The sequence below is a fragment of the Rhineura floridana genome, chromosome 2, assembly GCF_030035675.1.
Source record: "Rhineura floridana isolate rRhiFlo1 chromosome 2, rRhiFlo1.hap2, whole genome shotgun sequence".
In the NCBI taxonomy this organism is placed as follows: domain Eukaryota; kingdom Metazoa; phylum Chordata; class Lepidosauria; order Squamata; family Rhineuridae; genus Rhineura; species Rhineura floridana.
Genome location: NC_084481.1, coordinates 207,918,359 through 208,020,860, shown reverse-complemented (window position 1 = coordinate 208,020,860; position 102,502 = coordinate 207,918,359). Strand labels below are relative to the sequence as shown.

Below are 102,502 nucleotides of genomic sequence, written 5' to 3'. Positions count from 1 at the left end.
GGAACTTGCCAGACCTGTTTCACTAAAGCTCACATGCCTTCTGACCAGATCTGGGGTACCAGGAGGTACTACAGAGTTGCTTGGAGGAAATGCCCCTCCTATAAACCCTTCTTCCTCTTCCCAACTGCGTGGAGTTGGTGGCAAGATAAAGGCACTTTGCACATGCTTCAAGGGTACTCACACCATGGCACTGACACCTAGTTCTGTACAGTGGAGTCGTCTTGAGCCCTAGTTGAAGTTAAGTTATTTTCTATACAGCAGAACGGCACTTGTCACTGTATTGTTAGGTTTTCCTCCTTCCTTGGACTAGTCCTACCTGAAGCTAATTAGAGAAGCTTTCCCCGTATTTCCAAAAATTCAGGAACAGCACTTTCATTAACATTTCCATTAAACCTCAGTGCGAAACTCTAATGATGTTTGTTAAGCAAAGAAGAGCTAGTTGGTGGTGTTTACTCACCAAGGGAGTGTGCGTTTGTTTACATTTGCCTTCATTTTGCTTAAATTCCTACTGCATTTGCAATTTCACGCACTGCCCAACTTTGCCGACTGCCCCTTCGTTTCAAAGCTGTGTACATGACCTTCTAGTGATATTTACACAGACCGAGGCTGAGACTGTAATAACAGTGAGTTCCCCTAAGGTTTAACTTGTCAGCCTGACTCAGCACGCAGTTAAAAGGGTGCTGAGGAGCTCAGATAACAATATTGCTGCCCTCGAGGTATGCTTCTCTGTCAATTGTAACTGAGGGCCTCTTCACACGGGATGTTGTTTTCCTACACAGACACCCCCTCTATGTCGGGCTTCAGGGGTGTACAAAGGGTGGGCACTGATATTTGCAAAGAAGGCGCATTCATCTATGTTTCTATGTGTACACTCCATAGGAAGCAGGAAACTGTGGTGCCGCCTTGAAGACACGAAAAAATACCCACGTGAAGAACCAACCTTTGCCTGTGCACAGCCGAATCTCACAGTCAACCGGAGTTCAGCCGCTGAGCTAAATTTGCATGACCCATTTCCACGACCCGATTTTCCTGGTTGTAAAGGAGTAATGGTATTGTGTTTTTCCATGTTGGCTATATAAGAAGTAGCCCTTAGGGATAGGGGATAAATTTGATTCAGTTTGCATGTAAAGGTGAACTTATCTGGTTCGCACTTGCCAAAACAATACACACACTGAAACACAACCATCCTTTGACAATAGCACTTTACCAAATTTTACAGTGCCTTTCTCCAGCCAACTAATGTGTACAAATATATATATATACTAAAGCCTGCATATAAATGCATATATTTGTGAAAACAACATACAAAAATACATTAGATTAGGGCCTGATCCAACAAGTGCTTCTTACTTTCTTGTCTAAGTGCTTACTTTCTTATGTAATTATTGGTTTCTGGGAGTGTTGGGAGTGGACTGTACAGAACAGAGACTGAGAACCTGTGGCACTGTAGATATTGGACTGCAGCTGCCATTATCCCTGACCATTGAACTGATGGGGAGTCAAAGTCCAGCAGCTTCCCAGACGGCATGACATTAGCTATCAGTGATACAGAAGGAAAGGAATCAACATTCTAACATGGAACTGCCTTGCCTATAACAGAGGTAATACACAAGATTGTATTATATTGTATCCTACTTATTATGTACGTCACCTAGAGTGGCCGTTCATTCGGCCAGATAGGCGACTCAAAAATAAAATTTTATTTATTATTTATATTATTATTTATAAGATTCATCTACAGCGCAAACTAAAACTAGTTTTAAGTATTGATTCTCTTCAGAGAGCTCTGGGAAATGTAGTTCTGTGAGAGATGGAAGCAAAACAGAATTGCACCCAGACCCACCCACACTGATGAGGCAGACACAGTATATGGGTTAATAATGGGCAAAATTTTATTAAAGCCAGTTAAACAAATTGAACCAATTCAATCACTTAACCTCCTAAGCAATTAAACCGAATCATAAATGAAAGCCAAATAAGCCAATTAACCAAATTAAGATCTGCAGAGGGAAACCAATAATTTTAAATAACAATGTGGGGTCCCATAAAGCTGAGTGCTATGAAACTTAAACCAGCAGCTCAGATTTTTGAGCGAGGAACCTTGGCTCTAGGCTGCAGAATGGCAGATTACCTATTCCCAGCCTTTCATTGCCAGCACATTAACTGTGCCTAGGGAGTTCTGTCCAGCTCACCCTCAGCTCAAGACTTGAGGCATTGAGGTTGTGATCTGGGTGGTTCTCAAGGAGGGTTCCTGTCCCACCATCTCACCTTGACACTTTTATGGATAGGTCTGAAGAAGCCTCCCTTCATCTTCTAGAACGTGCCTCAAGGTTCTCACCAATTTTGCCACTTACCCCCTTTTTCCCTAACCCCGCACTAACCATGCTAAAACAATTTTTAAATCATGCCACCACCACCCCATTACTGCCCAGTGTGATACAAGCAAAAAAACCTCCATGTCAAAAGGACATCTGGAAGGGAAAAAATCCGGTGTGGCCCTCTAGTGGCAATCAGCAAAGCCCACAATGAAAAACAATGGCTGGATGAATGAGTGCTGCCAAAAAAAACCCCACAATGAGTGGAAAAAGGAGAGGGATGACAGCCAGCCAATCAGGAGGCTGTGCACACCACCCTGGGCAGACTAAATATGTGCACCCGGCACCAGGTGTCATACTCCATCAGTGTGCAAAAAACGGATGCTAAAAGCACTCCCCGCTCCAACAGCAAAGCTGGGGAAGGGAACCATGATTACAGCTTCACCAAACTACAGTTTCCAGGATTCTTGGGGGGAGCTATGATGGTTAAATTGATATAAATCCAACCTTTCTTTGCAGTGTTGATATGCCCACATAGGAGATAAAGAGTGCATGCTTATGTTCAAGGAACAGGGGTTCTTACCCAATAAACCACATCCAGAGTTATAAAAGATGTATTTCCATTATGATTTTAATGCACATTTACGTATAACATTTGGCATGAAACCAAAACAATATTAATTTTTATGAGTTTGAACTCAAAATAACAACCACATTATTATTATTATTATTATCAACAACAACAACAACAATAATAGTTAGAGTGTCAAACTGGGACCCCCATTATGCGTGTGGAGGACATTTAAAAAAACAACAGTTCCATTATTACTGTTATGTCTTTTGCATTTTTCAGCAGTAACAACAGTAGTGCTTTATGGCAGAATGCTTCATGCCAGCACTACTAAGTTCAAACCGTTTTACTACAGTTTTACAGCACTGTGTTCCACATTGCTTCTACTTGGAGCCAGGAATTAGTTGACATTTCATCATCGAAAGGGCACAAGAATATCTAGAGCCAAAAAGACATGCTAAGTGTTTTATGTTGTATTGCATAAAAACAGTCTAGGTTTTGCCCTAGATTTTCCAACCAGTTTGTAACAATAAACATTTCCTAATTTGACCCTAATGTCTTCCAGATTGTTTTTGCTATTATGTAGGAGCATAAGAAGTTGCCTTATACTGAGTCAGACCATTAGCCCATCTTGCTTAGCATTGTCGACACTGGCTGGCAGTGGCTCTCCAAGATTTTAGACAGAGATCTCTCCCAGTTCTACCTAGAAGTGCTGGAGATTGAACCTGAGACCTTCTGCATGTAAAGCATATGCTTCACCACTGAGATATGAGCCTTCCCCAATTACAAATGGGCCCTTGCCATTACATATTATTAATACAAAATAACCATCATTCACTAATAGGCAAAAAACCTTCGTGGTTTAAGAATGTACCTATAGCCCACAGATATTTCAAACTTTAAGAAGCAGGGAAATTGGGAATCTAGAGTGAATGCACCAGGGGAGCAAGAGATATGACCTCCACTCTGAGATGTACTGCCATACAAATGTGTAAAAATGCAAACACAATTTGGGTTGGTCTTTCACAGTCCAATCCACTTCCTGTGTAGCTTGGAAGAATTTGGTAACATGTACCTCTGAGTATATGGTGAGTGCTGGCAACACCTGCAATCAACCAAAATAACATAAACAAGACATGTGCTGTGCTGATCTTGTTTTAGCAGGGAGGAAGCAACATTATTAAGATAGTTGATACAGGTCAGATAGTCACTTGAAATATGATTTACTTTGCATTTTTAGTGACGTTTCCTATAGTAAATTATTTTCCTTTGCTTCTATTTCTGTGAAAATGTGAAGTACAGCAACACTTTGCATAATTTACACTAAAAAAGTCCAAAAAATTGTGGAATAATGGCACTGACTATTCTGCAAGATAATCTCCAGTGGATGTGAGAAGTGTCTCAGTCTGTGCAAGATAAAACAGTGGTAGGTGAAATATATTCTAGCAAATTTCTATGGGTGCTATATGTTTTTAATTGACCATGTCCACGCTGCCTTAAGTGGAGTAGTTTAAGCATAGCAGGCTGAACACATGCATCTTGGGCAGGCCATATTTAATTTTTCAGCAGCTAGAGTCATTGCTTAAGTAGCAACATATTGTAATGAGTCTGATTTTACATCAAACTGCAGTTTCAGACTGAACTGTTAAAGCACCCAAAAGAGAAATAGAATATAACCTCTAATTTGAAACACAAAAGGCTGTCTTCACCATCATATGACATTGACCAATAAAAAGGCTTTGAAATTAATAAAAATAAATTTGACACAGATTTCTAAGATGAATAATGATAGAAATATAATCTTCTAGATTAGATTCTCTGTAGAAACAGTAGTAACACAGGAAAGAAGCAAAGTAAGAACACCAACAAAATACAAAAAATGTAATTCTCCATTTTTGGAGATGTAGTCCTGATTGCAGGTGTTGCCACTACTCACCATATGCTCAGAGGCCATATCCACACCAGCCCTTAATTTCACTTTTGACAGTCATGGCATCCCCCAAAGAATCCTGGGAAGTGTAGTTTGTGAAGGGTGCTGAGAGTTACTAGGAGACGCCCTGTTCTCACAGAGATACAATTGCCAGAACAAGAGCTGACTGTTAAACCCATTAATTCCCCCATTAGCAGCAGAATGGCATGGGGGATATTTTCAATTTAACATTGCAGAATGTGAAAAATAAATGCTGGCTATAGTATACAGCCACTCCCGTGGCTGTGTAATTGTCCACTGAGAAATCCAATTTGCTGTATCCATACCAGAGAACAACTGGGTCCTCAAAGCATTTTGTAGCTCAGCTTGTTAAAGGAAAGCCTGTTATGTCATGCATTAGAAGGAGAGGTTAACTTCGGTTATAGCAGTCACTGCTGGCTCTTCTGCGCCGGAAAACAGAAACAAGTTTTGAGAACCTGAGCTTTTTATTTGAAGCTACTACTTTCACACCCTCTGCTGTCTTCTCCTTTGCTAGTCTAGCTTTCTCTCACCCAGTTTGCAGGAAGCTGGCCAGCGCTTTCTGCTAGCAGCTCTCCTGATATACAGCACCTGATTCTCAAAAGGCATCCCTGAAGTGACAAGAGCTCATGGATTTATTTTTGCAGAAGACTTGTTATCATCTTTTACAAATGCTTTGAGATTGAATGCTAAATTAAGAATTCCTGGAGGAATATATTATTGCAGCCTCTGCAACGTTAATAAAGACTAATTACTATTATACAACATTCCCAATTTATTTAGTTAAGACTTTCAGCTTTTTTTTTGCAGCATCAGTTCATTTCAAACATGCAAAAGATAGGGCAACTTCTGTAATGAATATCAATTTGAGTATTTTACCCAAAAAAAATATTTCTAAGAAAATGAAACTATTAATACTGCATATTCTGAAAAATTCAGCAAAATCATTCAGTCTGATCTTAAACACACTTATCTGGAAGTAAAGATGTCAAATGACTGATGGATTTTTAGCTGATAAATCATCTATCTCATTGTAAGTGTTTAATTCATTATTGAATGTTGCATATTACCAAAATCTCACTCTAAATATTTTGGGGCATATTGGGGAAATTGTACAATAACTTGCAATTAAAGAGTTGTATTCAGTGTAATGCTAAAATGAAATGCCATCAGTGCAAGGATTTCCCCTTGTGCCATGGAACATTCTCACCTCTTCTCTTCCCCCAAGGACTGTCTAAATCTGTTCTGGGGTTTTCCCTAGAACTCTGGAGCAGATTTGTAAATGGCAAGGGGCACACAACATGGGCACACTACCAATATTGTTACAAAGGAAAGTCATCTTTAACAATTTATTTTTTATTCAACTTTCTTGGCATTAGTCTTCATGGAGCTTTGGACACAAGGGCTAGAGACTTCAAGATCAGAGGATGGAGAGAGACTTCGGACTTTTCTACATGGTGGTTTACTGTGTGTTTCCTGCTACTTGCATCTCCTCTTAATTCACATCGTTCACATGATTCTGCTGACAAACAGAAGCTATCACACAGTTTTCCAACTGTAAATATGTACTAACCCAATCCACTGATAATATGAAAAGCTGAGAAAATGCATCTCCACTCACTCCACTAGCGGTTGCAGATGCTTTGTTTCAATGCTTTTATGTGGGTGTGACAATTGTGACTTTTTCATACACCCTTTTCCACTCCCACTATATCCTTCCTTCTTTCATTTTGTTTCCTGTGGGTTGACAAGCAACTTCCAGTTGCTCTCCTCAGTTCTGCTGGCCTTTTTTATGTTGCTCCAAACAGCCACAGGGAGCACACGAGTGACAGTGTTCTATAGCTATTTACTGCAACAAGCAGCCCCACTTCTTGGCAGATGAATGGTGCCTTTATTTATTTTTTCCCCTAACTTGTGCGCAAAAGTGTAATACTGCTCAAACAAAGGTTTGTACTTTCAGCTGTATCCTAGCAACCATAGGCAGTGAAATACAGATAATAGCACTTCAAGGTTTGTTTGTTTTAATGGAACCTACTTCAGCTGGTAGAATTAACTGTGCATGCTTGGTTCCCTAGCAACAAGAGGGAGTGGAAATGTAAAATCAGAGGGTGTGGTCATTAGGAAACTGCATGATTGATCCTTCATAGAGGTAGGACTCTGGTGTCACTTGAAAAAACCATGTTGAACATTCACTGCAGATGGTGCAAATAGAAAATGGAGGTAAAAACATCTTCCTTAGTTCAAAGTAATGCTCCCGTGTGGATAAGCCCTTCATAGTAGGGATGGGAAAGAAATGTGATTCAGTTAACATTTAAAGACAAATCGATCAAATCTGCACTTTCCAAAACAACATCAGAACTGAAACACATTGAAGGATGATGTCTCTGCATCCTTCAACATTTGCACTAATCCAAATTTATAATGCAGTTCACTAACCAAATAATGTTTAGGAAAATGCATATTTTAGGGGAAAGTGCTTGCAAAAATGTACACATTAGTCAAAACTGCATACAAAAATGTGTTTATTAGGAGAAATTTGCACTAAAATGCTGAAGAATTTTCATGAGGATTTTTGTTAAAAAATCATTAATTGCTGCAGAAATATGGAGACCTGAATTTAAGATTGGAAAAATGAGAAACTGAGAGAACTAAAATAGACACATCCTTCCTTCCTTACTTCTTAGTCAAAGGGTGGAGCCTAAATCTCCCTCTTCTCAATTTTTAAGTGTTGGCAGCTATAAAATGGAAGACAATGAAGCCAGAAAACTAAACATTAGACATAGGTCATATCAACACCTGAAACATTGTTTTAAAGTTTTCCTTGAGGCAGCAAAATATTTTTATTTATAGTATCATCATGGTGACATTTGAAAACAAGAGACCAGATTTTTCTGTTGCTCATTGGTGTAGATCAGTCAGAAGAATGTTTTTTTATCACTTCCTAAAGGTCTTGTCTTGGCATTAACAAATAGTTCCCATAACCTGAAGTCTCACTCCGGATGATGGTCAGCTGCATTTGATATTTCTAAGGAAAGCAATGTCCTTGCATTCCCTGATACAACCAATGATTTTTCTGCAGCCTGCAGAGTTCAAAGAATAGCACAAACAGATGCTCTCCTTGATGGATGCATGCCTTGAATGCAGAAATGATGACCTGTGTTTTGTACTAGTAATGGCAGGAAATGTCACGTCTAATACATTGCATTGAAGTTAGTCTGCTCAAAACTTGCAGAAGATTCAGCCAAAAAAAAAAAAAGCATGTTTAACACAGACAAGAATGTTAAGAAATGCCCTTTTCCTTTGTTTTATGTACTGTTTCCCCAAATGCTGCTGAAATAGTTTTAGCTATGTGGACAAATACAGTACATAAAACAACAGAAGCGGTGCTTTAACACACCTCCACTGGGCTGGGCAATAATTTTATTACGGCTAACCAAAATGTCACAAAATATTGAGCAAGATTTTGAGTTCTACAGAACTCTTTGTCAGGCTCGATGTTAACCAAAAGAGGGGTGGAACTTAGACTTCTGGTACTGTCTTGATCCCAGCAGTCTTGCATAGCACCTAGTACAGGAGTGAAGAACTTTTAGCCCTCCAGAAGTTGCTGTACTACAACTCCTTTCAGCCCCAGCAAGCATGGCCAATGGCCAGGGATGATGGGAGCTGTAGTTCAGCAACATTTGAAGGGACAAAGGTTCCACACACCTGTGCTAGTAGAACCTAGTCAAACTGACTGTGCAATACTATACATGTCTTTCAGAAGTAAATCCAATTGAATTCAGGTGGACTTCCTCCCAAGAGCCAGTGTTGGTTAAGGTGTTGGACTACGACCTGGGAGACCAGAGTTCGAATCCCCAGATAGCCATGAAGCTCACTGGGTGACCTTGGTCCAGTCACTGCCTCTCAGCCTCATGAAAACCCTTTTCATAGGGTCACCATAAGTTGGAATCAACTTGAAGGCAATACATTGACATTGAACTTCCTCCTGGGTAAGTGTGTATAATAGGATTGCAATCTAACAGTGCAATCCTATGCAAGCCCATGGAAGTCCCACTGAATTCAAAGGGCCTTGCTCCTATGTAAGTGTATAGGACTGCAGCTCTAGATGGGCTCCATCTTGAGGCTGACTAAATACAGGCTTTGTATTTATACAATTACTTTGGCATCAGGTCAGCTTTTGTCCCCTTCCTGTTTTGTTTAGCATCCAGTCTGGTAAAGAGTTCTGATATTGCCTGACACAGCTCAGTGATGTCACTGCAGCATATTGGGGGCACCACAACAAGAGGTGTTTTCTTTTTTGCATAATAAGATTTAAAGGCTAAACTAAACATGGCACCATTCATGCAATTAGCAATTGAACTGGTTGGGGTTTTTTTAAGTGTAAAGGACCCTGGTGAGAGAGATTTTATCCCTTTCCCCTCCACTGTGGTCCTGATCCAGATTTCCACCACCCACTCCGCATTTGCTGTTTGCACTGGAAGAAACAGTGCCAATGAAATCTTTCCTTCCAGTTCAAGTAGCAGGTGCGGGGAAGGGCCATAGCTCAGTAATAGGACATCTGCTTTGCTTGAAGAAAGTCCCAGGTTCAATCCCCAGCATCTCCAGATAGGGCTGGGGGGGGGAACTCCTGCCCGAAATCCTGGAGAGCCACTGCTGGTCAGTGTAGGCAAGGTGGACCAAGTGACTCTGAGTAAGGCAGCTTCCTATGTTCCAATCAGGATTGAAATTACAAAAGGCAACAAAGGCTTAAAGCCCCTCCCTCTCCCACCGCAGCCCCTGTCCAGGTCAAGGCTCCTGAGCCTGTTTAGACTTTAAAAAACATTCATGTGATTACAGTTGCCACATTTGGATTGGCCCTCAGTTTATTGTGTGACTGTATCTTTACGGGCTTCTGCCTTTAGGGCTGAGGAAAGGTGCAGTGGCGTCACGAGGGGGGTGCAGGGGGAGCAGACTGCACCAGGTGACACCATCAGAGGGGGGTGATTCTCAGCTTTAATTTAAAAAAAAAAGTTTCTAGGTGGTCCGGTTCTCGAGATATACATAAAAACGTCAGCCACCCCGTTAAATCTTTTTTTAAACTACTGTATAGCACTTTGTAGCTATAACCCCGCCCGTTCAGAATTGCAGCCCATCAGTGAAGTGTTTGTCTGACCTGTGGCAGTGTCTAGTAAACCTCATTGCAAGGCCAGAAAATGGTGCCCGCCCCCCCGTTTATCTGAAAATCTCATAAATTGGGTAAGTATATACATTTCAATTTTTCCCCCTCTTGTGCGTAGGAGTCAGATCCTGGGCAGTGTTTTAAAACCTTCCCAATACTTGCTTTTGTAGGGGTAAAAGCATTGCTAATCCCATATCTCCAGAGTAAATCCCATTGAATTCAATAGGATTTACTTTTGAGTAGACATCGTTATGAATGTGCTGAAAATCAATGGGACTTTGGAGTGAATGTAAAAAAGAATTGTGTTTGTGTTCTCTTTCTGTCCTGCCCCCCTCCAGTCCTATTTTAAAGCAAGTAGGCAGGGCTTACTTAGGTATTACAGCTTTTATTCTGTAGGAAACTAATACTGATTTTTTTAAAAAACTAATACTGATTTTTCTGCAATGACCAACTGGTTTGACAATAAACTATTATATGGGCTGTATGTATTTATACATCTGCAGTGTATGTGTGTGTAGTCTTTCCAACAACCCTGTGATGTAGGGTTGGAAACCAAGGCAGCTCACAACAAGAAATAAAGCCATTTAAAATCCAATAACCATAAAGCAAGAATAAACAGTTGGAAAACAGCCTAAAGAGGCATGATTCTGAATTTTGGGTTGGGTGAATGAAGTTTATTTATTTATTATTTTATTTATATCCTGCCCTTCCTCCCAGTAGGAGCCCAGGGCGGCAAACAAAAGCACTAAAAGCACTTTAAAACATCATAAAAACAGACTTTAAAATATATTAAAACATATTTGAAAATATTTTTTAAAAGCTTAAAAAAATTTTTTTTTAAAAAAAGAAAAGGCTTAAAAACATATTAAAAAGCAATTCCACCACAGACTCAGACTGGGATAAGGTCTCAACTTAAAAGAACAAGTTGAAAGAACAAGTTCCTTATCACTTGAGGCTGTAGTTCTCTGCACGCTTCCCAGTTTGAGTAAGCCCCATTGAATACATTGGGACTTGCTTCTGAGTAAACAAACATCAGATTGCACTATAAATATATTTACAGATTGTGTAATTCATAAACATATTTGAGAGTCATGTTTATATCAATATTTCTTCATACTGTGTCCCAATAAGTATTTGATTTCACACTATGGTTGTAGATGATTTTCTCCTCTACATTTTAAGTGTGCCCTTCTTCCTGGGGGTGGTCATGGTTCTCCATTGTTTTCATCCTGAGGGGAGGATAGGTTGAGAGATGGTGAGTAGCACATTTAAGGTGTCTTCACCTCCCCCCCTTTTTTTTAATTTGTATTTATTTTATATTTCTCCAATATCTTCCCCTGGCTGTTTTTATGTATTTCAAATATTTTTAGATTAAATAAATAGGAAATCATAATTGTGAACCTCCCTACCTATCCTTATGTTTTGGCAAAGTGATGGTGTGAAGGCATGCTGGTAGAACAAGAGACCATGTTTGAGGCATGTTATAAGGTGTTTGAGGACTTTGTCACACATTACTTTTTGAGACCTGTAGATTCATGTTGGAAAGAACATGTGCACGTATTGAATGGTGGCTTGGGTGCTGTTTTTTCAGTCTATGCTGCATGCGTAGGGAAGGTGATACATCATCTGGCAGCTAGCTTCATAACGTGAGAATGAAAAACATTTGGATCACCATTCACTTGTTTACTTTTCTCACTATTGAGACCACTTCATATATTACTTTTCCATACACAGAAATTTAATCTTTGTATAGGAAAAAGGATTTTGTAAAATATGAAGGACAGTGGCTGCCCAGTCAGTATAACCACTGTACAAGATCTACTCAGCCACGGTAATTACCATTTTGTTTTGAGTGCCCTTTTGTCTGGGTCTTGGTTCAGGTGTGTATCAAACTTTGATGTGCTTATGGAAGTGGTGTGCAAGTAGTGCCCCCCCAAGTGTGGAGGCTTGGACAAACTTTGTGTTTTGGAAAACCAAAGTCTGTGTGAAAGTACATATTTGGGAATGCCATCAGTGTAATCCTAAACACACTTAATAAATAATATCGAACTTGCACTTTACAAAATATATTACGGTCATGTCCATAAGCACCAGGAGGGTAGTCGCCCAGGGGATCTTAGTCCCTCTGCTGTTTGGGGAGCAGGGTCCCTATGTCTCCAAGCATCCTACAGTTAGCATGAAAAGGGAGTGTGTTAGTCACTGAGAAGAGTCTTCTAATATGCTTCCTTGCCTTTCCTGCTGATTGGAGCCAATCAGAGTGAAAGGAGGTGAGTCAGCCACTGAGAAGACTCTTCTCAATTGCTAACGCTCTCCACTTACATGCTGATTGGCTCCTAGAGATGTTTGTTGTTGTGAGAGAATACATTAACAAAGATCTCATTCTTAATCCAGGAGTAAAAAAGGGTGTATGTGGCTGCAACTATCATGAAGGGACTCTGCACTTCTGAATTTTCTACTAAACAACTGATAAATACCTATGTAACTTTGTGTCTGGAGACTTATTAAGAATCACTTTCCATAACTGTAAGAAGGTATGTCCACACGCATGCATCCCAGGCACCTAAATGAGGGGTGAGAGTAGCATAGGGACATAAGCAGATGTCTTATACTTATAATTAACTCCCATTACTGATAAGAGCAAGAATTTGGGCTGTGCGTATGATATTGTAATTTAAAGGTGTAATTTTAATTTTGCTAGTTGTTTATGTCACTACTATTGCCATCACATTCAGTGATATACGGGAATTACGATTTACGAGTAACATTAGTACAAAAAACATTACTAAGGATTCTGTATGGTCTGGTACGGGAGGAGGTCCATGGGGGTGACACCATGAGTTACCGCACCAGGTGACACGAACCCTAGTGACGCCACTGGAAAGGTGCAAGAGGACTGGTCTGGCCCTCAGTAGGTCCAAGCAGAAGGAGAGAGAACTCGTGCATCTAGTTCATAATAAAGACCATTTAATTGAAGATGCATAGAATGCATGCTGGAGTGACCATTAAATGACACAGGGGTGGACAATTGTGTAGTGGTTAGAGTGCTGGACTAGGACCTGGGAGACCAGGGTTTGAATCCCTGCTCAGCCATGAAGCTCACTGGGTGACCTTGGGCCAGTCACTGCCTCTCAGCCGAACCAACCTCGCAGGGTTGTTGTGGGGATTAAATGAGGAGGGGAGAGAATCATGTACACCACCTTGAGCTCCTGCAATAAAAAAATAAAAAAATAAATTCATTGCTCGCTGGAGAAGTTTAAAATAAAATAAAATAAAGACCTTGAATTGGATGGCAGGGCTTGCCCTTCACTCTTCTGTAGCTTGTTCCTTCAAAAATGAAATTCTTAACACAGCATTTCAGGCTGAGCAAAAGACAAAATGGAGAAAAGCCCCTTACACACTTGCATGCTCTACAGCTAGGCTGAGCTTGCAAGGAGAGAGGATTTCAAAACTGCACTTCCGCTTTGGAGCAATGCTAAAAGTTCATCAGAGTTTTGTTTGTATGGTGGGAGACAGCTCATTTTCCTTTCAGCCACAGGTTTAGTTATTGTCACATGTTGTAATCACTTTATTTTATATACCACATTTTCCACAAATAACTTGGCTCCTTTCAGACTTGGGTTATGTCCTCATGGTCAACCACCCCTGACAAAAGCCTAGCTGCAGCATTCTGCATCACCTGCAGAATCCAGAGCTTGGAAGTAACTCGTTATTTTTAATGAGTTACTTGTAATTCGTTACAATTTTAAATAACAAGTGGGTAATTCCATTATATTTGGCAAGTAACGGAACGACTAGTAATTTCCCTACTTTTCAGCTGCAACTTTAACATTTCCACGTTAGGTTGGACGTTACTTGGGGGCGGGAACAAGGGGAAGTCAGCTCCTGGCTGTGATTGGTTAACACAAGACATGTGCCTCACACTGATTGGACCTCTGCGCAGACTCTCTCTTCCCTCGTGATCTGTGTTAAGAGGCATGAGGGAAGAGGTGAATAGGCAGGGCCTGCTAGCGTCTGAGAGGAAAAAATGGACGCCGGAGGAAAAAGCCAGGGCAAGGACAACGGAGGAGAAGGCAGCAGCAGAATGGCGAAGAGCTGTGGAGGTGAGTGACGATGATTTGTGTGTGTGTGTGCCCCCCGCGGCCCCTTCCACCCCCATGGCATTTTTGCCCCACCCCACCCCCCCGCGGCCCCTTCTGCCCCCCCACTGCCTCTCCTTGCCTCGTTGCCGCCCCCTCCATCAATCACAAGGCACTTCTGAAACTTCGGCCTACTTCTCTTCCTTCCCCCCTTTTTGAACTCTCCCCCTTGTTCCCATGCATACTGTGCTATATTTATCCAGACAGAGCACTCCTGCCTTTTAAAATGCCGGCTAGCTTTTTATTGTATATTTATTTGAACTCCATCTTTCTTTTTATTTGTATTTTTGTCCTGTTTAATCACAAGACTGAATTGTATGTGGGACAAAAACTGTCTCAGTAATAATAATAATAATAATAAATCATTAGGCGTATAATAAATGGCTTAAGGCTGATTTTTTTGTTCTTGGCAGAGATGAGGTGAGAAGTAGTGTCCTTGCAGCTCCTCCTCTCAGTCCCCCAGCTCTCATAAGAACATAAGAACATAAGAAGAGCCTGCTGGATCAGGCCAGTGGCCCATCTAGTCCAGCATCCTGTTCTCACAGCGGCCAACCAGGTGCCTGGGGGAAGCCCGCAAGCAGGACCCGAGTGCAAGAACACTCTCCCCTCCTGAGGCTTCCGGCAACTGGTTTTCAGAAGCATGCTGCCTCTGACTAGGGTGGCAGAGCACAGCCATCATGGCTAGTAGCCATTGATCTCAAACTCATGTTCTGTGAGAAAGAGAGAGATTCCCAGTCCCAGAGAGAGATAGACTGTTGACAATCTCTGCTAATATCTATACAAATGTACATAACATGCATCACCTGAACTCACATGATCTAGAGTTACCTTAGATCTTGCAACATTTGCAAATGAGAAGCAATAGGGTTTTATATTAGTTCTGATTGTCTATTGGGCTATCATAGGTTATATGTTTTTTTTCATTTTCTATGACAAAAACTCCAACTTCAGTGGAATTTATGTGATGTGTTCTAATCATTTGAATTTGGCTAATGAATGCTTTATTCTTTCATCAGAACTTTAGCAGTAGTACTAAAATATTAATAAAAAAGAAAAGGGAAAGAAAAAATACTTTACATACATCATTCAGCTGTATTGCTAATTATAGATATAGATATAGATATAGATATAAAAGATAAACGGCATTTTGTCAAAAGTATTTTTGTCTACATTTTATACCTCATCCTTGGTTTTCCAAGCTTGGCATGGAATGCTTCTCATACAGAATTAATTTGAAATGCTGCATATTTATTATCATAATCATCATATTCAAAATAAAAAATATATGTACCGCCTTCAAGTTGATTCCAACTTATGGTGACCCTATGAATAGGGTTTTCATGAGGCTGAGAGGCAGTGACTGGCCCAAGGTCACCCAGTGAGCTTCATGGCTATGTGGGGATTTGAACCCTAGTCTCATTTTGTTCTCACAACAACCCTGTGAGATAGTAGGTTAGACTGGCCCAGGCAGGGTTATTCAGTGAGCAAAAATGATGCAAATAGGATCTCTTTTAATTGTGCTATCGACCTGCTTACTTCCACTCTGACTGGGGGATCTTGCAGCATGGGGAAGAGATGGGGGCACATCACAGCTGAAGTTCACCCATATAGGAGCATTATCTCTTGTTTATTACAGAGACGCCTGTTGCAGGTTTTGCTGCTGAGAGCAGCAGTCAGTTAGTGCGGCCACTTGAGTCACAGCTTGTTGATCCTGAGGAGGCAAAACTAGAAAGTGAGGTTCAGAAAGGAGGCCCTGTGCATGAGGAGGAGGAGGGCATGAAGCAGTGCCAGTTGCCCACAGCCACATCTGCAGAACAGCAAGTACCATGGTTTGGCTTTGAGAAAGCTTGTACATTTGTGAGCCAGAGTGGGAAAAATGTTGTTGTATGATGCAATTACTGCCTTCCAAGGATCAAAAATCTGAGATCAGCTGTTTCCTCCTCATCCAATGTGAAGAAACATTTTGAGGTAAGCCTTTGTCATGCTGGTCCTCAAAGAGTGTCCATTGTCTATTTATGTTTAAATTGTGAAGTTCCTCTTCCATTTTTTCTTGGATTCATGCTTTGTTCTTCTTCCTCAGAGGGCACACCCTGAGAAGCTGAGAGCAATTGAAGAAGCAATAAAGGCAAGGAGACGTGGCCTTCCTGAACCAATGCATGACACCCCTCCTCCCAAAATGCTGAAGCAGCAGCAGACAACCCTTGAGAGGTGGGGATCTGGCAGGGAGCCTGTCACCCAGAGCAATCTTGACAGGAGAATCATTGATTTCATTGTAGAGGAGACATTACCACTTCAGACTGTGGACAAACCATCATTCATTAGTCTGGTTCGCATTGGACTCCCCAAAGATCTCACCATCATATGTGCTAAGACTCTGAGAGACAGAATTGAGAAGAGAGCATGCCACATGAGAGAAACTCTTGCAAACCGAATGGGTGCTGTGGCATATATAGCAACCACTGCAGATTGTTGGACCAATGGCAAGAAGAGTTACTTTGGGGTAACAGCCCACTGGATCAACCCAACTACCCTGAAACGTGAGGTCGGGGCCTTGGCTTGTAAGTGTCTGAAGGGGCGCCATACATACAATGTCCTTTCAAAAGCACTGCATGATGTACATGTGCAGTACAGGATCCACAACAAAGTTATGTACACTACTACAGACAATGGCTCCAACTTTGTGAAAGCGTTCAGAGTTTTCATGGCCAAAGAACCAGTGGAAGCTGCAGGCACCAGTGACGATGATGGTGATAACCAGGAGGAGGCTGAGGTGGAGTTTGTGCCTATCTGTGAGATCCTGGACACAGGACCTGAGGCAGAGGAAGAAGCTGCAGACTCAGGAGAGGATTTTGTTTTACCACCACGCCAGAGATGTGCTAGCCACACCCTCAACCTTGTGGCAACACAAGACATAGAGGCCATGCTTTCTGACTCCTCCAAAAGTAGTCTTCTTGGTCCTTTCAAGGAACAGTCTCTTTCACTGGTCCACACTGAGCTGAACCAAGGTTTGGCTTAGTGTGTCATCCAAACCTGGGTTTGTGGTTAAGGTTTGTTCTTGGCTGCAGCTAGGGATGGGGAAGAAATTTGTTCAGTTCACATTTAAAGCCAAATCTATCCAATGTGCACTTTCCAAAATAATAAAAGAACCAAAACACAGCGATCCTTCAAACTTTGCAGGTATCCGAATATTGCGATGCAGTTCTGCAACCCTATAATGCTTACAAAATGCATATATTGGAGGAAAGTGTGCATAAAAATAAATATGAGTGAAAAGAGCATACAACATGCATTATATTAGGAGACACTACTTACAAAAATGTGTACATTTGTCAAAATGGCATACAAAAATGTGTTTATTATGAGAAATTTGCACTAAAATACTGAAGAATTTTCACAAGGATTTGAAAATTCCTGCAAAAACATGGAGGACTGAAGTTGGGGGAAAATGAGAAACTGAGAGATTGACAGATCCTTCCATCCCTAGCTACAGCTCGTGGTTAGTAAGGAGAGAGCTGAACCATGAGCCTGGGTTCAAAGAACACACTAAACCAAAGTTCAGCTCAGCTTAACACGATGGTAAATGGGACCGGGGAGGAGCAAAATGTCTGCGAGCTGTTCTTTAGGAGCCTGTACATCCATGCAGTCCTAGTAAACCATAGTTTGGCTTACTGTATTGTGCAGAGCAAGCCATTGTTTCCCAGACTGACCTACCTTGCAATGTTGCTTTGATGGCAAATAGGTAACAAAACTCTCTCTCTCTCTCTCTCTCTCTGTGTGTGTGTGTGTGATGGGGAATTTACATATATCCATGATTTCTATATAGACGGACGGACGGACAGACGGACGGACGGACAGACGGACAGACAGACAGATGGACAGATAATGCAAGGTCTGAGCGAGTGATATCAATGAGATTTAACAGGAAACATAAGAACATAAGAACATAAGAAGAGCCTGCTGGATCAGGCCAGTGGCCCATCTAGTCCAGCATCCTGTTCTCACAGTGGCCTACCAGGTGCCTGGGGGAAGCCCACAAGCAGGACCAGAGTGCAAGAACACTCTCCCCTCCTGAGGCTTCCGGCAACTGGTTTTCAGAAGCATGCTGCCTCTGACTAGGGTGGCAGAGCACAGCCATCATGGCTAGTAGCCATTGATAGCCCTGTCCTCCATGAATTTGTCTAATCTTCTTTTAAAGCCGTCCAAGCTGGTGGCCATTACTGCATCTTGTGGGAGCAAATTCCATAGTTTAACTATGCGCTGAGTAAAGAAGTACTTCCTTTTGTCTGTCCTGAATCTTCCAACATTCAGCTTCTTTGAATGTCCACGAGTTCTAGTATTATGAGAGAGGGAGAAGAACTTTTCTCTATCCACTTTCTCAATGCCATGCATAATTTTATACACTTCTATCATGTCTCCTCTGACCCGCCTTTTCTCTAAACTAAAAAGCCCCAAATGCTGCAACCTTTCCTCGTAAGGGAGTCGCTCCATCCCCTTGATCATTCTGGTTGCCCTCTTCTGAACCTTTTCCAACTCTAGAATATCCTTTCTGAGATGAGGCGTCCAGAACTGTACACAGTATTCCAAATGCGGCCGCACCATAGATTTATACAATGGCATTATGATATCGGCTGTTTTATTTTCAATACCTTTCCTAATTATTGCTAGCATGGAATTTGCCTTTTTCACAGCTGCCGCACACTGGGTCGACATTTTCATCGTGCTGTCCACCACAACCCCGAGGTCTCTCTCCTGGTCGGTCACCGCCAGTTCAGACCCCATGAGCGTATATGTGAAATTCAGATTTTTTGCTCCAATATGCATAATTTTACACTTGTTTATATTGAATTGCATTTGCCATTTTTCCGCCCATTCACTCAGTTTGGAGAGATCTTTTTGGAGATCTTCGCAATCCCTTTTTGTTTTAACAACCCTGAACAATTTAGTGTCGTCAGCAAACTTGGCCACTTCACTGCTCACTCCTAATTCTAGGTCATTAATGAACAAGTTGAAAAGTACAGGTCCCAATACCGATCCTTGAGGGACTCCACTTTCTACAGCCCTCCATTGGGAGAACTGTCCGTTTATTCCTACTCTCTGCTTTCTGCTTCTTAACCAATTCCTTATCCACAAGAGGACCTCTCCTCTTGTTCCATGACTGCTAAGCTTCCTCAGAAGCCTTTGGTGAGGTACCTTGTCAAACGCTTTTTGAAAGTCTAAGTACACTATGTCCACTGGATCACCTCTATCTATATGCTTGTTGACACTCTCAAAGAATTCTAATAGGTTACTGAGACAGGACTTTCCCTTGCAGAAGCCATGCTGGCTCTGCTTCAGCAAGGCTTGTTCTTCTATGTGCTTAGTTAATCTAGCTTTAATAATACTTTCTACCAGTTTTCCAGGGACAGAAGTTAAGCTAACTGGCCTGTAATTTCCGGGATCCCCTCTGGATCCCTTTTTGAAGATTGGCGTTACATTTGCCACTTTCCAGTCCTCAGGCACGGAGGAGGACCCGAGGGACAAGTTACATATTTTAGTTAGCAGATCAGCAATTTCACCTTTGAGTTCTTTGAGAACTCTCGGGTGGATGCCATCCGGGCCCGGTGATTTGTCAGTTTTTATATTCTCCATTAAGCTTAGAACTTCCTCTCTCGTTACCACTATTTGTCTTAGTTCCTCAGAATCCCTTCCTGCAAATGTTAGTTCAGGTTCAGGGATCTGCCCTATATCTTCCACTGTGAAGACAGATGCAAAGAATTCATTTAGCTTCTCTGCAATCTCCTTATCGTTCTTTAGTACACCTTTGACTCCCTTATCATCCAAGGGTCCAATTGTCTCCCTAGATGGTCTCCTGCTTTGAATGTATTTATAGAATTTTTTGTTGTTGGTTTTTATGTTCTTAGCAATGTGCTCCTCAAATTCTTTTTTAGCATCCCTTATTGTCTTCTTGCATTTCTTTTGCCAGAGTTTGTGTTCTTTTTTATTTTCTTCATTTGGACAAGACTTCCATTTTCTGAAGGAAGACTTTTTGCCTCTAAGAGCTTCCTTGACTTTGCTCGTTAACCATGCTGGCATCTTCTTGGCCCTGGCGGTACCTTTTCTGATCTGCGGTATGCACTCCAGTTGAGCTTCTAATAGACTGTTTTTAAACAACTTCCAAGCATTTTCGAGTGATGTGACCCTCTGGACTTTGTTTTTCAGCTTTCTTTTTACCAATCCCCTCATTTTTGTGAAGTTTCCTCTTTTGAAGTCAAATGTGACCGTGTTGGATTTTCGTGGCAATTGGCCAGTTACATGTATGTTTAATTTAATAGCACTGTGGTCACTGCTCCCAATCGGTTCAACAACACTTACATCTCGCACCAGGTCCCGGTCCCCACTGAGGATTAAGTCCAGGGTTGCCGTCCCTCTGGTCGGTTCCATGACCAACTGAACTAGGGAATAGTCATTTAGAATATCTAGAAACGTTGCTTCTTTGTCATGACTGGAACACATATGCAGCCAGTCTATGTCTGGGTAGTTGAAGTCACCCATTACTACCACCTTTCCTAGTTTGGATGCTTCCTCAATTTCATATCTCATCTCAAGGTCTCCCTGAGCATTTTGATCAGGGGGACGATAGATCGTTCCCAGTATTAAGTCCCTCCTGGGGCACGGTATCACCACCCACAACGATTCTGTGGAGGAGTCTGCCTCTTTTGGGGTTTCGAGCTTGCTGGATTCAATGCCTTCTTTCACGTATAGAGCGACTCCGCCACCAATACGTCCTTCCCTGTCCTTCCGATATAGTTTATATCCAGGGATAACCGTATCCCACTGGTTTTCTCCATTCCACCAGGTCTCCGTTATGCTCACTATATCAATGCTCTTCTCTAAGACCAAACACTCCAGTTCTCCCATCTTGGTTCGGAGGCTCCTAGCATTAGCGTACAGGCACTTGTAAGCAGTGTCTCTCTTCAAGTGTCTTTGGCACTTGTGGTTAGGCCTGTGGTAATTTTGCTCTTCTGAATTTATATCCTGTGCCCCTGCTCTCACAATGCCTACTTCTAGGCCTACCCCTTTTAAAATTTCATCATTTCTTTGGTTTTTATCCCAGGGGGGAGGTTTATTCCGAACCGGACCTTTCTCAGCTCCTGTCGGGTTTCCCCCCTCAGTCAGTTTAAAAGCTGCTCTGCTACCTTTTTAATTTTAAGTGCCAGCAGTCTGGTTCCATTCTGGTTCAAGTGGAGCCCGTCCCTTTTGTACAGGCCCGGCTTGTCCCAAAATGTTCCCCAGTGCCTAACAAATCCAAAACCTTCCACCCGACACCATCGTCTCATCCACGCATTGAGACTGCGAAGCTGGGCCTGTCTGGCTGGGCCTGCGCGTGGAACCGGTAGCATTTCAGAGAAAGCCACCTATTAACATGACCATCATCCAGGTCTATGCTCCAACGGCAAATACAGAAGAAGAGGAATTGGAGAGATTTTATGCAGAAGTACAGGAAGAAATTGATCACACACCAAAACAAGATGTGCTGATAATCATGGAGGACTGGAATGCAAAAGTGGGGAACAGAGAAGAACTAGGAATTGTAGGAAAATGGGGCTTAGGAGATAGAAATGAAGCAGGATAAATACTTATTGAATTCTGTGCAGCCAATAATTTGTTTCTTGCAAACACATTTTTTGAGCAACCAAAAAGAACACTGTACACATGGACATCACCAAATGGTCAATATAGGAATCAAATTGATTATATAATAGGTAGCAGAAAATGGAGAAGTTCCATACTTTCTGCGAAAACAAGACCAGGAGCAGACTGCAGTACAGATCATGAACTGGTAATATCGAAAATCAGAGTAAAGCTAAAGAAGAAGAACAAAGCAATCGTAATGCCAAAATACAATTTAAATAACATCCCAGAAGAATATAAAGATCAAATAAGGAACAGATTTGAGGCTTTATTCTTAGCTGACAGAGAATCAGAAGAACTATGGAGTGAAGTCAGAGACATTATCAGGGAAGAATGCAAAAAGACAATACCTCTAGTTAAAAAGAGAGAAAGACCTCAATGGATGACTGAAGAAACTCTTAAAATGGTTAAAGGGAGAAGGAAAGCAAAAGGTGATAGAAACACGGTCAGAACCCTAAATGCAACAATACAGCAACTTGTATGTAGGGACAAAGAGAATTATTACAATGGTTATTGTATAGAAATAGGACAACAAAAAGGGTAGAACAAGAGCCCTATTCCAAAAGATTAGAGAAATGAAAGGGAAGAACTCTATAAAAGAGATGCCAGGATGACAGATCCATTCACGGAGGAACAGTATGATGAAGAACCAAAAATTTTAGAATGTGAGGTGAAAGCTGCTCTTAAAATACTTGGAAGAAACAAATCACCAGGAACAGATGGCATACCAATAGAGTTGCTACAAGCTACTGAGACTGAATCTGTCCAAATTTTGATAAAAATTTGTCAACAAATATGGAAAACTAAACAATGGCCCACAGACAATTCCAAAGTAAGGGGATCCCAGGGAATGCAGTAATTATTGAACTATTGCCTTAACACCCCATGCAAGTAAAGTAATGCTCAAGATTCTACAACAAAGGCTGTTACCATATATGGAGTGAGAAATGCCAGATGTCAAAGCTGGATTTAGAAAGGGAAGAGGCACCAGAGATCATATTGCAGACATACGTTGGATAATGGCACGGACCAAGGAATTTCAGAAGGAGATCACCCTGTGCTTTATAGATTGCAGCAAAGCCTTTGATTGTATAGCTCATGAAAAACTATGAAATGCTTTAAAAGCAGTGGGGGTGCCACATCATCTGATTGTTCTGATGCACAACCTATACTCTGGATAAGAGGCTACTGTTAAGGACAGAATATGGAGAAACCAATTGGTTCCCCATTGGAAAGGGTGTGAGACAGGGGTGTATTTTATCACCCTACTTGTTTAATCTATATGCTGAACATATCATACGGAAAGCAGGATTAGACCAAGATGAAGGAAGTGTGAAAACTGGAGGGAGAAAAATCAATAATTTAAGATATGTAGACGATACCATACTCTTAGCAGAAACAAGTAATGATCTGAAACAAATGCTGGTGAAAGTTAAAGAAGAAAGCAAAAAAGCAGGACTACATCTGAACGTCAAGAAGACTAAAGTAATGACAACAGAAGATTTATGTAACTTTAAAGTTGACAATACCTTGGCACAGTCATTAACCAAAAGGGAGACAATAGTCAAGAAATCAGAAGAAGGCTAGGACTGGGGAGGGCAGCTATGAGAGAACTAGAAAATGTCCTCAAATGCAAAGATGTATCACTGAACACTAAAGTCAGGATCATTCAGACCATGGTATTTCCGATCTCTATGTATGGATTGAAAGTTGGATGTGAAAAAAGCAGATAAGAGAAAATAACTCATTTGAAACGTGGTGCTGGAGGAGAGCTTTGCGCATACCATGGACTGTGAAAAAGACAAATAATTGGGTGTTAGAAGAAATTAAACCAGAACTGTCACTAGAAGCTAAAATGATGAAATTGAGGTTATCATACTTTGGACACATAATGAGAAGACATGATTCACTAGAAAAGATAATAATGTTGGGGAAAACAGAAGGGAGTAGAAAAAGAGGAAAACCAAACAAGAGATGGATTGATTCCATAAAGGAAGCCATAGACCTGAACTTACAAGATCTGAACAGGGTGGTTTATAACAGATGCTACTGGAGGTCATTGATTCATAGGGTCGCCATAAGTCGTAATCGACTTAAAGGCACATAACAACAACATATATATATATGTTAGGAAAATATTTTAACAGGTATAATGAGTAGGAAACTTATAACAAAACAACAGGCCTGTGGTATTCTTGAACTTTCAGGCACCTTAACATGAGCAGAACCAGGCCTGTATATGATTAACATTTGATAAATGGTTAAGTTGCTTAAGGCCATGGATGTGTAGAACATGTTTCAATAACAACAGGTGTGGTGGGAAGGCTTGCCCGATCAGAAACAATGGAATATGCTATGTGCTGAATATGCATGGCAGACCAATCATAATAGTACAATGCTGTCTTTGCTAGTAACTGGTTTCAACTGTCCTCGAAGAACATCCGTCAAGGGGACAGCAGGAACAATGGTAATATTAGTTCAGTGGACAGAATATTGGAATAGGAAATATGCTTGCGTATGATGGAAGCTTACCTGTACACGTGTTCATGTAACTAGATATTGGAGTTACCTAATATTATCTGATTGGTTTAGAAATGCTGTAGGAAGGTTTAATCATTATGTAATGCTTTAAGGAAATTGTATGATAGGTGAAATGATGTCACATGCTGTGCTTAGGAATGTATAAAAGATCTATGCAGACAGTGCCATGTTGCAGTCTTCACTAGATGCTCTGGGGAAGCTGTGCTTGCAGACGCTTGTATAGAATAAAGGCCTACTTTTGCCTGGCGCCTGTGTTCTCTAAATTCTTCAAGGACCCCCAGTCCAAGATCCCCAAATTCCCCATCATATGTGTGTGTGTGTATAAAGATGAGAAAGACATGCTAAGAACCGCTAAACATTTTCAGGCCAATCATATTCATTTCAAAATGTTATGGCAATTGTTTCATCCCTTCAAGTTTTAGCAACATAGCCATATATGGTTTACTTGCCCAGGACAATAAATAAAAAATGATGTAACAAGAGGGTCAGCCTTATGTCATTTTAGCGAAGGGATGTTAGAGAAAGTGAAGTTCCACAGGAGAAACCCTGAGAGAACAAATCATTTTGCCACAAACTTCACACAGGAAATCTGAGATTCAGAGCAACTTATATTTTGGCTTGCAATCGTCGATCATGGGGTGATCCAGAAATAAACTCCACACTTCAAAGAGGAAGAAAGTTCAGAGCTGCTCTTCAGTTTATCAACACACAGAGCTGGAGAGAGATGCGTCCAAAAGGGAATTTTCTGAATTAAGAGTTCACCAAAGAAAACCATTCTGGGTAAACTTTGTTAGCTACAGAAATCATAAGGTAATGCAATTGTGCATGCTTTGAATGTATTGGTTGGGTCCAGAGCCTGAAATTTGCTTACAACATGCATAAATGTTCCTCTCTCCAAATGTTGAAATGCATTAAATTAACTATGGACAAGTACTTACATACAAAATATCTTGGGATAAAAAAAGAAATTTTAAATAGGATTTACCTTGCATGCTAAGTGGATTTCTAAAATGTAAATATAGAATCTCTCTCTCTCTCTCTCTCTCTCTCTCTCTCACACACACACACACACACACACACACACACACAAACACATATGCATTTATACGGCAGGAATGTTTTTATGTCTTTACTTCTGAAATATTGCGTGTCAAGATGATTGATCTTAACAGGGACATCTGAATGTTTGTAGTATCTGGTCTCTAAAGGAAAGTGGTAAAGCCATCTTAAGCTACAGTTTCTTTCATTCTGATTGTTTCAGTTATTTCAGTGACTATACCAAGATACTATAATTGTGACGATGGATGCAAAGTGGTAAGAGTAAAATAGGGCAGGAACTGAGGACAAAAACCCAACTGCATACAAGTGTTGTTGTTGGTATGGTAGCTAAGATGTGCCAAACGAACTTCATAAACAGTTTGATGCATCTAGACAGCTGGGGATTGACAGGATTCATTTACTCAGAAATGTTTCATCATCTGGAAACTTGCTTCCCTGTGCTTTAGCAGATTGCAGCAATCATTGTAGCAAATATATATTTGCCTGCTCCTGACCTACATTGTATGCAGTCAGTCTAAAAATATTAGCTCTAAAGGTCTGCACGTTCACCTTGTGTGTATCAGAATCAAATGCCTGGAAACTTCCAGATCTTGCAATGAAAAACTCTGGTCAACAAACCAGCTGATTCTCACATAGTATAAAAGCAGCTGGTGAGATAATTCAGGGAAGAACATTAAAAAAGCAGGGCAATGAGACGGAATGCAAAGGTAGCTTTTACAGTTTCAACTTTCTGCCAGGACTTACATCAGAAGCTAGAAATCTGTGTGGCTCAGATGGCTTTTGTGCTTATTCAGTGACCTCCAATCTTTCCTTTGGCCAACTGGCACCCACAAAGGGGTACATGTGCATTTCATTCCTGGGCACATGTTTGCCCATGATGAAACAAACACAGAAACCATTCTTGTTGTGGTAGTTGTGTGTGTGTGTGTCATGCACACATTGGAGGTCCCATGACCCAAAGAAAATTGCTGGGCTATTGACTATATTTTAACATTGGCCATGCTGTCTAGGGCTGATGGGAATTGTAGCCTAGAACATCGGGAGGGCACCAGCTTGTGGAAGGCTGATGTAGAGTTTGTACTGATAATCATATTCCAGAGTTCCTGATCATGAACATATGCATTGCAAGTATATAGTTGTACAAAGGGCCTATTCTCACATTCCACCTGATGTGTAGAGGGAAAGGTTATCAGCCACATGGAGGTAAAGAGCAGAACCAGTGGTTGCAATCCTGTTTCCCTGGACATATTGACTGAACAAAGGAATATAGGAAGCTGCCTGTCAGACCATGGGTCCATCTAGCTCAGTATTATCTACACTGACTGGCAGCAGGTCTTCAGGGTTTTAGGCGGGGGGGGGTTCCCAGACCTACCTGGAGATTCCAGGGATTGAACAAGGGACCTTCTGCATGAAAAGCAGATGCTTTACAGGCTTCCTCCATGTGGCCTGGAGCATGCAAAGAAAGTTGAAGTCATCTGTAGTCCCTGAGAGACCTCTCTGATGACGACTGTAAAAAGGAGTTCTGCTAACAGCCTATTTGCAATCAGTTTTAATGGGCAGGATATCCTGCCCTTAGCCCTTCTGGAAATCAAGAAAGGTCAGGAGTCTGGCTTTGACTCCTTTGCCCTCAATGTCCTGTGAGTTCAGTTGGGGAGATATCATTCAATGAAAGACCTCTCCATTTCAGTCCCTAGGTGTCATCTTTTTTTGAAGAGTGATCCAGAGCTGCATTGTGGTTTTTTTATATGGGGCTCTTGTCATAATATTCAGCCTTCCTCAACCTGGTGCCCTCCAGATGTCTTGGACTACAAGCCCCATCAGCCCCAGGCAGCATGGCCAATGGTCAGGGATGATGAGACCTGCAACTCTCATCTGGAGGGCACCAGATAAGCAGATCGTAGTGCCAGCAAGGGTTTATGTTTAATATGTGGCTGTGAGGTTGGTTGCTAAATCGAAGAAATGGATCTCCAAAATGGACTGATCCTTCTTTCCTCTGTTCCATAGTAAGATGTGGGGTTGGGAATTGTCTCCGTGTATGTCCAAATACATACAAGTCTGAAGTGCACTGCTGGCAAACCTCCCTGATGTTGCTATACTATTGTGTGCCTCAGGGCTGCTTCACACACTACATCTTTCGATATACATGTGAAACACATTACATATACATTTAAATCTCATGTCTGATGTGACATACACAAGTATTGTGCACGTACCCTCATTAGGGGTGTCATGATTAGATGCGGTGCTCTCTCAGGTGTATACTTGGTGGCAAACTCAGGTTTGCCTCTGAGTAATGTGTGAAATGGCTGTTTGGTGGGAAGTAGACCCTCCTTGGATTGAGCACTGTGATGGAACTGCTTCTATCAAGCAGTTTTTTCTGTGCCTGCGACAATGGCTAATTCATGTCAAATGGGTTAATAGGTTTATATGCCAAGAGAAGACATGCTGAAAGTTTGGACATCACCTCATACAACCTCAGCATGAGTTGCATCCAAAATTTCAGCTTTCCCTCACTGTGGACAGCCCCTTTACAATAAGAAAATGGACATCAGAAGTTTAGAAAACAAAATGGTTGCCAAAAATGGTTGCTCTCTCTCTCTCTCTCTCTCTGTGTGTGTGTGTGTTCATGGGTACGAGCCTTGGAACCCTCACAGATGGTCATCCTCTGCCAGTGTATCCAGACAATTGTCTTAGGGATGTCACAAACACCCACTTGCATTGTGCCCTACTGAAAGGAATGTTCTCCTTTGTAATGCTTCTCCTCACACACTGACCTCCTGTGAGCTGTTTATTTTGCTTTGTGTGTCATATGAAATACTTGGCAAATGTCAAGTTGCAACCAGATCCAAATGGAGTATTTTTAAAGAGTGACACAACTCAGGGGAGGAGGATTTGGGAGGAAGGAGGGAGAGCTGATATGTGACAGCTCTAACAGGAGGCCCCTTTTGATTTTGCAAAAAAAATGGCCTGGACCTTAATGCCAACTACTGGGAATAATCTGCTGTCCAGGATAAAAAAAACCCTTCTGACTTTTATATTTGTTTGTTCATCCACTTTCCCACCACACAATTATTCTCCCCCTCCCCGTTGGACGTAGTAAATGTTGCTGTGTATGGGGAAGGGAGAGCAGCATGATTTCTTGTGCATGACTTTGTTTGAGAAGCTGCTCCTAAATCTAAGAGACTTTTGAACCTCTTAGGGAAATAGCCATTTGGCAGGAGGGAGTTGGGGAGGAACTAGACGCGACAGAAAAGCTGTCCACATGACAACCCCATTCACATATAAAGCAGGGGTGCTTAATGTTTTTTACTTGAAAAAGGAATGGATGGCAGAGGGAATCAAAACCTGATCCCTTCCCTGCCTTCCTTTCCTTTCTTTCTTTTTGTGTGTTTTATGTTCTGCTACTTTAAGATGCCCCCCCCCCCATTTTGGTTCCGGTGCTGGAAATGAGACAGGCAGGGCAAACATTGCACAAAGCTGCAGTGTTGTGAGCTAAGGTAAGGGAGGGTTGTGCTGGGGGCTAACTCTGGCCACTCCTGATCAGTGAAGATAATACGGCCAGAATGGAAAAAAGAAAGTGGAGGAAGGCAAAGGAGAGGTTGAAGGGAGGGACAAAAATACCCAACAATACGCAACCCAGATACATTCTGTGAAGCTCCGCCCACTTGTGTGGATGGCGGGATAGCAATGCATAACCACAACTGAGACAAATGGGAGTGTGTGGATGGATGCTTGCATGACACTCGTGCACAGACGAAAAGCAGATCTGAACGACATGTTTGCAAGATAAAGCCCCCATCTGGACACTGCCTAAGTCTCATTTCTATGCATTCCAGGTGTTTTTAGCCATCACTTCTGGCTTAAAGGGGAAATTGGAAGATGACAACGCAGGTCACGGTGGCGAGGAATTCGCAAACAGGAGCAATAGGACATGAGGACTACAGTCTGTACAGCAGTATGAGTGAGGATGAGCTCATTCAGATGGCCATAGAGCAAAGCCTGACAGAAGAGCCCGCAGAGCAAATAGCTACGCAGAAGACAGTCACGGCAGCCCCCAGTGAACCTTATTGCCAAAATTTCTACCTTTACCCTTGGCAAAGGTAAGCAAGCAAGGGAAGAAAACAAAAATCTTTCTATTGTAAGGTCACTACATATCCTGCATCTCAAAATTTCTGTTGGTCCCTCTGTGATTTCTCTGATATACATGAGCTACATGTTAATTCTCATGTAGCTTTCTGGTGTAGTTGCTGGTCTTGGGCTATATAGGCCTTGCCCTCACCAGTAACTGGACAGTCTAGGAAATAACCTCATATATGTTGCTCTGAATTCCTTGGAGGAAGGAAGGGTAGATTTTTTAAAAAATGTCAGATTTTGGAGTGAAATACTGAAGTAATGAAATTGTGACCATCTGACAACCCCCAAATTACTGTTTGAATCTTCTGGTCATAAATATTTGACTGAAGTCTAAGGATGGAAAGATGTCTCAATTTCAGTTTTCTCAGTTTCTAATTTTTCCAAACTAAAAGTCAATTTCCCACATTTCTGCAGCAAATTCTGATTTTAATTTTAAAAATCCTCATGAAAATTCTTCAGCATTTTAGTGCAAATTTCTTATAATAAACACATCTTTGTATGCAGTTTTGATTAATATACACATTTTTGCAAGCAATTTATCCTAATACAATGCATTTTGTATGCTGTTTTCACTGATGTATCTGTTTTTATGCATACTTTCCCTAATATAGGCATTTTTGTAAACTTTGATTGGAAAACTACACTGCAAAATTCAGATAAATGTGAATTTCAAAATATGGCTGGGTTTTATTTCTCATACTGTTTCAGAAAGTGTGAATTTGGTAGATTTGGCTTTAAATGTGAACTGAAATTTCTCCCCATCCCTACTGAGGGCCAAGCTACACATTACATTACTTTTTGAAGAAAAGTATGCTTTAGATGGTTACTTTTATTTCAAGAAAAAACAGTGCATGGGCCCCCTATCTGGCTCCCCCTCTCAAGCTTGTTCCAGACTGAGGTCTTGCATAGCTGCTACTCCTTCAAAATAAAAGTAGCCAGCTGAAGCACACCTTTTAAAAAGAATATTCAATGCTTATGTATAGTTTGGCTCTCAAGTAGATTCCAAAGTGGATTTAACAATGCATGGCACTTTTCCCATGCAATCATTTCTCCCCTTGCCACTGCACCACCTATTAAAAGTAGCAATTTCATCTCTAGCCATTTTGTTATTATGATTTCTATTGTGACAAGTAGGGGTAGGAGAGACATGTGATTCAGTTTGCATTTAAAGGGGACCCAGCCTAATTCACACTATCCGAAACAGTATGCAAACTGAAAACAAACCATCCTTCAAAATGTGCACTGCTGTAAATTTTGCAGTGCAGTTTTCCAGCCAAGGAATGAGTACAAAGATGCATATATTAGGGTAAAGTGTGCATAATATATTTATTAAAATTAACATTTAAAATGCATAACATTAGGGAAATAGTTTTTCCAAAAAATGTGCATATTAGGCAAAGCTGCTTACAAAAATGTGTATCTTAGGAGAAATTTGCACTAAAATGATAATGAATTTCATGAGGAGTTTAAAAAAATCAGAAACTGATGTGGAAATGTTGATAACCAACCTTAAGACTGGATAAATGAGTAACAGAGAGAAAATGGATTCATTTTGACAGATTCATCCATCCCTAGTGATAAGGAAGATGAATTTCCAGAGGCTATATCAGTCTGTTGCAGCAAAAACAATAGTCTTCCGATTTATCACATTTTATTATAGCTTAAGCAGGGTAACCTTACATGGTGTCCTCCAGATGTTATAGACCACAACTCACATCATCCCTGACTTTTGGTTTTGCTGGCTGGGGCTGATGTGAGTTGTAGGCCAAAACATCTGGAGGGCACTGTCCTTGCTATCCCTGGTATAAGCTGTCATGGACTAATGTCCACTTCATTCAGTGCATGGAGTGAGATCATCAATACATATATACATGGGTGTGAAGAGAGGAAAATAGAAATTGGAGTTGAATGGCAATGGAATGCAAGAATGTGACAATGTAGAGCTTAAATATGTGCAAAATGACCCTTCACAGCTGTCATAACTGATGACAGCACAATCATCTGAGTAAATTGACAATACAACTAGAGCTGAAATGTGTGCAAAATGAGCATACAGCAGCAGATATTAATTAAGATGAAATTATCCCCAGTTTGCCTTTTCCTCAGTGAAACAAACATTTGGACACCAGTCGTGTCCTATTCATTAAACTTTAGGTGAGACATGAGAATAAATGCCATATTTGAGAATACCTTTTTCCACGTGTATCTGAACACTATTAGATCAAACTTGCTTAAAACTATTACACATGTCTATTTCCACTGCCAGAAATTATAGCTGCCTCCTTTCGGCTTCCATCCGATGACTCAGTTTGGCTTAGAATCGGAAGTCTCAAAAATGGGGTCCAATCCCAACAGTCTGCTGGGACTGGAACAGAGTAAACTGTGTCTGAGAGAGACTCTAAGCATGGAATATTGTGTGCTGGCAAAGACAGAGAGTGATCCATTTTAAATTCACTTGTTCAAATTTTTTCTTGGACATTTGTTTTTCTTAATAATGTTATTTGTTATTCAGTTTAATTTTTGTAAATTGTATTGCTTTTATTGATGTATTTTTATACTTGTGTTTATTTTTCTTTGTAATCCGCTTTGAGGGCCTTTGGCCAAAAGGCGTGGTATAAATAAACTTAATAATAATAATAATAATAATAATAATAATAATAATAATTGACACAACTCTGGAAGCTTTTTAACAAACATATATCTAGCTGACTTGAGCCATCACAATAATAATTACAATCAAGAGGGCACTTTAGTTTTTCTTGCCCAATACTACTTTTGAAGAAGTGTTATATTTACCTGTTCTCTCATTGTCTTAGTTTACAAACTAGCTCAGATGACTCTGGATCATAGTGGCAACTTCACAGGTGTATGAAATCATCTTTCAGGGAAATCCCCGGTGACCACTATAAACATGATCATTTTAAAATCAGTAATTCTCACTTTACAGTTGCAAAGTTGGGAGTAACATTATGTGACCCAAGAAAGTGGGACAAAGTCATTTGATGTGTCTGAGCAGTTGTAGGGGATAGGATGTTTTGCAGATTTGCAAAACCTATTCTTGAGTTTGATAGGAGTGCTTGATAAACATTCATAACATATTGTGCTACTACAGATCAATGTTTTTCTAAGACATTCAAAGCAATATGGTTGCATTTATCTTTCCCCCTTCTTGTTTTGTTTTGTTTTAAAAGGAAAGACTTAATGAGACCAGATTAAGATCTTGTTAAACAAGATTAAGATCTTGTTAAAACCTTCCTCTTTTCCAAAGCATTTTAATTTAAATTAACCTGATTTTCATATTTGTTGTATTGATTTTAGATTGTTCTTATTTTATATGTTTTTATTGTATTATATTGTGTATTTTATTGTATTCTTTGTGTTCACCGCCCAGAGAGCTATTGCTAGTCGGGCGGTATATAAGTCTAATAAATAATAAATAAAATAATAATAAATGTATGGGGGAGAACAAACTCTCTTTTATCTCTTATCTTCTTGACTGCTGATTTGTGATTTTATCTATTTGAGCCAGGAAAAGGCTAACTAGTGCCTCCTGCTCTATTTTACATTTTATCAAGTTTACTTAAATATTAGTTTGTTCCAGGAGTGCGGTCATCCAAGGTCTGGGGTGTGTGTGTCTTAGACCCTTACTTTTTTGGAATCAGGGTTCCTACCTCTCCAGCATCCTAAAAGCCAATCAGCATGAAAGGGGAGTTTGTTAGTCACTGAGAAGTGTCTTCTAACATGCTTGTCCTTTCCTGCTGATTGGAGCTGATCAGAGTGAAAGGAGATGAGTCAGCCACAGAGAAGACTCTTTTTAGTAGCTAACCCTCTCCCCTTTCATGCCGATGGGCGTCTAAAGACATCTGTTGTTGTGGGAGAAGGCAGTAACTAGGATCTCATTCTCAAACCAAGAGCAAAAAAGGGTATGTGGGGCTGTGACTATGATGAAGGGACCATGCACTTCTGAATTTGCTAGTACACTACTTGTTTATAATAATAATAATAATAATAATAATAATAATAATAATAATAATAATAATAATAATAATAATAAATTTAATTTCTGTGTCGCCTATCTGGCCAATGGCCACTCTAGGCGACGTACAAAATCGTTAAAACACAATATGATAAAATACAGTAATACAATATAAAACAGTATAAAAGCAATACAGCTGCAACAACAATATTAAAACAGGGCAGGAGGCATTTCAGTCATAGCAACTAACCCTCCTCTGCTGATTATGCACTGCCTTTTATATATTTGAAAAGGAAAATAAATAAAAATATTTTTTTTAAAAGGAGAGTTCCACCAAGTGCAGCATCTCACATCACTGTAGACCTGTGATAGAAAATCTATTGCAGAGTGGTGTAGTGGAGAGAGCCAGTGTGGTACAGTGGTTAGAGTATTGGACTGGAACTTGGGAGACCAGGGTTCAAACCCTGTCTCATGCAGGAAGCTCATTGGGTGACCATGGGCCAGTCACAGGGATCTCCATAAGTTGTAATCGACTTGAAGGAATATAACAATAAAATACATTAAAAAAAATAAAAATCTTTGTATCTGGTGAAATTCTGTTTTCAATGCAGTTCTGAAAGATGTAGAAGCTATCTTAGTTTGGGACCTGGCAACCCCAGCGATCTCTTCTTGGCCTTGCTCTGAACAGTTCTCTCAAAACATTCTTCCCACAGCTGTTTCCCAGCAAAAGTCTCCAGCCTTTCTTCTCCCTGAGGTGAAGAAGACCTTCCAAACCTTTCTCTGCCTGCTGCATGGTGGCGGTGGGATTAATCTCCCTGTTGTCTTATATGGTCATTTGAATCCCCTGACACTTCCTCTGAGGGCCAAAAATAATCCAGAATTGAGAAAGCAGCTGTGACTGGGGCCAGAGCAAGCCTTCTTTTGTTTTCAGCCCCTGAGGGGCTACAGGTTCTTTTGGCACTCTCTCCTTCTGTCCCTTTCTCGGTCCCAAGGCCTTGGTTAAGCCAACCAAAATATGACTTGCTTTTCTTATTCAGAGTATTTTTCTCTGTTTCATTCATGCCATCACCACTTCAGGCGTGCTGCACAGTCCGGAGGCCAGACTCAAGCATCCGGTTCAGGGGTCAGACGGAGGTACGATGGCAGCTTCTTCAGCTCACCCCAGCCAGAGTAAGTCCCTCCTCTCCCCTTCTTTCGTGACTCTTGTTAAAAACATTTGTTGTTGTGTGCTTCGCCTGACCAGACAGCCGAAAGGTTATTATTATTATTTTCAGAAGGGGGGGTGACGGGACAGTGGCATTATACGCCTCCTAAGGAATTTCCATAACTAGCCGAGGGAAACTCTGCTGACTTGCTCCATTCCCTCTCACTGTCAGCCCTTCTCATTCTTTCTCCTCCATCCACCCCTGGGGCCTCCTAATCTTGAAAGCACCCTCTTGAGCCCCATGCAAGCGTCTTTTAGGACTCTCCACTGCACTGGAGCGACTGACTCGGAAGAAACAGGAGCCTTGTCTAGCAATTTATTTAGAACGGCCACAGTTCCCATGTCAAGAATAGTAAACAAATCTGACTGGAATTATTTTTAGCTGCGTTGCCATGCTTTCATTGTGGAAAATGGGAGCTCCAGTACAGTAAAAAGCATCAAAACAGGGATACAAGGACCTGATCTTAGTAACATTTGGAATATAAAGTCTGCTGTGTTCACTGGCTGTGGGACTAGGGAGGGGGTAGGGGATTGGTTTGTTTGGGCCTCTCAGCCCATGTTATCTGTGTTATTCAGTCAGCCAGCCACATAATGTGTGAAGTTTGAAGTATGTGAGCTAATTTCCAGTTTGCATTTGGAAACTCTATTACTTTTGACAGATGCAGTACTTTTGATAATGCTGATAATTATGCAGTACTTTTGATAATGCTGATAATGCAATAATTTCTGAAGTGTTTCATTCCTGAAAGGGTGAGCACCCCAGGACTTTTGTGCTCTTTGAATTCTTAATTTCTTCTCTATAATCTCTGCCCTATGGACTGGCTATGCTTGCAAAGCAGTGACAAAGGGGCACTCAGCCCATGTTCATGGACACTGGGTTATTATTTCCCTTTTTCTAGGGCTAAATCCTGCATGAAAAACATGTTCTTGACCAATCTCAGTCCAGCTGCGAAAGAACACTGCAGTAGTTAGGGTTCCGCTGAAATTTCTCAAGAAAGAATTTTGTGACAAATTTTTGATCATTGTCTTTTTTGAACTCCTCCTGAACTGTTGAAGCCTTTCACCTCCTTTCCCCACCACTGATTTTGCTTCCCACAAATAATGTGAAGAATTTTGGAAGGCCTTTTTAACACAGCCCTACAGTAGTACCCATTGTAGGTGTTCTTTATCAGCTCCCCAGCTCCTCTCCTACATTCTACCTTCTTCCAAATACCAGCCAAAATCACTGAAAAATGCCAACTTTTCCTCACTGGGAGTTGTGAGGTTGCTGGAGCCACCACTGGGCATAAAAGTGAAGCAACCTTGTGCTCACACTCTCCTTCCTTTCCCTCATTCACTTTGATTTAGTGCTTCATTTTGAGCACAATCCATAGTTTACCACTGCATCTGAACTAGCACACTATGGTTTGCTCTCGTCCTCCAAATCAGGATAGCAAACCATGTTTTGAAGTTGGTTTGCAATCCTAGACTGTATATAGATGTCATGTTCTCCAATGGTTCAGAGGACTAAGAACAAGCTATGTTCATGCATAATTCTCTCCTCCCTTTGGGCTGAAAATTATTATTATTATTATTATTATTATTATTATTATTATTATTATTATTATTAGTCAGGTCCAGGATGAGACTGAGGAACCAGACCAGTGGGTGAAAGCAATTCAGTTTTTATTAGAGTGACATCCACACAAACGCTGCGCCTTCTCATAAAGCGCCACTGACTTACAGATCCTGCGACATGGAAAGATAGTTGACAGAGCGAAGTGCACTTTCCCGCCCAACTCTTAAGTAGGACCCAAACGGGCGTGAAGCCTTTCACTCTGCCTCAATCCACCCTCAGGGGCCACCTGTCTCCCCCTCCCCCTTTCTTGTCTCTTCACTCGTCGTCGAGTACGCGGTGAGGGGGGAAGCGCCAGCCCCTCCCCTTCTGAAGACTCCGACTCTGGTATGGGCGTAAGGGGAGGTCCAGGCGGAGGGGGAGGCGTGTGAACTTTCAAGGTTGGCTCCGAGACTCTGGCGCTCCCAGGATCTCCGTTGCTGTGCAACCCTATCTCTGGACATTCCTCTCCTTCTCCTTTGCTCAAGTCTGACAGGGGGCTCCCCTCCTCCTCGTCTTCTGACTCTAAATCCCCGGGACCCCAATTCCGCATCCCGACATCATCCCCTCTTCCAGGCTGAGCCCCCCCCCTCTAACTGGCTTGGGACGGTGGGGAAATAACTCATGAAACCGTTTCACTAACTCTGGAGCGTGCACATCAACTTCATTTTCCCAACTCCTATCTGCAGACCCGTACCCTTTCCAATGGATCAAATACTGCAATTTCTTGCGTCTTATTCGGGAGTCCAAGATGTCCTCAACTTCGTACTCCGTCTGCTCATTTACCCTGATCGGAGCCCCTGGAGGTTCCACTGGCCGCAACTCACTGGGGGGGGGCTGCTTTGGTGAGCAGAGATCGATGAAACACAGGGTGTACTTTGAATGAATCGGGTAACTTCAGCCGGTATGCCACCGGATTAATTTGAGTCTCTATTTCAAAAGGCCCCACCCTCTTATCTTGCAGTTTTCTGCATTTGCCTGGCATTGGGAGGAATCGAGTGGACAACCATACCTGGTCTCCTGCTTGAAGGGGGGGGCCTTCTCTCCGGTGTAAATCGGCAACTCGCTTGTACTCCGTCTTGGCTTCGTCCAGTTGTTGTTTCAGGGTCTGTTGGATGGCTTGTAACTCCTGTAGAAATTCTTCAGCTGCGGGCACCAACACTCCCTCCGAACTGCTAGGAAAGGCTTTAGGATGAAATCTATAATTTGCGAAGAACGGGGTTTGCTGAGTGCTGGAGTGTAAGGCGTTGTTGTAGGCAAACTCTGCAAAATGTAAATACGAAGTCCAGTCAGTTTGTTGGTAAGAAACGTAACAGCGTAAATATTTCTCCAAAACGGCATTCAAGCGTTCCGTCTGACCGTCTGTCTGGGGGTGATGGGCAGATGAGAGTTTTAACTCCATCTGCAGCTGCTTCCAGAGTGCCCTCCAAAACTTAGCCGTAAACTGAGTCCCTCGGTCCGAGACTACACTGTTGGGCAATCCATGCAACCGGTAAACCTCCTTGATGAATAATTTGGCCGTTTCTTTCGCTTCTAAGGGCCCCGGGCAAGGGAGAAAATGTGCCATCTTGGTAAGTAGATCTACCACGACTAGAATGGCAGTCATCCCTTGTGACTTTGGTAGATCAGTTATAAAGTCCATGGAAAGGTCCTTCCAAGGCTCACTGGGGACCTTTAACGGTTGTAACAGCCCTGCCGGTTTTCCCGTTTGATGTTTAGCTCGCATACAAACCGAACAGGATTTCACATAGTCCTCAACGTCCCAGCGCATCTTCGGCCACCAAAAGTCTTTAGCTATATTCTGAATGGTTTTGTAAATCCCGAAGTGTCCTGCAGTGACAGAGTCATGGCACTGGCATAGAATTTTGAGTCTTAAGTCTCCCTCTGGCACGACCCTGGCCGTTTTAAACCACAACAACCCATCTCGCCAGTAGAAATTCACTTCTGAGTCTGGATCCTGCCCCGCCTCGTGAATGTACTGCTGCATGCCCGTCCCTTCCCGTTGTGCTCTTTTGAGCTCTTCCTCCCATGAAGGTTGGCATGATCCTAGTGTTAATTTCTCCAGCGGGATCACGTACTGTGGCTGGTCCTGGGGCTCACTCTCCTTAAATTACGGCTGCCTGGACAAGGCATTGGCTCTCTGATTCTTGGCTTGGGCGTGATACATAATCCTGAAGTTGAACCTGGCGAAGAACTGGGACCATCTGATCTGCCTCTGGTTCAGCTTCCTGGCCGTTTGCAGACTTTCCAGGTCCTTGTGGTCGGAACACACTTCAATTTGATGGGAGGCTCCCTCCAAATACTGCCTCCAGTTCTCAAAAGAGTCCTTAATGGCCAGTAACTCCTTCTCCCAGACCGTGTAGTTCTTCTCTGCAGGCTTTAACTTTCTAGAGAAGTATGCGCAGGGGTACAACTCCTTTCCCTCGGGATCTCCTTGTAGCAAACCCCCCCCGATGGCAAAGTCCGAGGCATCAGCTTCCACTATGAAGGGACGGTTTGGATCAGCAAAGCGCAAAATGGGTTCGGTAGCGAATTTCTCTTTTAACTCCTCAAAAGCCTTCATAGCGTGCTCCGTCCATTGGAACTTTTTCTTTCCCCTTAAACAGTCGGTCAGGGGAGCCGTTAGTTTGGAAAACCCCGGGATGAATTTCCTGTAGAAGTTAGCAAACCCTAGAAACCGTTGCACATCCTTTTTCATGACAGGTTGCCCCCAGTCCTTTATGCAACTCACTTTCCCTGGGTCCATCTCCACTCCTCCCGCTGAGATTCGATACCCCAGGAAGTCCAAAGACTCGAGGTCAAACCCACATTTCTCCAACTTAGCATACAGGTGGTTTTCTCTCAGTCTCTTTAACATGGTTCTTACGTGTCGGTCGTGATCCTCTTGATTCTCCGAAAACACCAGGATATCATCTAAGTAACAGATTACATACGTGTCCAGTAAGTCTCTAAATACATCGTTCATGAATTTTTGGAAAATTCCTGGACTCCCCGAAAGCCCGAACGGCATGACAAGGTATTCAAATTGACCGTAACACGTGAGGAACCCTGTTTTCCATTCATGTCCCTCCTTCATTCTGATTAGATTGTAGGCTCCCCGCAAGTCCAACTTCGTGAAAATCTTGGCTGAACGTAGCCGATCTAGCAACTCTGAGATTAAAGGCAGTGGGTAGCTGTTATGGGTGGTGATCTGATTCAGTGCGCGGTAATCATTACACGGCCTGAGCTCCCCCCCTTCTTCTTCACGAACAACAAAGGCGCCCCGGCCGGAGACTGTGACCGGTGAATGAATCCTCGCTTCAGGTTCTTTTCCAAGAACTCTTTCAGAGCCACCCTTTCAGTCTCTGTGAGCGAGTAAATCCTTCCCGACGGTATGCTGGCCCCTGGCACAAGATCGATCGTACAGTCGTAAGGACGGTGGGGGGGGTAAGGTTTCCATTTCCTTTTCGTCAAACACATCTTGGAATTCCTCATACTTTGGAGGGAGCATCGCTAGCATGCCCTCTTGTATGGCTCCCGCTAAGGTGTTCTTGATTCCTTCTGGTTGGCAGTTCTCCTGACAGTACTGAGATGTGAACCACACCACCGCCTCCTTCCAACTTATTTTAGGCTCGTGCATGGCAAGCCAGGGCATCCCCAGAATCACCTCAAAGCTTGAAAGATCTGACACGTACAGTGAGATGAGCTCTTCATGCCTGGGAATTTGAAGCTTCAATTCCTCCATGGCTTGCGTTACCCCCCCTGACTTCAGGGGTCTCCCGTCAATGGTCTCCACGGAAAGGGGGGTGTCCAGTGTCCAGCTAGAGATGCCATAACGCTTGGCCAGCTTTGCGTCGATGAAGTTGGTGGAGGCTCCACTGTCGATTAAGGCAGTAGAGTTGAACATCACTCCTCTGGCAGTTGTAATCTGCACAGGTAGAACCAGCACTCCTTTGGAGGGAGGCTGGGTGATCAGGGGGCCTTTGTACAATGCTGCCCCCAGCCCACCGGCCTTCACGTGGACTGGGTGTTCTAGTTTTCCGACGGCTCCGTCTTCCCCTTCTTTAGCCCACAGTCTCTGGCCATATGTCCCGGTTTGGAACAATAGAAACATAAGCGTTCTCAGCGTCATCTCTCTTTCTTTTCTTCCGAGAGCCTTGGTCTGCCCCCCCCTGCCCTTCGGTCGCGCTACCCGTCGTTCCCGAAGTGGAGGGATTCGTGCTGCGAGGCGCCGAGGCGGAGTATCTAGGGGCCTCCTGTCTCTTCTCCAGGCGTCTCCCCTCCAGTCGGTGATCGATCTGCAGGCACAGCCGAATAAGTTCTGGCAGGTCGGTGGGGGGGGCGGTCCTGGCCAGTTCATCCAGGATCTCCGCGTTCAGTCCGCTCCGGTACATGAACATCAGGCTGCCTCATTATAGCCAGTCTCTTGGGATAAAATTTTAAACGCATTAGTATACTCGGAAACAGTTCCTTTTTCTTGTTTCAGAGCTCCTAGCTGCCGCGCTACAGTTTCCGCTCTTTGCGGGTCTTGAAACATCTCGGTCATTTCTTGTATGAATCCTCTGTACCTTCCTAGGAGAGCATCCTTTCTCACCAGATACGGAGTCACCCACTTTGCAGCTTCTCCCTCCAGGAGGCTGATCACGAATGCCACTTTAGCCCCATCACCCGGAAATTCTGCATTCCTGACATCCAAGTATAGTTCACATTGAGCCACGAAGGTTGCCAACTGATCACTTTGTCCCGCATACTTTGGGGGTAATCCAATGGGCACCTTTACCGCAGCGGCTGGAGGGGCGGTTCGCATCCGATCGATCGTGGCTTTCAAGGCCTGATTATCCGTTTTCAGCGCCTTGACTGCTGCCAGCAAGGATTGAACATCCGTCTGTAAATCAGCCACATTAGTCCTCAAGAGTCTCACTTCTTCCGTCTCAGAAGTGGGATTTGTTCCCCCCTCCGCTCCCTTTGACATCTTGTCCTCGTCCCGTGGAGAGAGCGTTGAGAGTGATTTAGGTGGCTCTGTCAAGCTGTCAGGTCCAGAATGAGACTGAGGAACCAGACCAGTGGGTGAAAGCAATTCAGTTTTTATTAGAGTGACATCCACACAAACGCTGCGCCTTCTCATAAAGCGCCACTGACTTACAGATCCTGCGACATGGAAAGATAGTTGACAGAGCGAAGTGCACTTTCCCGCCCAACTCTTAAGTAGGACCCAAACGGGCGTGAAGCCTTTCACTCTGCCTCAATCCACCCTCAGGGGCCACCTGTCTCCCCCTCCCCCTTTCTTGTCTCTTCACTTGTCGTCGAGTATGCGGTGAGGGGGGAAGCGCCGGCCCCTCCCCTTCTGAAGATTCCGACTCCGGTATGGGCGTAAGGGGAGGTCCAGGCGGAGGGGGAGGCGTGTGAACTTTCAAGGTTGGCTCCGAGACTCTGGCGCTCCCAGGATCTCCGTTGCTGGGCAACCCTATCCCTGGACATTCCTCTCCTTCTCCTTTGCTCAAGTCTGACAGGGGGCTCCCCTCCCCCTCGTCTTCTGACTCTAAATCCCCAGGACCCCAATTCCGTGTCCCGACATTATTAAATGAAACATATAATTGATTCTGACTACATGATCAAAGGTGGAGTACCTGAAAACAAGACGCATAGTGCCAAACCATTGTTTGGTATTCAACCCATTGAGCCAGACCATTAGTCCATCTAACTCTGTACTGCCTATTTTGACTGGCAGTTGTTTTTCCAGTTCTACTACCAGAGATCTTTTTTGAAAAAACCTGGGGATTAAACTTGGGCCTTCTGCCTGAAAAGCATGTGCTCTGCCACTGAGCTCTGGTCTTTCTCCAGTTTGTGTACATGAATGCATGACTTTCAATATTCTTTTTTTAAAGAATGATTGATGAATAAATGAAAGCAGATAAGCTGAAGGGTAGGTTTTATGCTCTTAGGGTGATATGCTCTTAGACATGCCCTGAAATCAACAAGAACAGTCAATAAGAAGAGTCATGAAATATATAGGGTGATAACAATATAAACTGGAAGACTTTCAGGATTGATAACAAACCAATTATTGTAAAGGCAACAAACAAAAGTGTTAAATTGTTAAAAAGGTAAATATGGGTAGAAACACATTAACTGTTCTGACAGTTCCAGTGTGTCTCCACCTCTCTTTTCTGAAAATGAGGACACACAACACTAGTCAAACTCACCCCTTTTTACTGTAAAACCTGGTGTGAGCAGCTTGAGTGCATGCTTAGTAAATTCAGCTTCAAAGATATTTTGCAACTGATCTGCACAACTAGTTCCCCCTCCAGGGGTAGCTAATGGAAACACTTTGCTCTGGCGACTAGAGTGTCCACAGCCTATATGAACCCATTTCAATCCAGTTTCAAGCCCAGATACAGCCCTGAAACTGAAAGACTAAATAAATAAATATATATTAAATAATTGTATTATTATTGAAAAGTAAAAAGTACATTGAATATCATATATATACTCCATGCCTGGTAAGGGCATTAAGATCAGCAAATGGAATATGGCTAGTTATTCCCAAGTTAAGGGCATGTGGGAATGGTGCCATAACTGTTCCTTCAGTTCAAATTCAACTAGTTTCTTTGGAGCGTTTGATCTCTGTGTTTTGGCTTTCATTGAACCATGTTGCTTGATTCTTTTGCTAGAGTCCTTTGCAGTTACTTGCTTTGCTTGCACTTTTGAGCAGCATGTCTGCTGTCTGACTGTGTGGATCTAATGCCAAAATAATTATGTATTTTAAAGCAGTCCAACTGATTCCAATGTCCCAATATGTTTGGCAGTACTCTAGAATAAATAGATTTGACAATGGCAGTTTTGTGAAGTATACACATGTATTTGAGACTGGTCACTTTTTCTTTTATCCTTTCCCTCTGTTACATGGTATTTTAAGTTCTGATTTCACTGGGTTACCTTGTTTCTTATCAACTGAATCAGTCCCCCTGCTACAGAAGGCTTTCCTGTAATTTCCTGTTTTCTCACAAATATTGCTGCAAGACAAGCATTGCCTGCTTCTTTAGATTTTGGCTTGGATTAGGTATGAGTATGGAAACAAGTGTTAAGTACACTCAACTAGTAACTTCAAGTGATCCATCAGGCAAAAATACCCCAACAGGCTTAACGATAATGGTGGACTATTCTGCAGCCAGGGCACACGGAGTATTTCCAGATTCATATAGTGCTATCATGCCATTGCAAATGTCAGAAGCAAAATCCTGCAAAAAGTGACACATTTTCAACTTTGTTTTAAAGAGTGCTGGATCCTGTGGTGTCAATGATCAAGAAAGGAGATGAAAAGGCATTGCATGATATGATGAAGTCAGGCAAAAACCTTGCACAGCCTAACAAAGATGGATGGCTGCCACTCCATGAAGCTGCTTACTATGGACAAGAGGGCTGCTTGAAACTGCTGCATAAATGCAAGTATCAGAAAAAAAGAACTGATAGAATCAAAACACGAAGCCATCACAGGGTACAGAGTAACCCATTAAGTCATATTAATCCCTAAAATATTCAAATGTACTTATTCAGCCTATTTTTGCATATGCAATTTCATGCTTATACACATTTCTTTCCAAAGATTAAAAGCTACAGCAGAGGTTCCCAAACTGTGGTCTGTGGACCACCAGTGGTCCACAAGCTTCATTCAGGTGATCTGTGGCATGTCCATATTAAATATTCATATTGATTTTAAATTGCATTTATTTTTATTGCTTTTTTTTCTTATACTGTATTTTATTGTATTACAATTTGAATTCAATGGAATTCAAATTTATTTCATATTCATCAATATTATTCATCAATAAATATTCATCAATAGATATTGAATTTATTTCAATATAAGAAATAAAAGAAGCAATAAATGCAATTAAAAATCGCACAACTCCTAGCACAGCGCATTACAATTTCAACAACAGGCAGAAAAAACTTTAAGTGGTCTGCCAAGACCTTCAGCAATATGCAAGTAGTCCATGCTGGGGGAGGTTTGGGAACCCTGGGCTAAGGGATTGTTTATAAATAACATTTTCACTGTACCTTCTGTTTCCATCCCTGCTGTCTCTTGCTGACAAGCAAGAGAAAAGGAAGAGCAATTGTTACCCAGGATCTCAATTCTAGCAGCAGTTTTATGGAGAGCTTTGGGGACCTCATCGTTCCCTCCAAGTTCTCTTGGCATATATTGAAGGTTTCATTCTGCACATCCCCTAAACTCTTCCTGTCTCATCCTGGTTTGCTGCAATAAAATCTTGTGGTGGTTTTTTCATGGAAATACTGTGACCTCACTTTAATGTATCAAAATCTTCACTGATGACACTGGCAGGAGAAGGACTCAGGCAATCAGGCTTCCCAAAAGTACCCAGAAAATTGTAATTTCTTCCAAAAAAGTTGGAGCAAGAAAATAACAGGAAAACATGCAAAATTTCAACCCTGATGAAAGGTGTGAGACTTACAAGATGTATATGGGTAGTTTCCTGTCACATCAAAGTTGGACTTTGTAACAATATTGACCAAAGATAATTAGCAAGTGACTGATGTTAGAATTATCTATGTGCACTACATGCCTTACTAATGGCTCAATGCTTTCTCAATAGCGTATCCTGGGATAATTGATCAGCGTACCCTTCAAGAGGAAACAGCACTCTACTTAGCAACAAATGGAGGGAATATTGATTGCATGCATTCATTGCTACAGGCTGGAGCAGACCCTGATATCGCAAACAAAGTTAGGGAGACTCCACTTTATAAAGGTAAATGGCTTGAGTCTCATAGGTATTGAGCATACACAAGGAAACTACTTTTTTTGAGGTGGGAAAACAGTGGGTGCAAAATAACGGTGTGCATGTTTACAATGAGCTTCTAGCCTGCATTTAGTTACACCTTTAGCATTGGATATGCTTCCTATCCTGGATATTTTGAACATCCCAGATTTGAGAAGACCCTGAGCAAAGTGTCCCCCAGTGGGCCCTCTCGTCTCTTAGTGGGTGCTGGCAGGCTCATCTGGCTGTGGTCGCAGTGCTTCAGTCCACATGGAGAGGATGTCCCTAGCCATACTTGAAATAAGAGCATAAGAAGAGCCCTGATGGATCTGGCCAATGGCCCATCTGGTCCAGCATCCTGTCCCCACAGTGGCCAACCAGATGCCTATGGGAAGCCCAGCAGAGCCTGAGTGCAAGATCACTTCCCCCTCCTACAACTCCTGTAAGTCCCCAGAACAATTCTGGGTCAGGAGCATTGTGGGAAATTAAAAGGATGGCTAGATCCAACTGCCTGTCTGTGCTCAGACTGTTGGGCAATATAAAAAAGAAGATCAGAGGGTCAGGTCAAGAATCAGCAGTGGGTCCTGCCAGGGAGCTGGGACTTGGTAGCTGTCCAAGAATGCCTGGTGCTAATGTGGTCCCTGCCTGAAAGATATAATAGTAGCTGGTCCCAACACACAATGTTTGAGCAGTAGGGAGCCAACGGGGACTTTTTCAGAATAGGGACCAATGAGTTCACAGGTTCAGTGTCTTTTTAAAAGTCATAGAGAAACAGAAATAATTAATGAATGTTTACCTTAAAAGGATTCAGTTTTAGCTTTAAAATGGGCTCTTGCTAAACAAATAAAAATAATTCAAATCTAAATTTAAAATTCTAAGTTTGAATTATGAATTTTGAACTCCGATTTTGAAAATATGCCAGATTTCTCCCCACCTTTACATGACTGAATGTGTACATATGACTTACGTACATATGAAAATTCACAGACCTGTCTTCCACACAGTGCAGAGTTTTTTTAATTTTAAATTTCCAAGCATCTGTGAGTACATCCTATCCAACTCTAGCAGGGGTGGGGAGCAGGATCTAGCCACTGGGCTGTATCCATACCTCCCCCCACCCCCTGACATCTATCACCTGACATCACCATGGCTTCAGATGACTCAACTTCAAAGGAAAAAACAGGGAGTGCACTCTCTTCCTTTTTTCCTTTATGTGTGTAGCTTTCATTCAAGCCATGCTTCCCAAAGAACATTTTTCCTTTGCAGCCCAGCTTGAGTTCAAGATGTGGCTGCAAAGGAAGAATATTGCTTTGCAGATGCTATTTGAGCTGAGTCTGCAAAGGAAGATGCTTTGCATCCCTAACTTGAATTCAAGCACAGATGCAAAGGAAGAATTGGGAGCCTACTCTAAATGTGTTCCTAATTCTTCCTTTGCATCAAAAAGTCACTTTTTGAACCTGACACCTTTTTCTGTTATTGCAGGATTCAAGCTGCAGGTTTCAAGCCACAGATTGAACTCACTCATGCCTGACATCATCTAAGATGTCAGGTCTAGAAACGGTACACGAGGCTTGCCCCAAAGACAAGTACAGCCCTATACATCTTAGGGTCAATATTTATTTATTTATTTATTATTTTATTTATATCCTGCCCTTCCTCCCAGCAGGAGCCCAGGGTGGCTCAATACAGGCTGAGGTATACATCTTAGGACATAAATACCTGAATGAGAATTTCCTCCCATATTTTTATTTATTTATTTATTATTTTATTTATATCCCACCATTCCTCCCAGTAGAAGCCCAGGGCGGCAAACAAAAGTACTATGAACTTGCCTGTGTGTTGAGATCATTGAAGGAGGGCTTTTTGGTAAGACCAGCAGTCAGCCAATTGCATTACATGGGGAAGGACCTTCTTGGTGGAGGACCCTGTCTATTGAATGCAGCTGGTGCTTCTGAGATGCAGCCGGGACTGACTCTTCTCAGTTTCCATCATCAGCTGAGATCTGTTTGCCTAGGCTTTTGCAAGATATTAGTGCCTTGTCTGGTTTTGATATTGTACTGGTTGCTGCTTTGTTGTATAATCTAGACTTTTTCTTATTATCATTTGTTGTGTTCTTTCTGAGTTTCAATTGTTTCCCGCCCTGAGATCACTTTGTGATGAACAGTAGGCTAAGTATATCATCCATGCCATGTAATTAGTAGTCTGCTGCCATTTTCAAAGCAGGAAGGAAGATATACAAACTCTACATGAGAAGATCTGAAATGATGAAATCAGCAGGAGAGGGAGTCATTTTAGATCCTTATTATATGTATACTTATCAAAGTTGCTAGTTCATCACTTTTTTGGAAGGGGGCTATGTGAGGCGTCCTTCCCTGGCTCTCCCTGTCAGGTTCCTACCTGCTCGTGGTTACTGCCTGTCACTAGGCACCACCAGGGACTCCACCAGTCCGGACCGTCCTTTCTTATGGTTTCTCTCCCCGCTCTAGCACAGATCTCAACAGATCCCCCTGCTAGGCAACCACCAGTAACGTCCCAATACTAGTATTCCCAGAGACTCTGAATACTGGTATTGTTATTCTCTTCACCGCTGCCACCATTTGTTACAGTTCCCCTTCAGCCTTGGTCTTTACCTTACCCTCCCTTCTGGTCTGTGAAACCCCAGCCAAGGATCAGGCCTTTGGTAAACCAAATTAAGTATTTATTACAGATAACAAAGCTAACAAGATTAACAAGATTTCTTCTTAAGGCACATAAGCATATGGTTTTACTCAATACTAATCCAAACTCCACTCCCTCCTGGCAAACAACTCTCTAAACCCCACCAAGCAACCCACTCAGTTCTCTTCTCCCCCCCCTGATTCCACTCTCACTCTTCCTTTTATACATTCAGCCATTTTAAACACTCAGCCAATCATCTCGCATTCTACTGCCCATTCACTCCCCCTCTTTCACTCCACTTACCATATATCTTCTAAACAACCAACACTTACCATATATACATTAATATAGGAACATCACATTCCCCCCCCTTAAACAACAGCAGAGTATTATTCCTGTTCCAGGATTTATACGTCGCGTTAACAAATAAAAGTCTCTATGGGGAAAATGTCTTTCTTTGTTCCTCTGTCTGGTCACATCACTGCAGTCCCAGCCACTTGCCTGGAAAGTCCATCGGCCAGTACATTGTCCTTGCCTTTTATGAACTGGAAGTCCACTTGATAGTCCTATAGGGCCCAGGACCACGTCTGCAGCATAGTGTTATGGTTTTTCATAGTCTGCAACCATAACAAGGCCCGATGATCCGTAGTCACTGTGAATCTTCGTCCCCACACGTATGGGCGCAACTTGTTCAGTCCCCACACGACCGCTAGGCACTCCTTCTGGACCGACGAATAGTTTTTCTCCCTCGGCGTCAGCTTGCGACTCAGGTACGCCGCTGGATGTCTGGTGCCTTCTCTCTCCTGTAGCAAGACGACTCCCAGCGCCAGGTCCGACGCATCTGTAGCCACGATGAATGGTTTCTCATAGTCTGGTGCTATTAATATGGGTCGTTGGCACAAGGCTTGCTTCAGTAGATCAAAAGCCTTCTGACATTCATCCGTCCATACCACACGCTCAGAACACTTCTTCTTTGTTAATTCATGCAAGGGGGTTGCTATTTCCCCAAAATTTCTCACAAACTTCCTATAAAATCCAGCCACACCCAGAAATGCCCTTACTTGTTTTTTGGTTAAGGGGATCGGCCATGCTTGTATTGCCTCCACCTTGCTCCATAAGGGGGTGATTTTCCCACTCCCCACCTTATGTCCTAAATAAATTACTTCCTTTAGTCCAAACTGGCATTTCTTAGCTTTTATTGTGAGGCCTGCTTTTCTTAAGGCCTCCAGTACTGTTGTCAGGTGTTGGACATGCTCAGGCACCGACTTGCTAAAAATGGCCACGTCATCGATATAGGCCACTGCAAAATCTGACATGCCTCGCAACACAGTATTGATTAGCCTCTGAAATGAACTTGGTGAGTTCCTTAGTCCCATGGGTAAGGTCACAAACTCATATAACCCATCTGGTGTACTGAAGGCAGTTTTGGCTCTGGATTGTTCGTCTAGTTCCATTTGCCAAAATCCTTTACAGAGATCTAGTGTAGAGATAATGGTTGCTGCCCCCAATAACTCTAACATTGCGTCTACCCTAGGCATAGAATACGCATCTGGGACAGTAATTTTATTGATTAGCCGATAATCAATGCAAAACCTTGTCGTTCCATCTTTTTTCGGAACCAGGACAATACTTGAGGCCCAGGGACTGATGGATTCCCTGATCACTCCTAATTCCAGCATCTCTTCCACCTCCTTTTTGATCTCATTCAAAACTTTCCCATTCACACGGTACGGAACAGATCTGATTGGGGCATGATCTCCAGTATCAATGGAATGTATAACTATACTGGTTCGGCCAGGTTTGTTGCTAAAGAGATTCCTATAGGTTTTCAAAACTCTCAGAATCTCCTCTTTTACTTCCTCCTTCACCTCCTCTGACCATTCCACTTGATCTACCCCTCCTTTGTCTTTGCTTTCCTGTACCAAATCTGGAAGTTCAGGCCCACTTCCCTCAGGGAATAAGGTAACTTGCAACACCTGTGCATCCCTGGTATGGTAAAGCTTTAACATATTTACATGAACCACTTTGTTTTTGTTTAATTGGTCTGTGGTAATTACATACGTCACTGTGTCAAGCCTTTCTCTGATGGTATATGGTCCTTCCCAGTTAGCCTGTAATTTGTCATGTTTCCTGGGTATGAACGCCATAACCATATCTCCCACATCATACACACGTTCCCTGGCTGTTCTGTCATACCAGTAACGTTGCTTCTCCTGTGCTTGACTCAAATTCTTTTCCACCACCTCCATCACTGATGTTAATTTATTGCGGAATTCCAATACAAAATCTACTACAGATGTTTTGTACTCTCCCAGGGTTCCTTCCCATGAATTTTTTAATAGTTCCAAAGGTCCCCTCACTTTTCTAGTGAACATGAGTTCAAAGGGTGAGAAGACTGTTGACTCCTGAGGGACTTCTCTGTATGCAAATAAGAAGCATCCCAACCGTTCATCCCAGTCTTGTGGGTGATCTTGAACATAGCTTCTGATCATGCCCTTCAAAACGCCATTGAATCTCTCTGTTAACCCTTTAGTGGCGGGATGGTAAGTAGTGGTCTTTAGATGTTTTAGACCACAACATTTCCACATACATTGCATCACTTCTCCCATGAATACACTGCCTTGATCCGTCAGCACTTCATGAGGGAATCCCAGCCTCATAAAGATTTTTAATAAAGCCTCTGCCACTACAGGGGCTTCCACGGATCTTAGTGCTTCTGCGTCTGGGTACCTGGTGGCAAAATCCACCACCACCACTAGATATTTCTTGCCATGCCTTGTGGGTTTGGAAAAAGGGCCCACCAAATCTATTCCCACTCTATAAAAGGGTTGTCCAACTATAGGAAGGGGCTTTAAGGGTGCCTTAGTCTTTACTCCACTTTTCCCCACCTTTTGGCATATTCCACAAGATAGACAATGTTGTTTTACATCTTTGGAGATGTTTGGCCAATAATAGTGTGCAGCCAATCTCCTCTTGGTCTTTTTTATTCCCAGATGTCCTGCACATGGGACATCGTGGGCTACCTCTAGCAATCTGGTTCTGTATTTGCTAGGTACTATCAATTGCTTCACTGGTTCACATTCATCCTTTCTCTCAGCAGGCATCCACAGTCGATATAAAATCCCATTCTCACACACAACTTGATTCCTCAGTTTGTCAGTGAAAGGAATCTGTTGGGTCAGAGCTTGTTCCTTTATCTGCTTCAAACTTACATCTTTTTGTAGCTCTTCCCTGAATTGATCTGCCTCATCATTATCAGAGACCACTTGATACAGTTTGTCTCCTTCAGCAGGCCTGCTAGTGGTTGCTATGGTGACCTGAGGCTGGTTAACAGATTCCACCCTGTTTGTTTCAGCCCCCCTTAATATGGCTTCTTTTTCTCTGCCAAGTTGCTGTCTGGTCACTACATAGATCTTTCCTTGGGCGCCCATTACATCCCTTCCCAGTATTACTGGTTCTTGTTGCTGGGCATTAATGCCTACTTTATATCGGCCCTCTCGGCCTCTCCATTCCATTTTCACTAGGGCCACAGGCAAACTTTCTGGTTGACCCCTCACTCCTTGGATAGTCACAGTTTCCTGAGGTAATATTACCTCAGATTTTATTAAATCTGGCCTCAGTAATGTCTGAGCGGCACCAGTATCAAGCAATGCCCAATAATTTGCCCCTTGTACACTCACTTCCTCTCTCAGACTTGAATCAAGGTCTGTTACTTCTGTCCAGTTTATCTGGCAGAACTGAACCTTTTTCGCTGTTTCTAAAGCCTTGGGCTCTGTTTTCACTGTCCTTGTCTGAGCAGGATTACTAATGGGGTTGGCAACCTCACATTGAAAACGTAGGTGCCCCGGTCTACCACATTTGTAGCATAATTTCTCCTCACTTTTAGGGTACACAGATCCACTCTGGGGTGTCCTGTGCCCTTCAGATTTTACTGGAGGACTCACTCTCTGTGGTACCACATCCCTTCTGCCAGCGTTATATGGTCTGGGTTTAAAATCTCTTGTTGTTTTCCCCACCCAGCCAGTTCTGTTGGAGGCGAAGTGATCCGCCATCTCTGCGGCCTCCTGCACCGATGTAGGGGAACGGTCTTTGACCAGGAGCCTTATTTCTGGTGGTAACTGATGGTATAATTGATCCAATATCATGAGGTTTTTCACCTCCTCCACAGACTGAGCTTTTGCACTTGTCAGCCATTTCCCAAATATGTCCATCAGTTTTGCCCCCAGCTCCACGAAAGACCTCCCTGTCTGTATCTGGCAATTTCTGAAAAGCTTTCTAAAATAATCAGGCCCCAGTCTGAATCTTTTAAACACTGCTTCTTTGAATTCAGCATAGGTGACGGGCCTGTCTGAGGGGAAATATTGGTATACCTCAGCCAATTCCCCTTTAATCAGGTTTGATAAATACTGCATGTATTTATCTTCATGTAGCCCCCACAACTGAGCTGCTTTTTCAAAGGTGCTGAGGTAAATTTGAGGATCTTGACCAGGCTCACAGACAGCAAAGTCCTTTGGAGTAATTTTTATTTTTGCTCCATCTCTGTCTTTCCTTGTCTCCTCAGAGTGAAATTTCTCTCTATCAAATTTTAACTTTTCTACTTGTAATTCAGCATCCAATGCTCATTGCTTCTCCCTCTCCTCAAACCCCATTCTCAACTTCTCAGTTTCCAACTCCCTCTGTTTGTCTTTTTCCTCAGCCTCAAAGACCCGCTGTTTGTCTTTTTCTTCCATTTCAAAGACTCTCTGCTTGTCTTTTTCCTCAGCCTCCCATCTTAACTTCTCTCTCAAGTACTCTATATAAGCGGGATTGCTTGAGTATCCTTCTGGGGTCTCTTCCCTGACAGGTTGTTTTTGCTGGGCAGTTGCAAATCCTATAAGTGCTACCCTCAATTCATCTACCCCTTTACCCTCGTGAGGTAAATTGAATGTTATGTACTTCTCCACCAGCTCCTCTCTTTTCAGTTTTATATATTCAGCCATGGTGTTTGAGTTCACTCACTCTTTGCCACACACTCTTTGCCAGTCACTCTCACAAGTAATCTTGTTTTGTTATTTCTGTTTGCCACACCACTGTTAGGGATTCTCTAGTATACGTATCTGGATTCTCTGTTGTTCGTATCCCACCGCTACTGCCACCACATGCGATGCGTCCTTCCCTGGCTCTCCCTGTCAGGTTCCTACCTGCGCGTGGCTACTGCCTGTCACTAGGCACCACCAGGGACTCCACCAGTCTGGACCGCTCTCTCTTATGGTTTCTCTCCCCGCTCTAGCACAGATCTCAACAGATCCCCCTGCTAGGCAACCACCAGTAACGTCCCAATACTAGTATTCCCAGAGACTCTGAATACTGGTATTGTTATTCACCGCTGCCACCATTTGTTACAGTTCCCCTTCAGCCTTGGTCATTACCTTACCCTCCCTTCTGGTCTGTGAAACCCCAGCCAAGGATCAGGGCTTTGGTAAACCAAATTAAGTATTTATTACAGATAACAAAGCTAACAAGATTAACAAGATTTCTTCTTAAGGCACATAAGCATATGGTTTTACTCAATACTAATCCAAACTCCACCTCCCTCCTGGCAAACAACTCTCTAAACCCCACCAAGCAACCCACTCAGTTCTCTTCTCCCCCCTGATTCCACTCTCACTCTTCCTTTTATACATTCAGCCATTTTAAACACTCAGCCAATCATCTCGCATTCTACTGCCCATTCACTCCCCCTCTTTCACTCCACTTACCATATATCTTCTAAACAACCAACACTTACCATATATACATTAATATAGGAACATCACAGGCTATTTTAGGGCTGAAAAGTGGTATGTAACTCTTTTTTATAAATAAATAAATGTGGGTTTATTTTTGTGTGAAAATCTAAAATAATGCCACAAGCTTGATTATTTTACATGGTCTAGTCGTTTGGTGGGGGGAAGGTTTGCAAACCAATCCTCTTATACACTGAAAGCAAACTAAAATCTTGGATTTGTTTTGAAAAAGAAAAAATGTAGAATGGACTAAACGCCTTTCTTGGACAATGGGTAACTTCTTCGTGAAATTGTCCAAAATAAAAATGTTTTTCAGATGACCTAAACCTTCTTTTGTTACAACAGCCTGTGAACGCAAAAATGTCGAAGCAGTTAAGGTGCTGTTGCAATACAATGCTGACACGAACCATCGCTGCAATCGGGGATGGACTGCTCTCCACGAAGCTGTTGCTCGGAATGATTTGGAAATAATAGATCTTTTGATCAAAGGAGGTGCCAAAGCTGAAACTGCAAATTCCTATGGGATCACCTCATTTTTTGTGGCCGCTGAGAGTGGCCACTTAGAAGCCTTGCGTTACCTTGCCAAGTGTGGTAAGTAGAATTGCACAAGTACGCACATATCATGCATTGTGGCTTCCAGTTGCAAAACAATCCATTAGTTTTGAGGGCTGGGTTTTTCAGGCATCACTTTATAATTTTGGATTTGCTTTTTTTATTGGTCTTGTCTGGTTAGCTTGCAATGGAAGACTGTTGAAATTCTAATCTCCAAGAGTTCTTGCTTGAGGAAACTGATTATGGGGCTATGTGTTTAATTAAATAACTAATTTATCTGCCAATCAGATTTAACTTACAGAGACCCAACATTTCTCCACGAAGCAGAAATAGGGATAAAATAATGCCCCTGATAAATAGGGACAGTTGGAACATGTGGGAATGTACTTCGTAAGAGTGTAAAACTGCATGTTCAATATTTGAAACGTTGAGTAAACTGAAAAAGTGGCTGAGATTAGATTTCAGTTTCCAAAGTTCAATTATGAACAAAAAAAAAAGATTTGCAAGAGGAAAATATAATAAAACTGTCTAACTATTCCAAGCTTTAAAAACCCTTCTGGGAACTCCTGCAATAATGTTATTGCATTTATACAATGCACAGTGTTTGCTATAAAACAAAGATTTCATTTCTTTCTCGTTAAGAAGTAGCCTCATGTTGGGCTTTGTAACTGTGTTCCCAGTTACAGTTACATTAAAACCTCAAATACAATAGGGAGCTTTTGCTGTGTGCAAAGGGAGCAGATTGTCTTTGGCAGACGGTTGTGCAGCTGAATCCTACTGGTGTTTATTTATTTATTTATTTATTATTTCAATTTATATACCGCCCTTAGCGAAATAGCTCTCAGGGCGGTGAACAAACAAGAAGGAAGTCTCACCCTGTTCAATGGGACTTATTCCTAAATTAAGTGTGCATAGTTTTTGTGATCAAGCAGAGAGAGAATTCTGGCATGTTAGAATTTCATTGTATGGAACTAAGGTTGCAAATCTATAAAAACATTTTGATTAGACAGGGTAGGATTGCACTGTTAGTGGATTGTGGCTTCCATTTATATATCTTTTCTACTGGCTCTGTTGGAGCAGATTAACCATGAATAGGAATAGAAGGATCTGTCAATTTTGGTTCTCTCAGATTCTCATTTTTTCAATCTTAACTTCACTTCTCCACATTTCTGCAGCAAATTGCAATTTGCAATTTTTTTAAAAAAATCCTTATGAAAATTCTTTTTTCCTAAAAAAAATACATTTTTGTATGCAGTTTTCACTAAAGTACACATTTTTGCAAGTAATTTCTCCTAATATACCATTTTATATGATATTTTCACTTACTTATTCATTTTTATGCACATCTCCCCTAATATATGGATTTTTGTAAACATTGGTTGATTGAAGAACTGTATTGCAAAATTTGGATAAGTGCAGATTTTGAAGGATGGCTGTGTTTCAGTCTCACATTGGATTGGATAGTACAAATTTGATAGATTTGGGTTTAACTGTGAACCTATCTAATTTCTTTCCCATCCCTATCCATGAATAGCTCCTACGCATCTAATACATATGACACAAATAGAAATGATGTAGCAAAGGGAAGCAGTGGGTACATCTAGTGTTGTTTTTATAGTGAGTGTGAATATATGGAGCCAGTAATTTGTGAATCGGAGTGTTCCCATTCATGTTTGTTTACCATTGATTTCAGTGGGAAACCCAGTCAGTTTTGCTGCCAGTAACTTCGGTGTTTTTCATCCAAATGGTATCGCATTTTCAGGAATTTTACTACTCCTTCAAAACATTACGAGTGTCACATTTCAGACAGATGGGGAAAAGGGTTCAAATTTTATAAGTAATTGTAAAAGGCACACATCCTATACATTTCCTGTTGCCTTCAACTTATTGCTTATTGCTGCTCTTAATGCAACATCAGTGTTTTGGATCTTAAATGTTCAGGCATCCTTCCCCACCACCAGAAAAGGATCAGAACTGCCAAATTTCAGAGACATAGGACAAAGACTCACGGTTTTATAGATACCATTTTACATTGTTCACTGCTCTTTCTCCCTGTAATCTTTCTCTGACCTATACAGGGTGTTCCAGACTGTTTCCATTTTTTCATCCCAATAGAAACAACTAAAGCTAATGAGAAACATTTTTTTTCATTCAGAACTCATTTGCTTGACTTCTTATTAATTTTTATAACTAAAATGAAATGAACAAGATTCATTTCTTTAATTTTTCATTTGTTTTAGAATGCACACCCCTGAGGCTAGGGATGTAGTTGTCCAGGGTCTGGGGTTGGGTGGGTATTAGTTCCCTTATTTTTTTGAGAACAGGGTCCCAGCAGTGTATCTGAGTCTCCAGCCTCCTTTCCTGTTTATTGGAGCCAATCAGAGTTAAAGGAGGTGAGTCAGCCACTGAGAAGAGTGGCTAACACACCCCTTTCATTCTGATTGGCTCCTAAGGACATCTGTTGTGGTGGGAGAAGGCATAGGAGGGGGGAAGAATGCAGTTACTCTGAGTCTTACTATGACAATCAGGAAGAGAAACTCAGCAAACAAAGTTCCTTACCTTGCAGCATCTTAGTACATTTGCCCATGTATGTGCACAGAAAATAGATCTAGCTAAAAGACAACTAATGGAGATCTGCATTGATCGTTGAAATGCATCAGTAAGGGAAAGTATTCCATACGAAGTAAGGGTCTGAAAGCTCATTTTATTGTATAATCTTAGAAGGTTTTATCATCTTAGAAGGGCTGTGTGGTTGTGAGGGGGCGTGGCATAACTGTTATGAAGGGGCCCTGCACTTCTGAATTTGCCACTACACTACTGCCTGAGGCATAAATAGTCTAATGGAGATATGGTGCCCTGACTATAAGGGCTGCTAAATTCACTGTGGCAGAGAAGACATGAATGTGGTAAACTCCCCTCCACTGAAAAGCAATGGTGCAACCTCCACTGCAGTGAACATGACACCTGATGCATGGAAGAATTCTGTGTGTGGGCTGAAAACTCAGCTCTTGAATGGTTTAAGCTTCTTCTCTGGCATACAGACATAAGAAGTCTTAATGCCACTTTTCTTACAAAACGTTCAGACATAAAGACAAATGCTACTGATTTCCCAGTTTCTTCTGACCCTTGCCTTATATTTCTTCCACTCCCAGGAGCTGATATCAATACTCAAGCAAGCGACAAAGCCTCTGCTCTCTATGAAGCTTGTAAAAATGGACATGAGAAGATTGTGGAGTTTCTCTTGTCCCAAGGTGCCGATGCTAACAAAACCAATAAGGATGGGTTCTTACCTATACACATGGCCTCCAAAAAAGGCTACTATGAGTAAGTTGATTTATTCCTCAGGGCTGCTGATGGATTTAGGTGTGACGATTATTTCTGCATAGAGGTTAAAACGGATTATTAAACAAAACAGTTCACAATGGAATCCATAGTTTGTGTCCACGTGAAAGGCATTTGGGATCTGAAAGGCTATGGATGTACTACAGAATGTCTAAAAGAAGCAGTTCTGTTTTGAGTGGCCCAAGTTGGCACCAGGGATATGTTGCCTGCTTAGAATAAATTATCTCTGTATCATCTCCTTCCTGTAAACTCACATCTAATGCACCTTTTATCTCTCTGATTGGAGGGTGTTTTGTTTTGTTTGTTTTATTGGAGTTTGGTATCTATCACAGCGGAGTGCTGGAAATGAATAGTCTGGTAAGACTGTTGATTGAAAGAATAAAGAAACTTAAGGTTTGTTATTACTGGGAAAGAAAGTCATTCTGACTATAGGCATACATGTGGCCTTTGTAAATTGCACTCACAGGCACCCTCTCTGACTAACTAGAAAGGAAGAGAAGGGAGAAAGTAAAGCCTGAGGAAAAGCAAACAAGTTTAAAGAAAGAATCAGTGAGGGAATAATAGGTTGCCTTTCTGTCTATCCCTCCACCCCACCCCTCTGGTTCAGTTTATTTGTTACAAGTGTTGGTGCTTTACTCCCAACAGTTTTAAATATTTCTAGGTTGCTTAAGCCTTGCAGGGCAAAATCCTCACAAATATAAAGGGCAGTATCACATTTGAATAAAATCCCACCATGAAAACAGCAATCTAAAGCAATTCACTAGGTCAGTGATGCACCATTATAAATTAGCTATGAACAATGTAGAACCAGCAGACCAGCAGCTCTATGATTCTGTTTGTGATGCCAGGTGTGGGGCAGATAAAGATGCAGCTGGACCAGCCGCGTGGCCAAGTTCCCCATGGGAACATGATCACACAGCTAATCCCTGCAGAAAGCAGGGTTGAAGTCATTGTCCGTCAGCTGATTCAGGTCTTCCAGATGAAGCACAGGGCTGGTGGTTTGCCACTTGGGAAGCACTGTGCAACGGACTTTGACAGGCGGGCAGGACAACCCACCTGTTAATCATCTGACATCATAATGACATCAGGTGATTGATGAATGTGTTGTCCCACTCACCTGTCAAGCTGGCCCACAGGGGTACAGACCAATAACAATCTGGCCTGCTGGACCAAAAAGGTACTCTGCCCCGACATAGACTGATCCATTGGTGGCTAATAGATGGGTAGGCAGCTCTTCCTTTGGGACTATCTCTCTTCCTTTTAGATATACTTTTGGTTCTAACAATGATTCTATGAATGTTTTTTAAAATATTTTAGCCATTGCACTGTACAAGTGGCTTCAGTGCAGCAATTTTTAATTGTGATTTCTGGATCCATTCCAGGTCAGATCAGCTGATTAGGGAATAGAGCTAGAAGAATATGCCATTAGGTGGCACCAGTATAGTGCAGTGAAATATTGTATGGGTTCAAATCTTACTTGGCTGTTGAGCTCACTTGGGTGGTCTTGGGCAAGTCACCTCCTCTCAGCCAAATCTGTATCACAGAGTTGTTTCTTATTTGTTTTACTTTCAACCTCATATGATTGCCAAAGCAGGGTACTAGTCAGCTTCACAATACAGATAAGGTTTATTTGTATGAATTAAATGTGAGGGGTGGGCACATTTTTGGAGGCTCCCATAATTTTAAAAAACTCTCCCAAAGACAACTGGTAAAGGGGTATGCTAGATTTCAATTTTCAGAGAGTTTCTATGTGCAGAAACATTCAAAATTATGATCCTCACATGCAGTTTGAAGTGGTACATCGGGGGTAGAGAATTGGTGGCCCTTCAGATGTTGTTGGACTTCAACTCCCATCAGCCCCATGCCCAACACATCCAATGGTCAGGGATGATGGGAGTTATCGTCCAGTCACATCTGAGGGATCAGAGTTTCCCCATCCCTGGGATACAAACTACCACTTCATTGCCTACTCACGTGCTCCCCTGTGCACTTTCCTTGCAGCCTGATGGGTTGCCCAGCCACACTAATTTATCATATATTTATAACTTAATCTTGAGCTTACTTACCTGGAAATAAATCCAGTGTAAAACTAATCTCCCTATTCCTAACCAGAATTATATGGAAGTGAGCCCCATTATTTTAAGTTAGATTTATTTTCAGGTCAGTAAGCTCAGGATTAAAGTATAAATAAAATAAACCACCATGGCTGTTGGCTGGTCTATGACCGTAATAATAAAATTCATTCATTCACCACCATGGCTGGATTACCAGTCTGCAAGGAAAAAGCATAGGGGTGCACCATAGCGAAAACCTGATGGTAGTAGACTGAACAGAAATCCATAGATTTTACTCACTGAAATCACACAAGTTGATGGCAGTCTTGCAGGTTAAAATGCATTAACTAAAACACAGTTATTGCAATTATGTAATTTGGCTCAGCTTCAAAGCTTGGAAAAGTTACTTTTTTGAACTACAACTCCCATCAGCCCAATCCAGTGGCCATGCTGGCTGGGGCTGATGGGAGTTGTAGTTCAAAAAAGTAACTTTTCCAAGCTCTGCTCAGCTTTATTTAAAATAACAATAAAAAGGTCAGAATTTTACCCTGCAAAGATGCTTAATGTTGAATTGCATCAATACATGAGACAAGAATTAGGTTGAAGACCCAACATTTATTAATATTTGAAGATCAAGCCATTATTAAAAAGTTGTGAGGTGGAAGTGTTACAGGGCTTCCCATTTTTAGCCACTTGGACCAAAATATTTATCCAAATGTCAAACTTGCCCCTGCATGGCCTGTCATTTTTAATCGCTTTGGTATTCTGAATAACAACACTTCACAGTGACCTCTCTTTGTAAGCATGTGGATTTAATACGCAGTTCTGCAGGAATTCCATGTTCAGACTCACTGCCAAAACACGAAGGCTCCATAACATTAAAAAAGTGAAGGGGATAATTTCATTTTTTTCCAATTCTTGATGCTTTTTATTTTTTTTAATGGCACTTTCATTAAAGAAAAAAAAAGAAAGATATTGAGTGCCACAGATTCCCCATCCTTGACCTAGATAATGCCTTTAAAAATTACCTCACCAGGTACAAATAATTGCACAAGGAATAACTAGTTAAAACAATCTTTTCTTACAAGCCCCTTTCTTCACAAATCAGGTGGATAAAACATGATGGCAATCAAAGGGTTGTATGATGTTGATCCCTCCATCCCATCCCATCTACTTGCTTGCCAAATTTTAGTTTAGATTTACATACAAAAAAAAACTGGTTTGCTCTCTGGGTTATAAAGGTTCCTTTTTGGAGCTAGATTTGACCAGGGGTCTTCAATGCCCATAAAGGTTATGCCTTTTTATGTTAAACAAGATGTTGAACAAGAAAGTTATGTTTCCCTAGCTAGAAACAAAGCTTGCAATGTCTCTTTAACTCAGTTGTTAGAAGCTTGCTTGAGCAGCACAATAATCTCAACCCTTAAATTTTAATAAATCCCAGTAGATTACAGGATGACTAATACTGGTGCTTGGCATACTCTCCTTTCAGCACTCTGTGTGACTTTTCAGCTATTATGGCTATTGCAAAGCATTTGTTAGTGGTGGATTGTTGCCAGCAAAACAGCACCCAGGCTTCCTGCCTTCCAGGGAGCATCACTGCTGGGTGATGTCAACCTTTCTGCTTTGAGAAATGATCTCTGCATGAATTTTCTCTTGTGGCTTTGATTTACCTCTGATGAGGACATAATGTCTCAAGAGCATGGATAAATGCAAGCAGGCTGGTAGCTGTTCCTAATACTTTTTCCATTAGTGATCCTGTTCCAGCTGCTGTTTAGACCTTTCCCCTACTGTAACTGTACACTATCAACTATTTCATGCCATAGGCCTGCCTCATACTGAACTGCTCAAGAATGTTTTAGATAAAATCACTCATGCTGCCTATCTACCCATCCTAGTCTTGAGTACATCCACACCATACACTTCAAGCACATTTGAAGCACATGGTACCTCTGATGTAATCCTGGAAACTGTGGCTTGTTAAGGGTGCTGGGAAACATAGCTCAGTGAAAGGTGAATGACAATTCACAAAATTCTTTGGGGAAGGCCATATGCTTTAAATGTGCTATAAATGTATGGTGTGGATGTGATCTTGTGCAGTGGGTGCTTATCTGTGGACCAGATGAGCAGGTTTAGTCACTGAAGTCCACAAACTGAAAATATGTGCCTCTGTCCATCATACCTAGTGGCAATGTTCATTCTAAGGGGAAATATCAGGGAGGGGATACTGTTCACCATAACATTTTATTATACAGCCACAAGAGTGGCTGTATACTATAGTCAGCATGGATTTTTCGCATTCCGCAATGTTAAATTGAAAAGACCCCCATGCCATTCCGATGCTTCCCTTAAGCTCATTTCAAAACAAAACCTTACAAAACTTAACATAAGAACATAAGAAGAGCCTGCTGGATCAGGCCAGTGGCCCATCTAGTCCAGCATCCTGTTCTCACAGTGGCCAACCAGGTGCCTGGGGGAAGCCCGCAAGCAGGACCCGAGTGCAAGAACACTCTCCCCTCCTGAGGCTTCCGGCAACTGGTTTTCAGAAGCATGCTGCCTCTGACTAGGGTGGCAGAGCACAGCCATCATGGCTAGTAGCCATTGATAGCCCTGTCCTCCATGAATTTGTCTAATCTTCTTTTAAAGCCATCCAAGCTGGTGGCCATTACTGCATCTTGTGGGAGCAAATTCCATAGTTTAACTATGCGCTGAGTAAAGAAGTACTTCCTTTTGTCTGTCCTGAATCTTCCAACATTCAGCTTCTTTGAATGTCCACAAGTTCTAGTATTATGAGAGAGGGAGAAAACACTTTTTTCAATCCACTTTCTCAATGCCATTTTCTCAATTTTATACACTTCTATCATGTCTCCTCTGACCCACCTTTTCTCTAAACTAAAAAGCCCCAAATGCTGCAACCTTTCCTCGTAAGGGAGTCGCTCCATCCCCTTGATCATTCTGGTTGCCCTCTTCTGAACCTTTTCCAACTCTATAATATCCTTTGTGCTGTGCTGTGCTGTGCTGTGCCACCCTAGTCAGAGGCAGCATGCTTCTGAAAACCAGTTGCCGGAAGCCTCAGGAGGGGAGAGTGTTCTTGCACTCGGGTCCTGCTTGCGGGCTTCCCCCAGGCACCTGGTTGGCCACTGTGAGAACAGGATGCTGGACTAGATGGGCCACTGGCCTGATCCAGCAGGCTCTTCTTATGTTCTTATGTTCTTATCAGGCGACCAGAACTGTACACCGTATTCCAAATGCGGCTGCACCATAGATTTATACAATGGCATTATGATATCGGCTGTTGTATTTTCAATACCTTTCCTAATTATCCCTAGCATGGAATTTGCCTTTTTCACAGCTGCCACACACTGGGTTGACATTTTCATTGTGCTGTCCACTACAGCCCCGAGGTCTCTCTCCTGGTCGGTCACCGCCAGTTCAGACCCCATGAGCGTATATGTGAAATTAAGATTTTTTGCTCCAATATGTATAATTTTACACTTGTTTATATTGAATTGCATTTGCCATTTTTCTGACCATTCACTCAGTTTGGAGAGGTCTTTTTGGAGCTCTTCGCAATCCCTTTTCGTTTTAACAACCCTGAACAATTTAGTGTCATCAGCAAACTTGGCCACTTCACTGCTCACTCCTAATTCTAGGTCATTAATGAACAAGTTGAAAAGTACAGGTCCCAATACCGATCCTTGAGGGACTCCACTTATAGTCCTGAACTCATAGTCTTGAACTCAGAAACACTTGCTTAACAACCCTCTCAATTTTCATGGCAATACACAAAACAGTCAGAGAGAATCGAGAGTTCAAAGTGTAAAAAGAGAGAGAGAAAAACCGGACCCCTTTGGACTTTTTTCTGTCAGAGTTCTCATAATCTGTTGACTGGGCATGCTCAGTAAGAACCAACTGTCAGTGTTCTAAAAGCCAGACTCACAGCTGTTTGGCTTGCCTAATCAGGGGGCCAAACCCACACCAGACCTTTATTTCACTTGAGACAGTCATGGCTTCCCCCAAAGAATCCTGGGAAGTGTAGTCTGTGAAGGGTGCTAAGAGGAGACTCCTGTTCCCCTGACAGAGCTCCAGTGGCCAGAGTGGTTCAACAGTTAGCCGCCCTGACTGAAGCTCTGTGAGGGGAACAGGGCATCTCCTAGCAACTCTCAGCACCCTTCACTAACTACCCTTCCCAAGATTCTTTGTTAGAAGCCATGATTGTCTAAAGTGGAATAAAGGTCTGGTGTGGATGTGGCCAGGGACAGCTTTGGTTTAAATTTGGGTGGGAGGCTACATGTGCCTGCTGTAGAATACAATTTGGGGGAAACCCTGTAAAAGAATGATACCGTTCACAATGTTTTCCATTTGGAAAGGAAAGGGGCTTCCCCTCTTCCCAGTGCCCACCCACCCAATCTCCTCCCCTCCCCCTTCCTCCTTCCTCCTCCCCTCCCTACCTCTCTCCCAGGTCAGTTTCACCTATCCTAATCAAGATTGCACAGGAGTAAATCCCACTGAACTCAAAAACATGCAAATGATCAAACCTGTCCTCCCCTCCTCCTCTCTCCTATATCTTCTCTCTTGCCCCTTCCCTCCCCCTTCCTTCAACCCTCCCTTCCTCTCCCCCATCCCCTTCCAATCCCCTCCTCCCCCATGGTCAGTTTTACCTATCCTAAGCATGATTGCACGGAGGTAAATTCCACTGAACTCAATAGCCTTGCAAATGATCAAAACTGCCCTCCCCTCCTCCTCCTCCCTCCCCCTCCCTCCCCCTCCCTCCCCCTCCTTCCCATCATCTCCCTTTTGCCCCTTCCCTCCCCCTTCCTTCACTCCTCCCCCTCCAATTCCCTTCTTTCCCCTCCTGTTCCAATCCCTCCTTCCCCCTTCCACTCTTTCTGCTCCCTTCTCCCCCGTTCCTCCTTCTCTCTATTCTCCCCCCTGCCCCATGGTCAGTTTACCTATCCTAGCCATGATTGCACGGGAGTAAATCCTACTGAACTCAATAAGCATGCAAATGATCAGACCTGCCTTTCTCCTCCTTCCCCTCTCCTCTCCCTTCCTCCTCCTCTTCCCTCTCCTCCCCTCTTCCCTCTCCTCCCCACTTCCTTCGTCCTTCTCCCCTGCCCACTCTAGGCCTCCCTCCCCATGGTCAGTTTTACCTAACCTAAGCATGATTGCATGGGAATAAATCCCATTGAACTCAATAAACATGCAAATGATCAAACCTCCCTTCCCCTCCTGCCTGTTCCTATCCCCCTCCTCCCCTCCCCATCCCCTGTGGTCAGTTCCACCTATCCTAAGCATAATTGCAGGGGAGTAAATCCCACTGAACTCAATAAGTATGCAAATGATCAATCCATTCTCAGCAAACTTGCACAGGATCCCATTTCTTACCTCCTGGATTAAAAAGCAGAGAAATTCAGTAATAGGCAAAAAAACCTTGTGGTTTAAGAACGTACCTATAGCCCACAGATATTTTTATCAAACTTTAAAAAGCAGGAAAATTGGGCAGCTATAGTGAATGCACCAAGGGACTAGGAGACCTTCTCTTCTCTCTGAGATAGTGTATTGCCCTACAAATTTGTCAAAATGCAAACACAATTTGGGTTGGTCTTTCACAGTCCAATCTACTTCCTGTGGAGCTTGGAAGAATTTGGTAACATGCGCCTCTGAGCATATGGTGAGTGGTTGCAACACCTGCAATCAGCCCAAATAATTGAAAGAAGACGTGCTGTGCTGATCTTGTTTTAGCAGGGAGGAAGCAACAGTTGATATAGTTCAGATGGTTACTTTAAATATGTCTGATTTACTTTGCAATTTTAGTGAAGTTTCCTATAGGAAATCATTTTCTTTTGTTTCTATTTCTGTGAATATGTGAAGTACAGCAACACTTTGCAAAATTTACACTAAAAAAACTCCAAACATAATTGTGGAATAATGGCACTGACTTCTGCAGAATAATCTCCAGTGGACCTCAGGAGTGTCTCAATTTGCACAAAATAAAACAGTGGGAGGTGAAATATATTCTAGTAAATTCTAGGTGTGCTGTATGTTTTTAATTGACCGTGCCCACCTTGCCTTAAATAAAGTGGTTTAAACATAGCAGGCTGAAAACATGCATCCTCTTTTTTCCAACAGCTAGAGTCATTGCTGAAGTAGCAATATATTGTAATCAGTCTGATTTTACATCAAACTGCAGCTTCAGATTCAACTGTTAATGTGCCCCAAATAGAAATAGAGCCTAACCTCCAGTTTGACACACAAAAGGCTGTCTTCACCATCATATGACACTGACCAATAAAAAGGCTTTGAAATTAATAAAAATAAATTTGACACAGATTTCTAGGATGAATAATGAGAGAAATATAATTTTCTAGGTTAGATTCTCTGTAGAAACAATAGTAACAACAGAAAAGAAGCAAAGTAAGAAGAACACCAACAAACGTACAAAAATGTAATTCTCCATCTTTGGAGATGTAGTCCTGATTGCAGGTGTTGTCACCACTCACCAAATGAGCACGTTACCAAATTCTTCCAAGCTACACAGGAAGTGGATTGGACTGTGAAAGACCAACCCAAATTGTGTTTGCATTTTGACCAATTTGTAGGGCAGTACAATATCTCAGAGAGGCGGTCAGGTCTCCTGCTCCCCTGGTGCATTCACTATAGCTGCCCAATTTCCCTGCTTTTTAGATAGAAATATCTGTTGGCTATAGGTATGTTCTTAAACCGCAAGTTTTTTTGTCTATTACTGAATATACATATCATTTAGACAGAGTCTGTCACTTTAGGAGAAGAAAGCACAGAATATAAAGACTGAAAACAGATGAACAGAGAGTTGCAAACTAGGGTGGAACTGTCCAGTTTTATTCAATAAAGCTTCCCAAGGGAGGTGTGGCTACACAAAACTGAGTAGTAGCCCCCCTGCTTGTGGAATGCTTTCCACAGGGAAATGCGCCTGGAGCCATCATTATCAGTTTTTAGGGGCCACGCTATGACATTTTTATTTAGCCAGGCCTTTGGTAATTAAGTTAGCTTCTATTGTTGTGCTCAGCTTATAGTAGGGTGGGATAGGACTTATCCTTATTGTGCTGTTGGATGAGCCTTTTAGGAATTTTGATTGTACATTGTTAAATTTTTGGCTTTTATTTAAATTTTTGTTAAATATTTTGTCATTAAGTTGCTTTGAGACTTGTTTTGTATAAAGTGACTAACAAATGCAAAGAATGACGGTGATGCTTGAAGCAACTAAAGGTGTTTGAGCAGTTCTTCACAAACAACTGTATATGAACCGCATTATTCCTTCCTTCTCTCCCCCCTTGTTTTACAGAGGAGAGTTCCTTCCCTGCCTCCCCCCCACACACACACACACCTTGGTGCAAACCATTGGACTGGAAGCAAGAGATGCTCATATGTAGACTGGAGCTGTAGTTTCTTAAGGATGCGAAGAGCTATAGTCCCCTCACAGAGCTATAGTTCCCACAGCTCCTGGGAAGAGGGATTGATAGTTAAACTACTCTGGGAATGATAGGTCTGTTGCCTTAAGTTTGTATTTCATAAATCATAAGGAATTTGAGGGTAGAGATGATTTTGTTGCTGTATATATCTATGTTGTATATATCTATGATACCTAGCAGATTGGGTCTCCTAGATGCTGGAATTGCAACAATAACTTTGCTAAAAATGCAAGCATAAGTTTATGTCTGGCCCCCAATTAATTTCTGCTAGGATTGTGAAAATGCTGCTCCCGGTAACCAGTCGCACTCGAATCAAACGCAGTGGCATCAGTCCTCTGCATTTCGCAGCTGAACGCAACCACGATGATGTCTTGGAAGAGCTGATTGAGGCAGGCTTTGATGTGAATGCCACTCTCTCTTTTGAGCGCTCCCGACTCTACGAGGACAGGCGTACTACTGTTCTGTATTTTGCAGTTGTGAACAACAATGTTTATGCTACTGAACTGCTGCTTGAAGCCGGGGCCAATCCCAATGTTGACCTCATCAACCCACTGCTCATCTCCATCCGCCATGGCTGCTTGAAGACAATGAAGCTCCTTCTTGATTATGGAGCCAATATTGATGCCTATGTTGCTTCCCACCCTACTTCCTTCCCTGCTACCATCATGTTCTCAATGAAGTACCTTGTCCTGCTGAAATTTCTGATGGATCTGGGCTGTGATGCCACCTCCTGTTTTCAATGTCAGTATGGGTGTGGCCCACATCCTCCCATTGATACTAGGAGAGACAGGTATCATGATCGCCAGGTGAATAAAGAGCAAAGTGTTGTGCAGGTGAGTCTACTCTTTCTATCTCGTGTTTTTATGACATTTGGAGGAATATGTGGGGACAGGTTTTAATTCTGTAGTTACGGCCTTTCCTTAGGAAAGGCTCCAGGTTTGGTTGTCAGCTTTTTCATTTTAAAGCAGCCTTCCCCAACCTGGTACCCTCCAGATGTTTTGGACTACAGCTCCCATCAGCCCCAGCCAGCATGGCCAATGGTCAGGGATGATGAGAGTTGTAGCCCAAAACATCGAGTGGGCACCAGAATAGGGAAGGCTAAAGTATGTCAAGTAGCAGGCCTGCAAAATGCCTCAATCTGAAATTCTAGAGAGCCATAACCAGTCTAGGTGACAAGAGCATACAACTAACAAATTGGCTTAATTTAGAATAATCCCATAGAAAGAGGGGAACATGGCCAAGCCAATGAGAAATGACCAAACTCCCAAACTGTTGGATGTCTAATGTTTATAAACCTTCTTGAGGGCTAACTATTAGACAGTTTCTTATATATGTGTTTTGAGTAAGCAGCCAAGGAATAAAACTTGAATAAAACTTGCTGTTTAGCCATGAAGGTCACTGGGTGCAGCATCTCTCAATCTAGCCAACTTCATAGGACTTTGATGAAGATAAATGAGGTCCTAAACACTGTAAAGAAATCTTTAACACCAATACTTGTTAAAAGAATCAGAAATAGTAATCTGGTCCTCCATGTCCCTGAAAAGGAAAGGAGAAATGGGTACTGTTAATTTAGAAAGAGCACATTAGAAGTGGGGCTTGCAATAAAATGGTGGTGTGGAGTGTTCTTGTTTAGAGTTCCAGCCAGCCATGCCCTCTTCCAGGATACTGCTTTCCATTCCCCTTTTCACTGACATTTAATCAGAGCTTGGAGAAGTTACTTTTTTGAACTACATCTCCCATCAGTCCCAGCCAGCATGGCCACTGGATTGGGCTGATGGGAGTTGTAGTTCAAAAAAGTAACTTTTCCAAGCTCTGCATTTAATCAGCATTCTGTGTCCACTGACTATGTCATCTTATTGGGCTATTTTTGGCATTTCTCCCACCCTTAGCATTTCTTTTTTGGATGTTTTTGTACCTCTGCAAACACTGGGGCTCTCTGAAGCTTTCTGGTACTTCCCTCTTGTGCATAGATGGTGTTGTTTTGGTTGCAGAAGAATAAGCACTTGAGAAGATGAGCTTGCTATTAATATACATAGGATGTACCTTGAGAGGTAATTTATCTGAATACCACTACAGGGCATTTAAACTATTTTACAGAGAACTGTTATGGACAAGTGTGCTTGGTTCTTGTATTCATCTACATCTTCATACATCTGCAGAATACTTATTTTACTTTCAGGGCAATCTGAGAGATGTTTGAGTTAATATGAAAATTAATATGATGTTTATTTTTTATAGCTAGAGCAATGTTTTCTCATGCTATTACTGGTTTGTGTGGAGCTGGGCACTGGACTGTGCCAAGCTGGCATACTATGCAGAAGCTGAGTTTCTGTAGCCTTGCATTTTGTGTTATGGATGCATGTGGGCAAATCAGGTTGCAACCTCTTGTGTTATCATGGAACTAAACCAGGGATGGGGGACCTGTGGCCTTACAGATGGCTGGACTACTTATTCCCGTCATCTCTGACCATTGGCCATGCTGGCTGAGGCTGATGGGGATTGGAATCCAGCAACATCTGGAGGGCCACAACTTCCACATTCCTGAGCTAAGTGAAGAACAAGGTACAAAATTATCTGGGCCCATGACCGTACATAAAATAATAGAAATGTACAGCAGCTGTACAAGGCAGCTCACACAGGGCCACATCTGAGAGCCTATCTACACAGCACACAAACTGAAGTAGTAGAATTCTGGATTTTACCATTTCAGGCTGCAGGTGGTCATATTTTTGAATGCTCATTGTAAAAATGCATGGAGTAAACAGTTACATCAGAGAGAGGACTGAGTTAAACCTTTCTCCCTCATAGGCTTGTTTACTACATGCAGGGAGGGATTTTTATGTGGGTGAGTATTCAGGGTCAAGAATTCTACCATATTTGGGTACCCTATCCTTCTGCATAATGTGTAGATCTGTTCTCCTGAGTCTTACTTGTACACAGTCAGATGAATCAATTTCAACTTTCCCTGCAAGATTTGAACTTTCCCTGCAAAGGTCATGAACTTCCATCTTAGTGTTTCCTTTGTGGAACTTTCTTGAAAACTACGCAGCTTCCTGTTCACATGAAATAAACATGGTAGATAATAATACCTAAAATTGCCATAGAAAAAAAAATAAGTTATGAAAACATAAACTTAGTCATATTCTATTCTTAATGTATATTTTGGAAAGTTGTTTGCTCTCTGTCTTTGGACACCTTTTAAGATATTGTAACCAAATATTGCAACCAAATATTGCATGTATGGCTCCTGAGATCAAGGACCAGGTTTTCCACTGGTTGGATAAGACTGGATAACATTTTAAATCAAGATGGCAGTCTGAACGTTTCAAAAATCCATTCATTATAAACAAAATTTGCATGATTCCTGAAGTCAAGGAACAGGTTTTCATCTATGTTTGGATACAATTGGATGCTATTTTGAATCAAGATGGTGAACTGAAGCTTTCAAAACTGCACTGATTTTTTTGTTTCTTTGAAATGCCCGGTATGAGGCCGGGTATGCTTAATAAAGAGAATAACTCTTTCCTATTCCCTAAAGAATGATTTTCCATCCAGTCACAAACACATTCCCTTTAATATTTGCCGAATCAAAAAGTTATAAAGGTATAAGGGTGTGTAGCTCCTGCAAGTGGAATAGCAAGCAAATGGGATGAGCCAGCCTCTTTCCTTGGCTCCACACAACCAAATGTTTGGGGATTCTATATCAAAATGTCTGTTTTCCTCCCACCAGAGTAAAAAATCATGCTTACATTTAGATAACACACTTGTAAATTTTTCAATCTGATGTGCAGATGTAGTAGATCCCCAACACTACCATATTTAGCGTTTTGCAACTTGTTACACATTTGGAAATTTGGTAGCCCCTAATTATTAGGGTCTAATCCAAAGCAAGTTAGTGGATATTTTTTCCAGTGTTGGTAGATATGTATAGTATACACACCAGCAACTTGTACATTGTTGTTGTTATATGTCTTCAAGTCGATTACAACTTATGGCAACCCTATGAATTTTTTGGATATATTAATAGGGTTTTCCTGGCAAGAGGTATTCAGAGGTGGTTTACCATTGCCTTCCTCTAAGCCTGCAGCACCTGGTATTCCCAGGAGGTCTCCCATCCAGTACTAACCAGGCCTGACCCTGCTTAGCTTCCGAGATCAGATGAGATCGGGCTTGTTCAGGGTAGTATGGCCGTAAACTTGTACATATAGTAAGAAAATTAAGTACCTATGAAATAGAAGATTCTGCTTCATACTCATCTCTTTTGTTCCCATCCCACCCCCAATATATGTACAAAACCATGCCTTGTGGTCACCATTCTCACCTGTATTCCCCAGGCAGGAATCCCCTCCCACCTTTCACTTATTCTGCAAAGTAGGCATTTCACCTTCTCATCCAACTGTCTCATCCACTACCTTGGCCTCCATCAACCCTCCTCACACACCCTTATGACCCTTCCCAATGCCCTGCTTACACGTTACACAACAATTCCACACACCCAGTGCTACTACCCATTTGCCCTCCTCTCAAAAACTCAGATTGACCCCTTCTACTGTGACCTGCTGTTTTCTTCCCTATCTGGAGAAATTACCTCAATCAGTGTGCCATTTCTCATAGTTGTAACAATCTCTTCTACTCCTAAATTCTAGTTAGAGAGGAGCAGTAGCCTAGGATAGTCATTAGATGAGCCCCGACCACAAGATTATTTCCATTTTAGGCTAACCTGCATACAAGTGGGCAAGCAGTACTAGTTGTTTTTAGAAGGAAAGTGGAAATTCAGGTTAAACATAGAATGCTAACGTCTGGATTCTTTATTCCTAACTATCCATGATATAGCTTGGCTGCTGTCAATGAAAGCTCCACCTGTGTCTAGACAAAAAACCTATTGCTCCAAGTCAGCCAATAGTTTTACTGTACTGGAAGGTCATTTTGAGAAGCAGGTTAGGAATGACAGGCCAACATCTCAATCCCTACTATCTAAATAAGTCCACCAGCAAGTTCTATTGGTGCTATTTTTCCCCCAGAACTCTTTTACAGGTTGCCTACTGGAGGGCCAGTTGTCATTTCTTGGGGAGAGAGATTTGATCTCCAGTTGCTGTTCTCCAACAATATAAAAGATATGTCTCATTTCTGCCCCCAGTTTTGTGAAATGGTTTCAACTCCAGAGATAAGTCGTTGGGCAGGGCCTATTATCGATGTTCTCCTGGATTACGTGGGCAATGTGCAACTTTGTTCCCGGCTGAAGGAGCACATTGACAGTTATGAAGACTGGTCTACCATTAAACACAAAGCAGGTTGGTTAATCTAAGCTTCCAAACTCCTCCAGAACAGGCAGGGGGAAGCGAGAGTCCAAAGCTAAACTATATGAACCACCATGGATTTTTTATTACTATTATTGAAGGGTAGTATAGAAACTTTAAAAACTAATTCAATGGGGGTGCAGATGTCGCAGCCAGATCGCCCTCACATCCATAAAAAAAAAACTAATTAATTAATACACTTGCTTCTCTAAAAATGTTTTCTAAATTTCTCTGATGACCACTTTGGGGGACTGAAAAACAGTATAAAATTACAGTTTTGCTTGCTTGTTTACTTATTTTCCAGAGCCACCAAGGCCACTTGCTCACCTCTGCAGGATCAAAATTCGAAGTCTGATTGGGAAGAATCGTTTAGCTCTTATTGACACTTTGCCTTTGCCAGCAAGACTACTTCGCTATTTGCAACATGATTATACTCAGTGATCTCAGGTGAACTTGAAGTCAATCATTTGCTGGAGCGACAGCCATATTTATCACAATCATGAGACGGAGGCAGACTGATGGAATGGAAGAAAAGACTGGCTTTGCTCTGTAAGAACAAAAAAGGCTGTCTGCAAATCAGAATTGCGGAAGAGGTTAATCCAACAATATTTAGAGTGTGGAAAGGAAAACAGGGTAAAAGACACTGAGAGCATATGGCAAACAAAAATGCTATTTTGTATATAAAAACATTTAAACTTTGAATTTCTAAGCACCTCAGCACTATATGTAAGGAGGATAATATGAAAGAGCTCACAGCACCAGTTCACATAGGCAGTCACAACTATCCCTAAATATGCCCATACAGACAAATATAATATGTAAACCAGGTGATGATCACAGTTTTCATTATTGTAGTGACACATTCTTTTCTGTTTTCTTTTGCATTTTGCATCTGTGGCAATTGCAGGAATTGCCAGTTCACACATCATATTTGTCGGCATGACTGGTTGCATACCCAGGAGCAATTAGGGTTGCTCATAAGGACAACAAATATATTTTGTGAATGGTCCTCCAGTTACAGCATCCTGTTCTAATGCAAAGATTTTAAATCCTCCAGTAATGGTTAAATTTCACTATAATGTTTCATTTCATTGGTAGTGCTTCACTTTAGTTGTTTGCTGAATTGATCAACTGGCAGTTATTTCTGCCTCATTTGATACCATCCATGCACATTCTTCTTATAATTTAGTTGGTCTTTCTGAATGTAGAGTTGACTTTTTTCCTTAGTGATAAATGTCACAAGCATTTAACAATATTTTTGTTCCCACATAACACATTTTGTGAATATGGGATCTAATTAAGAAATTATTCCAATAAAATTTAAGCAAAGGCCTTTCCAAGGGGTCATTCTGAGGTCATTGAAGCCAATGGTATTTAACCCTTCTATTATAGCAATAATGCAAGAAAGAGCTGATTCAAAATTTGCATCACTTCAGAAGAAAATTGTTACTGGAAAACAATGACAATGTTTTGCACAATTGCAAATAGACAATGAATCAGCTTCAGATCAAGTACTTTGGCTTAACTTGAGTTGTGATTTGGGTACTCAGATGCTGGATGATGCCTAATCAACAGCCCAAACAGAAAATCCAAACAGTGAATGACCTATGGCTTATATGTATTAAAGAGTATCAGGTAAGTTAGCTTCTAAACCATAGTAAATAATTCCTTCAAAATGAAACCATGACTTAGCTGAGGTGTATTTAAATGAGCTAAAGAGGTGACACAATGCCATTATAAGGAAAATTATTCATGCATTTTCACTGATGTCTGTCATGATCTTCCATTGGCATTGTCTTCATATTGAACCCTTAGATCAAGATGTGTTATGGTATGGTTTCACCCCTTTCTTATAAACGTTCAACACATTAAAGTGAAATAGAACTCTCAAGTATATAAACATTGCCCTGTAATTGGTGTAGTTCATGGTTACAGCCTTGAGTTTTGATCATATGCTTTTTGTGTTTGAGAAGGTGACAACAGAAATAGGCCTAACAACTCTAAAGCTATTGTACTGAAGCAGAATCAAGCACATCATTACAAACATCTCAACAGAGCTTGGTGGAGATGTCCAAAATAAAATGCTGGACACCTTGTGGACAGAACTGTATGAAATTCTTACACTGTAATGCAGGAGTAGGTTATATAATAAGGAACACACAGCAGAGCTTTTGCCATTGAGTAAAAAATAATAATTCCCATGCACAGTAATAATAACAAAGGCACAGTTTTCTTTATAGCTTGAAATGTCCTAACTGGTTGTGGATGGAGCAACAGTACTAATCTTGAACTAACAGTCTAGTATTTATATTATTCAGAGGCTGAGGAGTCTGGTCAGCTTCTTATTCTTAGGGAAACCCTTTCTTGTACTCAAGATATTGAAGAAGCAGAGAAATGGCCCTCCTGGTTTCTCTCTATCCATCTATGAATATGTAACCTATAGATATGAATTCCAATGAGGTTATCACAGAATCATAGCATAGTAGAGTTGGAAGGGGCCTATAAGGCCATCGAGTCCAACCCCCTGTTCAGTGCAGGCATCCCAATTAAAGCATACCCGACAGGTATGCGCTGCAAAAAAAGTTAGCACAAACCTCAGGAAATAATAATGTAGTTAGCAATAAACATAAAATGAGGGAGGAAATGGTCAGAGGCAGCATGCTTCTGAAAACCAGTTGCTGGAAGCCTCAGGAGGGGAGAGTGTTGTTGCACTCGGGTCCTGCTTGCGGGCTTCCCCCAGGCACCTGGTTGGCCACTGTGAGAACAGGATGCTGGACTAGATGGGCCACTGGCCTGATCCAGCAGGCTCTTCTTATGTTCTTATGTTATTATGTCTACTTAAAAGCTCCCCTGACAATTGTGCTTTCACTTGATTCTTTTTGCCATCTATTTTACATGGTTAGTTTACATTTATTTGCACATAGTGCATGCTACCTCTCTAAATCATTTTCTCTCAGTCCAGTAACAGAAAACAATTTACACAAAGGTTTTCATGCACAGGTCAGCTGGACTGAGTTTGCAAAAGGCTACTGGATGAGGAAAACAAGACTGTTTGAACATTGGGTTAATGAATGTAAATCTGCATGCATTACCCCACTTAAATCCTCATACAGCGGTCTGTACTGGGGAAATATAGGCACAGCAGCAGGTATGTGGCTTTCTGCTGCTCCAGTGATTTCCTGGATATGGGAAACTGAATTTTTTACAAAAACTATTTCACCAGTTATACAAAATTTGTACAAATTCTACTGCCTTTTATAAAAATCAATGCAGCTGTACAGAAGTGATTGTAAATTTGAAAGATAGAATAGTTAGGACTTTATAACAAGTTCTGCAGTTCCAGTATATAGAATGGTGGCATGCATTAACAGATGTTAGAAAAATCCTCATTAACATATATCTGATATTCAAGGAATGTTCTATATTTTTTTTCAGAGCATTCTGTGGCATGACTGATGTATTATTTCCATAGGCATGTGTGCAATTTGTTTTGTGTTATAATGCACTTTTGAGGTTTTCAGTTTTGTTACTACAGCTTTTTAAAACTGTGGGGTTTGATTGGGGGGGAGGAGGGGTGCGTGCAGTATTTATAAAGTTGTTTTAATTTTAGGCTTTATTGCTTGCATTAAATATGAGTAAAATTACCAGTCGTTGCTATTTTTTAAAATGATTCACACAGGCAAAACAAGAAAGTTCAGTGTTAGATGGTGTATATGTGCAACAGGGGCCTTAAATTAATTTAGACTGAAAAAGTCTGAGTCAGTCTCTAAACTATAATAATCAGAGAACTTCATTTTCAGATGTGATTTGCAGCCATTTTTCTTTGAACCATAAAGTCATATGTCATTGCAGACTCATCTGGAGTTCTGGTATGATGCGATGGTAGGTCAAAATGCTATGATATGAAATATAATTCTCCATGCACTCTGGAACAGCACTGGAAGTTAGTTCACAAAAGTTCCAACCCACAAGATTTTACTAGCCTACCCATATATGCTACATTAGTCATTGGTGGCACATTTGACAGCCTGCAAGAAAGAGAACAATGTTTCTTTCGATTTAGAAAAGTTACGTTGGGCACCTATCGCCAATTCTATGTCACCACAGGTGATCAGGAAAGTGGCTGTTTACAAGCCTGCTCTAAGATAATGCTTTACACTTGCTATTTAACTTTAAAAAGGGTGCAGGATGAATAATATAAAAGACAGAGCATGTATCTGACTGCTGCTTTTTTTTGAGGGCACATAATTTGACACCTGTGCAGTTACTGAGGTATGCAGCAAGTGAATAAATCTACTGAATGGATAACAGCTTGCAAACAGAACATCTCATGAAAAAAATGGCTATCTACAGTCACAGTTCAGCTACCCTTCTTCTAGAAATACATAGCATTCCAGTGATATTATACATTCCCTGTTTGTGAAGGAGAGATATTTAAGGTATGACACTTATTAACTCTTGTCATAATTAATATCTAGAAGATAACAATACATAAATAATTAAAGCACATATGTTCCCAAATGGAGTCCCTGAAAATATCAAGTGACCACATAAAGATCACCCAGACTTCGAATTGCAAGACTTCTCTGGAGCATCATTTCAAGTGTGAGATTTCAGTAGCAAGATTCAAAACAAGGCTTAAAGGGAGAGTCTTGGATATACATTAAAGATTACATTACACCAAAAAAGCAGTGTGCTTTAAGAACATTTGTTGTGGTTACTTACATTTTTATGTGTATATATACCACATAATAAACCAGAAACATAACTGATACTGAGGAATAATTACATGTGGTCTAAAATATGGAAGAGGCTGCTCATCTCTCTCCTTAAATGGTACCTGCACTATTTCTGTTGACCCCATTATTTTATTACACAATAGTAGAAAAATAACCTAGTAGTGGAGTATGCAGAATTATCAAAGTGCAAACTGCGCTCTAGGGCTACCCTAGGCCATATGCCTGCTAATGCAGTGTTATCCCTGCTTAAATATAAGAGAAAGTGCGTCTAATACAGCATCCTGTTTTCCACCCTTGACAACTAGATGCCTCAGAAGCCCACAAGCAGGGCATAAAGGCAGCAGCTCTCTTCTACTACAGCTCCTTGGCAACTGGTATTCAGTTGCTTACTGCCCCTGTAAATGCAGGTTGCATTTAGCCATCATGGCTAATAACCATTGACAGATCTATCTTCTTTGAATTCCTCCTGTTTAAATACATTCTTCCTTTGTAGAGCACTTGTACCTATCTCCCAGGTCTCCCAATCTTTTTAAGTCAATTAAAGAGATTGTGGACCAGACCAAACCCATAAATTATGGGCTCAGGTCTCATTGGTTAGTAGTCTATTTCACCATTGCTGTCTCATTTGTTGTTGTTGTTATGTGCCTTCAAGTCGATTACAACCTATGGCAACCCTATGAATCAGTGACCTCCAAGAGCATCTGTCATGAACCACCCTGTTCAGATCTTGTAAGTTCAGGTCTGTGGCTTCCTTTATGGAATCAATCCATCTCTTTGGCCTTCCTCTTTTTCTACTCCCTGCTGTTTTTCCCAGCATTATTGTCTTTTCTAGTGAATCATGTCTTCTCATGATGTGTCCAAAGTATGATAACCTCAGTTTCATCTTGTTAGCTTCTAGTGACAGTTCTGGTTTAATTTGTTCTAACACCCAATTATTTGTCTTTTTCACAGTCCATGGTATGCGCAAAGCTCTCCTCCAGCACCACATTTCAAATGAGTTGTTTTTTCTCTTATTCACCTTTTTCACTCTCCAAATTTCACATCCATACATAGAGATCGGGAATACCACGGCCTGAATGATCCTGACTTTGCTGTTCAGTGATACATCATTGCATTTGAGGACCTTTTCTAGTTCTCTCACAGCTACTCTACCCAGTCCTAGCCTTCTTCTGATTTCTTGACTATTGTCTCCATTTTGGTTAACCCTGTTTTAAAAGGGTAGACAGAGAACATAACAGCCCTGATGGATCAGACCAAAGGCCCAACTAGTTCAGTATGCTGTTCTCAGTGACCAACCCATGCAAGTCCAACAAGCAGGACCTGAATGCAAGAGCACTCAAGAGTGAAATGGAAATGAACTGCCTTCAAGTCAATCCTGACTTGTGGCAACCCTATGAACAGGGTTTTCATGGTAAGCGGTATTCAGAGGTGGTTTTACATTTGCCTTCCTCTGAGGCTGAGAGGCAGTGGCTGGCCCAAGGTTACCCAGTAAGCTTCATGGCTGTGTGGGGATTTGAAACCTGGTCTCCCAGGTCGCAGTCTACTTGCTTCTAAATGACACACACACAAAGAAATCATAGAATCATACAGATGGAAACCACCCAGGGAAATATTGCTAAGCAAGGCCCTCTGCTTAGAACACGGGTGGGGAACCTTTTTCAGTCCAAGGGCCACATTCCCTCATGTACAAACTTTGGGTGGGCATGTGCCAGTGGTGGATGAGGCCAGAGAGAAAAGTAGGCGAGGCAATGGATTTGTCAGTAGGCTACATTCCAGCAATGCAAAATCTTCAAACTTCTTACACACACACACACACAGAGAGAGAGTTTTCCATCCAGACATGCAAGAGGGATTTTCACAGTTCAAGGACACAGTCTAGACTGGCAAAAACACTTGACCAGAGGACAGAGCAGGGCTGATAAGGGGCACACCCTAAGAAGACCCTTAAGGGTCAGATAGAGAAGCCTGGTGGGCCATAGTCAGCCTAGAGTATGACCAGCTACTCACAGGTCAAAAAAGTAACTGCCACATTTGCAGGAGCAGCCAAGCTTTTCTCTCCTTACTTTTGCTGACAGGAAGGCAAATACTTTCCCACCTGAAAGGATTTGACTGGCGAGACTCAAGGAAAACAACCTTTTGACTTTTATTCGTTTTAGCACTCTTAGTATTTACATGCCAGGAAGAAAAGAGATCTCCTTTGCAAAAGCGTGCCTTGCACTTTCTTACACGTCCTTTCTGTAACTGCAGGCCAAAGCAAGCCTCCTCCCAAATCACACTCCTCTTCCTTATTTGTCATCGATGACTCTTGGCCAACCCAGTCAGGGAGGTTCTCCTCCAGGGAGAGAATGCGGGTGGTGTTTCCAGGGATATGGATGCTCACCCACACTTTCCCTCCCTTTTGTGATCCCCGGTGTATCCTCACGAGCAAGGAGGAGGCCCCGCACGAGAGAGATGAATCCAGGAGGGGGAGTGAGGGAACAAACTTTGCGTCGCTCCCTCACCCGCAAAGGCCGCTGCCTTAAAGGAGGGCTGAGGACGGTTCAGCGAGAGACGACGCCCTTGCAAGGTGGGGTGGGGGTGGGCCGCCGGGCCTAAATGTACCCAAAGACACTGAAAATGGAGGGCGGCGCGGCGGGCTTGGTGGGGATGGGTTTCCACACCACAGGCCGGTGCACTTTCTGCCCTGCCCCGCCGCCGCCTCCTGGCTTGCGGAAGGGCTCACCCTCCGTCGGGGGGGCCGTGTGTTTCCTCCACAGCCCCAAGCCTGGGAAGGGGGCCACGGGCGGAAGGGCGGCGGGTAGGGGCGGCGGGTAGACCCCGGGGGAGGGTTGTGGTCCGTGGTACTGAAATGGACAGCAGCTCCAGGCGCTTAGCACTTTGACGGCCTCCGTATCCAGCCCACCGCATGGGGGGCTCTCGGGCGCAACACCAGTCCTGCTGCCATCTGGGTTTTTTTTACTTTTCTTCCCCTCATAAAGGGGCAAGTCCTTGGAGGAGGACGAGGAGACGGCCGCCGAGAAGACCACGCCGCTGACGCCTAGAGGGCCCGGAGCCGGCCGGGGCTCTTCCCAAAAGGAGGCAGGTAGCTGCCTTTTCCTCATGGGCACTTGGTCGGGCCTGGCGGTCGCCTCAGAGATGCTCTGCTGCTGCTGCTCGCCGCCCGGCTCCGCGGCATTGCAGGCCTTGTCGTTATGGGCCGTCACGGCGGCGTCGACGGCGCTGAGGCCTCGCGTTCTCTCTTCAGGCGCCTTTCGCTCTCTGGCGGGTTGCTGCTGCTGCTGCTGCATGTGGTGGTGACATCGAGGCAGGCGGGAATATTTCTGGGAGAAGCGCTTAAGCTGCTTTTGCAGGTACTTCCTGTGGTCGACGGAGCGGCGGCAGGGAGCCGACTTGTCCAAGGCGGCCTTGATATCGCTGGAAGCCAAGTTGACGAAGTTGAGGAGGGTTTTCACCTCGCTGTCCGCCGAGGCCATCTCTCACAACACGGGGAGCCGAGGCGGGTGGGAAGGGGCTGGGAAGGAGGCTCGGTCCATGAAGGGGTCTCTCGCTCTCTCCTCTGGCAGCACACACCTCGGCTAGGCTGAGGGACTTGCAGACACGCAACAGGTGATGTTTAGGTTAGGCTAACGGGGATGACGAGGAATCATTATCCTTGGCACAAACCCTTGAGGAAACGAAGACAAATATGCTAGTGATTAAAAAATAAATAAATACCGTCACGCACATTGTTTACATTTTCCTGAAAAGGAGCTTTTGCACGCACGAGGCACTTACAGCTTTTACTTTGGGGGAAGGATACAAATGTGCATGCATGGATGGCTTTCAGGCCATGCATGTGCCTTCTATAATGTGTGAAGTAGCTGGCCACATCGTTTTTAGTTAGTTTTTAATTGCACACGGTGTGAAGCTGCATTTAGTTGCTTCAGATGTTAACAGTTTGAGTAGGTTTGTGCTGCAGGTGTGTTGTGGGTACCTTAAGACCTTTTCTGCTTCCCACAAAATATTCCACCTGTGCTTAAGAGAGTGTGAATTCAGTGTGAACAAAACTTTTCTTCCCCATTTTGCCCTAGTCCTAGGTTACTAACATCCACATGTACATCCAAATAGGGCAACAGAGACTAAACAGTGTATTTAGTGGCACATGTGAAAATAACCAACAAATTGACATGTACCACTTATCACACATCTATTATACACAGCTATTTGTATGTGCATGCACACACATTCTTAACATCATTGATAACTGCTTTGCATTATTACCCACAAAGCTGTTATAGCTCCATTCAAATACTCAAACTTTCTCTTGTGCGCACACACACACATTCAGAATTACACTGCAAAAAGCAAAGCCAGCATATGTGAGACAATACTTTTAGCTAGACAAAGAATCATTTGGTCCAAATAACTAGCAGATCCAAATATGGGTATTCTCTCACATCCTTGTTTCTTATGTAGGAGATCATGTGGAGGCTCTGCTGTTCTATGCACACATTTCTTTACAACTATTCTACAGACTCACCAGTGATCCATGCATACACTCATAACCATTTCTATTCAACATATTCTTTCCTCTCTCTCCCAGTCTTACAAACATCACTTTCCACTGCTATGGCCCCACTAGTTAAATTTGTTAGACAGGTAGCATTTAACCCTGGATTAGAAATCTATGCATCACCTTCATGGCACTCCAAGTCAAACACATACACCCTCCCAGCTAGATTGTCTCTTAAATATTGAGTGTTACTGTAACTCTGTGGTAGAGAAGAAGCTCACCAGCTAATCTTGTTACATAGGTTAGACACTACCAACCTTTAGAGAAGCAGCCGGACCCTGTGAGTGTTTTGCAGCACTTGAGTAAACTGAATGAATATCAAGTCCTTCTAGTTAGGAGGCTTTCTCAGGCCAATCAGAAGCCACTTTGCAAAATACAAAGCATCCCAATCAGGCATTAGGCTCCCCGTTCTCACATTCTTTTCCATCACAAATTGTCACCATGGGGACAGCCACAGAAAGACAGCTAATAAATACGATCATTTCCCTGTGATTCCTACCATTCTCCCCTTTCCAGCCCCCTCCCCCCTTTTCTTAAACACAATCAAACATGATATGCTGAGGATGAGTAAAGAAAGTTTGCTGAGGCCCTTTTCTCTAAACTACTCGAAAGCTGTCTGAAGGCTGGCAGTAACCATGCTTGAGTAACATTGGACAATGCTGGATTGGAAGTCCTGGCTAGCCTACTTTTTAAACTGTTCTTGATCGGGGCCTTCCCCGCGCCCCTCCCCACCCCTTAAATTGAGGGTGATGTCAGAAAAAGGTAGGAATGGAACAAATCTCTAAAGAGATGTGCAGATATCCATGGAAAAGGAGCTTGAGCGCTCAAGAATCTTGTCTTTATGTTTGCCCCCTCAATTGAGCCACACAAAAGCTGAATTACCCATTCAAACCACCCGGACAAAAGGATGGAGTTGGATAGTACTCTTGCATCTGTAGTCAAACAGTTAGAGACTTAAATCGAGTCGTCATGATGGAGAAAGAGTTAGACAAAGCCCATAGAATTGCCATCAGCAAACATTTTCCTGTGTCATATTAGTGGGTCTCCATGACTCCCCCTGGCCTAGGGACAATAGCACAAGTTTGCACACTCGACTACTGTCACCCTGCCAACGCTGGCAAGGAGCAGAAACAGGACAATCCTTTAAGGGGAAAGCATGCCCACTGCAGGGTAGGTAAGAAGAGAGAGAAGAAAAGCATGTGAAATGCTAATTGAGCTGCTTCCTTTATTGATTCAGAGTTATGTGAGTCCTCATCCTCCTTGCAGGATTGTCCTTAGGGGTGGCAATAACTTAATAGCATGCTAAAGCCAGGAGTCCCACATTATGTGCTATCCCCACAGAGATCTTTAAGAATAGCAGTGGGGGGAGAAAGAAGTTACCCCGAATGAATTTCAGAAATGCTAGACATTCAGGAATAAAGCCAGCTTGCAGTGCAGTACGTCCAGTCACAACCAGGGCTGGAGCAGACGTATGTCCAAATGTTTCCACTCTTAAAACACACACTATGGACTGCATGGTATATAGAATGTGCTATAAGCACTGTCAAATGCTGATGGATCAGGTCAACAAAAGCTTTACCCTACCAGGGCTCTAGCTTATCAAACAACATTTTAAAGAAAAAACTACCTTAAATGATTGAATGTTGAAATTACATATTGGAAGAGTATTGGAAAGAGTAATAAATTAGGCAAACAGCCAGTTCCTAACCTTATTTATTCAGAAGTAACTACCACTGATATAAGTGGGTTTTATTTTGAAGAAAATATGCATGGGATTGTAGCTCTCTTTTGTAAGCATTAATTAATAAAAGGGATCTTAAAAACATAACTAAATTTTGGATAATTAAAATTTTATATTTTATTAAATTTCTATTTTCCATGTATTTGAGTCACAACTATTTCTTTTGCTTTTGATATTCATCCCCTGAGAGGACTACATAGCTGTGAACTGGCCTGCAATTTATATAGTTTGCATTGGAATTAATTACCACAAAGACAGGTTGCCTTTGCTTTAGTTTGATGCTTTTAGAGAATTAATCAGATTTTTTTTCAGGATGAAAGATCTTTCCTGAGCTCTTTTCAAAGTCAAACAAGCTCCAGAACATAAGGTTTAAGTAGAAATGCAGGTGTGTATTGTTTTTCAATAGTCTGCATTAGACTCTAATTTCGTTCCCTTCAACTTTGGACCAAGAAAAATGGATACCATAGGTTAATATTACACAGTCAATGGAAATTCAGAATAGTAGTGGAAAAGCTACATGAGTGAAGCACTTCCATAAGGTCCAGTGAGACATACTTTACTAAAGAAATGTTTAACTTCAACACACACCTGCAAAAATCCAGATAACATACTTTTTTACATTGAGAATTTATACACTTGCACATTTCTTATTGTTGGCTTATTCCCCATATTCTAAAATGCTCAAAATTCTAAAATTCAGTGCCCACAACCAAAATTTTTGATACTCAATTTCTAAAGAAGGTACCCATTCCAGCTCTTCCAGGCTTCGTTGTATATGGTAAGTGACCTGGATTATTATAAGCATCAAATGCATCCATGAACCTTAGAAGCAACCAGATGGATACTGCAGTGTGCATTTGGATCAGCTTTATGCATAGATCTGCTCTGCTGGATCAGCATGTATGGATCAGGTAAGCTGTGCCCACTACTGAAAAGGCCCTCCCTGGTGGTTGGAGCCAGTGCAACTGAGATACAAATTCAGTATATATCAGCAAACCATACAGATGAGGGAAAAAATGACACTTTTTAAATAGGTGAAGCTGGCTTGTATCAAGATGGTGGTAGCTCTTTAGAATTATTTGCTTATCCAAGCACAAAGTTGTGTGGCTACCATCACCAGGGACAGGGCCTTTTCAGTGTTGGCATAGTGGTTATGGAAGGACCTTCCCAAGGAACTTTGCCTGGCACCATCTTTGGGGGGGGTGTCTTTGTTCACCTAGGCCTTTTAAATAAGCCTGAGCCTCTCAGTTTTTATTTATGTTGCTTTTGATTTTATGGTTTTATATGTTATCAGTATTTAAATTGTTTTATTGTAAACTACCCAGAGAACTTTCTGTTATGGGGCAGCATGCAAATACCATAAATAAATCCCAACATTCTTGTCACATTTCATTTCCTCCCATCTGCCTTCACATCTCCCAGAAATGAGGGCTCAAATTTTCATTTCCTCCCCCACTAAGAATGTTGAATTTGTACAACTGAATCCATACACCTGTACACACCCTTGGTATATTTGATGAAGCATGCTAAAAAGTGGAAGGGCTTTATAGGGTATTGTAATGTAATTGGATTTTAGGAATATGAGATAAATAATTGCACCTAGCAGAGGCTGAACGCAAAGGAAGTTATAGCAGATGAAATTAGCAAGGTGCCCAGGTGAAATGGTGCTTTCACTGGGAGAAAAAAAACCTTTTCAAAAGGAGCCACCAGCAATGATGGAGAAGGTCAGGACAATGACTGGGAAGAGAGGTAATATAAAATCTTTGGCCAGGCTAGAGCTGCATAGCATGATAGTCATATTTTGATTTTCAGGTCAAAAGTAATTTTTCAGAAGGCAGAAATATGTCCTGCTAAATTACTTTTAAAAAACCCCTACTCATTGCTATTGTTTCCCCTATTTGCTGTTGCTTTGGTGTCCTTTTTTCTTTTTGTGATGTCTTCCTGGATTAGTGACATGGGCGTTCTCAATGAATTGGTGATCACAGCATTACATACATAGCCAATCAGATTCAGCTATGTGCCTCCATCACAGAAGGCAAAGTCAATTCAGATTGAGGACAATGCTTTCTGAACAGACAAATACTTCTGAAGCAACTACTCAAAAATCACTGTAGTCTGGAGCACCTTTTAATTCTGAAATTTTCACAAAAAAGCAGTGAGGGCTTTTGGCTGAGTGAGCTCTAGTACAGAGCAAGTGCAAGAAAGTTTAATGAGGTACAAGTTTTAGATCAGAGCATTGGGTTTTCTTTTGCCAACTTCTTGAGTGATTATTAGTAGCAGACTGTATGAAAAGACACCAATATGGATGCAATCCCAAAATATATTTTAATTCCACATTCCTATATTCATTTCTATTTAGTCCCCTAATGCATTTAATGTTTTAAGACCCCCAGCTAAATGCTCCATGCTGCTGCAGAAAGTTGTTCTTCATGTGCCGACATTCCCTCCTTTAGAGACCCAGTTTCCCTGCCGTTGGATGACAATAGGGCGATGGAGTGAAGAGCACAATTTTCTGAATAAAGGAAACCCTTTCAAGGTCAGACTCAGGTTGAGCTGCACAGGGGTTTTCCAAAGAGGCCACCGGAACCCTTTTGTTCCTCTCTGCTTTAGCCATGTTCGTCCCAATGTACATCTGAAAGAAACAATTAACAATAGGGCACTCCTCTTGGAGTTTCTAATGCACTTTGAAGTGTCCACTGAGGAAAGGCATAAGAATGATACATCATTTTAACTGTGAGACTGTCAAAGTTGTACAGCAGTTGAAAAAAATGTCTCCACATGCCTTCCCAGCATGCAGACAGGGACCAGCTGTAGAGCCACTTCATATCTGACATGTCATTCTTTTGACAGCTGGCTTCCTGAGTGTTTTGGTATGCAAAGGTTTGAAAGGGGTAGGATATTTCCCAGTAGCAAATGAATTTAAATGCAACAAGCCTTTCTCCGTTTTTTTAAAACTGCTTTCTTTTCCCCCAAATAGGAAAAGACTCCTGCTGGAAGGAAGGGCGGGATATAAATCAAATAATAAATAAATAAATAAAAGCCCTCAGACCTATATGTAAATGTATAGCAGTTGTTTTTAAATAACTATTTTAAATTATATCTTGAGTTTAGCCATCTCCAAATGAAATAGTAACAGAAAATGTATGTATGTATGTGCATATGTATAGATGTATAACCAGCCATTGTGTACATTCACCAAGCCTCATGGAGAATGTGCACATTAACCTTCCATGAGAAGAGGATTATGCACATGTCCCAGTCCATATACATAATCTCCAACAGGCCTTGGGGAATGTGCATAAATTGCCTGAATTCTGTACATTCTCTGGCTATTATGCGCAATACCCAACAGGCCTTGGGGACACTGCATATATTGTCTCAGTTTTGTACATTCTCCAGCCATTATGCATAATCTCTATCAGGCCTTAAGGAATGTACATATCTTAACTACATTGTGTACATTCTCTGGGCAATATGCACATTCTCTGGCCAGTATACATATTGTCCAAGAAACATGCCTTTTTTCTATCTATTGTTCAGAAGAAGTGTGCAGTCTGTGTGCCCTGGGTTGCTTCTGGATCACTGCCTGATATTGCATGTTCCACAGCATAGCCTCCCACTGACCAGCAGAGCAACAGGAAGGGGGGGAGGGGGGCTCCAGTTAAGATTAACATTTTTCTGCCGTCCAGCCCCCTTTTCACCATTCTCACCTGTTTCCAGTCAGTTGAGCAGTACAAGGTGATTGCATGGAGAGGAAAGGTTTAAACCTTCCCTCATCCTTCCACAATTCTGATGGACCCCACCCACACACTTAAGCTAAGGAAAAGGCTTAATAGCACCATGGAGTCAATCATCATGGGAAAACAAGGCAGGGAAGATTTAACCAGCTGCGGAAGGGTTACCTGCATGAAAAAGAAGATTGGAAGAGACAGTGAAGTAACTCTGATCCTACCCACTGTCATTCCCACTGCTGAGAGACTACTCCAAGAGAATCCAGCTCTTGATGGAAAAAAGTTGTCCTCTCCTCTCATTGCTGTAGTCTTTTCAATGCTTTAGGATTGGATGTTGGCAGGCCAGAAACACAACATAAATGCATGGTCCAAACTCCAACTGGGAACAGAGCAGTAGGGCGACGGCCACATTTGCAGCCCACCTACTCACGCCAGCTATTGCAGAAAGTGGGGATGGGGGCAGTCAAATCACTGTTCTAGCCTGGAGCCAAATCAGGCTGAACACATGCTAAAAATGTCACCAGATCTCAGCTAGCTTGCAATACTGACTTTACAGAGTTTGTTAAGAGAGCCACTTCACTCTGAAATGTACAGTAGAAAAAGGAGGGCAGGCTCAAAACATGATGCTGTGTGAGGTGGAACAGTAAATGCTCCCACCTTCTGCCTGCGCATAGCACCCAAGGGCAGCCAAGTTGTTTTGGCACCTGAGGCAGAGGATGTCATAAGTATTTCTCCTCCCTAGCAGGAAAAAAATGCAGTCATAATAAACAACTATCAACTTGCTGCCATTTCATGACACCCATTCATTTCCTCCTTCCCTAACTCAATCTGTATGGGCCAAGTGGGGCAATCCCTTTTCCAGCTAGCTCAGTTCTCACTAGGACCTGTCCCCTGATCTCTGAGCTATATGTCCAGCTTCTTACCAGCCTCATATGAAGCACTGCTGCTCACTTGGCAAATAGATTATATTAACAATAAGAAAATGAACATTCTAAGCTAATAGAGAGCATCTTAAAGAATGGTCTGAAGGCATGTGGCAAGCAGTTCAACTGCTGAAGCTAAACAGGATCAGGCCCCTGCAAGCTGCCTGCAAGCTGCTTTGATACCCTGTTTACCATTTCCAGCTTGAAATCTATTACCAAGCTGATTAGTGCCAGCTAGTTGAGGCTGGAAGCTAGAAGCAAGCACTGCAGGAAACATTCCACAAACATTTAGAGAGCCAAATACCCTGCTTGAGCTTCCTATCTTTCTTCATCCGATTCTCAAACACGAATCAAAGAGTGCGGATATACAAATAAGCATATACAGTAGGGTTGCCAGGTGTCTGGTTTTTGCCCAGAGACTCTGGATTTTGGGGGTCCTCTCCAGTCTCTGAGTGAGTCAATTTAATCTCGACTCTCAGCTTTCATTTCTTTAAAAAATTAAGTTTCTAGGTGTTCTGGTTCACGAGATATACACCAAAACGTCAGCCGCTGCCCCCCGCAACTTCTGTGAAATCATCTCTTAGCTGGTTGCTCTAACCCTTCCCTTTCAGGTTTGTAGTCAATAGTGAAGTCAGGGTTATGATTGACAAGGGATTTCTGGGCTTCCAGGCAACCTAGATTCCACTGCAAAGGTAGAAAACTGTTGTTTTTTTCCTGTTTATCTGCAAATGTTCCGTTCCTGGGCAAGGTTTTAGAGCGTGTGGTCGCTCACCAGCTCCAGGCTCTCTTGGATGAAACTGATTATCTGGATCCATGTCAATCGGGCTTTCGGCCGGGGTTTGGTACAGAAACAGCCTTGGTCGCCCTGTATGATAACCTCTGTCGGGAGAAAGACAGAGGGAGTGTAACTCTGTTGGTTCTCCTTGATCTCTCAGCGGCTTTTGATACCATCGACCATGGTATCCTTCTGGGACGTCTTGCGGACTTAGGAGTTGGAGGCACTGCTTGGCGGTGGCTGTGCTCCTACCTCAAGAATCGTCTCCAGAAGTTGGTGCTTGGGGAGCATTACTCGAGTCCCTGGATACTCCAATATGGGGTCCCACAGGGTTCAGTTCTGTCCCCCATGCTCTTTAATATCTATATGAAGCCGCTGGGCGAGGTCATTAGGAGATTTGGAGTGCGTTTCCAGCAATATGCTGATGATACGCAGCTCTACTTCTCCTTTTCATCTTCTTCAGGTGAGGCTGTTAATGTACTAAACCACTGCCTGGCCGCGATAATGGACTGGATGAGAGCTAATAAACTGAGACTCAATCCTGACAAGACTGAGATGCTGTTGGTGGGGGGGCTCTCTGCCCAGATGGTTGATGTCCGACCTGCCCTAGATGGGGTTACACTCCCCCTAAAGGAGCAGGTCCGTAGTTTGGGGGTCTTATTAGATCCGCTCCTGTCACTGGAGGCTCAAGTAGCCTCGGTGGCACGGAATGCGTTCTACCAGCTTCGGCTGGTAGCCCAACTACGACCCTATCTGGATAGGGAGAACCTTGCCACAGTTATCCATGCTCTGGTAACCTCTAGATTGGACTACTGTAATGCACTCTATGTAGGGTTACCTCTGAAGACGGTTCGGAAACTTCAGCTGGTGCAGAATGCTGCGGCCAGAGTTCTTACTGGGACCAAAAAAATTGATCATATAACACCTGCCCTGGCCCAGCTGCACTGGCTACCAATATGTTTCCAGGCCAGATTCAAAGTGTTGGTTCTTACCTATAAAGCCCTTAACGGCATCGGACCGCAATACCTGGCGGAACGCCTCTCCCGCTATGTACCTACCCGGTCGCTGCGCTCGACGTCGAAGGCCCTTCTCCGTGTCCCAACGCATAGGGAGGCACGGAGAACGATAACTAGAGCTAGGGCCTTCTCAGTGGTGGCCCCCGAACTATGGAACGCCCTCCCTGATGAGATACGCCTGGCGCCTTCTTTGTTATCTTTTCGGCGCCAGGTAAAGACCTACCTCTTCGCCCAGGCATTTTAAAAATTTTAAAAATTTTAAAATTTGAATTTAAAATTGAAAATTTTTAATTATGTTTTATTGTGTATTGTATCTACATCCACTTGTATTTTAACCTGTTTTATTATGCTGTACACCGCCCTGGGAGCTTATTGCTATAGGGCGGTCTAAAAATGTAATAAAATAAAAATAAAAAAATAAATAAATAATAAAAAATATAAATTGAGTAAGTATATAAATGCGGCCGCATTTGGAATACTGTGTACAGTTCTGGTCGCCTCATCTCAAAAAGGATATTATAGAGTTGGAAAAGGTTCAGAAGAGGGCAACCAGAATGATCAAGGGGATGGAGCGACTCCCTTACGAGGAAAGGTTGCAGCATTTGGGGCTTTTTAGTTTAGAGAAAAGGCGGGTCAGAGGAGACATGATAGAAGTGTATAAAATTATGCATGGCATTGAGAAAGTGGATAGAGAAAAGTTCTTCTCCCTCTCTCATAATACTAGAACTCGTGGACATTCAAAGAAGCTGAATGTTGGAAGATTCAGGACAGACAAAAGGAAGTACTTCTTTACTCAGCGCATAGTTAAACTATGGAATTTGCTCCCACAAGATGCAGTAATGACCACCAGCTTGGATGGCTTTAAAAGAAGATTAGACAAATTCATGGAGGACAGGGCTATCAATGGCTACTAGCCGTGATGGCTGTGCTGTGCCACCCTAGTCAGAGGCAGCATGCTTCTGAAAACCAGTTGCCGGAAGCCTCAGGAGGGGAGAGTGTTCTTGCACTCGGGTCCTGCTTGCGGGCTTCCCCCAGGCACCTGGTTGGCCACTGTGAGAACAGGATGCTGGACTAGATGGGCCACTGGCCTGATCCAGCAGGCTCTTCTTATGTTCTTATGTTCTTATATAGCTTTCAGCAGTACAAAAAGTCTTATTTTCTCTTGTGTGCAGGAGTCGAATAAATTTAAAATTTCCTGGACTCTTGAAGAAGGCAGTGTTTTGAAAACCTTCCCAATATGACGCTTTAATCCAATACTTGCTTTTCTAGGAGAAGCTGCAGTACTGATCCCACATACACAGAGTAAACCCCATTGTATTCAATAGGACTTACTTTTGTAAATTGTTGTGTTGTAAATTAATTGAATTTTTGAGTGAACATAGCAAGGAATTGTGTTTGTGTTGTAAATCTTTCTCTCCCTCTCCAATCCTATTTTTAAAGCAATTAGGCAGGGTTTACATAGGTATCACTGCTTTTATTACATAGGAAACTAATACTGATTATATATTTTTTTAAACATGTTCTGCAATGACCAACTGGTTTTGACAATAAACTATTATATGGGGGTCTATGTATTTTTAGATCTCAAGTGTGTTTGCGTATACGGAATCTTCCCAACAAGGCAGGAATGCTGATTGGAAACCAAGGCAGCTTGCAACAAGAAATAAATCCCTCTAAACTCCAATAACCATAAAAAGTATAAACAGTTGCAAAACAGCTTAAAGTGACATGATTCTGAATTTTGGGTTGGGTGAGTGTTCCTTATTGCTTGAGGTTGCAGTTCTCTGCACACTTCCCTGTTTGAGTAAGCCCCATTGAATGCATTGGGACTTGCTTCTGAGTCCCTTCCCTGTGGGACTTCTGCCTGGCGGACCTGCATCCTGCAGGACCAGGCCCCAGGTACTCAGCCAGCTGGGACTGATTGCTACCACCTGTCCCTCTCTGGAGGGATACATAAGCCGGCTGGCTGGGGTGGCCTGGGTGTTTGTTTGTTTTTTGTGTGCTGCTTTTTTTTATGATGTTTTAATTGGAAATTGGTTTTAAATTGTTTAGGACTGTGGTTTGTTTTTGTATATGTATATTATGTATAGCTTTTTGTTATTGTAAGTTGCCTAGAGTGTCCACTAACCTGGACAGATAGGCGACCAATAAATAAAATATTATATATTATAAAATATTATTATTATAGTAAACAAACATAGGATTGCACTACAAATATCTTTACAGGTTGTGTAAATAATAAACATCTCTGACAGTCATGCTTATATAAATATTTCTTCATACTATGTCTTAATAAGTATTTGATTTCACACTATGTTTGTACTTCCTCTACATTTTAAGTGTGCCCTTCTTCCTTGGGGTGGTCATGGTTCCCCTCTGTTGTTTCCACTCTGAGGGGCAGATTAGGCCGAGAGATGGTGAGTAGCCCATGGTCATCAAGTAAACTTTATAGCTCATTTCTATTTTTAAAAAATTAATTAAAACAATTTACATGAAGGCAAAGTTTATTAAGAAGATCCACACAATACATTTAAAGCACATCCAACTGGCATTTAAAATGCATGACTTCCCCTAAAGAATCCTGGGAAGTGTAGTTTTCCCCTCACAGTTATTGTTCCCACCACCCTTAACAAACTAAAGTTCCCCTGATTCTGTGGTGGGATTCATGTGCTTTAAATGAATGCTGTGGATCTGCCCTAGGTATGTTGTGCATTCATTAGTGACTTGAAAAGAACAATTTTAAAAGATACATTTTCAAACGGGAAGAGTTGTAGCTCAGTGGCAGGGCATATGCTTTGCATACAAAGGTCCAAAATTCAATTTCTGGAAAAGACTGTTGCCTGGGAGCCAATGCTAGTACGTGTGATCAATAGTGAGCTAGATGGTATAAAATGGCCTGAGTCGGTATAAGGTAGATTCCTTTGTTCCTAAAAGTGGAAAGAGACCCAAAGGCCACAGTGATTCCAAAATTTATTTATGTATTTTATTTACATTTATATACCGCTTTATTGTAAAAAAAAACTCAAAGGGGTCTACAGAAGGAATTAAAACAATACAATTATTGACAAAAAAATTTAAAGACAGGTATAGGAAATGCTTTGATTTGGATTCCTACATTGAGCAGGGGGTTGGACTTGATGGCCTTATAGGCCCCTTCCAGCTCTACTATTCTATGATTCTATGGTTTTGGTTAGGAATCCTGACTGGTTGTGGGATGCTAAGTTTTCTGCCTTACTCATAGGAATTTTGATGTGGTTGGTATGGTATTGCACTTAGGAAATCATCAGTCCTTTGCTTTGCTTTTTCTGATTGCATTTCATTTACCTCTGACCTCACTCCCTTATATCCATAGAAGCAACAACAGTTGTTCCATGTGCTCAGCTCAACCCTCTTAAACCCACTGATGACGCACCTTGTTGTTTGCATGATGGTTTGTTTCTTGCCCAATAGTGGTAAAAGAGAATTCACATACTGGGAAGTGTGGCTTCAATTGCTGTTGTTCCCAGGCTACTGCCTGTGAAGGTAGACCAAACCATATGTGTTTTCTCTCTGTCAATAATTACTCACTGGAATTGGGTTGGCTGTCAAAGTGAGTTTACAGCAGCCCACAAGGTAGACAGAAAAGGGTAGAGAATTTTCTTACTGTTATTCACTTCTCAAATCTCTTTCTGAAGTGAAGAGTCAAATGTGTGGAGCAGGGTACGAGTAGGGCATTCCAGGCAGGGGGTTGCCAACCCTGCTTAGATATGAATATCTTTGCAAAGGATCCCTAGTCAAGCCAACAGCACAATCCAAACAATCCTACTGAGAATCTGTGGCGCTCTTTGAAAATTGTGGTCCACAAGCAATGTCCAACCAACCTGAATGACCTGGAGCGAATCTGCCAAGAAGAATGGGCCAAAATCCCTCCGACACTGTGCAAAGCTGGTACATACCTACCCCAAAAGAGTTAAAACTCTTATTGCAGCAAAAGGTGGCTCTGCCAAATATTAATATGTGGGGGGTGAATACTTATGCAAGCAACATGTTTCAGTTTTTTATGTTTATAATGTACCATTTGTAGTTCAGTAATATGAAAATGTTAGGGGTCTGATTACTTTTGCAAGGGACTGAATCTTTCTTCTCCAGAAGCTTCCCCCTGCCACCACCCCTCATGAAAACTGCATGGTTAGTGCCTATTCCACACATCTGCAGGATGAGAATTAGGGAGAACAACCAGGCTGATTAGAATTATTATTGTTGTTGTTATTACCTGCTCTTCAGTGTAAGGTCTGAGGGCAGGTTACCTCTTTAAAATATAATACAACACGATAATACTTTTAAAAAACCCACCCAAAAATACTATACCATGTTGCTGTTATAAGCCTTCAAGCTGATTTCAACTTATGGCGACCCTATGAATCAGCGACCTCCAGTAGCATCTATTATAAACCACCTTGTTCAGATCTTGTAAGTTCTGGTCTGTGGCTTCCTTTATGGAATCAACCCATCTCTTGTTTGGCCCTCCTCTTTTTCTACTCCCTTCTGTTTTTCCCATACAATTTATTTATTCATTTATTTATTGGATTTCTTAGTCGCCCATCTGGCTGGCTAACCAGTCACTCTGGGCGATGTACAAAATAAGCAAAATAGCACAAAATGACACATCAATACAATAACATTAAAATCTAAAATAAATGATGTTAAAATCTAGCTAATATTTACAATACATAAGTATTAAAAAACCAGGTCTGACACCCTAGAAAACTGTTGCCAGTTAGAGTAGAAAATATTGAGCTAGATAGACTAGTGGTCTGACTCAATATAAGGCAGCATTCCCTCTGTTTCTTTGGAATCCTTCAGTCTATCACAGTGGCTCACAAGAAGGCTGCAGGAAGGTAATCACTTTCTCCCATTATTCCTCCCTAGCAATTCAGTGGTATTCTGCACAGAGTTTCTGTATAACCATTATGATAGAATACAACCAGCCATAATAGTAATGGTTAATTTTCCACATTGCCCAGCAATCCATATACCCTTTCAAAATGTGAACCGTGAGCGGTATCCTAATAAACTTGTTCTGTCAATGGAAGGATTTCCACTTGAGCAATGGAATGTCCTGCCTCTCCTCTCTCTGTGCACCCCGTAAATCTGTTCTGGGGTTCCCCCAAACCCTCCAGAGCAGATTTCAGGACGGTGTAGGAGTGTGCTGAGAGAAGGGGGGGGAAGCTCTGTTGTGCAAGCAGAAATGTGCTGATGGAACGAGTTAGTAGTCATCATACAGTGACATCCCCTTAAGACCTATTGCAGCCTTCGGTGTCTTTGGGTTTTTCTTTTTCTTTTGACCCTGAAACAAGAATGAATGACACAGGCTATAGAGATGTGACAGCCCAGGGGGAACAAAAACAGAAAAATTGCAGGAAAACAGTCCCCCCCCATTTTTCCCCAGGCCTGTTTTGTTGTTTGGAAAAAAGTGGGGGGACAGCTTTTTTCCTGAATTTTCCCAGTTCCAGGCCTTCACATCTCTATGCAGGTACTTCTTATGCTGTTATGCATGTGAATTCACACACACACACACACACACACACACACACATATTAGCGCGAGAAGAAAAGTCAATATACCAGAAAGTAGCTAATATTTCCTCATATAATACATATTTGCATATAGTTTGGTTGACAGTGGGCATTTGTCATATCTTTTGATGTTTATGTTTGTTACTGTTATTGTAAATATTGCAAAAGATATATATATATATATAAATATATATATATATAAAGGTTGACTCTGCATTCACCTAGACTGAAACTTGAAGCAAATTTGGAGTTTTCTTCTCAGGTGAAATATCCATGGAATTTTGAGGCAACCAACAAAAGTTTTGATAATATTAGGGACAATTTTGATAATATTAGGGATAATTTCTCATGAATGGGTAAGTTAATGGGTAGGGTTATCAATATTTGCTATTGCTGGGTTTCTCGTTTCTCTAGTTTGCACTTTTGTTGTTATGTGCCTTCAAGTCGATTATGACTTATGGCGACCCTATGAATCAGCGGCCTCCAAGAGCATCTGTCATGAACCATCCTGTTCAGATCTTGTAAGTTCAGGCCTGTGGCTTCCTTTATGGAATCAATCATTCTCTTGTTTTGCCTTCCACTTTTTCTACTGCCTTCTGTTTTTCCCAGCATTCGTGTCTTTTCTAGTGAATCATGTCTTCTCATATGTCCAAAGTATGATAGCCTCAGTTTCATCATTTTAGCTTCTAGTGATAGTTCTGGTTTAATTTATTCTAACACTTAATTATTTGTCTTTTTTGCAGTCCATGGTATGCACACACACCTTTAAAAGTCTTGCACACACGAAAGTATGCCTTTTCACACACATTCACATTTTTGTATGCAATTTTGACCAATATGTATACATTTTTGTAAGTTGTTTCCACTAATACATGCATTTCTATGCACACTAGCCCCCAATGCTTGCATTTGCATACACATTTTTTTATTGAAGAACTGCATCACAAAATTCAGAGGAGAGTAAATTACAAAAGACAGCTGCATTTTGGTTCATGCATTGGTTCAGGAAGTGTAACTGCGAATTGAACCATTTTCTTCCCCATCCCCGTGCATGGGTGGGGAGGATGAGTTGATGCTAAAGAGATAGGATTCATCCAAAGTCAGCCTGTATCCATAAATTAGGATGGGTGAATAGATGGAAAGACCAATACACAGAAGTATAATCTCAACTTCATTTGTGTTTTTTGGGGTGGGGGGGTGGGTGGGGAAGGGGAGTTCACAATCTCACATCCCCTCTTTGCCTTTCTGTCTGTTCTACTCTGTGTGGGGATTTAAGTTATGACCTAAATTTTGAGACGTGTAAAGAGGGCATGCAAGGGGAGGGGAAGAGGTGCTGCTACCCAGAAGCCTGCCATTCAGGCAGATGGTGGAATGATTTGATATGAATAGCTGCTGTCAGTCTCATACAGCGAACTTTTCAGTTGTGGTACTCATCAGGCAGCATGTGACTAACGCCATTCTTTTGCAGGCTGCAGGCAGGACACAGCTGTTTCCTTAAGAAAGAAACTGGTTTTACTAATGGACAGAAAATTTATGGCTAAATCATTTGAGAAAATGCATGACGGCCAGCACTGCACTTCATAATGAGAGCCATCCAAATCCCACAATCATGGCTGATTTTCTTCTCAAAATGGGGGGAGGAGGAGGATGGAGGCAGACTCTAGTCTGGTATTGAAGCTTGTGCTCACTTTATAGCTTTGTAGTCTTAAGCCACTTGTTCACCTTCCTAATATCCTAGATGAAAAACAAACATGATTGGGTTGTTAGAAGGTACATACACAATGTTAAGGAGTGTGAGATGGCAAGCCGGGTCCTCCCCTTACACTTCCTCAGTATCTGCTTTATAGTAGTTCTGGTCATTGCTCTTCCCAGCCCAGCTACTACTTTTTCTGTCCCTCCTCCTAATCCTTACTTGCTATCTTTCCATTGACTTTCAGGCGGGGATGAGAGAGAAATCTGATTCAGTTCACATTCCAAGCCGAATCTATCAAACTCGCACTTTCTGAAACAATATGAAAACCAAACACAGCCATCCTTCAACATTTGCATTTACCCACATTTTGCAATGCAGTTAGCCAACCAAAAAACGTTGGTCAAAAATGCATATGCTAGGGGAAAGGATGAATAAAAATGAATATATGAGTGAAAACAACATACAAAAATGTATCATGTTAAGAGAAAGTGCTTACAAAAATGTATTTATTAGGAGAAATTTGCACTAAAATGCTGGAGAATTTTCATGAAGTTTTTTTTTTTTTTAAATCCACAAATGGTTGCAGAAGTGTGGAGAACTGAAATTAAGACTGGAAAATTGAGAAACAGAGAGAAGCAAAACTGACAGATGGGAGCCAGTGGCACAGGGGACACTGATTTTGAGTTGAACCTTGTGGGGAGGCAAAGAGTTAAAGCACCCATCTCACGGTCCTAATCTGACTCTCTTCCCCACTACAGGCTATTTATTTATGTATTAAAACATGTATACCAGGGCTAAAGATTTCAGTCACAACACATCTAGGTGATACACCCTGGCCCATGGAAGTTAGGCTTATGGATGTATGAACTGACCTTCGCCATGGCAACACAAGCTGTTGGCCGTTTAAATAGTTTTTCATTGATTAAGCGCTTGATTTTTCATTGGGCATATTAACCGAAACCATTTGCACCAACAGAAGTCCCCCTCCATGCAAATAGCAGGTGAAGGCCCTTTGGCAGGGCCACAATGGGGAGCAAGGGGTTAAAGCCCTGAAATGGATCCTGAAATGGATCTCGCTGTGCCCAGTCTTTACTTTTAAACCATCATTCATGCAATTGCTAATTGTGTGAATGGTGTCTCCTCTAGTTAGGCCCTATGATTCAGTTACTTCGGATGGCACTCAGGACTGCAAAGCAGGGATCCTCAAACCCAGTTCCCTAGCTCCCCCCCCCCCATATTAGCCAAATCATCCCCCGGCCCCACCACACCTTTCTATAAACAATAGCTATCAGGGCCATCACAGAAGGTAGGATGCTTGGTTCCTTTTCCCCTATCCCACCCCCACTGAAGGTAATTTGATCACTGTTAGAGTATTAATAATCTAGTGCTACATGCAGGGCTACATTGCGTTTTCTGCTGTTGCCTGCATGGTGTTGGTGTTTTTCTTTTTCGTTTAAAGTATATTGTTTTTATTATGGATCATAAAGCTGGAAAGGGAGAACATAAATAGTTTTAAACAGATATGTACATAGAATGATGCAATGAGTATCTGTGTGCCAAGTGCCTGAAATGTACAGGCCCTTCCCTGCCCATCATAATGACGAACATTTCACTGGTGACTGTGAATAGCCTCTGTCCCCAGGCCTCTGAATGTTCCTAGATTTTTCTTCTCCTTAGGAGCGAATGTGAGAACACTGTCAAATCAATGCAATGTGGCGTCAATGAAGTGACACTGGTTACACTTTTCATCTGTACTAGATATACCATTTGGCACTGTCCCTTGGGACGGCACCTTCAGGTCTGTGCCCAGGTATTGCCAGTGGTACAGATGTTAAATCTGTGACTCTGATTAGCATTGGCCCTAACACCTATTCAGAAACCCTGACGTTTGTTTGTTTCTAGTTGCATGGGAGAGCATTACTTACATGAAGATATTGCAACAGGAGACACAATAGGAGAAAGCTGAAGAAGGCCTGTTAGTGAGACTCTGGCCCCATCTGCACTAAACATATCATACCAATTTAAACAGTCATCTTCCATCAAAGAATCTTGGGAACTGTTGTTTGTTAAGGTTGCTGAGAGTTGTTAGGAGACCTCTGTTCCCCTCACAGACCTACAGTTCTTAGAGTCTCCTGGGAAGAGAGGTTGATTGTTAAACCACTCTGGGATTTGTACCTCTGTGAGGGGAAACAGAGTTCTCCTACCAACTCTCATCTCCTGTAACAAACTACAATTCCCAAGACTATTTGAGGGAAGCCATGACTGTTTAAAGTGATATGATATTGCTTTAAATGTACAGTGTAAAACTGTGAACTGAACTGGAATGCTGGCATGGCATTCTGAGGAAAGCTGGCATTGGAGGGCTAGGAATTCCTCCAACATTTGGATTTGGGCAGTAGTATGCAAGAAGCCTCATCCTGTGCTTGATCCTGGTTGTACACAATCTGCTGCTCACACATGTACAGATTGAATACAACCCCAGCAATACTCTGCAAAATGAGAATACAACCACCAAAGTCAATACTGTACTCAGCAACCATTCATCTGACCATACAAAGACGTGCACTCTAAAAAATTCTCTTTAATATGGTAGCCAAATCTAGACACAGAATAGAAATGCAATGCAATGCAATGAATGCAATATAGGAGATGCCGCGCTGTTGCCATAATATTTTGGTGAATGCTGGGGGCCGGGGAGCGCCCCTGCAGCCGCCACTGTTCTGTCATCCGACCTCTGTCTGCTTTGCCTTGATGTCGGCAATGTTTACATCCTAGTGCCTTTGTTTTTGGCTTCTCTGAAGAGCACTTTTCTGTTAGTCGCGACTTCAAGGGGTCTGTTTGCAACATCTCACTCTCCACTGAATGTACTGGACGCTGGATGCTGAGATCAAGAGGGGGTGTCATTTTTTGGTCTTGCAAATGGACTATCAACCACACCGGTCTTTGTGCTAGGGTGGGAAGACTCACACCAGGAGTTTCCATCTGAAGGCGCACTTTTTGGACTATACCGACAAGAAGCCTTATTGTAATTAAGTTAGTCTCTATGTTATTGTTTAGCTTTTTTGCTTAGTTTTTTGATGTTCTTGATGTTTTAGATGTTTTTGCTTTGTACGTCGCTCAGAGTGGCTGGGTAACCAGCCAGATGAGCGACTAATAAAATTATTATTATTATTATTGTTGTTGTTGTTGTTGTTGTTGTTGTTCTTGTTGTTAATAATAATAATAATAATAATAATATATTGTTCCAGAAATAAAGCATCTTTAAAGCAATAGTTGCAAGTCAAACTATTGACTACAGATGTGGCTGTAGAAGTTACCATTGCAGGAATCAGCCACTGCTGTGGACATTTTGAAATGGCAGCTTACAGATGGCAGCACCTTAGGAGTAGGGTTCAGCCAAAACTTTTGCAAATGCCCCGCAGCTTGAATAGGAACAGGACTGGGTTTGGACTAGATGGCTTTGTGAGTTACAGGTGTTCAGAGGGATTAAAGAGCATACCTGGGAAAGCATTCTGGAAAATACATATTTAGCAAATTTATCATCATCATCATCATATTTGTTGGTTGCTTTTCTCACCAAGGTGACCCAAAGCAACTTACTTTAACAAGTAAAAAAACAATGGAGTCAATAAAACCTAAAAACACTTCCAATAATTAAGAACTAATTTAAACAAACACAATCAATACAAATAGAGGACAGATATACAGATCCTGTCCCACTAGATTAGATCATCAATAGCCAAGACCCCACACATCAAGGGCCAAAGTCCTGGGAAAAGAGAAAGGTCTTTGCCCAGTGCCTAAAAATGGATAAAGATGGCACCAGGCATGCCTCCCAGGTGTGCCTTCCACAACTGGGGGGCACCAATAAAAAGGCCTTGTCTCATGTTGCCACCCTTCAAATCTCCCGTGGGGGGGAGCACATGGAGAAGGGCCTCTGATGATGAGGTTGGTTCATATGGGGAGAGAGAGTCCTTGAGATATTCAAAACCAGCACTTTGAACTGAGCTCAGAAACTAATTGGTAGCCAGTGCAGTCATGCCAGAATTGGTGTTATATGCTCAGATTGACTTACCTTGGTCAACAAACTGGCTGCCGAATTCTGCAACTGGTGCAGTTTCCAAACCATCTTCAAAGGTAGCCCCATGTATAATGCATTGTAGTGGTCTTCCCTAGAGGTTACCAGAGCATAGACAACAGATTTAGGCTGTCCCTGTCCAAATAGGGGTGCTTCTTAGCCACCAGCCGAAGGTCCATGCTACCGAGGCCACTTGAGGATCAAGCAACAGTAATGGATCCAGAAGTACCCCCAAGCTACGTATCTGCTCCTTCAGAGGGAATATATCCCCCTCCAGAGCAGGCTATACCCCCTCCATCCGGTCTAGGGAACTGCCCATATAAGTGCCTTAGTCTCATCTGGATTAAGTTTCAATTTATTGGCTCTCATCCAGTCCATTACCAAGGCAAGACATTGATCTAGTGCATCTACTGCCACACCTGCAGAAATAAAGAAGAGGAGATGTGTGCCATCAGCATATTGCTGACAACACACACCAAAACTCTAGATCACCCCACTCAGCAGTTTCATATAGATGTTAAACAGCATGGGTAATAAAATCCAGCCCTGAGGAACCTCACACAGAAGGTTCCCCAGGCATCACCCTCTGTAGGTGACCATCCAAGTAGGACTGCAAAGCAGTACCTCCCACCCCCAACGTGAATAACCACTCCAGGAGAATACTCCTATCTCTCTCCTGACAGAAATCATCATACTGGGTGACCAAGACAGTTTCCGTGCTGAAAGTGTGCCAAAACCTCGATTGGAATGGATCTAGAAAATCAGTTTCACCCAAGAGAGCCTGCAAGAACCTTGCCCCAAATGGGTTGATTAGCAACTGGTCAATAATTACTTAAGATTTTCTGAAGCCAGGGAGAGTTTCTTAGGGAGTGATCTTACCAGTCCCTGCTTTAAACAGGCTTGGGCCACCGTCACTCAGAAAGAGGCATTAATCACCTCCCTGGCCCAGCTGGCTGTCTCTCCTATCCTTGTTTTTATTAACTATAAGGGGCAATGGTCAAGAGCAGAACTGGTCATCTGGACAGAACCAAGCACCTTGTCCATGTCCTCGAGCCTTACTAACTGAAGCTCATCCAGCACAACAGGACAAGACAGTGTACTGGACACCCCTTGAGACTCATCTGCTATAACTTTGGAGTCAAGGTCCTGGCAGATCCAAGCAATTTTATCTTCAAAATGCAAACAGGTCACAGTGAGACACTGCTGGTTCTACATAGGGTTGCCATATTGCCCGGATAGCCGGGTTTTACCCGGATTCTATGCATGCCACCCGGCGCCCGACTAGCCCCTTACGTGGCCCGGATTCTCAGCTTTAATTTAAAAAAAATTAAGTTTCTAGGTGGTCCGGTTCTCGAGATATACATAAAAACGTCAGCCACCCCCCTCGACTGTTAAATCTTTCTTTAAACAGTACTGTACTATAGCACTTTGTAGCTTTAACCCCGCCCGTTCAGCATTGCAGCCAATCAGGGATTGTGTTTCAGTTTCATTGACCTCAGGCAGTGTCTAGAAAACAAAAT

The 102,502-nt window shown here is 42.1% G+C and overlaps 2 protein-coding genes and 1 non-coding gene across 3 annotated transcripts; 1 reads left to right on the top strand and 2 right to left on the bottom strand.

The window, feature by feature from the left end:
* Positions 1-24,879: 24,879 nt before the first annotated feature.
* Positions 24,880-75,823, top strand: ASB2 (ankyrin repeat and SOCS box containing 2). Its single transcript, XM_061612035.1, has 10 exons — positions 24,880-25,150; positions 29,236-29,499; positions 34,587-34,679; positions 43,562-43,728; positions 44,899-45,054; positions 53,832-54,077; positions 57,191-57,362; positions 67,154-67,715; positions 72,020-72,173; positions 72,484-75,823. Exons 2-10 carry the CDS (start codon positions 29,279-29,281, stop codon positions 72,618-72,620), a joined length of 1,908 nt encoding a protein of 635 aa, XP_061468019.1. The 5' UTR covers positions 24,880-25,150; positions 29,236-29,278; the 3' UTR covers positions 72,621-75,823.
* Positions 70,961-71,078, bottom strand: LOC133378608 (5S ribosomal RNA). The gene has a single exon (XR_009761057.1). It is a non-coding gene; the product is annotated as a 5S ribosomal RNA (ribosomal RNA).
* A 3,280-nt stretch (positions 75,824-79,103) lies between the features above and the next one.
* FAM181A (family with sequence similarity 181 member A) lies at positions 79,104-80,391 on the bottom strand. The gene has a single exon (XM_061613252.1). It carries the CDS (start codon positions 80,389-80,391, stop codon positions 79,510-79,512), a length of 882 nt encoding a protein of 293 aa, XP_061469236.1. The 3' UTR covers positions 79,104-79,509.
* Positions 80,392-102,502: the final 22,111 nt, after the last annotated feature.

Excerpts from the sequence above, each read along its gene's own strand:
- FAM181A (XM_061613252.1), bottom strand. The coding sequence starts at position 80,391 with ATGGCCTCGGCGGACAGCGAGGTGAAAACCCTCCTCAACTTCGTCAAC.
- ASB2 (XM_061612035.1), top strand. The coding sequence starts at position 29,279 with ATGACAACGCAGGTCACGGTGGCGAGGAATTCGCAAACAGGAGCAATA. Across the intron at positions 45,055-53,831 it reads GGAGACTCCACTTTATAAAG|CCTGTGAACGCAAAAATGTC; the intron begins GTAAATGGCTTG and ends TTGTTACAACAG. Across the intron at positions 57,363-67,153 it reads TCCAAAAAAGGCTACTATGA|GATTGTGAAAATGCTGCTCC; the intron begins GTAAGTTGATTT and ends AATTTCTGCTAG.